The following is a 144179-nucleotide window of genomic DNA, read 5'->3' as shown; positions in this document are numbered from 1 at the left end:
ATAAGAATAAATATCAATGCATGCAGTGCCTCATGTAACCGCAAAACGAACACGTTAAGTGACTCTGAAGAAGCATGCTTTTCATGTGCTTTACTATTTGGCACACAATGCACAATTAGGAGCGTCAATACTTATACTTTCCATAGGGTTGTGTCCTGCTGCTACAGGGAACCCATGGGTAACCTAACCTCTCACTGATAAGGGGTTAAGGAAATATGTTTTTTGCAGGACTAGAGACACTTGCATAAGTGAAGAGAATGGAGGGTCAATAGTTCAAGACCGAAGCTGTAAACCATTGGAAAAACTGCTGCCATTCAGCTAAGGCTATAAAAACTTGTAAACTCGATTGTTAGCTTAAAGGGGTACTCCGCCACTAGACATCACGAGGGGCGGAGCCGTGATGTAGTGATGCTCCGGCCCCTGTATCCACCGTCATTATGCACAGAGCGAACTCGCTCTGTACAGTAATGATAGCGCGTGCCACATCGGCGATCCCAGGGGTCCCCGGCAGCGGGACCCCGGCGATCTGACATCTTATCCCCTATCCTTTGGAAAAGGGATAAGATGTCAAATTGCCGGGGTACCGCTGCTGGAGACCCCCGGGATAGCCGCTGCGGCACCGTGCTCTCATTACTGCACAGAGCAAGCGAGTAATGACGGGCGATACAGGGGCCGGAGCATCGTTACATCACGGCTCCGCCCCTCATGATGTCACGGCCCGCCCCCTCAATACAAGTCTATGGGAAGGGGCGTGGGGGTCATCACGCCCCCTGCCATAGACTTGCATTAAGGGGGCGGGCCGTGATGTCACAAGGGGCGGAGCCATGATGTCACGCTGCTCCATCCCCTGTATAGCCCATCATTACGCACAGAGCGAACGTTCTCTGTGTAGTAATGAAAGCGCGGTGCCGCAGTGGCGATCCCCGGGGTCCCCAGCAGCAGGACCCTGGTGATCTGACATCTTATCCCCTATCCTTTGGATAGGGGATAAGATGTCTAGGGGCAGAGTACCCCTTTAAACTTGACTATGGGATTCTACTAGGGAAATTATGTTTTATAATAAATGCCTCTTCCTGGATCCTCCCACTGCCCTATCTTCAGCAGCAGAACAGCACACAAACTGTTCAATACAGTAGACTGTTGGCTTCCCAGCCAGTAGTCCTGTGGTAATGACATGTATGTTGCCTTTCTTTCCTTCAAGGAATGTATAAAATACATTCACATATGAAAAAAAAATATATGTTTAAAATGATCCTTTGCTGACCCTCCATAACTTCTTCATTTTTCCATATACAGGGTTGAATGAGTATTAATTTTTTTGCGACATTATCTGTAGTTTTTATGGGTACCATGTGTGTATATGTGACTTTTTGGTTACTTTCTGTGTGTGTGTTTTTTTTTTTTTTTTGGGGCCAAAAGACAGCAATTTTGGAGTTTGCTATTTTTTCCCATTAACATTTTATTTTAACCCCTTAACGACCACGGACGTAAATGTACGTCCTGGTTTGGTGGGACTTCGCGCAACAGGACGTACATTTATGTCCTGTGTATGACAGCAGGTAATGGCCGACATCCGCGATTGCGCAGATGCCCGCCATTAACCCCTCAGATGCTGTGATCAATACAGATCACGGCATCTGCGGCAGTGCAGTACTTTGGATGATCGGATCGCCCTCAGCGCTGCCGTGGCGATCCGATCATCCAGCGTGGCGGCCGGAGGTCCCCTCACCTGGCTCCGGCCATCTCCTGGGGTCTTCTGCTCTGGTCTGAGATCGAGCAGACCAGAGCAGAAGATCACCGATAATACTGATCGGTGCTATGTCCTATGCATAGCACTGAACAGTATTAGCAATCAAATGATTGCTATAGATAGTCCCCTATGGGGACATAAAAAGTGTTGAAAAATGTATATATATATATATATATACATGCCAGTGCCCGGGCCTCAAAAATAAACAAAATAAACTCATACATGCCTTCCTACGAGCCCCCGTTGGGCCGGCACAGGCCTCACGGTCCGGCAGTGCTGACGTCCTTCCACTTCCTGGGGACGATGTCCTGCCCCGGTCGGGGATAGGCTGAGCCCACTGTCATGAAAGAAGCCGGCCAGAGCTCCTTACATGACAGTAGGCTCAGCCTATCACTGATCGGGGCGGGACATCGCTACGGCTGGTGATACGCCGACTGCTCTGCGGCGTGCCCGTCCCCAGGAAGTGGAATGACGTCAGCACTGCCGGACCGGGAGGCCTGTGCCGGACCAACGGGGGCTCGTAGGAAGGTATGTATGAGTTTATTTTGTTTGTTTATGAGGCCTGGGCACGGGCATATATAAAAGTGTACCACTACAGTTGTCCTTTAAGGTTAAAATGGGCTTGGTCCTTAAGGGGTTAAACGATCAGACATTTCCACACGTGACAACACCAAATATGTTTATTTATTTAACAGTTTACATGTTTTTATTTTTAAAATGGGAATAGAGGGTCATTTTTTTTTTTTTGGGGGGGGGGGGAGGGTGAAGGGTTAGCTTATTCACATTTATACTATACATTTATTAAAACTTTGGGCATGCTGGGAGTTGTAGTTTGATATCATATAGAGAGACACATGTTAGGGCAGTGTGTCCTCTAGGGGTTAAACCGTTTGCCTTGTCAAACAATGTTGTGGTTAGTCATTTTCCTATGCTTGGCCCCTTGCTGGCAGTGACTTGTGACAAAAAAAGGGGGTTTGCGACTTTTAGAAAAAGTCTTAACAATAAATTCCTGACCACTGCATCTGAAAACACTGTCAATAGCTTTTTCTCACAAAGCTGCTATGGGCAAAAAGTCGCAAACGAAAAGTTACAACCACCAACCCACAGCAAAAGAAAAAAGTCTAAATCCTTTGATAAATCCCCCCAAGATGACATATAGCTATTTAATGTATTTTATTTTTGGTAACTAATAAAAACTATAATATCTGCCAAATTGCTATTCTGTATTTCTTACTGAAACCAATAAAACTATTTTACTAACAAATCATATTCTTTGAACTGTAGAGGGCAGCATTGCACATAACTTGTAATCTTTCAATTATAAAAGTTACTGACAGTAAACCTTGTGCCCTATTACACTTCTAACTGATGCAAATCTTATAGGAACAAAACATTCAGTGCAACAAATTTATAAAATGGAAAATGGCACAATACATTCTTTCCTTCCTGTTCATATTGTTGCCTCATGTATAATTTTTTAGTGTGTGTATAGAGCTGTTCTCTCTATATACACTTATGCAGCTTTTATTCATACCGGAAGGGTACTCCGGTGAAAACCATTTTTATTTTTTTATTTTTATTTTTTAAATCAACTGTTGCCAGAACGTTAAACAGATTTGTAAATTATTTCTATTTAAAAATCTTAACCTTTCCAGTGCTTATCAGCTGCTACAGAGGACGTTATTTTCTATTTGAATTTATTTTCTGCCTGACCACAGTGCTCTCTGCTGACACCTCTGTCTATCTGTCTTAGGAACTGTCCGGAGTAGGAGCACATCCCCATAACAAACATAGCCTACTCTGGACAGTTCCTGAAAAGGACAGAGGAGTCAGCAAAGAGCACTGTGGTCAGACAGAAAATGAATTTAAAAAGAATTTCCTGTGGAGCATGTTCTCCCGCTGTTCTCCTGTTATTGCAGCTAAACAGACCATACTAACAAAGGGATGCCAACTGATTTTAACGGACTATTTAAAAAACATAGTGGGCAGGTGGCATCTTTTGAAAGTTAAACAGATTTGTAAATTACTTCTATTTAAAAATCTTGATCCTTCCAGTACTTATAAGCTGCTGTATGTTCCAGAGGAAGTTCTTTTCTTTTTGAATTTCCTTTCTGTCTGACCACAGTGCTCTCTGCTGACACCTCTGTCCATGTCAGGAACTGTCTGGAGCAGGAGAGGTTTGCTATGGGCTTTTTCTCCTACTCTGGACAGTTCCTGACATGGACAAAGGTGTCAGCAGAGAGCTCTGTGGTCAGACAGGAAGGATATTCAAAAAGAATATAACTTCTTCTGGAATATACAGAAGCTGATAAGTACTGGAAGAAATAAGATTTTTAAATACAAGTCATTTACAAATATGTTTAACTTTCTAGCACCAGTTGATTTAAAAAAATGTTTTCTAATAGAGTACCCCATTAACCCCTTTAAGGACCAAGCCCATTTTCACCTTAAGGACCAGGCCAATTTTATTTTTGCGTTTTCATTTTTCCCTCCTCGCCTTCTAAAATCCATAACTCTTTTATATTTCCATCTACAGACCCATATAAGGGCTTGTTTTTTGCATCACCAATTGTACCTTGTAATGAAACCTCTCATTTTACCATAAAATGTACGAACCCAAAAATAATGTTTTAGGAAGGAAATTTTAATAAAAACCACAATTTTGCACATTTTGGAGGGTTTTGTTTTTACACTGTACACTATACGGTAAAAATTACATGTGTTCTTTATTCTGTGGGTCAATACGATAAATGATACCCATGGCTAGATACTCTTATATTTTTGTACTGCTTAAAAAAAAATCTAAAACTTTTTGTACAAAATCAGTAATCTAAAATCGCCCTATTTTGACCACCTATAACTTTTTCATTTTTTCCTATATAGGGCGATATGAGGGCTAATTTTTTGCGCTGTCATCAGTACTTTTTATCGATACCACATTTGCATATATAAAACTTTTAGATCATTTTTTGTAATTTTTTTTATAAAATGTGACAAAAAAGCTGCATTTTGGGACTTTTTAAATTTTTTACGTTTACGCCATTCACCATATGGGAATGGCGATCCAGTCATTCATTCAAAGTACCACACTGCTGCAGATGCTGTGATCTGTATTGATCACTGCATCTGAGGGGTTAATGGCGGACATCCGCATGATCGCGGATGTCGGCCATTACTGACGGGTCCCCGGCTGCTACTAGCAGCCGGAACCTGATGTGTATGACGTGAGCACCGTTCCGATGCTCGCGGTCATACACAGGACGTAAATGTATGTCCTGGTGCGGGAAGTCCCGCCAAACCAGGACGTACATTTACGTCCGTGGTCGTTAAGAGGTTAAGGGCTCGTTCACACGGCCATCTGCCCCTTCAATAAATGCCCTTTATCAATCTGTTTTATTATTTTTCAGACGGGTTTTTAAAACGGCTACGGGTGGCTGGATAGACTACATTAGTGCTTGTATTACTATCCCCATCATGGAACAGAGTCTGTTCCATGTTGGGGTAGTAGTACAGGGGCTGAGGTATTGATCGCACCGGGTCTCACTGAGGTCTGAGGTCCTATGCTATCAGATGTTATTAACCAGGGGAGCAGGCGGCATGCTCCGCTCCCCTGCTATGTATAGAGTGTTTTTACTTTTATTTCTAAATCCCCCGCTGGGAGCCCTGAATGGCTGGTACTGTTCAGGGCTCCCGGCAGGGTTTTTTAAAATGCAGATTGTGAGTGTGCAGCGGGGGCCATACTTATATGGAGCAACTTGTGGGCAAGGTATATAGCACTGCAGGGGGGCAGACATACAGCGCTATATAGCTAGCCCCCACAGGGCATTTATAATATGCCCCCACCACGCATTTATATAGGTATACCCCCCACAGAATATTTATAATATGCCCCACGCAGCACATTTATCATGATATGCTGCCGCAGTGCTATGTGAGGGAAGAATTCCATTGACAGCACAGCTGGCCGGCAGATGCGCTGTTGATAGAATACTTTTCACATATAGCATTGCGGGGGCATCTGCCCCCCCCCCAGCACTTCTATACACATATGCCCACGGAGCGATATGTGTGGTGTATTCTATCAGCAGCGCATCTGCCAGGGAAGCTGGCTGTCAGATGCGCTGCTGATAGAATACATTTAACTTTCACTTTCCATTTAGGAGGCAGTGACAGGAGAAAAGCAGGATGGAAGTAAGCGCCCATGTAAATGTAGCCTAAAGGGGTACCATTTTCTTTTTCAGATCCCCTCCTCTAATAAAATTACCCTTATTTTCCCATTTTACATAACAAAGATGAAAAAAAATTACACATTTGGTATTGCCGTGTGCGTAAATGTCCAAACTATTAACCCCTTGTTGCAAAACGCAGTTTCTAAGTGGCGCTGCGGCGTGAAACGGTTATGAAGCGAGCTCAGGAGCTGAGCTCGCATCATTCCTGCACAGTCCCAGCTGCTATCAACAGCCAGGACCCGTGGCTAATGTCGAACATCTCCGTTCCGGCAGAAGTCCGGCATTAACTCTTTAGACGTGGCGATCAAAGTTGATCGCCACGTCTAAAGTGAAAGCGAAAGCTTCTCGTCAGCCTAGTCGGGCTTATCGGGACCACCGTGGTGAAACCTCGGTGTCCTGATAAGCTAGGATACACGAGGAGGGTCCCTTACCTGCCTCTTCCACCTCCGATCGCCGAATGACTGCTCCATGCCTGAGATCCAGGCAGGAGCAGTCAAGCGGTGATGACACTGATCAATGCTATGCTATGGCAATGCATTGATTAGTACCTGCAATCTGTATAATGCATGTGATAGTCCCCTATGGGTGCTATAACATTGCAAAAAAAAAGTGAAAAAAAAGCTAATAAAAGTTTGAATCACCCCCCTTTTCCCATAAAAAAAACCTGTAAATAAAAATAAACATATGTGGTATTGCCGTGTGCGTAAATGTTCGAACTATAGAAATGTATAGTTAATTAAACTGCACGGTCAATGGAGCATGCGCAAAAATATTCCAAAGTCCAAAATAGCTTAATTTTGGTAACTTTTTGTACCATAAAAAATGAATTAAAAGCGATCAAAAGGTCCAATCAAAACAAAAATGGTAACGATAAAAACTTCAGCTCACGATGCAAAAAATGAGCCCTAAGGGTGCGTTCACACGGGGGTATTTGTCAGCAGATCCGCAGCTGCGGATCCACTGACAAAGGCCCCTAAAGTGCTGCCCTCTTTGTGCCTGCTAATAGCGGCAATCCGCCGCTACCAGCAGACACACAGTGAAGTGCGAGTCGCAGTGTATCCGCACATCGCGGCCGGGGTCCCAGCTCCCTGAGCTACACAGAGAGCGGCCGCGATGTGTGCGAGTACACTGCAGGGTAACTCGCACATCGCAGTGTCTGCTGGTAGCGGCGGATTGCCGATATTAGCAGGCACAAAGAGGGCAGCACTTTAGGGGCCTTTGTCAGCGGATCCGCTGACAAATACCCCCGTGTGAACGCACCCTCATACTGCCCTATAAGCGGAAAAATAAAAAAGTTATAGGGGTCAGAACATGACAATTTTAAACGTATTTATTTTTGTGCATGTAGTTATGATTTTTTCCAGAAGTAAGGCAAAATTAAACCTAAGTAGGGTATCATTTTAATTCTATAGATCTACAGAATAAAGGTAATGTGTAATTTTTACTGAAAAATGTACTGTATAGAAACTGAAACCCCCCAAAAGTAACAAAATGACATTTTCTCTTCAATTTTGTCACACAATGATTTTTTTATTTTGCCGTCGATTTTTGGGTAAAATGACTGTCATTAATTGACATGTGCAAAATTGAAAGGGGTATGATTTTTAAAAGGTTAAAAGGATAAAACAAAAGTGCAAGAACGGAATAAAACTATGTCCTTAAGAGGTTAAAATATAATGTTTATGATCCAGCTCGGTAAATGGCATAAATGCATAAGCATACAAAACACCAAAAATACAGATTTTTTATCCCATCATATATCAGAACAAATTTATAAAAAGTATTAAAAAATGGTACCGATAAAAACTACAGATCATGGCACAAAAATTGAGCCCTCATATAGCCCCGTGTACAGGGGTCAAAAAAGGACAAATTTTAAGCGTCCCAATTTTGTTAAAAAAAAGTTAGCATGTTTTTTTTTTTTTTTTTTGTAAAATAATAGAAAGAGTATACAGGGGTGTGGAAATTTTATAAAAAAACTACTTGTCCACGGGACTAAAATGGAGCAAAATCTACTTGTCCCTCATGACGATCCACTTGTCCGGGCCAATTTTCGCTTTTACTCGCTCGTTTTTTTTTCCTCCTCGCCCTATAATAGCCATAAATACCTACTATAATGATACCTTTTAATTTTTCAATAACATATTCTCCGAACCAAAAAAAAAAATAATATATATATTAAGGGAAGTGAAATTGAAACAGTAAAAGATAATTTTGCAGATTTGGTGGTTTTTCTTTTCTGCGCCATTTACCTTGTGGTTGAGGTAACATATTAGTTTTATACTTTAGGCCGCCTGATTACAGCAATACCAGATTTGTATCGTTTACATCATGTTTTACTAATTCTGGACGTTTTCAAAAAATTTTAATTGCCATTTTTTAACCCCTGTAGCTTTATTTTTTTTCCGCATACCAGGCTGTATGATGGCTAATTTTTTGCGCCATAATCTGTTTTTTTGTATCGGTACCATCTTGGTATTGATCTGACTTTTTAATCGCTTTTTAACTTTTTTTTCTGGGATATTATAAAAATTGCAAATCTATGGTTTGGTATTTTTTTACATTTACCGTACGGGATACATAATGTTATATTTTAATAGGTTGTACAATTACGCACGAAGCGATACCAAATATGTTTGTTTTTATTATGTTTTTCATATAGGAAAAGTGGGTGATTTGAACTTTTAACATGGAAGGGGTTAATGCAGCGGTCTTCAAACTGTGGCCCTTCAGATGTTGCAAAACTACAACTCCCAGCATGCCCGGACAGCCAACGGCTGTCCTGGCATGCTGGAAATTGTAGTTTTGTAACATCTGGAGGGGCACAGTTTGAAGACCACTAGGTTAATGTGTGTCTTTCAAACTTTTATTAAAACTTTTTTATTTTATTTTATTTATTTATTTTTTTACACTTTATTACACTTATATGAGGAATCATTAGATTCCTCAGACAGATGAATAGAGTTCTATTGAACTCTATTAATCTGTGAGCTCTGTGATCCATTGATAGAGCCTGGTCCAGCCAGGATCTATCAATGACAGAGCGGGACAGGAGGAAGCAGAGGTAAGTCCTCCGGCTACCTCCATAGTGGATCGCCCCCCTGCGATGGCGCTGCGGGGGGGGGGGGGGGCGATCCACCCCACTAGCCCACCAGGGATTATTCACATGTCCCTTTAGACGCCGCTATCAGCTTTGACAGCGGCGATCTAAAGGGTTAATAGCCAGCCACGGCGATCGCCGCATGCTGGCTATTAGATACCAAAAGAAAAAATTCCCACACAGTAGGTCCTACGCCACAAGGCATAGATTAAATTTATAAAGAAAGAGGCGTCAGACAGGACATAAATATCACAAAGTATACTTTATTAACATGAATCCAAAATGACAAGACATTTAAAATGATTTAAAAGAATACATATATAGTAATAAACATAAATCCAAAAAGTGCTGAGAGAGAAACGGGGGCTATGCTTGTCTGCCAGGGGAAGGGTTAAATTGGTGCACAATAAGTATTGACTCCCGTGGATTAATGAGGGAGGCTACTGCTCATAGGTTGTGGATTAAATATTAGAGTTGGATCCAGCAAATATGCTCGGATCGCAAGTAAGTACAAAAAAGTCAAAGAGCAGACAAGAAAGCCTCAGGGGATCAATAACACATTATGGGTAGGGCAAAACCTGAACAAGACAGAAATAACAAAATACTTTACCAAGTGGAGCAAGGAGTACAGCGCTACAGCCACCCGCCACCCAACGTTTCACCAATGAAGGCTTCTTCCGGGGTGTTCAGGTTTTGCCCTACCCATAATGTGTTATTGATCCCCTGAGGCTTTCTTGTCTGCTCTTTGACTTTTTTGTACTTACTTGCGATCCGAGCATATTTGCTGGATCCGACTCTAATATTTAATCCACAACCTATGAGCAGTAGCCTCCCTCATTAATCCACGGGAGTCAATACTTATTGTGCACCAATTTAACCCTTCCCCTGGCAGACAAGCATAGCCCCCGTTTCTCTCTCAGCACTTTTTGGATTTATGTTTATTACTATATATGTATTCTTTTAAATCATTTTAAATGTCTTGTCATTTTGGATTCATGTTAATAAAGTATACTTTGTGATATTTATGTCCTGTCTGACGCCTCTTTCTTTATGAATTTAATGCTGGCTATTAGCGGCGCCCCCCGGCTACTGAGAACAGCGCGGGGCTGCAGAGCATGGAGCGGGCAGGAATCCCGAGCCCGCTCTATACATACTGCAGAGTGCCGCATGCATCTCCCCGTGCAGACGCGCCTCCTCCCCTCAGCTCTCCGAAGCTACAGCTGGGGGGAGTGAAGGCAGAGGACGCAGGTCTGCACGGGGAGAAATAAGCCACGCCCCCTCATCTCCCCCCGCACGTCTGCAGAGCAGGGGAGAGAAGACAAATACACAGCTTCTCATCTCCCCTGCTCTGCTTCGAAGGACACAGGCTGCAGAGTATGGAGCGGGCCGGAGTTGGGTGCCCGCTCCATACAGACTGCAGATCCGCCGCACTTGTCAGGTCCGGCTCTGCTTGCCCGAAGTCGGGCTAAGGGCCGGACAAATTCACCTGCCCGGCGCCCAAAACTGCTAGTCCCGGGCGTCGGGCGATAGAAATTCCACATCCCTGCTATATAAATTGGTATCTGTTTAATTGCATTAACCTACAGAATAAAGATAACATGTCATTTTTACCATAAAGTGCACTGCGTAAAAAACAAAACCTTCTAAAAATTGCATAAATTGCAGTTACCACCCACAAATAATACATTTTAGGTTTGGCAGTACATTTTATGTTAAAATGTAAGGTGTCAATACAAAGTACAAATGGCTGTGCAAAAAACAAGCCCTGATATGAGTCTGTAGGTGGAAAAAAGAAAAAAGTTATGGGTTTTAAAAGGAAAACAGGAAAAAATGAAAACGCTAAAATAAACATTTTTAACCCCTTAAGGACGCAGGGTTTTTCAATTTTTGCACTTTCGTTTGTTCCTCCTTGCCTTTTAAAAATCATAACCCTTTCAATTTTCCACCTAAAAATCCATATTATGGCTTATTTTTTGTGTCACCAATTCTACTTTGCAGTGACATTAGTCATTTTACCCAAAAATCCACGGCAAAACAGGAAAAAAAAATCATTGTGCGACAAAATCAAAGAAAAAACGCCATTTTGTAAATTTTGGGGGCTTCCGTTTCTACGCAGTGCATATTTCTGTAAAAATGACACCTTATCATTATTCTGTAGGTCCATACGGTTAAAATGATATCCTACTTATATAGGTTGGATATTGTCATACTTCGGAAAAAAATCATAACTACATGCAGGAAAATTTAAAAATGTCCTCTTTTGACCCCTATAACTTTATTTTTCCACGTACAGGGCGGTATGAGGACTAATTTTTTGCGCCGTGATCAGAAGTTTTTATTGGTACCATTTTTGTTTTGATCAGACTTTTTGATCACTTTTTATTCATTTTTTAATGGTATAAAAAGTGACCAAAAATACGCTTTTTTGGACTTTGGAATTTTTTTACGTGTACGCCATTGACTGTGTGGTTTAATTAACAATATGTTTTTATAGTTCGGACATTTACACACGTGGCAATACCACATATGTTTATTTTTATTTACACTGTTTTATTTTTTATGGGAAAAGGGGGGTGATTCAAACTTTTATTAGGGAAGGGGTTAAATGACCTTTATTAACCCTTTTTTTTTACTTTTTTTTTTTGCAGTGTTATAGGTCCCATAGGGACCTATAACACTGCACACACTGATCTCTCATGCTGATCACTGGCATGTATTAACACGCATGTGATCAGTGTTATCGGCGCTTGACTGCTCCTGCCTGGATCTCAGGCACGGAGCAGTCATTCGTCGATCGGACACCGAGGAGGCAGATAAGGGCCCTCCCGGTGTCCTGTAAGCTGTTCGGGACGCCGCAATTTCACCGCGGCGGTCCCGAACAGCCCAACTGAGCAGCCGGGTTACTTTCGCTTTAATTTCAGACGCGGCGGTCAGCTTTGATCGCCGCGTCTGAAGGGTTAATACAGGGCATCAACGCGATCGGTGATGTCTTATATTAGCCACGGGTCCAGGCCATTGATAGCCGCCGGGACCAACCCGATATGAAGCGGGGACACCGCGTGACCCCGCGTCATATCGCGGGAGCTGGCGGAGGACGTACATATAAGTCCTTCGTCGTTAAGGGGTTAAGGCCAAAATGGGCTGAGTCCTTAAGGGGATAATATAGGGAGAATATGTCTTCTTATTTTAAAGGGGTACTGCGGTGGAAAACTTATTTTTTTTTTTTTTAAATCAACTGGTGCCAGAAAGTTAAACAGATTTGTAAATTACTTCTATTAAAAAAACTTAATCCTTCCAGTACTTATTAGCTGCTGAATACTACAGAGGAAATTCTTTTCTTTTTGGAACACAGAGCTCTCTGCTGACATCACGAGCACAGTGCTCTCTGCTGACATCTCTGTCCATTTTAGGAACTGTCCAGAGCAGCATATGTTTGCTATGGGGATTTTCTCCTACTCTGGACAGTTCTTAAAATGGACAGGTATGTCAGCAGAGAGCACTGTGGTCATGATGTCAGCAGAGAGCTCTGTGTTCCAAAAAGAAAAGAATTTCCTCTGTAGTATTAGCAGCTAATAAGTACTGGAAGGATTAAGATTTTTTAATAGAAGTCATATACAAATCTGTTTAACTTTCTGGCACCAGTTGATTTAAAAAAAAAAAAAGTTTTCCACCGGAGTACCCCTTTAACTTATTATTTTCCTGTAATTCTTAGTAACCAATATCTTAAAGGTTACACTTTGTAACATGATATTGGTTACAGTGAATATAGTGAAAATAATATGGATAGGTAGATAAACACCTATTGCTAATATTCCTAAATACTTGTATTTCATAAAGTAAAGTTGTTCATACTATCCACAGGATCTACCCCTGTTTTGTTGTTGCTTCTTATATTCTTCTATTTTTTTTTTGCAAAAAGATGTAAGCTGATTGGAAACATTGGTGGGAACCAGACCAATCATTAGAACATCAGCTCTGCAGCCTCCATTGTATACGGGTGAGAGGGCAGGAGAGGTGACAGCTCACAAGTCCTTTGAATAACATGAATAAATAAAAAGTGATAAGTCCCATAAAAAAAAAAAAAAAAAAAAAAAAAACAGATCATGGTGCACAAAATGAGCTCTCATACTATTATGTATCCCAAAAAAATAATATTTTGCTATAGGGGTTAGAAGAGGACAGTTTTCTTACAAAAAGTTGTAATTTATTTAAAGTAGTAAAATAAAACCAAACCTATATAAATTGGATTTGGCGTAATTGTATTAACCTACTGAAGAAAAATAACATGTCATTTTAACCATAAAGTGCACTGGGTAGAAACATACTTTCCTCCTCCAAAGTTGCTAAATGAACAGTGGAGGAGATGCAACTTCTTGAATCAGGTCTATGTAATATGGAGATGTATCACTCTAGGACACATGCACTAATGTATTATGTATATAACTAAAGTATCATGTCATAATTAATATTATATACACATTAATCATGTACACATTAATGTTTACGAGTATTATGTCATAATTAATTATATGCACTCACCTTCGTATAGGTATCTGTTATTTTTTTTTCTGATTATGAAAAAAGATAATAATGTAATAGAAAATAAATAAAGTATATATTTAATTTTTTATGATCATTTAGTATGTATTATCGTGACATTTTATTCACTATCCTTATCACTGATGATCTTGATTTTTTAATGCATTTATTATACATATAATGAAATCTTTCTGCTTTCTTTATTATATATGGTAAGTATCACGTTTGCATGTTTGCACATTTTGTTCACTGGGTAGCAAGATTTGGCACTTTCACTTTTTTTTTTTATTTACTTACTTTTGCATAATCACCCATGTAAAATCACTGTATGGTTTGTTATTGTTTTGGAATTGTCCACTATGCGCTTGTGCTAGATAATTATGAAGCTGTCATGCGGACCATGTAACGTGCGATCATATGATTGCCTGTCATGTGATTTGGCCACTGTGCGGGCGGCGCCCGTTACCTTCCAATCATGTGATTACATCATATGACCCGCATGTTACTTGTAAACTGGGGAGGATGTGACGACATCAGACCACACTTACGGGCACACTTACGGCAGGACACACTGTGGGGAGGAAATGACGATTCCCCACAGCTGAGGTATAATGGAGAGGGATGATATGCATGTGAGGATTGGCTCATTATGGGAAGTGATATGGTATGCATGTTATGATTGGATGGGGAGTGAAATTAAAGAGGGCAGGAAACCCAGAGTTAGCCTTGCCCCCTGAGAAAGCTCTATAGTCCGAGTGAAACATATGTTGGGGTTTGTACATATACTGGTAAGACCTGTACACTTGTAATAGATTCCGGGACCTATGCTTCGTATTATACCTATAAGTTCTTGATTTAAGATGCACTTTATTTAGAGATAATTTTGACTACAGACTACTATCTTGTGAACTGTAAGGTTATTACTTAAAGGGGTATTCCAGTATTTTTTTTTATTTTTTTATTTGACTATGCTACAGGGGCTGTTAGTGTAGTTCATAATATAGTGTCTGTACCTGTGTGTGATGGTTTTCTCACAATTCTTCTGTGATTTTCACTCCAATATTTATTTTTAACAGCATACAAAATGTCTGTTGTCTCAAATTTTTCCCAGCTTGCAATGCGGCTGAGACCTGACTCACTAGTCAGCTGATGACAGGGAGCCTGTCAGGCCCAAGGCCTGATTATTAAAATCCTATATGTGTATTATAAGTTATGACTGTGTGTGATGGATTGTCCAGGACATGGGTGAGAGGTCATTCGGACGGTGTGTCTTTTTGTGTATTGCATTTTATTGGTGGTCTGGCTGTTTGTTTGTATCTCCTTTGAAGTCAGAGGCTCTTTTAAAGCAGCAGGATGTAAGGGACATTCTTGTCCTATCATATAATCAACCAGATAAGAGGGCCAGGAACAGAGATGCCCCCCCTGGTGGGAGGGGAGGGGGGGGGGATGGAGTCTCCCTCCAAAAAGGGAGAGATATAATATTTAACAATGCTAGACTCAGGTTGTTCAAGGCTGTGCCCAAGGCTGACAAGAGCTGGACACTCACTGAAGGACTGCTATACAATCATGCTGAAAGAACTTCATTTTTGTTTTCTGAACTTGTCTTGCTAAACTCATTTTTATATATTGTTATACCTGTATGTCATTTGTTCCTGTATTTTTATATATATATAGCACTGTGATACCTTTTATCAGATTAAATGTTTAATTAATCAGCTCTGGTCTTTGATCTCTAAATATATGAGCTCACCTTTCTGAAGGCAGCTCTGGTGGAAACACGTTTATCCAAGGGTTAATTTGGTGACTTGCTGGGACTTCTAGTGGATACCCAGAGGTCTGGTGGCTTTAACCCTTGCACCATCACACTCTCTGTAATGTCTTGGCTGGACCAATAGGGTGTGATCGTGACAGAGCCTGGCTGCTTCAATGGGTGAAGGGATCACTTAGTGGGAGAGAGATCAATCTGCAACTAATGCAACAGCTGTAGGCACCCTGATTGAAAACCACAGGTTTTTTGAATGGATTCAGCTCATTTATGTTTCAATGGGTGGGGTGGCTGATATGTGGGAGGGAGGAAAATGGAATTATGGAATTCCACAACATTGAAATCTCACAACATAGCCATTTAGCCCCAAGACAAGCGCAGATCCTTCCTAAGCATGTCCATTACTGCCTGCCAGGTACGTACTAAAATCAGCTTATGGTGGATAACCCCTTTAATACCATCTGGGATCTATTTTTACTTTTTGTTATGGTTATCTTGTTCTTACCTGTAGTGTATTTCTGGTTGTGACTGATATGTATTTTATTTGTATTTGTGACTAATAAAGATTTATATACTTTAATACACAAATGTTTTGGTGTTAGCATCCATATTTTGGGGTATATCTATTTTGTAACACTACACCTCTTGGTGTTGGTTGGTAGACTTGTTTCCTACTTATTTTTTGCTGTTTGATGTATCAGGTGTTGAAAGGGAGCCTGTATGGGGGAACGACTGCTGGGTGGGAGGGTGATCATTCTCCACAGGGCTGCAGCTGTACAGCAATGGGTGGGGTGGCTGATGTGTGGAAGGGGTAAAAATGACCTCACACTTACAAAAAAGGAATCCTGGGACTTTTAGTTGAATGGAAGGAACTCCAACAGGAAATAGCTATTTCACAAAAAGATAGCAACGTTATGGTGGACCATGAAACATAGCCATTTAGCTCCATGACAAGCACAGATCATTCCCAAGCATGTCCATTACTGTCTGGTAGGTAAGTACTAAACTCACCTTATGGTGGATAATCCCTATAACTATTACTAACACAGGATTGGGCACTATGTATGTAATGATGGGAGTATAATTCATTCTTTGCCTGCTATTTTACCAGCATGAGAGACTGAGGACTTTTATGCAGTGAATATTGTCAAAACAGAGTTAAACTTTGATGACTGGGACTATGTGCGATAAGATTTATAAGATAAAAAGGCACCTTGGACTTTTGGTGTATCTATATATGACCATGTATGTAGATAATTACCACTAGAAAGAACTGGTTATATGAGCATCATTACATCACGGCTCCGCCCCTCGTAACGTCACAGCGCGCTCCGCCCCTTGTAACGTCACACCCCTTAATGCAAGTCTATGGGGGTGGGCGTGACGGCTTCCACGCCCCCTCCCATAGACTTGTATTGAGGGTCGGGCCGTGATGTCACAAGGAGGCAGAGCCATGACATAACGATGCTCCAGCCCCTATATTGCCCGTCATTACGCACAGAGCGAGTTTTCGCTGTGCAGTAATGAAAGTGTGCTGCCTGCGGTCTGACACCTTATCCCCTATCCTTTTGATAGGGGATAAGATATCTAGGGGCAGAGTACCCCTTTAAGGTATGAGACCAATGTGTATTGTGTGAAATCACTAATTTATGTGAAAGTTGTGTGTTCAGACACATTATTTTGAACACGTGCATTGTATTTGTCTGTATTTTATTTGACTGTGCACTACCTGTTTGTCAGAACAATTCTTGACATCCTCCTCTGACCCCTTCTGTCCACAGGATCCCCACGTTGGATATTTTTCCTCCATCACACTTTTTTCTTAATACTCTTGACACCATTGCATAAGAAAACCCAACAAGGTTGACCGTTTTTGAAGGTTTCTGGCCCATGGTAGTCCAGCATCGATGACCAGGCCTTGTTGGTAGTTGTTCCGATAGCTAGACTTTTCCATTCTCATGATGATTCACAGTGAAACTGATCCACAGAAAACTTACTTGTTTTCTTATGTGACACTTTAGGTCACATATTTCATCTGTCTGGAAGCACAGAAAGGAGCACATTAGAGGTGACAGGCCATGTTCTGGTACTAGCATTTATTGCCCAGCACCACACCTTGTTTGTAGGCTGGCATACATCAGTAGTTGCACAACGTGTAGCAGCTCTTATATAATGTTTGTAAAGTGGCTGCTAATGATCCTACTGGTTTGTATGAAAGGACCCGGCCCTGGAGATGCCTTGAAAGGATAAACAGCGCTGCACTGAAATCCATCTTGAAATTTTTAAGGAAGGAAGCACTGATTACAGAACAGCTAATGAGGAAATGAACGGACGAGGGGAGGCCGCCGAAGTGTTTACTTCTTTCACCATTAAGAATGTTAACTCCATGACTGCCAGTCTATTTCTAATGTATCAAACATGCAGAGGTTTAGCTGTAATTTGTGCTGCAGCTTTAACATTGTGGTAAACAGGATTTAATGAACCCTGTTCACACTATGAGGATATAAACTATGCTGTGTATAAGGCAGATGTGTTTTTCCAAGTTTTGCCAACAAAAATGTTAATGTCCATAGTAAAATAATGTCAACCTAATGCTTAAAAAAAATAATAAAAAACTACCACCAAAACTTCAGTGTTTCTCCAAAAAGCTCAGCCTAAAGCTCAGCCAATAATTATGAATTTTGACCTTATCCCAATAAATCAATTTAGCTTGGTAAAATCAGTGTGTTAATTTTATGAAGGGGTATGTGTCTACCCAATCTGGCACTGCTAATCTAGATGAACACAAAAGATGAGATAGGTTAAAGGGGTATTCCAGGAATTTTTTTTTATTTAACTATGCTACAAGGACTGTAAAGTTAGTGTAGTTCATAATATATTGTCTGTACCCATGTTTGATGGTTTTCTCACAATTCTTATGTGATTTTCACACCAATATTTATTTTTAATGCCATACAAAATGACTGTTGTCTCAGATTTTTTCCAGGTTGCAATGCGGCCGAGAACTGACTCACTAGTCAGCTGATGACAGGGAGCCTGTCTGCTTCAATGGGTAGAGGGATCACTTGGTGGGAGAGAGATCCATCTGCAACTAATTCAACAGCTGTAGGCACCCTGATTGAAAACCAATGGTCTTTTGAATGGATGCAGCTCATTTATGTTTCAATGGGTGGGGTGGCTGATTTGTGGGAGGGAGGAAAATGGAATTATCGAAATACCAGTTCACAAAAAACTAGCCACAGTTTTATGGTAATCTCACAACATAGCCATTTAGCCCCAAGACAAGCGCAGATCCTTCCCAAGCATATCCATTACTGTCTTGCAGGTACATACTAAAATCACCTTATGGTGGATAACTCCTTTAAAATTTTACCTGTTTGGTATCTCTCACCCCCCAACAATGAGAGCAGTCAATGACTGCTACTGTAACAGAGAAATGGAAGCTAGCACGGTCTACCCTTGGTTCCTGCCTGCTCTCCTCCACACTAAATTTGTCTGAAGACATCTGGAGAAGCATACTACTTCGAGACATGGTGGTAGCATGGAAGACATGTCGAGCATTCATTCAGCTCCCCTTCTCAGTCAGCAAACTTATGCCTCTTTGGTCCTACTCCAAATTCCCTTCATGCCATGAGAACAGCATGTATATTAGAAGGAGGGAGACAGGGATATTTGTTGTACAACATCTACTGCATTGCCAGATTTTAGCCTTTTGCAAACCCTGACTCCATGACCTATCTATGGAAAATGCAAAAACTTCCTTTGAAGAATTTATGTCTTCAGTGACCCTCTCTCCTGCCTATTCCATCTATAAAGGAAAGGGAGTGATGCAGTTGCCTCCTCCCTGTTCAACCACTGGGAGGGTAAATTGGGAAAGATTTCACCAGTGGTGCTTGTTTTGGAGAGATAAACCAAAATACTCAAGGCTGTCATTGGTGAAACCTGATCAGTTTAAGATCATGCATCGTGCTGTCTATGGCTTCATATAGCTCCACACGGAGTATACCTAGTGAATAACTCCACACGGTTATTCTAGTGGCTAAACGCAGTCTGCTGGACAATTGGTTAAATCCTACTATTCCCTCATCCTCAGAAGTTATCCAACAGCTGAAACACTTTTTATTTCTGGACCGGATGGAGTAGAGCGACTCAGAAAAAAAAAATGTTGACAATCCTTCTTTAAAAAATTTCAGACTTTTATAGTGGCCTTCCTCCATAAGGCAGAAATTGCCCAAGTGGTAGGCATGTTCAAGGGCACGTCAAGGTACCTGACAAGGGGATTAGAGGATTCTCTAGGACGTTTTCAGATCACTTCAACATATCTACTAAAAGGGGTTAATATGTCTTGTACGGTTTTTAATGTTTGTCTTTTATTCTGTTTTGTAGGACATAATAATAGTCTAGAGCTCTTGCAATTTTGATGCGATCTACATACCCTTAATCCCTAAATGATTGTTTTTTGGGGGAAGGGGGAATTGTTGGGGATTTTTCTGTTCCAATTTTTCTTACTCACATAGAGGTGGCTATACTGCTGCAATGGGACAATTGTTAATTTTCCAAATGAATTGTTCATTTTACCTTGCCTTTATGCTTACTTAATATGTCAGGGCTGTCCCAACTACTGTCCAATTCTATTGTAAATTTGTTGGAGAATTAATAAAAATGTGTAAAAAAAAAAAAAACTGTGCTTCAAAGAGTGAAACCTTGTAGGTGCTGCTCACGCATAATGATCATAGTTGTTTTCTAGATTACAGCTCACTGTGCAACGTCCTAGAACTTCCTTAGTCTTGTTTTCTGCTTCTTGGGTTTCTTAAGAATTTGATTTCTGAACCTCTTTCATGGCTTTGAGAACTGGTAGCCAAATCCCCAGCTCCTCCTAAACCTATCTCTGTTCTTTATAAAGGACATTCAAAATCCCTAGCTGCCTTATCCCCCCAATTTTTTATGGGAGGGCTATCTAAATGTGTATTGATCCCAGTAACCGGAGAAAGAAAACTGCGGCAGCTCACCAGCTGAAGTCTTGGCTTCTTTATTGAATAGCGGGTGTGCAGGCAGGTGCAATCTCACAAAAACAGAGCGACGTACGTTTTTCACAGAGATGTGCTTCTTCCGGCTCTACAAACACAGTCTACATGTCCCAGGTTATATACAGGTAAGAATCTATGACGTGTGCTTGAACCCAGGCGCAGAGGGATGATGTTGTCATCCCCCACGTCTGAGACAGCACTTAGCCATACACAGGTGTGAGGCTCCGCCGTCTCCCAGGCAATCCCGGGCCGCCGCCGCTCCACAGGAGTGAAACGTACGTCGCTCTGTTTTTGTGAGTTTGCACCTGCCTGCACACCCACTATTCAATAAAGAAGCCAAGACTTAAGCTGTTGAGCTGCCGCAGTTTTCTTTCTCTGTTTACTGGGATTTTTCGTGGGTACCTACACTGCTGAGCACCATCCCAGACTTATAGTGGTGACTGTTCTACCTGAAAGATAGAGGGATTGCCACGTTCCCTTGGATAAACAGTGGTGCCAGTTGTCATTTTTCTTCTGTTTGCACTAAATGTGTCTTGATGCCCAGCTGAAGAAAGCCAACACATCTACATGATTCTCACTCGCTGGTATAATGATATAAGATGATGGACATTGCATCCCGCACACAAGCTCTAGCTCAAATACCTGGTGGAAGTGCTTAAAAGGGTTATCCAGGAATAGAAAAACAGAGCAGCTTTCTTTCAAAAAATGCTCCCTGTCTGTCTCCAGGTTGGATGTAGTTCTTCAGCTCAGTTCCATTGAAGCCAAGTTGTAAAACAACACCCAACCTGGAGACAGACGTGGAGCTGTTTTGGAAATAAATTAGCTGTGTTTTTTTTAATTCCTGGATAGGCCCTTTAAAGAACAAGACTGTGAGGAATTATCCAACTGGGAATCTCACTCCAAACCTTCTTTCCTTAACATTTGGCAGCCCTGAAGGACCTTAACGAAATCTGGGAGGAGCAGGCAAAACCTTATCAGCATATCTATACCATTCATGGCCCGTTAAACTTTTGTTATTGAAACTCTCCTTATGACGTACTAGCTATGTAAGCTGTGGTGTTGTGAAATGTAAACACATGGGCCCAGATTTATCAAACTGTGAGAGAAAAAGTGAAGGGATTTTTCCACTGTAACCTATCATAGCTTAGCTTTCACTTTACCAGAGCTCGTTAGCTGAGCTGTGATTGGTTGCAATGGAAAAATATCTACACTTTTTCTCTCACACAGTTCGATAAATCCGGGCCATGGTGGCGACAGCCCTTTTTATATACTTGAAATTGAAACTTTAAGAGAGATGGGCTCTCTGCTCTCATATGATTATATTTAGGAGATTTGATTTTTCTGTTTATTGTTGTTATAACTGTGAAAAAACATAATAAAAACATATTCTGCTGCACTGGAACACATATTCTGCTGCACTGAAAGTTTCCAAGAGCACAATGGCCACCGTAATTTTTAAATTGAAGTAGGTTGAAACAATCAGGACTTGGTTGGGGAGAAGGGCCTTGGTAAGAGAGATGACAAACCAAATGGTCACTTTTGGTTCAGCTCCAAAGATCCTGGGTGCATGTAAGAAACTTCTAGAAGGTCAGCCATCACCACATCACTCTACAATCTGAGCTTTATGGTGGAGTGGACAGAAAGAAGCCCATTCTAAGTAAAAGATACATGAAAGCCCATCTGTAATTTGCGAAGCATGTAAGGACTCACAGACCTAAAGGACTCACAGACTGTGAGAAACAAGATTCTCTGTTTTGATGAAACAAAGATATATATTTTTCTCCTCAATTCTATGCGTCATGTCTGGAGGAAACCAGGCACTGCTCATCACCTGCCTATTCCCTACAGTAAAGCATGTTGGTGGCATCATGCTGTGAGGGTGTTTTTAAGTGGCTGGGACAGGGAGACTGATCAGGGTAAAATAAAAGCTGAGTGAAAAAATACAATAGTATTCTTAATGAAAACGTTATCCATAGAGTCGGGACCTCCGACTGGTTCAAAGATTTACCTTCCAACAAGACAATGACCCTAAGCACTGTGAATGTCCTTGAGTGACCCAGCCAAAGAGTCTGAATTTTATTATGTAACGGGTCTGGGCAAAGAGTACTATTACACAGGAGAGAGCACAGAGGAGTACTATCAGACAGGAGAGAGCACAGAGGAGTGCTATCAGACAGGAGAGAGCACAGAGGAGTGCTATCAGACAGGAGAGAGCACAGAGGATTGCTATCAGACGGGAGAGAGCACAGAGGAGTGCTATCAGCCGGGAGAGAGCACAGGAGGAGTACTATCAGGCAGGAGAGAGCACAGCGGAGTCCTATCAGACAGGAGAGAGCACAGAGGAGTGCTATCAGACAGGAGAGAGCACACAGAGGAGTCCTATCAGTCAGGAGAGAACGCAGCAGAGTACTTTCAGACAGGAGAGAGCACAGAGGAGTCCTATCAGATAGAAGAGAACACAGAGGAGTCCTATCAGACAGGAGAGAGCACAGAGAAGTAATATCAGCCAGGAGAGAGCGCAGAGGAGTCCTATCAGACAGGAGAGAATGCAGAAGAGTACTTTCAAACAGGAGAGAGCACAGAGGAGTACCAGTCCACCCTTTTCTATAAAAAGGAAATACAATGTCCATATGAAGTATATTAGAAAGGTTACATTTTTTTTGTCAAGATGTACAACATATAAAAAAGGTTTTGAATCTGATAGTGCCCATTTAATTTCAATGCCAATTTTTAGTTTTACCTGGTCACCTGTTTTTTTTGCCCATTTTTTTTTTTACAGCTGTTTCGAACTCTGCTTTTTGTGGCAGTTTTCCATTCTGTTTTTTAAATGAAAGAAGTGGATCCAGCAGCAAAAGAGAAGCTTAAGTTATTTTTATTTCCCATCCCTTTTGAATACACTATGGTTTATTAACAGTTTTAAATGTTGCTGCTTGTACGTGTTGGATGAATAAACACAATAGATTTTCACAATAGATTTAGCATGTTGCTTCATTAATTGGCATAACATCTATTGTACAGTTTCCAACGCAGCTATCACACAGCTGTATCAGAAGAAATCCTTTAGGTTCCTTCACTTCACATTACATAAGGATCCCCCAGTAATCTACTGACATATTGCCATTTACTGACACTGTCCAGACTTAGCATGTTTCATTTCATTTACTCTTCAGTGTTTCTATTCTTGTGACCCTTTTGTCTTGAGTCATCTTGGGCAGACATTGTGCAGGGTAGCGTGGGTTAACAGCCTGGTATTTCCATCTTGGTATGCCTTTCACAAGTTTCTCTACAGGAGAGGCCTGCAAATTGTGCAACCAAAGTAACTGCAAACCGCCGGCAATTGCTTCCTTCCTGAGATGAAACGCAGAGCAGCCCCTATTATTAACTTTCAGACCTGGTTCTGTTTATTTAATGTGGTTTGAAATGCCTCTAGCAAATTATATGGGGGTGGGGGGACAAGTATGCGTACGTACTAGTGGGGTTATACATAAAGCGGCCACGGTCATGGCACAAATGTGTCCCTGTGTGTATTATTCCAATGATGTCAGTAACCCCTTATGTCCTTTACCTCCACACACATACAAGCAACTGCATAAATAACGACTATAAATCATTGCATGGAAGGGGTGAATTTGCTGTAGAGTTTTAGATAGTTAAAGGTTCTTCCTAGAAAATTAGCATTTTATTTAATAAATAAACCATTGTTGCATCATTTACCTATTCTAGTTATTAAGCCTAACCCAAGAATTTCTAACTATGAATATCGAAGTGCAGGAAGGTATCAGTGTGCAAGAAATTAGACATGTTCTGTTTTGAGTTATGTCTGCTATAGAGGACCTCCTCCTATTAGACATGTTCACACAATGGAATGTCCATGTGGAGTTCTGCATAAGAATTCTGCACTGAGGTTCTGCAGCAGCAGAATTTCCATGCCAGATGTTTTTGCTGTGGAAATCCCGATTCCATAGTCTGCTGAAAGAATAGACATGTCGGGAAATGCATTAACATCTATGAGATGGCGCATTTCCAAGCAGGCCTGGCGCCGGCATATTCTGCCGGCACTCCACAGTTGGGGAATGTCCACACCGAAATTTTAAATGCGGACATTCATGTGTGTGAACATAGCCTTATACAGACCAAAGCAGTTTTCACTCTTGAGTATTTCTTGCAGTCTTGTAATCCAGAGAAGTATCTACTTAGTGATTAACAAGGGATCACAGTGGAGCCTGCAGCATAGAATAGAGTTGTATAATGCAGCTTTACAACATACACTGTGACTCTATGTGGAGCAAGATTTATTATTTAAAGCAGCACTCTACGTAATTCACAACAAACTGGTCTGAGAGATACATAAAGAAAATGACCGCAATAGCTGTGCGAATGAAACCGTCCCAAAGGTTGTCACATGGGCAAGCAATGGGACCGGTATAGTATCCCAGTCAGGAAATAAAGCCAGCTGGTAGGGCTGAGTTCACATGTGCATGAGGTTCCTCCACCGCAGAATATATTCAAACAAATGGAAAAAAAGCTTAGCAAGAACAGTTTTTTTTTCATCTGGTAAAGTCCACTAAAATAACAGACATCATGCTGGAAACCCAAAAAGTCAAAAGGGTCCGTTGGGCTCAGTTGGTGTCCATTGTGCGGTGGATCCTCCTTCTCAATTTTTTTTCTATTGTTATGCTCCCAGATGAACCAGATGAATGGAAAAAATGACAAAATTTCCGATGCAGATGTAAACCCAGCTTAAAAAGAGCATCTGCCTGGCTGTTTGTGGTACGTTACTTCTGGGCAGAAAACAAAATGTGCTGCTTTAATTAGAATTGTATAAAATGATGTCCTATCTGGACAAGCCTTCCTTAGGCTGGAAACAGACAGGCGTTTTTTTTTTTTTTGTTTTTTTTTTTAAATAAACGACCCAAAACTATTTCGGCCAAATGGAAGTTAGAATAGTCAATAGGGAAATATGAAATGCCATACCCACATGCTGTTTTTATTGTTTTTTCATCTTTTTCTGGTGTTTTTAGGCACAGTGGCAGCTTTCCAAATTTTCAGCATGCTGAGGGTATGACATTTCTTCATTAAATTTTTCTATGGCAGGGAAAATAACCATAATATCCATGTATGTATGGATATTGGCTTTTTTTTTTTTTTTTTTTTGGTGATCTTTACACCAATTCATTCTATAAAAATCCACTTGTTTTAAAAAGTCACTTGTTTAAAAAAAAAATCACATGACTTGTAATGAAAAAAAAATGAAGGAGATACAACCTCAAAGAAAATAATGCATCTACATGCTATTTGTGGGGAAAAAATGCCATAAAAACTGTGGAGTAAAAAATTTGGGGGCAGTTTTTTGTGACATTTTATTTCTGCCCCAAAAAAACACCAAACAAAAGTTGTTTCTGTTCCTAGCATTAAGATGGCAGATTTTTGGCAAAAATTTCTGACACTATCCAATTTATCTAAAAGGAACTTGCAGGAACCTATATGCTGCTTGTCGAAGAAAGCATTCAGGCTTGGTTTTTCACTGCAGTTTTTCAGCCAAAGCCAGAATTGCATCCAGCAGGAAGGAGAAGTATAAGGCAGGGGTGGACATATCGCTTGTGCAGCTGGTTCAGCTGCACAGGGGCCCGGCGGCTGAGTAGGCCTGTTGCCCTGGCAGACCCCCTCACACGACACACATGTGAGCAGCGGTGCTGCACCGCCACTGCTGCACCGCCACTGCTCACTGTTCTAAAGCGGCAGTGGCGCATAATAGTGCTTCAGGAACTTTAAACAGTGAACCTGATGGCCGACGTGGGTCTGACAAGGGACTTTGCACAAGTGAAGTACCTCCACAGACCCATGCAGAAGGACATCATTGACATCACTCGTCAGGCCGCCGCCGGAGTGGAGAAGCGCTGCGCAGGCCAGGTAAGTGTGTCTATGTGTATGTCTGTATGTGTTTGTGTGTCTGTGTGTGTCTGTGTGTGTTGGGGGGTGCTATGCTACCTAGTGTGAGGAAACTATGCTACCTAATGTGGACAAACTGCTACCTAATGTGGACAAACTGCTACCTAATGTGGGGAAACGATGCTACCTAATGGGGGGAACTATGCTACCTAATGGGGGGAAACAGCTATCTAATGTGGGGAAACTATGCTACCTAATGTGGGGAAACTATGCTACCCAATGTGGGGAAACTATGCTACCTAATGTGGGGAATCTATGCTACCTAATGTGGGGAATATATGCTACCTAATGTGGGGAATCTATTCTACCTAATGTGGGGAAACTGCTACCTAATGTAGGAAATCTATGCTACCTAATGTGGGGAAACTGCTACCTAATGTAGGAAATATATGCTACCTAATGTGGGAAAACTGCTACCTAATGTGAGGAATCTATGCTACCTAATGTGAGGAATCTATGCTACCTAATGTGTGGGAACTATGCTACCTAATGTGGGGAATCTATGCTACCTAATATGGGGAAAGTGCTAACTAGTGTAGGGAATCTATGCTACCTAATGTGGGGAAAATGCTACCTAATGTGGGGAATCTATGCTACCTTATGTGGGCAAACTGCTTCCTAATGTGAGGAATCTATGCTACCTAATGTGCGGAAACTGCTTCCTAATGTGGGGAATCTATTCTACCTAATGTAGGCACACTATGCTACCTAATGTGGGCAAACTATGCTATCTGATGTGGGGAATCTATGCTACCAAATGTGGGGACACTGCTAACTAATTTAGGGAATCTATGCTACCTAATGTGGAAAAACTGCTACCTAATGTGGGGAAACTTCTACCTAATGTGGGGAAACTGCTACCTAATGTAGGGAATCTATGCTACCTAATGTGGGAAAACAGCTACCTAATGTGGGGAATCTATGCTACCTAATGTTGGGAAACTGCTACCTAATGTGTGGAATCTTTGATACCTAATGTTAGGAATCTATGCTACCTAATGTGGGCAAACTATGCTTCCTAATGTGGGAAAACTATGCCTGAATAAACTGTGGCATATGGGGGGGGGGCTTAATAAATAATTAACATCTGATATTGGGGGGGGACAGGCACATTCTTTGCACAGGGGCCCTCTGCTGTCTGTGTCCGCCCCTGGTATAGGGGTATGTTCATATTGCATAAAATGTGCAGAATGTCCATCTTGAAAACACCGGTGGACATACCACCATTTGCATGACCAGGTTGGCGCTAGCACCGCTCGGAAATCCGCTGTCTCATAGACAGCAATGCGCTTCCGATCAAAATCCAAAGAAAGTATGGACATGTCTATTCTTTTTGCAGAAGTTGAAATCAAGATTTCAGTTTCAGAAACATCTGCCAAATAAAATTCCACCATGTGAACATACCCTCAGTCCTTTCCCATTCCTTTTGAATATATTTCTGGCTTTGGCTTAACAACTGCAATGACAGTTTAAAAAAAAAAAAAAAAAAAACTGACAAGGGAAAACACAGCCTAAGGGCTCGTTCACATTGTGTAGAATTCCACAGGTTCAATGTCAGCTTGCAGCAGGAGCCGCCAAAATCATCTGCGGTAGGACCACATAGACGCATGCCGTCTCATAGATGATAATGCAGTCTGTAGGATTTCTGCCCAAAGAATAAATATGTTTATTCTTTGGAAGATGTCCATTCCACCAGCGTAATTCCACTGCACCAATTCCGTAGTGTGCTATTGAAAACAATGGGACTTTGCTGCAATGGAATGTCTGCAGTGTGGACAGTCCCTAACTTTGAGCACTATTTAACCATGTAAGTACTGTGTATGTACTAAAGCAACCACAGGAAGTTCTGTCTACTACACAAAAGTCTTCATGTGGTCCAGACTTGTTTTAGGTCCTTCATTGGGAGACATGAGGGGAAATTAAAAGGAATCATGCAGCTTCATGTTAGAAGAAAAATAGAAAAAGAGCATTGGTTTTAACAGGAATAACTGCAGTATCCAACCACCACCCCCTATGATTTTGCTCTCTTAGTTATGTCTATGGCTGACTGGCAATTTCTTGAGTAAACTTCAATTCTAGAATATATAAGAAGGGTGGAGGTCAAACTATTGTATACAAAGCACCCTGTTATAAAATACCTGACATTGCAACAACAAAACATTGATGGATTTATTTATTTATGCAAGTATTTCTAGCACAATAATACAGTTCAGATTCCCCCCAGCTGGAGGAACTTGCAGCACATAGCCAAAGAGCTTGTCAGTGGCACATCCAAGCAAAACAAACACCGTAAGATACATGTGTCAGGCTCCGGAACTACAATTTTATTCATAAACAACAGTTTTATTTTATTGGAGTCTTTCCAGAATGTGTCCTCGTGTCAATGGCAGGCAAGCCACCTCATGTTGGAATAGTCAGCATCCAGAGACGAAACTATACAGGGTGCAGAGGCTGCAGTCACATCGGGCTCTGAAGCCTGATGATGCCCAAGAGGTCTGTGCCCCATAGGAGAAGACCTGGACTATTCATTACATGTGGTTTTGAGTGGTCTTTGCCTTGCACCCAGGAGCTTCACGTTACGTCTGTCAAGATCCATAAACCCAAACCTGCCTATAGGTAACTTTTCTCTATTCAGTTGTACATAAACCATAATGTATTGATCTACAGTCCACAGTTCTTGAGCTTGAGGCATGAACAACCTAAATATAGTTTTCATTGTACAACCCCTTATAATGCTTTGATGCTTTATACACTGCTCTGCAATGTAAATATGTTATCAGGGGGTTGGAACAGTTCTAAGGATTGCCTTAGAAGAAATAGTTTAATTCATGTATTACAGAATTCTACATAGATGGTTCATAAACATAATTTATCACGTACTAAATACTAAACTTGACCAGCACTCCTTCGAGTGAACATAGTTTATTGATATCATAAAATACATCACTTTATACTTATGTCTTTTTCTATTGCATATATATAGCGCCAACACATTCTGTAGCGCTCCACAGATATTGTCATCACTCACGCATATTTATAAGTAATATTTCTGCATAAATGGTAGCCAAAATTTAGTTTGAAAATCTGAATTTCTGGGAGAAAACTAAAAAAAAATTCTTGTCACAACCCCCAGTCCTGTTCTAAGCTAACTGGAAAGAACTGAACAACCAATGCCCGGGACTGGTAAAGGACAAAACCTCATCTAGTGTAGAGAGTAACACTGCCAGACCTCCCATGGAGAAGAACAAGTGTCACCAACCTTGCTAAATTTCATATTCAGACAAATAGGAAATATAAATATTCAGTAGGCTGGTGTTTCATATAGTGTTTTGCAATTTTTTTTTTTTGCAGCATTTTTTGGGGGAAATTTTTAAAACATTAAATTTGTTAATTAAAAAAAAATTAACACTGTAGCAACAATGCTTTTTTGTTTATGGTGTATGTCTTCACTTTTGTTTTAGTTTTTTGGAGAAGGGTAGTTTTTTTTTTTTTTTAAAGTGTACCTGTTGTCAACAAAACTTTTTAAATAATGTAGATAATACCATTATATGTATAGCTGTAATATGCATTGCTTAAAAAATGTGTATGTTTTTGGGTGAAAAAAGGCTGTCCTCGCAGCTATTGTCTGTGTGTCTCCATGAGGAGTCCAAATACAGGAAGTGAGGGCAGGTCTCTTTGCAGACTCCTGGCTTGTCAATCATCCTGATGTATAAGCCAGGAGCATGTTATAAAGCCTCAGTGCACACTGTCCTGATTTTTCTTAGTGCACAGATCCCTGCTTGTCCATCCTCACTTCCTGTATTTGGACTCCTCATAGAGACACACAAGCAATAGCTGCAGGGAAAAAAATATACAAATTTTTTTTAAGCAATGTGTATTACAAATATACATATAATGGTATTATCTACATTATATAAAATGTTTTTGTTGACAGGTACACTTTAAGTGCACAAGGCTCTAGGTATTGCATTACCTTCTCTATAGGACTTGAAATTCAGATGAAAAAATGCATGCTGAAAATTGTCTGAATAACAAAAACTTACTTGAAAGTCATGGAGTTTTTTTTACACGCCAAAAGTATGCCACTTAGACTTAGGTTGGTATCACACACAGCTTGTTTTGGAAAACTCCGACTGCAGTTTTTGATGTACTTTTCTTTAGTAAAGTGTATTCAAAAGAAAGGAGAAGCATAAGCCCTTCCTTTATATTTCTAATTTCTTTAGAACAGGGGTCTTAAACTGAAATGATCTGGGGGCCGCTGGTAGTAGAGACTGAGTGAGGCTGGGCCTTATAAAGTATTTGACAAAAAAAAGAGTCATAGGATGTGTCAAGGAATTCTGGGAGTTGCAGTTACTACCTAATGTGCCCTGCGTGCCCTGATACAGCCTATGGCTCTGCAGCTGACCAAAACTACAACTCCCAGAATGTTGCACCATAACCTATACTGTACTACTATATATACCATACTATATATACCATACTACTATAGTGCAACATGCTGGAAGTTGTAGTTTTGGTCAGCTGCAGAGCCATAGACTGTATCAGGGCATGCTGGGAGTTGCAGTTGCTAACTACAATGCCCAGCATGCCCTGATACACCCTTTGGCTCTGGAGCTGACCCAAACCTATAACTAATTTTGTACCATAACCAATAATTTTACATCAACCATTTGCAAAAGGCTTGGCATTCCCTTACTCACAAGTGGCACTGTGTGGCAGCCTGACATGGTGCTGAGAGATGTGAACTCCGCTGCACTCCTCCCTGGTGGGGCCTTGTGACGTCACTGATGTCTCCCTTCCTGGTAACAGAGGTGCCTCTGTGCTGCACGCACGTCTGCTACCAGATGCCCCAGTGCTGTTAAAGAGCCCTGAGTAACTTATGGGCCACTGGGGTGGGGGGTGGTTATGGGTTAGCAGTGTCTCTCAGAGTCCTCGAGTGTCCGACCTGTTAATCCACCCCTGGCACAGGCCACATTAACACTAAACGCAAAATATCGCCCTGCGGCCTCGAGTTTGAGACCCCTGCTTTAGAAACTTCTTCAAGCCTTGGCTAAGAAATCAAACAATAACTGGGCGAAAAAATACAGTATTTTTTTTCAAGAACGCTGTATGTGGCACCGGCATTAGGGGAGTTTAACAAACTGCAGTTTTTGATGCAGTTTTTTGATGCCTAAGCCAGAAATGGATTTTGAAGGAATAAGAAATGTGGCTCGGAAAATTGCATAAAAATGGCAGTGGCATTTCTTTAAAAAATGCAGTGGGCAAAACCTCTTCTTAAGGCAACACCAGAAGTGCAGCATGAAGGAGAATAGAATGTCCTTGCACACTATGGAATATCAACCTGGAGAAATTCTGAGCAGACATTACATGTGCAGCAGGCGCCAGCGCAATTAATTGGTGACCACTCTGACATGTGCCGTCCCTATTGACAACAATGCAGTTCTAAACAAATTCCCCTGAAAGAAAGAACATGTTAATTCTATTGGCTAAGTTTGGAATTGGAATTTCTGCAGTGTGCACAGTCTAGCAGAGTCCCATTAAAGACAATAGGAGGCTGCTGCATCGGAATCTCCACACGGAATTTCTCTGGGTGGATATTCCATAATGTGCAGGAGGCTTAGGGTATGTTTACATGGTAGGAAAATGTGCAGAATGTCATCCAGGAAAACATGGGTGGAGATTCTGCACATTTGAAAAATCCTTTGGGTGCTAGGACCGCTTGGAAATGTGCCGACTCATAGACGGCAATGCATTTCCAAGCAGAATTTGCAGAAAGAATAGGCAAGTCTATTCTTTCTTTGGGCGCCGACATCAGGATTTTGCACAGTGGAGCAGAATTCCATTGAAATCAATGTGACTCTGCTACAGCGTTGTGCGGAATTTTCTGGCAGAATTCTGCATGCAAATTCCGCCACGTGAACATACCCTCATAGTTACCATTCCCTTTGAATTGACTTGTGGCTTTGGCTAAATAAAACTTCATAACAACTTACAGTGGTGTTTTCCAGTAAATGCCCTGTTTAGTTTAAAGCCCTTATATATATATATATATATATATATATATATATATATATATATATATACACAAACACGGTGGGGCAAAAAAGTATTGTGAGTCACCAATTGTGCAAGTTCTCCCACTTAAAAAGATAAGAGAGGCCTGTAATTCATCATAGGTATACCACAACTATGAGAGACATAATGAAAAAAAAAAATCCATAAAATCACATTGTCTGATTTTTAAAGAATTTATTTGCAAATTATGGTGGAAAATAAGTATTTGGTCACCTACAAGCAAGCAAGATTTCTGGCTCTCACAGACCTGTAACTTCTTCAAGAGTCTCCTCACAAGAACAGTGAGCAAAAATCCCAGAACTACACGGTGGGACCTAGTGAATGACCTGCAGAGAGCTGGGACCAAAGTAACAAAGTGCCAGTGCCAGACGCGTCTGGGTCTTTCAGCATGACAACAATCCCAAACAGACCACCCGGGCAACAAAGGATTAGCTTTGTAAGAAGCATTTCAAGGTCCTGGAGTGGCCTAGCCAGACTCCAGATCTTAACCCCATAGAAAACCTTTGGAGGGAGTTAAAAGTCTGTGTTGGCCAGCGACAGCCCCAAAACATCACTGCTCTAGAGGAGATCTACATGGAGGAATGGGCCAAAATACCAGCAACAGTGTGCGAAAACCTTGTGAAGACTTACAGGAAACTTTGACCTCTGTCATTGCCAACAAAGGGTATATAACAAAGTATTGAGATGAACTTTGGTTATTGACCAAATACTTATTTTCCATCATAATTTGCAAATAAATGCTTAAAAAATCTGAAAATGGGATTTTATGGATTTTTTTTCTTATGTCTCTTATACTTGAGGTATACCTATGATGAAAATTACAGGCTTCTCTCATCTTTTTAAGTGGGAGAACTTGCACAATTGGTGGCTGACTAGATACCCCCCCCCCCCCCGTATGTGTATATTTATATATATATATATATATATATATAGTGAGAATCAAAAGTTTGGGCACCCCAGGTAAAATGTTGTATTAATGTGCATAAAGAAGCCAAGGAAAGATGGAAAAATCTCCAAAAGGCATCAAATTACAGATTAGACATTCTTATAATATGTCAACAAAAGTTAGATTTTATTTCCATCATTTACACTTTCAAAATAACCGAAAACAAAAAAAAAAAAGCATCTGCAAAAGTTTGGGCACCCTGCAGAATTTATAGCATGCGCTGCCCCCTTTGCAAAACTGAGACCTGCCAGTGTCATGGATTGTTCTCAATCATCATCTGGGAAGACCAGGTGATGTCAATCTCGAAGGTTTTAAATGCCCAGACTCATCTGACCTTGCCCCAACAATCAGCACTGAAACTGAAAATAGTTGACGCTCACAAAGCTGGAGAAGGCTATAAGAAGATAGGAAAACTTTTTCAGGTGTCAATATCCTCTGTTCGGAATGTAATTAAGAAATGGCAGTCATCAGGAACAGTGGAATTAAAAGCAAGATCTGGAAGACCAAGAAAAATATCAGACAGAACAGCTCGCAGGATTGTGAGAAAAACTATTCAAAACCCAAGTTTGACTGCACAATCCCTCCAGAAAGATCTGGCAGACACTGGAGTTGTGGTACACGATTCCACTATAAAGAGATACTTGTACATATATGGTCTTCATGGAAGAGTCATCAGAAGAAAACCTCTTCTATGTCCTCACCACAAAAATCAGCATTTGAACATTGCAAATGAACATATAGACAAGCCTGATGCATTTTGGAAACAAGTTCTGTGGACTGATGAGGTTAAAATTGAACTTTTTGGCCAGAATGAGCAAAGGTACGTTTGGAGAAGAAGGGGAACAGAATTTAATCAAAAGAACCTATGTCCAACTGTTAAGCATGGGGTGGATCAATCATGCTTTGGGGTTGTATTGCAGCCAGTGGCGAGTAGAAGGAAACGGATGCTAACTTGATGCCATCTGTGAAAAAGCCGAAGTTAAAGAGAGGATGGCTTCTACAAATGGATAATGATCCTAAACACACCTTGAAATCCACGGGGGATTACATCAAGAGGTGTAAACTGAAGGTTTTGCCATGGCCTTCACAATCTCCTGACCTCAACATAATTGAAAATCTATGGATAGACCTTAAAAGAGCAGTGCGTGACAGACAGCCCAGAAATCTCAAAGAACTGGAAGACTTTTGTAAGGAATAATGGGCAAAGATACCTCAAACAAGAATTGAAAGACTCTTGGCTGGCTACAAAAAGCGTTTACAAGCTGTGATACTTGCCACAGGGGGCAGTACAAGATATTAACTCTGCAGGGTGCCCAAACATTTGCAGATGCCATTTTTTTGTTTTCTGTTATTTTGAAAGTGTAAATGATGGAAATAAAATCTAACTTTTGTTGACATATTATAAGAATGTCTAATCTGTAATTTGCTGCCTTTTGGAGATTTTTCCATCTTTCCTTGGCTTCTTTATGCACATTAATACAAATTTCTACCTGGGGTGCCCAAACTTTTGATCACCACTGTATATATAGATAGATAGATAGATAGACACATTTATCTATATAGATATATGTGTGTGTGTATTGGGTTATATGCAGCAGTATGTCACATGTTTCATTTTATCATATGATCTTCTACGGGGCTAAGTTCATAATTCAAATTCCTTTACCCACAGCAAAAGGTAGAAGTGTGTGACGTTCTGTATAGTTAGCATAGATTGTGTTTACATCTTAGGCTGTGTTCACACATTCAGGTTTTTATTTTCAATTATTCAAAGCAAGGAATGGATCATAAATAAAAGACACTTATAAAGACACGTATTAAGACTTTAAATATGAATTCAATAATTGGAAATAAAACCTTAGTGTGTGAACACAGCCTTAGGAGATACTGATGTATTGGGAATACAATGGAATCCATATTTAGGCCATGTTAACAGTTTATGTTTGTATTGAGATCTAAACCTGATATAAAGGATGATGATAAATTGGTAATACACTTACCCTATTATTGCTCCCCCAATGATTACAGCATATCAAAGGCTGACATATGAGGGTTTATAGTTTGACATTTCAGGGAATTAGTCAGATGGGTGGGTTTATACATTGAGGGGTGAATATGTGAATGTTTTACATTGAGGGATGTGTATGGCTAATACACACCCCCTGCCTGTGTAATCCCGCCCATCAATTGACAATTAAATTCACACCCATCTGATTGATTACTGGAATTGCCAAACTATAAACCCTCTTATCTCAGGAACAGGAGGACGTATCAAGAAACTGTAAAATGGTGTGTGATCAGGGCGCCCTGAGCTATTTAATAACAATGCAAACTCTTTTTTCGTAAAGTTCGTCAAAGGTCCTCTTTAAGGGTATGCTCACATTGGTAAAAAATGCTTTGAAAATACCACCTCAAAATCTGCTGTGTGGATTCTACTGTGTAAAACATTATACATGACCCTGCACTTTTTGTAGTTTTTTGAATTTTACGTACAGTATATGAACTGTTATCCAGAATGTACCGTATATACTCGAGTATAAGCCGAGTTTTTCAGCACGATTTTTCGTGCTGAAAACACCCCCCTCGGCTTATACTCGAGTGAACTCCCCCACCCGCAGTGGTCTTCAACCTGCGGACTTCCAGAGGTTTCAAAACTACAACTCCGAGCAAGCCAGGGCAGCCATCGGCTGTCCGGGCTTGCTGGGAGTTGTAGTTTTGAAACCTCCGGAGGTCCACAGGTTGAAGACCACTGCGGCCTTCAACATCATCCAGCCCCCTCTCACCCCCTTTAGTTCTGAGTACTCACCTCCGCTCGGCGCTGGTCCGGTCCTGCAGGGCTGTCCGGTGAGGAGGTCGTCCGGTGGGATAGTGGTTCCGGGCTGCTATCTTCACCGGGGAGGCCTCTTCTAAGCGCTTCGGGCCCGGCCTCAGAATAGTCACGTTGCCTTGACAACGACGCAGATGCGTCGTTGTCAAGGCAACGGCTCTATTCCGGGCCGGAAGCGCGGAGAAGAGGCGCCCCCGGTGAAGATAGCAGCCCGGAACCACTATCCCACCGGACCACCTCCTCACCGGACAGCCCTGCAGGACCGGACCAGCGCCGAGCGGAGGTGAGTACTCAGAACTAAAGGGGGTGAGAGGGGGCTGGATGATGTTGAAGGCCGCAGTGGTCTTCAACCTGCGGACCTCCGGAGGTTTCAAAACTACAACTCCCAGCAAGTCTGGACAGCCGATGGCTGCCCGGGCTTGCTGGGAGTTGTAGTTTTGAAACCTCTGGAGGTCCGCAGGTTGAAGACCACTGAGGGCGAATGATGAGAAGAGGATGATGAAGGGGGGGTGTGGGGATGATGAAGGGGGGGTGTGGGATGATTACAAGGGGATGATGAAGGGGGGATATGTGGGATGATAAGGGGATGATGAAGGGGGGATGTGTGGGATGATAAGGGGATGATGAAGGGGGATGTGTGGGATGATAAGGGGATGATGAAGGGGGGATGTGTGGGATGATGACAAGGGGATGATGAAGGGGGGGATGTGTGGGATGATAAGGGGATGATGAAGGGGGGATGTGTGGGATGATGACAAGGGGATGATGATGAGGATGTTAATGACGGGTCTGGATGATGACAGGGGGGGATGAGGTATTTCCCACCCTAGGCTTATACTCGAGTCAATAACTTTTCCTGGGATTTTGGGTTGAAATTAGGGGTCTCGGCTTATACTCGGGTCGGCTTATACTCGAGTATATACGGTATGCCAAGCACAGAGAAGCAGCAGTCAGGTTACTTTCTAGAGCAAATGCAAACACTTTCCATATACAGTATTCAGGCATTCAAGACACATGCATAGACATTGTTAAAGGTTTTATTGGGTCAGCCACCTGCAGATTTACTCTTCAAGGAGTTCTTTATGTACTGTACTATTACATTTCTAAGACATAATCGTCACCTATTTCAATCTGCCAGGGAAATATCTATAAAACGCCCAACAAGAAGGTACCACATATCAACCCATATCATTGCCGTATATATCTTTCCATGATTTCACAAAAATAAAAAGGCATACTCTGGCTGTTTCTCTACCTTGTATATTATGGTATAAAAGGAAATACAGTCTTTTCTTAAGTGGAATATTACTTTCGCTTCCATACAGAATATACATTTTACTCTGACAGCTGGATTGATGGGAGATTCCTTCGTACCACTGGATGCTGGCAGGTCTACTCTTTGGAGAATCTACAGGGACTCTTCTCTGCTGAAGCTTGGCATAGAATATAATGGAGATCCTCTTTTAATATCATATGATGTATGCAAGAAAGCCATCCATAAATGCAATGCAAGAGCTCTCAGGTCTTTGAAGAACTGGATGAGAAATGAATAGAGTTGCAGCTAGCTGATCCCTCCTTGAGATCCTTCCATAGCTAAAAAGTAAAGGAATTTTTATTTTTGCAGACTTAGCATAGAAGGGAAGGCTCCATTTGGATTAGTTTCATGTTTCTTTTCCTGAATAAATAACTTCCACAGGGTTTCTTTACAAGTGGTTTTATGTCCACAGTTGACTTTTACATTCGTGGAGTGAAAAGGTCAGCTGCGCCAAGGTTTTTCCAGCTGAAACATGACACATATTCAACGTCACAAATCCTTTTCTAGTGTAGGTCTTCCAGAATCATTATCCCAGACGACTACTTGTAGTGTTCATTCACATATTTACTGCACAGCTCTCGTGCTGCCAAAAAGATGGAGCCATGGAATGGAACAGAGGACCTTATTTTCAATGGTCACTTATGACATACCTGTTAAAAGAGTATAATAAAGTTAGTAAACTTGTCTACACATATATTACTAAGTCACTGTACATTTTAAGCATTTACCAAAATATTTCAATGAGCTTGTCCAGGGGTTCTGGTAGCACCAATGAACAGCTATAATCTGTGAGGTGTTCAATTTCCCTCCTGTGCTACCATAGAGTAAATAAGGAATTGCATTGTGCCCTTTAAAGGGGTCGTCCAACGACAGAAGAAAATATTCAGTGATTTTTTTTAATGTAAATGAATAACATTTACATTTTAAATACAATAACTTTACTTATGTCCCTTTCTGTAGTGCTGTGGGAGCCGGACAACCCCTTTTGTTATTGGACAACCCCTTAATATAAATGGTCTATCTGTGTAATGGATTCATATGCCAGGCCTACAGATAAAAAGAGAGGTGGAGAGTCATCAAAATTTGTGCAGAAGAAAAGTTGACCAGCTGCCCATAACAATCAATCAGATAATTTCTTTCATTTTTGAAAAAAGCCTCTAAAAAATAAAAGAAGCGATCTGATTGGTTGCCATGGGCAACTGGGCAACTTTTCCTCAGCACCGGTCTTGAAGAATCTCCCCCAAAGTGTTTATTTGTAGGTATTATTTGCCCAGCTACATTATGGAGGTTACCAATGTTTGCAAAATAATAAAATCATGTTTATCTCCTAAGCTCAAGAAATATGTTGTAGAGGCTGCAGCATGCATGCCTCTTCCCTCCCCCACCACTCCTTGCACCCCATGATTGACATACAAGATTCAGCCAATACCTATCCATGAATTATGCAGAGTAGGGAGGAATGGGGGAAGAAGTAGGTGTGCATACTGCAGCTCAACCTCTATTACTCTTGAGCTTAGAACAAAAGCATGATTTTATAATTTTGCAAACAGCCAACAGCTAATAATGAATGTCTGCTGCTCTGAGCATGATATATAGCTGACAGATTCCCTTTAACCTAACATTTTATTTCGTTTTCTTTGTCCACTAAGTATGGTTTACCCAACGCTTCCAAGAAGATGTCAGTATATTATGATAATTCATGCCAGAAGTGACTCCTATAAGACAGTAGTGTAGTGAACTTTCTTTATTCTTTGGCTCTTTCAGTGATCCAGAAAGGGCTATGTACATGATAAAACTAGTGTGTGTTGGTGCCTCTGAGACACCACTACTTAACCTATCTAAATGTTACTTATGTTGAAATTAACTTCACGAATTAGAGGAAGTTGCAAATGACTTTGGTTTGTATTAAGGATCGACCATTTAGTCACGAATATTTTTTACAAGAAAGAGCAGATGGAGTCTGAAAGCCAAAAAAATCAAGCAACACAGCTAAGTGTCTTACCAGTACATAGGCTACTGCACCTCTCTATAGAAACCTAACAAGTTCAACATGCACTCAAAGTATTTTAGATGCTTAAAATATAATGTAGAAAATTCACTTATGCTTGGCTGTTACATAGTAATATAGTGGCAGCTGGGAGGATTTTATCACTTCTCTCAAAGTAGCTTGCCCAGATGGAATGATCGTGACAGATACAATAAAATCAATGATCTGTATAGAGCAGTGTTTCCCAACCAGTGTTCCTCCAGCTGTTCCAAAACTACATCTTCCAGCATGCTCGGACAGCCAAAGGCACACTGATTGGGAAACAATGGTATAGAATAAAGAAAATGCCTTATCTCTCCTCTCTTAAATGGGCCCTGTCATTTGCAAAAACTTTTTATATAATGGATATAATAACATTTTATGTATATTTGCAATATCCATTGGTTAAAAAAATTGGGGGTGAAAAAATGCTCTATACTTCTTACCCCCATGGGTCCCTCCACTGTCCAGAACACTGTCTTGTCCCTGCAGCTATAGCCTGTGTGTCTCTATGACAAGACAAAAAAAAACTGAAGAGTGGTCGAGACAAGCAGGGCTTTGTGCATGCTCCCGACTTGTCAATCAGCCTGCTGTGTGAGTGGGGGGCGTGTCACAGAGCCTCAGTGCACAGAGCAGCCAGTTGTCAGCTCTGAAGAGTTAGGGAGGAAGTTCTCAAATGAGATTTGAGGACATTAGGAATTTAAGTTAATTTAAGTATTCAACCTTCTCTTCCTGTGCTCTAATTTATTGCACATATTGATGCTCATTGATGATGCTATGTAATAATTAGGGATTGTCCTTTCTCTTAAAATTGGACTTGTGTATGAGAAACAACCAACATGGCATTCTGGGTCCACATCATGACACGGTAACCAGGTTTTTGGCACAGACAATTGTTTCGGCTGCGAAATGCTGGGAATATGTAGGTTTGTAGAACAGCAATGAGTTAACAATCATTTCTAAACATACGTGGGTGGGAGGCGAGCCCTGTAAACAGAGAAGATTTATCAAAAAGAAAAGTCTGTTTATTACTAGTTCCCAAAGCAGTGCCTGTGACCCTTTCAACATTTTGGCAAGCTTTTAGAGCATTGTAATACTGCCTGGAAACATATGCTCAGCAAATATTCACTCACCAGTAATAAGAATTTAACAAGGAGAGTCAGATAAATTGTGTCCCAATATAAAGGGAGGGGAAACTATCAAGAACATTGTATTCAATGGCGATGACATCTTCACACACGTATGCGGTCCTAGATCATGGCTCTGAATGTCCTTTTTGGCAAGTTCACCAGTCACTCCTGGATAAAAGCCTTTTTGGTGAAATGTCTCGGAAGTGTGGTGGGTAACTGGGGTATGGGGCTGTTGTGTATTTTACTGTACTCTACATGCACTTTAATTGTTTGTTCACCTTGGTCATACCTTATGTAATGTTTTGTGCACTAGTTACTTTGTACTTGTTGTATATTTGGGTATATGTCTGTTTGTACTTTACATCGTACTATGATACTGTAGCCTGCATAGTTACCCAACTATCGGTACTTTTTCTCCAGTTTATACTGTGCATGTATTTGGACATATGCATTTTGTGACTCTTGGGACTTTTATAGAGTTTACTGTAATATTGTTATAAAATAAAAATGATATATATTTAACTCTATGGTCATTTTTGTTTTCTGTGTTTTTTTTTTTTCTAAATAAGTAATATGTTTACCAGTGTGATAGTATATTGCATGCTTATGTTATAGGGGTAAATTGGTACACTGTACTGTAACTTTAGAAACAAATTACATTATTACTCCATAAAAAAGAATTTAATTGTCGATTTTACCGTTAAAAGCACAAACATTTTCCTGCCTGATCTGACATTAGGTGTAGACAGATGCAACTATGTACTGAGTTATCAGGTTGATGAGGCATCTGATGCCCAGCGATTATCATGGCTGGGCCCTATTCATCAGAATAAGGAAATGAAGAATAATTTGGTTTTGCACTTGATAAAGTCATGTGCATGGAATCTGCACACAATATAGTCACACATAGTGGTCATGGACACTTTGAAGGAGATGTATCATCTGCAGTGTATTGGTGCACCAAACATAAATTAAGTTCTGCCCATTTTCGCAGACCACTTACTAAATCCAGTGGCTCTGTGGCTGCCATTGTGCCAGCACCTAAATATACACCATCTATCAAAGTGTTGTATATTTCTGCATCTTTAGTTTTTTTCAAGTTGACCCTAAAGTCACGTTTGAGAGGGGCCCCTGAGATGCCCCCTCCATCCGATATTGAGCCTTTATCCAGCCTTTCTCATGCCCCCTTGGTGTGAACAGCGTAAATCCTCCTTTTTGCACAGAAATGATGATCTTTAAAGGGTCTGCATCAGTGCTTCTTTGGGAGGTCACTGTGATATAATAGAGTCAGATAGCAGGATAGTATGTATAGTATAGTATAGTATGGGCAGTACAGTTGCCAAGGCAACCATATGACACCCAGCATGTTTGGTGTACGAGTCCCGTTAATCGGTAAAGGATTAATCATGCACAGATCTTGCTGGGCATCGTACGGTTGCCTCGGCAACTGTAACACCCAGCTAGAGCTGTGTCTATTCACACAGGTATTTGCAGAAAAAGCAGAAAACCAATGCTGTAAATATACTTTAAAGATGTTTTGGGGGCATTTTTGTATTGATGGCCTATACCTAGGACATGCAGCAACCCACAACACATAAACAGAGCTGAAAGCAGGTAGCTCAATACATTGTGTAGTGGTTGTACTAGGCCACTGAAGCTCAGCTCCATTTGAAACAAATGTTAGCACCCAACCAATCAGATATGATGACCTGAGGATAGGAAACAAAAGTCCTGAAAAGCCCCTTTAAAGGGAAAAAGAAATGTTTATACAGTTTTTGTGGTTAATGCATGTATATTTTTTCCCTTATAGTTTACCCAGGGACCTTAGCTACACCAAGAACTTGCATAAAGAAGTCTTTAAATTAGGAAGTTAGACAAAAATTATCCCATTAGGGAAGAGTTACCAATATTATTGTAGGATGCATGCATTTCTAAACTTAAGTTATCTGGTACACATTCAGTCTCAAAACAATGCTGTCTAGAAGAAGACCTGCAAGCTCATCCTGTCGGTCTGTGATAATACTACTCCATGACAGGGTACACATGTATTAAACTTTAGGACTGATAGAATATGATACCTTTATTTTTGCCTTGCATAGACTTTGCAGTCAATAAAACAACTGGTGCAATGACAAGTGATGTAAGGCGACAACTGATTAGTCAGGTGATATGCTGGAATTTTGAAAAAAATGGGTAAAAGTAAGGAATTGAGGGACTGGAGCCAAAAAAGACTTGGCTAGACCCCTGTCCAGAAGCAGTGCACTTCCAAAATGTCTGGTCTCCAAATATAGAATGGTTACATGACTGATGACCACTAGGGTGGCTTGTTTTTTTTTTTTTTTTTTCTCTGCTTGAATCCTAAGTTACCCATCCAAAAGGGCAAATCAGGTGCAAAGAAAAAGGGGCCAGCTTCCAGATCTTCACAAAAGGTAAGAAAATACATATATACATAATCACAACACACATAAAAAAACACATACTTATACACACAAACATAATAACAAAAAACAGTATAAACAAGGGAGAACCCCTTTAATAACACAGTGCCGGGGAGGTCTTTCACTTAATATCCATGCCATACGGTGTCAGTGGAGAGGACTGTGAAACTTGTGACAGAGGTGTCCACAGAGGTGAGTATGTGGTTAAGAGGTACGTCATCGACAAATTCTACTTTCTTATCCAGACTGGCCTTGCCGAAATTTGACCATGAAGGTAAAAAAAAATTTTTTTACACACATTTCAAAGCATATTTTCCATGTAAAACATGAAGTTAATGGTGAATTCAGATGATATTTTCCAATCACAACCACATCTTGTACGTGAATAGCCTTAATGGCTGAATAGCCTTTTTATCTCACAGAAGAGTTACTGTAGCATAAAATACTTGGCTATGACTTAAAGTTACCAGAAGAAACTGTGTTTTCCAGCTCACTATAGGTCAGAAATGCACATAATGGTCCCGGTCCTATGCCTAAGCTATTACAATGAATATGAGAGCGTGTGAGTATGTATGTGAATAAATGTGTATATATATATATATATATATATATATATATATATATATATATATATTGCCATAGTTCTGAATAATAGTCATGCAAAATACAAAAACAAATAATTATCTAATATAATGAGAATTTGCCCATTTCTTCTTATCAAGAAGCCAGTTCACAGACAAGGATCTGCTCCCACTGGCATATCGGACAGTTGTCCATGTAAAAAAAAAATAGCAACAGACACTGCCAAATAATCTTTCCACACCAAGACCTCTTATGTCTACCACAAATACAATAATATTACCATACTCTGCCCATATAGGGGTCACATAGCAGCACCACACTTGCACTCTTCCGGCCATAATCTCACTGTAGACCTCATATATCTACTACACATATCAATTTAACTAATACAACATCAATATAATGGTACATATTAGCACCACACTGGGCTCTGCAGAGTATACTGTTTTCATTCACTTTTCATTTACTTCTCCATTAGGCTCAGACCACCATGAACACTTCCTCCAGACACAACTTGTCTATGCTGATTTTGGTGCCCCCCTTAGTGAGCCACATGGTATTAGTGACCTCCTTAGTACCTCATACAGAAATACTGGCTCCTTTCTGCTCTTCATAGTAGTCCTGCTCCTTTGTGTCCTACACAGTACTGGTGCACCTTTACTCCCCCCTCCCCCTATCCACAGTAATGGTGCATCCTCATTCAGTAACAGTGCCTCAGCATTATTAATGTCAACTGCCTTTCACACAGTAATAGTGCCACCCACCCATAAAAGTTCCCCCTGTAAGTAATAATGACCCTTAGTACACCATTTCCGTAATGGAGCCCCCTTAGTTCCCACACTCAGTAAATATGTACCTATGCACCTAAGTGCTAACATTCTGTCACAGTTCTCCTTTAGTGCCTCCACCTTACTCAACAAGAATGCCCCCTTTGTGCTCCCACACAGCCATACTACCCCTTAGTGATCTACACTCTACTAACAATCCCTTATTGCCCCCTGTGGATAAGGAATAAGTGTGGCGTTGCTCAGAGAGAGGATCAGACAGTTTTGCATTCACTTCCAGGCAGTGGAAGAGAGAGGTGGTGTCTGGTAACTGTAAAATAAAGTATACTAAGCGATTGTCCAAGCTAGTGATTGTGTGTCTGCATACGAGAGTGTGAAGTATACAAGTGAGTGTAAGTATAAAAGTGAGAGGGTCTTAAAATTAAGGGACTTTAAATTAAGGAAGTTTAATTGAAGTATTTGATTGTTTTTTTTACTGTTCATTTTTGCAATCCCCAAATCTAGTATGGCCACCATGTTGGAAAAGGCAATCCAGTGTGCATCTTGCACAATGTATGCAATCCTTGAACAGCAGTTTGAGGGTGCATATTGTTGTGCGAGATGTGTGTGAGTTGTTCATTTGGAAGCCCAGATCCTGGATCTAGAGGAGCAACTGGCAACACTGAGACTCATTGACAACTTGGAAAGGAGTCTCCTGCTCACTGAGCAAGTACTCTGTGGGGTAGAGGTGGGGGAGGATAGTGGGACTGAGATGCAGGACACTCAGGCAGCTAGCTGGGTTACAGTTAGAAAACGGGGTAGAGGGAAAAGTGTCAGGGAGGCTAGTCCTGAACTGGCACACCCCAACAAGTTTGCCCGGTTGGCAGATGAGGGGGATGCAATTTCAGAGCTAGCAGTACTGCAGAAAGACTCTGCCTCTGACCACCAGGGGGATGTCTGCTCCAGTAAAGAGGGAGGAAGGAGTGCAGGGCAGGCCAGACAGGTACTGGTAGTGGGGGACTCAATTATTAGGGGGACAGACAGGGCGATCTGTCACAAAGACCAGTATGGCCGAACAGTGTGTTGTTTTCCTGGCGCTCGAGTGCGGCACATCGCGAATCGGGTTGACAGGTTGCTGGGTGGGGCTGGAGAGGACCCAGCAGTCATGGTACATATTGGCACTAATGACAAAGTAAGAGGTAGGTGGAGTGTCCTTAAAAATTATTTATCGGACATAGGCCGCAAGCTTAAGGCAAGGACCTCCAAGGTGATATTTTCTGAAATATTACATGTTCCACGAGCCACACCAGAGAGGCAGCGGGAGATTAGGGAGGTAAACAAGTGTCTCAGAAGCTGGTGTAGGAAGGAGGGGTTTGGGTTCATGGAGAAATGAGCCGACTTCACTGTTGGATACCGTCTCTACCGTAGGGACGGGCTGCACCTCAATGGGGAGGGTGCAGCTGTGCTTGGGGAGAAGATGGCTAGAAGGGTGGAGGAGTGTTTAAACTAGGGACTGGGGGGAGGGAACCTACAACATAGAGGGGGAAGATAGTGTAGATAGAGAGGGGGGACTTATTAATGTACTTGGGGGTGGAGCGGAGGGGTTAGAATAGTTAATAGGGATAGGATTCATAGGAAGAAAAAACATACACCTTTGAATTGCATGTTGACTAATGCCAGAAGTCTGTCCAATAAAACCGACGAACTGGAGTGGTTGATGTCTGAGGAAAATTATGACATAATGGGTATAACAGAGACTTGGTTGGACAATAGCTGTGACTGGGCAGTCAACATACAGGGTTATAGTCTATTTAGAAAGTATCGGACAAAACAGAAAGGGGAGAATTTTGTCTTTATGTGAAATTGAGTCTGAAGGCTGCACTGCGGGAGGATATATGGGAGGGAAAACGATAATATGGAGTCATTATGGGTAGAAATATATGGAGATAAAACAAAAAAAATTCTGATAGGGGTTTGTTATAAGCCACCAAACATAATGGAAGAGGCAGAAAATCAATTACTGAGGCAAATAAACAAGGCAGCAAATCAGAATAAAAATTATTATCACCTCATTCTGATTTGCTGCCTTGTTTATTTGCCTCAGTAATTGATTTTCTGCCTCTTCCATTATGTTTGGTGGCTTATAACAAACCCCTATCAGAATTTTTTTTGTTTTATCTCCATATATTTCTACCCATAATGACTCCATATTATCTAATGCCAGAAGTCTGTCCAATAAAACTGACGAACTGGAGTGGTTGATGTCTGAGGAAAATTATGACATAGTGGGTATAACAGAGACTTGGTTGGACAATAGCTGTGACTGGGCAGTCAACATGCAGGATTATAGTCTATTTAGGAAGTATCGGACAAAACGGAAAGGGGAGGAGTATATGGGAGGGAAAATGATAATATGGAGTCATTATGGGTAGAAATATATGGAGATAAAACAAAAAAAAATTCTGATAGGGGTTTGTTATAAGCCACCAAACATAATGGAAGAGGCAGAAAATCAATTACTGAGGCAAATAAACAAGGCAGGAAATCAGAACGAGGTGATAATATCTATCCTGATATGAACTGGAAGGCTGAGTCCTGTGAATCTCATAAAGGAAACAGGTTTCTGACTATAGGAAAAGACAATTGTCTGTCTCAAATGGTGCAGGGCCGGACCAGAGGGGGCACCCTACTGGACTTAATATTAACCAACAGACCTGACAGAGTAACTAATGTGCATTTAGAAGGACGCCTAGGAAATAGTGATCATAATATAATACATTATAACTTGTTCTTCAACAAGGGAACCTCGCGAGGGGCCACAAAAACAATGAACTTTAGGAAGACAAAGTTTGATCAACTCAGAGAAGCCCTTATCAATATAAATTGGGATAATGTCCTCAAAAACAAGAATACTGAAAATGGGAGACTTTTAAAAATATCTTAAATTCTCACTGTAAGATGTATATACCTTGTGGGAAGAAAAGGGTCAGAAATAAAAGAAAACCAATATGGATGAATAAAAATGTTAAGGGGGCAATAAATGACAAAGCATTTCAACTACTGAAACGGGACGGTAGTGAAGAAGCATTTAAAAGCTATGGAGAAAAATGTAAAATATGTAAAAAACTGATAAAAGCTGCAAAAATAGAGACAGAAAGACACATTGCCAAAGAGAGTAAAACTTACCCCAAAATGTTCTTTAACTATATAAATAGCAAAAAGGTAAAAAATGTGTTGGCCCTTTAAAAAACATTAAAGAAGAAATTGTAAACGGGGATCAGGAAAAAGCAAATATATTAAAAAAAATTCTTCTCACCGAGGAAAATGAAATGCCAGGTGAAATACAGCAAAATAAGGTAAACTTCCCAGTACAGGTCACCTGTCAAACCCAGAAAGAAGTACAGTGCCGCCTATAAAAAAAAATCTAAATAGACAAATCGCCAGGTCCAGATGGCATTCACCCCTGTGTTCTAAAGAAATTAAGTAGTGTAATAGACATACCCCTATTTTTAATATTCACTCTATAGTGACAGGGTTGGTTCCCCAGGACTGGTGCATAGCCAATGTGATGCCAATATTTAAAAAGGGGTCAAAAGGTTACCCCAGGAATTAAAGGCCTGTTAGTTTAACCTCAGTTGTATGTAAATTGTTTGAGGGTTTTCTAAGAGATGCTATTTTGGAGTATCTTGATAAAAATAAATGTATGACTCCATATCAGCATGGCTTTATGAGGGATCGGTCCTGTCAAACTAACCTGATCAGCTTTTATGAGGAGGTGAGCTCCAGACTGGACCAGGGGCAATCGCTGGATGTCGTATATTTGGATTTTTCCAAACCATTTGATACAGTGCCACATAAAAGGTTGGTGCATACAATGAGAAGGATGGGGCTAGTGGAAAATGTGTGTAAGTGGGTAAGTATCGGGCTCAGTGATAGGAAACAGAGGGTGGTTATTAATGGTACTTATTCTGATTGGGTGACTGTTACTAGTGGGGACCACAGGGGTCAGTCTTGGGTCCTGTTCTATTTAAGATATTCATTAATGACCTTGTAGAGGGGTCATTAATAGAGGACAGTGAACTGTTACAAATGGATCTGGATAGGTTGGAGGTTTGGTCTGGGAAGTGGCAGATGAGGTTCAACACTGATAAATGTAAGGTAAAGCACATGGGGAAGAAAAATCCGGTCTGGGATTATGTATTAAATGGGAGAACACTTGGGACGACTGACATGGAAAAGGATTTAGGAGTATTAGTTAACAGTAAATTTAGCTGTAGTGACCAGTGTCGGGCAGCTGCTGCCAAGGCAAATACAATCATGGGGTGCATCAATAGGGGCATAGATGCCCAAGACAAGGAAATAATTCTACCCCTGTACAAATCACTAGTCAGACCACACATAGAATACTGTGTACAGTACTGGGCACCAGTGTACAAGAAAGATGTAGTGGAGCTGGAGAGGGTTCAAAGACGGGCAACCAGAGTAATACGGGGAATGGGAGGACTACAGTACCCAGAAAGATTATCAGAATTGGGGTTATTTAGTTTAGAAAAAAGAAGGCTTAGTGGCTAATAACTATGTATAAATATATCAGGGAACCGTACAGAGATCTCTCTCATGATCTATTTTTACCCAGGACTGTATCTATAACAAGGGGGCATCCTCTATGTTTAGAGGAAAGAAGGTTTCTACAACAGCACAGATGGGGGTTCTTTACTGTAAGAGCAGTGATACTGTGGAATTTTCTGTCTGAGGAGTTGGTCATGGTTAACTCAGTAAAATAATTTAAACTGGGTCTGGATGCATTTTTGGAGAATAATAACATTACAGGTTATGGATTCTAGATCTATAGGGACAGAACGTTGTTCCAGGGATTTATTCTGATGCCATATTTGGAGTCGGGAAGGATTTTTTACCTCTAGTATGAGGGTTTTTTTGCCTTCCTCTGGATCAACTCAGTAGTAACTTAATAGGGTTATAGGTTGAACTTCATGGACTCTGGTCTTTTTTCAACCTTATGATCTATGAGCTATGACTATGCCCATGTGCACTATGCCTTAATGTTATGGCTGGTCATCGTATTTCTGGCCTATAATACTCTATGCCTATGGTTACTGTATACATTAAAGGGGTACTCCGGTGGAAAACATATGTTTTCAGATCAACTAGTGTAAGAAAGTTATACAGATTTGTGAATTACTTCTATTTAAAAATTATAGTTCTTCCAGTATTTATCAGCTGCTGTATACTACAGAGGAAGTTGTGTAGATATTTCCAGTCTGACCACAGTGCTCTCTGCTGACACATCTGTCCATGTAAGGAATTGGAGTGCTAAACCTCCTTGTTAATAAAGAAACAATGTAGAGATTGATATTAATTATAGAGTTTATGTATATATGCAACGGCTGACAATGAACTGGTGCCAAAATTTGCAATTCAACCATCAAACATTGCTGATGTCATGTCATCCGTGTTGTTTCTTTGTAATGTAATTTTATCCAAAATTAAAACCAGGTTTAGTGATTTGAACGCTTGACTTTTTCTAGACAGAAATATCTGGTTACAAACTATTATTTTTTATAATGATTATTATTACATATCATCACTGTGGATTTGGGTCTTTTCAGAAAGGCTTATTTCAAGCAATATAGAAAGTGAGGCAATTGTGGGAAATGATTCAAAGTATCAACCAAACTTTACCGATATGTAACCACCAGAATAAAGTGTTTCTGAATGAAAAATTATGATTGGAGCGCTGGGAACACTTGGTGGTCCAGTTTAGCCTGAAGGATTCCAAACCAAAGTTGATAGAGCTGTCATAGGAATAAGTGTAACACATTTATGGCCCATTTTAATCCATTGTCAGAAGACATGTCATTGGTTATTTGTAAAATAAACAATTCGTTCTCAATAGCATTTTCTACTACTGGACCTTGTGGGTTGTTTATAGCTGAGCAACATTATCAAGTTATAGCCTGTACCCACCATACTCCCTATACCCAAGACATCACAGGTTGTCTCTTGCCCATCTTTAAAGGGGTACTCTGCCCCTAGACATCTTATCCCCTATCTGAAGGATAGGGCATAAGATGTCTGATCGTGGGGGTCCGTGACGTCACAAGCCTCTGCCCTGAATCGCTAGTCATTTTGGATAGGGGATAAGATATCTAGGGGCCAACTGTCTTCAATGTGCCATTGAGCCAACACTTATACCAAGGTCTCACCCTGATAATGAAGGCTATTAAATAGTTATATGCTTAGTTATAACTAGTCCAGGTGTATGTCTATCCATTGGTTCCTATTTTCTGTATTTTATATTATAATGTAGAAGATTGTAATTTTGTGGCTATTTTTCTCAGTGATGTATAGTTATTTCAATGATTCCAAATGCATGCTATTACATAATAATATCTTCCAACATACTGGAAAATATCACAGTGATAAAAATGGAAAAAAAAGGAACCTGTTGGCAGAGTTTCTGGTTATTAAACCATGGGTATGCTGCTGTAGTGCTTGTAAAAAAAAAATTGTAGACGTGTCCCCGGTAAAGTCACTCATTTTACTAGGAAGGAGAAAAAGTAGTTATAAAACCTCCATGGACCACTCAATGAGGACCGCTATACTGCCAAACTGTCTGGGCCCCCAAACCAGCAGCAGGGCGCTTTTTAATGTTTAATTTAGCCCCTGATTAAAGTACTGCCAGTACTGTCCTGATAATGGCCCTACACTCATCATTTGGGTGGTTGCCTTAGTGGTGACTAGTCATGGTGTCCCATGGTGTCACTGTTAGAATACCCAATCTGTCTTCAATTGATGTACCGTTTGGTGTGTGAGATCAGAATTAGCTAGAAACATCAGTCAAGGTGTAGTAGGTGTTCTAACAAGACCCCAGGACTAGTCACCACTACAGCACTACCCAGATAACTATTAGTGATAGATGAGCTGTAGATTTCTAACTTTGTTTAACCGGGGAACATCTGCAAAGATATTTACAAGTACTGCATTAGCATGCCCTTTGTTTTATTACCAATTCTCTGCTGGGCGGACCAGGATTGCTTTTCTTTGCCTTTGTCATTTTAATATATATCAAATAAATTTCAAAGGGGTACTTATGAAAATTCTCAGAAATAAATTTAAAAACCATTTAAAAAAGTATTACTTTCGTCAATCCCTGTGACTGGCCCATACATAATCATCCTCTATGTACAACAGCACAGACCTCCATAGCTGCTATGCAACATTATCACATAATGAAGTCACTCACATTGTACAATTTTTTCTACCATTATATTTATGCAAAATCTAGAAATATACATACATATGTAAATTGTATTGATGTGCACTTCATAAAGTTAACAAAGATTTGGAGAGACAGAATAAGGTGTTCTGGACATCTGTTCTGGAGATTTTTTTTTCCTTACATGAAAAGGAGGGCTGGAGTGTGGCATAAGGGAGAGGGGTAACATTTTCTAAGGAAATATTAGACATACCAAAGTCCAGATCTCCTAAATGTAATGTACAAGGGGCCTTACTTCAAACTGCCAAGGTTTTTTGCTGTCTTCTCTTTTTTCCAGTCCTCATGATTGACTCATTAGAGAAGGCTATCATGCGTAACAATGTATACAACACAGAAGAAGTATATTTGTAGGAAAATCAGTCATGCTGCACCTATACAGACGTACAGGAACAGCACTGAAAGAACTTAGCCATTGTTGATAAGTTTAATGTTTGTGTCTGGACAAGAAAGGAAGAATCAGAAAGACGACTTTAAAGGGTCACAAGAGGCTAGAAATGCATTCTTCTCTTTTTATTGGAATTATAAATACCCTTGCCACGATGGATTATTAAAACGTTGGAAATAATGTCTGCCGAGTGGTTCATCCAGGTATTGAAGTTAAGTTGGACCTATAAATTGCCATGAGAAATCTGAACGCTATTTACTGTAATTGTAAGCTTGCTCTCACCTCCACTTTGTAGGACTCTGCCCAGCTGAGTTTGCTTAAAATGTTATAGTTTGATCACATTATATTTTAGTTCAAAACAGATGGCATAAAAAGAAATGCATCCAAGTGGATGGGGAAACCTAAACCCCCTCCTCCCTTTCCTAAAAAGGATTCTGCTCATAAAGAGAGAGAAGTATGGAAGTAATTGAGGACTGAGATTAGTGTTCCTTTCATCTTCCAAAACATCCTGTCCCTAGAGATGAAATAGTGAGTGGGAATGATGGGAGCTTCACACGCTGGAAATAGCGGCAATGCTCCATTTTAAAGGAGTGAATCTTTTGGATCAGCAGCAGAATCTTGATCTTTCAGCCAGAATGTAACATGGAGCATGACAATCAATGTAATCCCGGCTAAACATGATGTACAGTTTATGAGATGTAAGAGACCTTTGTGATGGTCAATTGGTTCTTCTCCCATTATTTTGGGACTAAGAATATTTCATATTGTGGTGGAATATGCCCATATCACTAGGATGTAACATGTATTCATAAGGCTACATAGCACATCTTGGAATGGAACCACACTCCCCCATGCCAATTTCTTCAGCAAGTGAGTTCAGGATATGAAAAGCTTATGATTATTTTGGTTTTCAAGTCATTTTGCTTGTCCTCATGTTTTTGGTCCTATATGCTGAGGAACCAACAGTGGCTGCTATGCTTGTTTCCTTAGACCAGCTTCATATATGTCCAGCAATCCAGTATAGTTGCCTTCCGGCATGGGTGTGTCAGGTTAAAAATACATAACATGATTTTTGATTTGGTGCAACGACCCTGAATGCAAACTGTGCTGTTAGCCTAGAGGACAAAGTCATGACCGATTTCAGCCTATGGGGTTATGGATGGGACACCATATGCAATGGGTCCAGTTTGTATCATCTGGTATTTCCATCTGGGGCAGCAGATGTGACCAAGTTATGGTCAGGCATAGTATGAGAAACTGGGGGAGCTTTCAAAAGAAATGCAAATATGTCAGTTGCAATAACTTTATTGAGGTAAAATCTCACCTTAACCCAATGTCTTGCAAGACAAAAATGATTCCTTACCCAATAACAGCTGAGTAAAAAGAGGCCAGGACAAGATATATATCAAGTCACATGGGCAATGATCTCAACAACAATCATTTAAATGGCAAAAAATAATAATAATAATAGATTCACTAATTTAAGTTATACAGATCCTTTACAGATGCCATTTTCAATATGTGGCTCTCCAGCTATTGTAACACTGCTAATCCTAGCATGTCACAATATACTACTGTATCTGTCAGGATATGTTGGAAATGTAGATTTACGGCAGTTTTAGATCCACAGATCTGTGCTTTGTGAGAAGGTGGCACTGGCAAGTGACATTACTGGTGGCCAGGTGGGGACTTCAAGCTATACCTCTAGCCTTCATAGTTGTCATCTTATGTCATTCATGTAGGCCCCAGATATTACAGCATGAGCTCATAATAAAAACCTTCTACAACCACATGTAATACTTTGTTGAACGTCTAGTCTGTATTCTCTATAGCAAAATCTTCCAAACACTATGATTCACTATGAGTAACATCATTCTTCATATAAAGTTTGCTTGGGGGTTTTACTATTTGCACGTAAATGTAAACTTTTAAAACTTTTTTATTCACTGTATTCCCTACAAGATCATAACAGACCTATGTTTAAAGGGGTACTCCTGTGAAAACCTTTTTTCTTTTAAATCAACTGGTGGCAGAAAGTTAAACATATTTGAAAATTACTTCCAGAAAAGAAATCTTAATCCTTCCTGTACTTATTAGCTGCTGAATACTACAGAGGAAATTATTTTCTTTTTGAAATGCTCTCTGATGACATCACGACCACAGTTTTCTCTGCTGACGTTATTATAATAATAATAATGCTTTATTTATTGTTGTACTTAGTAGTATTTGAACCCAAGTCCCCAGCACTGCAAGGCAGCAGTGCTAACCACTGAGCCACCATGCTGCCCTTAGCATACATCTGCTATGCACGGTTGCTAAAATGGACAGAGATGTCAGCAGAGAGCACTGTGTTCATGATGTCATCAGTGTTCCAAAAAGAAAGGAATTTCCTCTGTAGCATTCAGCAGCTAATAAGTACTGGAAGGATTAAGATTTTTTAATAGAAGTAATTTACAAATATGTTTAACTTTCTGCCACCAGTTGATTTAAAAGAAAAAAGGTTTTCACCGGAGTACCCCTTTAATGCTAAGGCCCTATTCTCACTATTGTGATTGCTCCAGTTTAAAAATTTTTTTGATGGATCTCAACAGTGATCAACTGATCCCACTGACTGATAGGGTAGGGGTTCTATAGAGGTTTCCAGCATTCTAGGAATTGTAGTACTGAGCAACTGTGCAACCAGGAAGTAGTGAAACATAGCAGGGAAGAAAATTACACAACCACAAAACATATGGATTTTTGGTGATTTCACAAATGGGTCAGACAGATAAGAAATGCTAATCACTTCTGCAGCATTTTTATTTTTTTGTTACCTGACATCAAAGTACCACTTTAAGCAGTTAAAAGGTTCTTCCAAACCTAATTCTGCTGCCTATATCAATTCTTTACAGGAATATACTGAACAACTACTGTTAGCCACAATGTTGTAAATACAGCAAAACCTCTTTGAGAAGAACACCAAAACATGTATTAAAAAGTGGTCTTCGAAGAAAGTTTACTGTATATGAAATCCTAGGTTGGGAGAATAGAACTAACACTGAGCAGAGTTGGCAGTTCTCAGGACACCTCCTTATGATTTGAGGGATTTTTGACAGAAGCCTCACAAAGAAACCTCTTTACAAATTGCCTTTGCTTTGCCATTTTTAATCTTTATCCAGTAATTTGCTGTATAATCCTACAGTAAATTCTTTGTTTTCATTGTGGTTTCTGTAAATGCGGCTCCATGACTCACTGTGATTACCAAAAATCTAAATGGTTAATGCGTTTCTTCCTTTGTATTAAGCTCATAACTAGACTCCAAACCATAGCAGGAACTTTATATCCTGCGGAACACGCACTTCCTGGGTTAGATACTGTACAGTATGTGAACTATTTACCATGTAACATGATAAAGCAACCAAAGATAGCAAGAACTCTAACAACTGCATCATACTATGGTGAGGGTCCATATTTATAACATCTTTAGTAATATAACTGAAGAAAGCTTTATTCTGTCTTGTATACACTCTTCTCATCTGATTTGTACTGAGATGCTATATTGCCCTCTCTATTTCTTTAACCCAAGCCTTGCCTTTTTTTTCTGTCAGATTTCTAAGCCACTATTATTTTTAAGCGTGCCTGTCAGATCCCACAAAAAAAAATTATAATATGTTACCCTGTACCTAATCCTGACCATGTACATGTCATTTGTATGCCTCTATCACCTATATTTATTATAAAAATATGTCTTTTCATTAGCTCACACTGTTAGAAATCCTCTCAGGGGAAGGGGGCGTGTCCCTTCCTTATGGTGGTGGGAGGTGATTGGTGTGTCTGCTCATTCAACCTTCTCATGAGTCATCTCTTGCCCATGACTCATGGACAAGCTGATGCTGCTGCAGGACTGGTTTGTGGCCCAGTAGGTTAAGGGAGCCCTAGTGGTGGAATTTTCAGGAGCTGTTTTCTTTATTAAATATTCTAAAAAAAATAAAAATTATTTAATACAAAAGATCTTTCATTTTTATCAGTGACAACATATAAAACATTTTTTTTTTGTCTGGCAGTGCCCATATAAGAACTTATTATAGAAGTAATGTTCATCATCAATGTAGAACTTTGCAAGATTGTCTTTGGAGACTATGGCATAGTGTTGTTCATCAATTTGCTGATCTTACACTTTTTGCAGGGTCCATGCTGCTACATGGTTTCTCCATTAGAAATGTGATTTTCCCTTATAAACATTACTTATAAAGGAGAATGCTTCTGTAATACACATGTGCTGGTGCATTTCACATTTTGTATGGTTTTTAGAAACCTCCTTATAAGTTTGGATAAGCATGGAGGGACAGTATGGTCCTATAGACATACCGGTATATAACTCCATGCACCTTGTACTGAGCTGTAATATACAGTAACTGTGTGTAAGGCCTCATCCTTAGAAAATACCATTCTAAAATATATTTGTTATTGCCGGAAGTGTAAAGCAAGGTTTATCTTAATCATTATAATAAATAACTACTTTAGTTTACTTTAAACTGGTATTTTACACAACAGCCTGAAACCAGACTTGTCCGGATGATAAAGTGTGTCTTTTAGGCTGGTTTCACATGGCAGTATTTGGCTCAGTATTTTGCATCAGTACCTGGAAGCCAGAATCAGAAGTAGAACCTACAGAGAAAAAAAACGTAATATGAAGATGTGTACCTCTCCTGAGTTTTGGACCTTCTCCTAATTTTGGCTTACAAATGTAAAATACTGAGCCAAATACTCCAGTGTGAAATAAGTCTATGGTTGCTTGCAGACAACGTTTTTAGGTCTACACAAGGCTGTTTATCAGAAAAAATGTCAAAAAGGGATATCAACCATGTTTTTTAGTCCAGAAAAGAAAGTGCATGTGTTCAGGAAATGGACCAAACATTGTCACAACTAGAATACTGTATATTTAAAACAGCAAAGATAATATCAGGGTGTACATCAGCATCCCTTTATGACATCATGCTGACAGACAGCCCTATGTAGACCTAAACATTGAATGTGAATGCAGTCTTAATAAACTTGCACCCCAAACTAAAATATATATTATGAGCTGGTGTAGATTTGTGCTACAAATAAGGCTATGTTCACATCAGTCTTTGGAGCGCTGTTCGCTGATTCCATTAAAATTACGGTACTTTAGCTGAGGAATAAAATATCGCATTTCTGTTTTTTTTCTGTGCTAAAATCATGAAAAATAATGACATCTAAGGGAACCCGGATGGACCTCATTCAAGGTGAGTGTCATGTTCCGTCTGAACCCCATCTTCAGTCTGAACCCCATTTATCAGCAGTTGTATTGGAGCTGCACAGTTCTGCTATACGCATAGCCTAACACTAATTTCTGATGTACATTATGGAAATGTGATGGGCTGTGGAAGACCATGCTCCTCCTGCTCAATTCTGCTTTTTAATATAGAGGCAAGAGCAGCATAAATACAGCAAAAAGTTCCAAATTTTAGTACAAATCAGCACAAAAAATGTCTTTTCAGTAAATATACTGGAAATGTGTTCCCAATTACAGATTGTCGCTTTTAGCATAATGTACATTTTAGTTTTGCATCTTTAACTTTGTTTTAATGCAAAAACACTTGTACATTACAATGAGAGTACAGTATGTGTTTTCACAATAATGCAACGTTGGATCAAGTATGTATAAAATTATTCATACTGCTGACATGTAATTGTAGTAGCACACAGCCCTATATTTCCTATGATATGAAAAAGTAAATAAATCTAGATGTGAACCAAGAAACCCAGCGATGCAAGGGAACAGTGCGATCTACTGAGCTGCCATGCTGACCTACAGACATGCACTTGTAGTCACCCAGAGTCCTGTATTTTCCTGTCAAGAGGTAGAGTTGGCTGAGGTATAATCTGAGAGGAGGGTATGGAGCAAGAGGCCTACAAACTGACTGTGATGTCAGCACTGCCGACCCCTGTGACCTGGATATGACATTAACAGGGAGTTCTTTATGTACATAAACAAACACACATCAGAAAAGCAGCAACAGGATACCCAGGGACACAGCAACAGGATACCCAGGGACACAGCAACAGGATACCCAGGGAAGCAGAAAAAAAGGTTTGAGGAAACAACTAAGAAAAAGTGATTACCAATGAAGGTCTATTCTAATAAGACAACAAGGGCAATCCATTTAAGATTTTGTGCATAGCCATCTTTTTATTATGCTATTGAACTTTTCTTCATGATTACAATATACTGAGGTACCCCTGTCTGACTCGTACACTTTTGCATGGGTAGGTAATGCCTCTTTGAAGGCCCTGTTGGCAACTTCTGTATTAAGTGTATTTAATATTAAAGGGGTACTCTGCCCCTAGACAAAGGATAGGGGATAAGATTTCTGATCGCGGGCTCCCGGTGATTTTTCCTGCAGAACCCCAGTCATCTTGTACACAGAGCGAGCTTCGCTATGTGCCTGATGACTGACGATGCAGGGGACAGAGGATTGTGACATCACTTCCCCATCCCCTCATGACATCATGCTCCACCCCCTTAATGCAAGTCTATGGGAGGGGTGCGTGGCGACGAGGGGGCATAGCAGCTCACTATTTGAGTGTCCTCTCCCACCTGACTCCTAAGCTCCTGGGTAAGAAATAAGAACTGAAAATCAATTTACTTAACAATAAAGAAAAACTAAATTGCAATAATTTAAAAAACTTTATTAAAATACTCATCCTGTTCTAAGCATCTTTACATTTGTTTTTTTTTTTTGTTTCTTTTTCTCCTGTAAACTTAAGTGAGTTCAGATATGTGGTAATGTATAGAGTATATCCAGTCTTGGCATTTAAGGGATTTCCACTACCCCGTTCATCTAATTTCCCATAATCCCTTTTGTCCTGGATGTCTTTTCTCTTATAATGAAAAATGCTGGCTTTAATTGACAAGCCTTTAAACAGAAAAAAAAAAAAAAAACTCCTGGCACAGTATTTTAAATGAAAATAACTGCGTTTAACTTCAAAAGAAAATGCCCTGGGACTTTAAATGAGTGAGTGGAGGGAGAAGGAGTGGGGGCTTCTGGATACGGCATGTGACTATTTCAGCCATCGGTTTTAGGAGTGGGAATTCCTTTTTGCTGGAGTTTAAATATGTAAACTGCAAAAATTACAAGGAAACCTATGCTTACAGAATATTTTTATGAGGTGAATAATCGGTTATGTGTGCAGTTTATGTTTTATAGTTTTCATATATACGTTCCCATACTTTCTTTATATTTTGCTATGCAATTGTCTAGTTAACACAATGCATGATTAGAAGAAATGTTATAAATATGCATAATTATTATTATTAGATTCAATGGTGCGCTAGCTGGAAACAAGCTGTATCATTTTTGTGGTCACAAAGGTGTTTTTGACTTTCAAGGAATTTTCACATACATTTACATAATGGAGCACCCGTCAGCTACTTATCACATTGTATTTTCCGCATGTTTTCTTGCTAAGCCATAAATTACTGCATTTCTTACTATTTTAATACTTATATAACCATTTAAAGGGGTTGTCTCAGTAAGGCATATAGGGGGAGATTTATCAAAACCTGTCCAGAGGAAATTGTGCTGAGTTGCCCATAGCAACCAATTAGATGGCTTCTTTCATTTTTCAAAAGGCCTCTGAAAAATGAAAGAAGTGATCTGATTGGTTGCTATGGGCAACTCAGCAACTTTTCCTCTGTACAGGTTTTGATAAATCTCCCCCCTAGACATCGGGTGGTTTCACACCACGGTTTTACTATACAGTTTCGGCATACGGTTTCATTTAAAAAAAAAAGTATGCAACCATACAGAAAACCGTGCCCATAGACTTCCCATTCAAAACCGTATGTACCATAATGTATACGGTTGTCTCCATTTTTCAAACCATATGGTTTTTTACTTTTTTTTCCAGACAGAAAACAGTGGCCTACTGCGGTTTTTGGTCCGGGGGAAAACTATATTAAACTGTATGCGTTTTTTTTTTTTTACTTGAGAGTCAAAGGGAACCATACAGAACTGTATGTGCGTACGGTTCCATACGGTTTTCACCATACGTTTTTTGGCTTTGCTCAGTTTTTTTTCTTGAAATTTCAATCAAACAAGTAAAACTTTATTCATAACGAAGTGAAAAGTTAAAAACGTATAAGTTTTTTTCTTGAAAAACGGATGCAACCGGACATCATTTTTCAAACCGTATACAGTTTTCAACCGTATACAGATAAAAATTTGTACCCACATTTTGATACAGTTTAGTCAGGTTTTGAGGAATCCGTTTTTTTTTTTTAATCAAAAACCTGATACAGGAACTGTATTGCAAAAACATGGTGTGAACCCACCCTTAGAGGGATGTCCCCCAGTCTGGGTCCCCTCAATAAGCTGGCCTGCATTAATCTTCTTATAAAGAATAGCTCAATGGTTTGCTATGTATAGGAATGGCCTGCATGTGCTAGCATATTTCACCTCCATTGCCTAGCATTAACAGATGGTCGCTATATATTTCCATAGCCGGAACCACATTTATCAGCTTTTTTTCTGTGGCCCCCTACTATTCAGCAGTTGGCATATAATTTAAGGCTATATTCACATTACATTTTACACCCTCTGTGATGCCATATGTCACCATCACCAACGTCTTTTTACTCCATTAATTCACGTGGTGGAAACTGTGTACCTGCACCAAATGTGATAAATCTGGTGCTGATCACACGTCTTACATCAGTACTCCACTTTGTATGGGGTTTTTCTGAGAGTTTTAGTGCAACTTTTTAATCCGTGTGACAATTATGCCACTTTTTCATAACTCTGTCCACAGTTAGTATGTAAGCTCTTTTTTATTTATCTGGTGGTGATTAGCGCCCGTTTTGGTGGGTTGCACCAAAGTATGCGACTTTTTAAAAAGTCGCATTTTGATAAATCCCTGACCACTGCAAAAAAATCTACCGCAGCAACAATCCAAAACCCAGGTAAATGAAAAGTTGCAGGAAAAGTCGCAAAAAACACACTGTGCCAAAATATTGCGACAAATTTACCCAAGAAAACCTGGGTAAAATGCTTCATAAATACCCCCCATATACTTCAATGGGCCGAATGTAGCCTTCGGCTGTCCGGGCATGCTGGGAGTTATAGTTTTGAAACAGCTTGACGCACTCTAGGAGTTGTAGTTTTGCAACAGCTGGAGACAAACTGTTTGAAAACACTGATCTAGGTCAAGAGATGTAGCCACCGACAACATAAGCACAGAGGGACAACACCATGGTATAGTAATGTACGCACTTGCCAGCTGAAGAGTTGCATACACTGTACTGTCCATCACCTCTCACTATATTTGGTCACACAGGTACTCTCACTTTCTCATGTCATCTGTCAGATGAGTGGTGATGTATGTATGTACTACATTCACCATATCAGACTCATATTAAGAGAGTGTCAATGCATACAGTACTTGTAACAAGAAATCACAGCATAGTCAGGGGTCTAGAAATGCAATCTGCCCTTTAAAGGGGTACTCCCATGGAAAAAAAAAATGTTTAAATCAACTGGTGCCAGAAAGTTAAACAGATTTGTTAATCATTTCTATTAAAAAATCTTAATCCTTCCAGTACTTTTTTTTACATATTAGTAAAGAAATGCATTTCCTCTGATGTCATGACCACAGTGCTCTCTGCTGACCTCTGCTGTCCATTTTAGGAAATGTCCAGAGCAGCATATGTTTGTTATGGGGATTTTCTCCTGCTCCGGACAGTTCCTAAAATGGACAGCAGATATCAGCAGAGAGCACTGTGGTCATGACATCAGAGGAAATTAATTTATTTTTTTAGGTTTCTCTTTAGTATACAGCCCCTAAAAAGTACTGGAAGGATTAAGATTTTTTAATAGAAGCGATTAACAAATCTGTTTAACTTTCTGGCACCAGTTGATTTAAAAAAAAAAAAAAGTTTTCCACGGGAGTACCCCTTTAAGGGGTTTTACCATAAAAAATAAATAGTTCTAAACGGATGCATTATGTAAAATTAAACATATTCCCCATGTATAAGCATTTCTGGAAATGTATGGTTTGAGAAATATATACTTTCCAATTCCCCATGTGCCTTCTTTGGTTACGACCATCTTAGGGCATCCACTGAGATGGCCCGTCATGCTCAGTTCAACTTGATATTGGTTGTTAGTCTCTGCAGTGTATGCAGGCAAGATGGATTGTGGGAAAATGTGTGCTCTGTTGCCTGGCCTCACCAGGGTCACAGTTGAGAGAGGAAATTAGAAAGTGATCAGATTCAACGGGGAGAAGGACAGTACAGGGATGTTGGTCATTTTAGCTAAAAGTAGACCTTTCGGCATTAGCCGGTCCTGGCAATGATTGACGGTAACCCGGAAGTTCCCGTCATGATCTTAGGCTCGGTTCGCTCATTCCTATCCTTTACACATATATATGAGGTGCAAATCTGATTTTGTCAATCTTATCAACCTTTCTTTGTGGGAAAACAATACCATACTGGTTGAAATTAAGAAGCAAGGGAATTGTATTCTGGGCCTCTGACTACATCCATTCTGTGGCACTCTATTCCAATAATGTAGTGCCCAATGGGAAAAGTTGTGCCCAATGGGAGTAGAATGCCGCCAATCATGTTGTCAGCGGCTACATCTGTATATCCTAGGAGCAGCGTCCCATAGTATATTCATACAGAATCCAACAGAAATACCGTATCTCCAAAGGTTTTAATATGAAATTGGAGACATATGGAGGCACAGTAGGGCCCCACAGCAGTCTACTACCACAACTACTTCTTCTTAACTCTCCTAAGCTCATCATCCCCCTATATCACTGACCAGGCCATATGGCCAGTTAAGTGTGGATATCATACTGTTGTTTTGAGCTTTCTTGTGTCTACAAGATGTCCATATGAAAAGTGACATTCTGAATATATAACAATTCCTGGTATGACTATGGGAGATAATCCACTTAGAGTGGATGGCGACCCAAGATTATTGCAATATTTATTAAGATTATCTGGGAGTGGTGCAAAGAAGCACAGAGCTGGCTGCGATCCCAGGATAAGATATAGACAGATGATTCCAAATCTGAGAACCCCTCTCTACCCAGCCCTGACTTTATAAACATGGCCTTGTTTTAGTGCTCAGTGGACAAACATGTAAATTTGAGTATTTATTCTCAAAAAAAAACCCATCAGGAAGTGTATTTACGGATGAAAGCATGCCACATTTTTGGCTACGCACAACAGAAAGCAGCGTAGAAAATCATTTTCCTTTGTGTGAGTATCTGTTAGAATGAGAGGAAAATAATCCAAGTGGCATACAGTTTGAAGTTTTCATGTTTTGTTAAATGGTCTTTGGCAAAATGACATAGTTACTGGAGCGGGTTCATAAGAATCAGCCTAAGGCTGGGATCATGCAGTGTTTTTTCAGGCATATTTATTTTGTAAAATTGAATCTGCAAAATCGCGGACAAATTGCGTTTACATTTTACCATTAATGTCACTGTCACATATTGTGTGCACAGTCAACAACTTTATCATTGACTTACATAGAGCACATTAATGTTGAAAATGCGGACGCAATTTGTCCGAAATTTTGTGGATGCATTTTTACAAATTAAATACGCCTGAAAAAACATTGGGGGGGGGGGGGGGGGGATTATGTATGAAGGATTTTGCCCTGTTTTTTAACAAATTGTGATTTGTCGCAATTTTCTTTATATGTTACTTTATGCGACAATCAGTTGCACCAAATGGTTTAGAACAATATCACTGATTTGACAGTGTAAGTCGTGATTTCAGTTGAAATCATGCCTTGGTGTGAAATTTGTCAATTGTGACTTTTTGTTTTGGCGCAATTTTGGGTGCAATCATTCTCGTTAAGTTGAAAACTTACACCAAGAAAAAAATGACCAAGAAAGTAGCTACAACAATAGAAGGCAAAACATTCAAACACTGACAAACAAATGTTTGTTTACGGTAAAATATTTTTTGTTTCCTCAAAAAATTATAGCAGTTACAGAAGACATTTTTTTTTAAATAAAAATGTTTTATACAATAATGTTTTTTTCTTGTTTTTTTTTTTATATGCTATAGGAACGTCACATGACTGTGATTTTTTATATACATTTTTAAACATACAAAAAGGACCTAGCTGTGTAAGATTTACCTTTGTGAACCTGGCAAAATTCAAAGGTCAGAATTAACACTTTTCAGCTGCTGCCACACAGCCAGAAATTTTTGCCAGGAATTCTGGGGCAGGAGTCTGCGCCTTTTGTAGGGCTGCATTTGTGCCAAAATTACAAACTTGCGTGCGACAATTGATAATTTTGGTGCAACTACGCTCCATTTGATGCCAAAAAAACATACATAAAATCACACATTGCAACACCATTATTGATACATACCCCCACTGTGTGTACCTAGCCTTAAAATATCACAAGACCACAGTGCTATTAACTCCTTCATTGCCATGCTTGCTGGCAAGCCATTTCATTGGATCAGAAAAGAAAAATCGGTCATAGAGCTGCAGCATAGTGTCTTAGTTTCCTACTTTATGTATCGCTAGATTAGTTTGTAGTTTGCATAACCATAAGACATAGAGTCTGAAGATGATGTTTTTGACAAACTGAGAAATTATACATTTATGAGCATCGATTATCAAATATCCTGATTTTCAGACGAGTTTGGTATTTCAGAAAAGCTTAAAATAAAACATAATACAAACACTATTGCTTTATTGTTTTCATGTTGTAATTTAGAATCTCTGCTCAATCTTCTGAGTCCATTATTGTTAAAAGGGAATCCCTATCTCTATAAACAGTTTTTAAATTGTAGGTCATGTAAAGTTATACATTTTTGTAAACATATACAATTTTCAAACTTGCCCCATTACTGCTTCTCCTCTCTGCTCCTTGTTTACTGCTTTCTCTGAAAGCAGTGACCAGGTGCTGCAGATGTCACCCCCTTGATCCTGCCCATACACACTGGTTCCCCTGCCACCTTATCTGCTGGGAACCTTATCTTTATGTAAACATAATCACCGACTCTGAAGATACACGGGCTCTTTTGCTTGTGTGCAAGCTGTACTGTGTCAGTGAGTATGCAAAGTGTTAGTAGCTTGTACAAAACCAGCAATTCCTGTGTTTTTGAAGTGTCAATCACAGAACAGGAACCCTCCCTGCTTAAGGCAGAAAGAGAGAGGAGGCTCGGCACTGTTCGGTACTGGAAAAGGGAGGCACTGTCAGAGCCTGGCTTTCATAGCCTGGACAGCAAAGGCCATTCCCAGGCCTCTGGCTGCCATGCCTACCATTGGCACCCCCAATATCGCTGGCCAGGGCACCAATGGAGATGGTGGGCATCTGAAGGGTTAACTGTCGGGATCGGCGCTCCACTCTGCTCCTGACAATTGCATCAGGCGTCCAAGGAATTGCGATAGCCGGTTGACTGTTAGTGGAAAGAAGTAAGCTGTGTTTTGAATTTTCAGCCGATATTCAGGTAAAAGATAATTCGTTTGGGAAAGATCTTTTATCCACGAATAATCTATTAGTAAATCATTTTTTCAGAACATTTCCAGATAGATATTTTTTCCTTTGCTCAGCATCATGCACCATGTATGATCAGCATGAACAACTGTAATGGCTAGTAAGGAGTAAAATGCATATGGCTATGTCTAGGAAACAATCGTTCATCAGATGATCAACCTACTTTTACATGTATGGCCAGCTTTAGAATCTATTTTCTCTACAGCATGGGGGAATATGCTGATGCTACATAAATGCCAGGTAAGAACTTCATGCAACAGTAGCTTGTACGTTAACTGGAATTATAGTAAGAATTCTCGTTCCTGCTGAACATGTAGTTTCTGGGAATATGTGGGATAGTTTGGTAATACGCTTATGACTGAATCTTTGTACCGGCTTCTAAGCATTTTACTCATACATGTAGACTATACTTGAGGTGAGTCATTTTTGACCTTTTCCACATCCATACCCAAACTCAGGAAACAGCTTAGTTCTTTAAGAAGTCTAAAACAGCGTTCTTAACATTTTACTGGAGTTCCCATGTGTGCACTTGGCATAGTTGTATGCACGCTAAATTATTTTGGGCAAAACTTCAGATATTTCTGGCAAAACCACTTTAGAAACTGAATTGAAGGAACAATAATGATCTGAGAAACATAGGCCCAGACTTGTGTATCTGCCTGAAACCAAAACTGTCCGGTTTTGCCCATAATAACCAATCACAGGGGTACTCCACTGGAAAAATTTTTTTTAAATCAACTGGTGCCAGAAAGTTAAAGGGGTTCTCCGGTGCTTAGACATCTTATCCCCTATCCAAAGGATAGGGGATAAGATGCCTGATCGCGGGAGTCCTGCCGCTGGGGACCCCCGTGATCTTGCGCGCGGCACCTGATTTGTAATCAGTCCCAGGGCGTGTTCGCTCCGGGTCTGATTACCGGCGACCACAGGGCTGGCGGCATGTGACGTCACGCCTCCGCCCCGTGTGACGTCACACCGCCGGCCCTGTGGTCGCCGGTAATCAGACCCGGAGCGAACACGCTCCGGGGACTGATTACAAACGGGGTGCCGCGTGCAAGATCACGGGGGTCCCCAGCGGCGGGACTCCCGCGATCAGGCATCTTATCCCCTATCCTTTGGATAGGGGATAAGATGTCTAAGCACCGGAGAACCCCTTTAAACAGATTTGTAAATTACTTCAATTAAAAAATCTTAATCCTTCTAGTACTTATCTAGTTATGATACAATTTTTGAATTTCCTTTCTGCCTGATCACAGTGCTCTCTGCTGACACCTTTGTCCATTTTAGGAACTTTCCAGAGTAGGAGCAAATGCCCATAGAACACCTTTCCTGCTCTGGACAGTTCCTAAAATGGACAGAGGTGTCAGCAGAGAGCATTGTGGCCAGACAAAAAGAACTTCCTGTGGATCATAACAGCAGCTGTTAAGTATTTGAATGTTTAAGATTTTTTAATAGAAGTAATTTACAAATCTGTTTAACTTTCTGGCACCAGCTGATGTTTTCCATTGGAGTACCCCTTTAAGGAGCCTTGGGTAAATAAATGATAAGCTGGTCGCTATGAACAAAACCGGACAGTTTTGGTTTCTGGCAGATTGATAAATCTGGCCATAGTGCACATATTTTGTTGTCCTTTTAAAGAGCTCTAGCCCATGGGACAAGTTGAATTCTAGCGCAAGCGTTCATAAATCAGAAAGGATCGCTGTGAGTACCAGTATATTAATAACAGAATTAACCCTTGTTGTAGGCAGGTCCCTGCCTAGTAGATGGGAGAATGAAGGTATTTGTTTGTGATTGATATCCATAGGCCCCAGCGTAATGTTAGATGGTTCACAGCATGCTATACAGGAATATGCCAATTCATCAAATGGGATTTCTGTCTTAGACATATTTTCTTTGTAAAGCGAAAAATATTATAGTCTTAAATTATAGCTCCATAAAATTCCATTGGCATCTACTCAAGCATACGTATAGATGTAGTTTTGTGGTGTGTTAGAAATGCTGTCCAGGATTCTCAGCTAACCTGATGAAAGTCTTCTCAGCACCTTAAGTTTAAGGAAGTGGCGAGATGCCACGGCTACAGGGGGATCCCATTAGTATGTTCTTACACATGTGAATTTACTTGGCTGAGTAAGAAATGCTTTATTGGTCCAAGAAGCACCTAAAAGACCCCATTGGCTTGAATGGCACTATAAAGAAAATTGCTCTGTCTCTCTCTTAAACTAGGGTACATTGTGACTTATTCTAAAATTCTAAGTGACTAAAGTGTTGCTCTATGGGAAAAGAAAACTATGGGGCATATTGTGAGGATAGAAAGAACGCTAGCATTAGATCATTTTCTTAAAGGGAGGCAGGACAGGGGAATCACCCACACTAACCTACCTTTATAGGGTAATAGTGTGGGGGATGCATGGTTCCATACAGGTTACCTTTTTCAGATCTGTCCCACCATTCCTGAATTATGGACAGAAATCCTAATATGTAAAGGATTTTTTTTGTGCACTGTGGGTGTTCCCCAGGCCTTTGGTGCACCATTCTGCCCGCCCACACCGACCCTGTGATACAACCCTTCATAAATATTCATATTCATATGTAAAAAGAGGGGTGTATCACTGGGCCGGTGTGGGTGGGCAGAACAGTGCGCTAAGGAGCTGGAGAGGATTTGTGTCCATAGTTTTGGAAAGGCACAATGGATGTAAAAAAAGGTAACCTGCATTGGAGAAAAATCATAAACGATTTCATTAAGCTAAAACCATTCGTTTATTAATTCCTTTTAAAATTCCCATAGTAATCAAAAATTGTATGAAAGAGAAAAATGATAACAAAAATAATAATACCGACACACCATAAATAGGGAAATTCTCCTATGATGAACAACTGTATATCCCAACGCGTTTCCCCATGTATGCTATTGTATTCAGCGGTTCATCAGGGGATGACAACAACAGGTAAAACGGGTTGGAGCGATCAAAGGAACCATAACTGATTTTATGAGCCATTCGCAGTTTCACTGTACCGGCCGTGTGTACTTACACGTGCATGGCTTAATCTTTGAGACAACATAACCTGCATTGGAATCCGCATCACCTGCACTATTACACTATATAAGCAGGTTGGTGCTTGTGAGGCTCCTGTCAGTTTCCTGTGAATATCACAGAAAATTTGCTTGTTTGTCCTCTACCATTCCATTCCTTATTTATTGTGTTACTTAAAGGGAATCTGTCACATTTATTATGATTAGTGTTGAGCGGCATAGGCCATATTCGAATTCGCGATATTTAGCGAATATATGGATGAATGTTCATCATATATTCGCTACATTCGCATATTCATAATATTCGCGTTTATTTTTGCATATGCGAAAATTTGCGTATGTGAATATAGCATATGCGAAAATTTGCATATGCGAAAATTAGCATATACCAAAATTAGCATAACCGAAAATTTGCATATGCGAACGCCAGTCTCACACAGTAGTATTAGAGCCTTCTTTTCACCACACAAGCTGGAAGCAGAGAGGGATGATCACTGTAAAAAAAAAAAAATAAAAAAAAAAAGAATATTCGTAATTACGAATATATAGTGCTATATTCGTGAATATTCGCGAATTCGCGAATATGCGATATTCGCGAATAAAATTCGAATTGCGAATATTCGCGAGCAACACTAATTATGATGCCCACACTCAGTGCAGTTTTATAAAGTGACAGACATACTGTTTTTGGCGGTCTGACGCTTATGCAGTTATATATTGTAAATATATATACAGTATTATTATTATTAACTTTTGGAAGTAGACAGTGCCCGGGCAGTGCTGCCGGTAAAGAGTCGCTGGTATTTATAAACTACTGCCGCTTTCCTGCGCAAAGTGATAGAGAGAAATCTGTCAATCATGGGCAGGGGCAGCACCTAATGAATACCTGTGACTCTTCTATGGCAGCGCTGGCTTTGTGCTACCTCTTTCCAAATGTAAGTTCTTGGGACCTACTGTACAGCAGATGACTGGAAAAAGCACCTGTCACAATATTATGTTGCCATTAGCTGAGGTCAATGATTAGCTGCCTGTCATGTGTCAAGATGACATCACATCACTGCTGTATTATGAATTATCTAGTTCAGTGTTTCCCAACCAGGGTGCCTCCAGCTGTTGTGAAACTACAATTCTCAGCATGCCCGGACAGCCAACGGCTGTCCGGGCATGCTGGGAGTTGTAGTTTCACAACAGCTGGAGGCACCCTGGTTGGAAAACACTGATCTAGTTTATGTTGAAATTTTTAAGGCCTATTTAAGTATTTAATATGTTTACTGTACATCAAGCAAAAACCCTGTACCCGGAATATTTCCTGGTCTCATAATCTCCTTTATATCCATGAAAGGACAGTCAAGGCTACATACTCATCATGACTAACATATGATGCATGATTCTAGAGTGCATATGCATGAGGTAAGAATTCTGCATTAATAAGAGAATAAAGATCAGTTACATTAATCTCATCATCAGTATATACAGTACAGACCAAAAAGTTTGGACACACCTTCTCATTCAGAGTTTTCTTCATTTTCATGACTATGAAAATTGTCGATTCACATTGAAGGCATCAAAAGTATGAATTAACACATGTGGAATTATAGACATAACAAAAAAAAGTGTGAAACAACTGAAAATATGTCATATTCTAGGTTCTTCAAAGTAGCCACCTTTTGCTTTGATTACTGCTTTGCACACTCTTGGCATTCTCTTGTTGAGATTCAAGAGGTAGTCACCTGAAATGGTTTTCACTTCACAGGTGTGCTGGTGTGGAGGAGAAGGTGTAATGGTGTGGGGGGCTTTTCTGGTGACACTGTTGGGGATTTATTCAAAATTGAAGGCATACTGAACCAGCATGGCTACCACAGCATCTTACAGCGGCATGCTATTCCATCCGGTTTGCGTTTTTCTTTGGACCATCATTTATTTTTCAACAGGACAATGACCCCAAACACACCTCCGGGCTGTGTAAGGGCTATTTGACTAAGAAGGAGAGTGATGGGGTGCTGCGCCAGATGACCTGGCCTCCACAGTCACCGGACCTGAACCCAATCGAGATGGTTTGGGGTGAGCTGGACCGTAGAGTGAAGTAAAAAAGGGCCAACAAGTGCTAAGCATCTCTGGGAACTCCTTCAAGACTGTTGGAAGACCATTTCAGGTGACTACCTCTTGAAGCTCAAGAGAATGCCAAGTGCATGCAAAGCAGTAATCAAAGCACAAGGTGGCTAGAACCTAGAATATGACATATTTTCACACTTTTTTGTTATGTATATAATTCCACATGTGTTAATTCATAGTTTTGATGCCTTCAGTGTGAATCTGCCATTTTCATAGTCATGAAAATAAAGAAAACTCTGAATGAGAAGGTGTGTCCAAACTTTTGGTCTGTACTGTATATATATATCTGCTATGAAAGTAAAGATGACTGATGGTTCCTAGAGTCCATGCAGTTCTGAAATATATAAATGTAACATGTAAAATTTAAGTATTACAGTGGTATTCCCTGTAGTAGTAGCCTCTTTCAGCAGGTTAGTGAACCCTGCTTCACTGCCAACATTGTCCAGGAAAGGTTTGAGAAAAGTGTATTGAAGATATCAAGGTATTAAATAAGCACTGTCAGATACAAAAACTTTTGATATGTTGTAAATCATGTATAACCAATAGGTTTTTCGATTGCTTTCATTTGAAAATTTTCAGTATTTCATACTGAAAAAGCCAGTCAAACAACTGCCCCCTCCTGCCTTCTTGGACATATACTAGTCCTGCTGTGTCCATGCGTCATCACCTGCGTCATGGACACACTTCCTTGATTGACAGCTGTGAGCGCAGGGCTCACAGCTGGAGGAAAAATCCTCCCACTGTCATCTTGTGTCCCGCTACTGTCAGTGAGGACAAGCTGGGAGTTGTAGTTTTGTTAATGCTAGGGGAGATGTGAACAGACAGCATACTGAGGGAGGGGGCGGAGACCTGTACAGTGAGGCCACGCCCCCTCCCTTTGAGAGGAATTCAGATTAGTAAGCTAAATTAAAAGTGTAATAAAAAATAAAAATGAGATGCACATGGTCAGGATTAGGTACTGAGTGATATATTTAAAACAAAAATGTGTTGGATCTGATGGGTACGCTTTAAACAACTGTTCAAAGTCCCTAGATCTTAATTCAATCAAGCATCTGTAGGATGTTCTGCAATAATAAGTCTGATTCATAGAGGTCCCACCTTGCAATTTGCAGGACTTGAAGGATCTTCTCCCAACATCTTAAAGTAGCCATACATCTTCAACATTTGGCCAACAGCTATCTCTCCCATTCTCCCACTACCCATGAACATTCAACATGGCCCAATGTTTATAAGTTTGCAATGGAGAGAAAAGGGGTAAGCCACTGCCAGACAACTGGAGATTTATCTGGCTGAGAACATACCTGACCCCTTCTTTCCCCTGAAATCATCTTTTGGGTGACAGTTGGGAGGCCGCCATACACTGATATTTGGCTAAAGTGTACAGGCACCTTTAGTCCCAGGTTTTAGAGTACACCCTCAGAGATCTTGTGGAGTCCATGCCTTGATGGGTCAATGCAGTTTTGGCGACACCAGGGGAGCTTACGGAACATGGCTGATCACTGTATATATCAGTCTTCACTTTAATAAAGATTTTGCAAGACACATGGGCATTAGTAAATGTGGGCTTTATTAGGTTGTTTTCTTGATTGCCTGACTGAAATAAATAAATATTTATAAGTGCCAAATCCTCTTATACATGTAATTGACTACAAATATGTAGCGCCCTACAGTCCAGTAGACATAGCTTTAATCTTTATATTATCTTGTGGTGACTTTACTTATCACATCCAGAATTGCAGGATTTGAAATTCCAAAATTCATTATCATCAAAGTAATTCTTTACAGTTTATAGTTGCCTGTATGTTGTCTCATACCATTTAATATATGCTATATATATATATATATATATATATATATATATATATATATATATATGTCTCCACTGCACCACTGCATATAGTGTCTTATACAGAGCTACAATTTGGCTCCTCTAGTCATCTGTAAAACCTTTCTATACTTCTGCATGTCTTTAATTTTATGAAAAGGCATACAGAGGCTACCGTATTTTTCGTCCTATAGGACGCAGCGGGGTATAAGACGCACCCAATTTTTAGGGGCAAAATCTAAAAAAAATAAAGATTTTGAACCCAATAGTGGTCTTCAACCTGCGGACCTCCAGATGTTGCAAAACTACAACTCCCAGCATGCCCGGACAGCCGTTGGCTGTCCGGGCATGTTGGGAGTTGTAGTTTTGCAACATCTGGAGGTCCGCAGATTGAAGACCACTCCATAGGAGGTAATACTCACGTGTCCCCGCCGCTCTGGACCCGTCACCGCTGCCCTGGATGTCGCTCCATCGCTGTCGCCGTGTCCCCGTCGCTCTGGAACGTCTCTGCTGCCGGCCGGGTATCGTCGCTCTCTGTCGCCGCCATCACGTCGTTACGCATGCCGAAGCACGTACGCAATGAAGTGATGACGAGGAAGGAGAGCGCCGGCCATACTGGGGATCCCTGAACGGAGAAGACACCGAGGAGGCAGGTAAGGTCCCTCCCGGTGTCCTGTAAGCACTAACCCGGCTATTCAATTGGGCTGTTCGGGACCGCCGCAGTGAAATCGCGGCGGTCCCGAACATCTCGACTGAACAGCCGGGTTAGTGTCACTTTCCCTTCAGATGCGGCGGTAAGCTTTGATCGCCGCGTCTGAAGGGTTAATACAGGGCATCACCACGATTGGTGATGTCCTGTATTAGCCGCGGGTCCCGGCCTTTGATGGCCGCAGGGACCGCCGCAATAGGGGTGTATTCACCGTATAAGACGCACCGACTTTTTCCCCCCAGTTTTGGGGAAGAAAAAGTGCGTCTTATACGGCGAAAAATACGGTATATATGGCCGCATATAGAGTCCCCTAGCTCTAAGGTGCAGAGCCAGGGAATGCATGTTCCACTGCATAGGCTGTGTGATCTCAGCTTTCCAAAAGCTCTTTTTGAATATTATGGGATGTTTCCTGCTTGTGATGAGAGATGTTCCTATAATAACCATATGCTAATATATTCATTGGCCATAACTGTAGGTTACTTTCCTGCTCAAAATAAGGCAAGTCAATTGAAAAACATACATTGAATGCAGTTTTTCTAAACATGACTGTATGTACAAGATACTGTACTATAATAAGTTGATCTATCTGCTTTATGCCCTATACGATAACCTCTATATGTTTTATAAAATACAGTGACCCCCCGACATGCGATGGCCCCGACATATGATCAAATCGACATACGATGGCCTCTCAGAGGCCATCGCATGTCGTTGTCAGCATCGACATACGATGCATTTATATGTCGGGGCCATCGCATTAACTGCTATCCGACAGCGCAAAATGCTTAAGCTGCTGTCGGATAGCAGTTTAAGCATCTCAGACAGGTTCGCTTACCTATCCCCGCTGCTCCGGGTCCACTTCGAGATCCTCCGGCATTTTCTACATCTTGTCCAGGGTCCGGGCCTCGCTTTCCGGCGTCGTTATTACGTCACTACGCATGCCGTGTCGGCGCAGCAGCGTAATGACATCACCAGAAAGCGAGGCCCGGACCCTGCAGAAGACACCGGAGGATCGCGAAGAAGACACCGGAGCAGCGGGACAGCATCGAGAGCCCCTGGGACAGCATTGGGAGCGGTGAGGACGCGGTCTGGAGCGGCAGGGACAGGTGAGTATAACTTCCTATACTTTACATTGCACGAATCCCTCAACATACGATGGATTCGACAAACGATGGGTTGTTTGGAACGAATTACCATCGTATGTTGAGGGACCACTGTACTTTGTATATCTTTGTTTAATGAAAAATCTTCAATAAAACTTGTTGAACCATAAACATACTAGGGTTGCTATTGATAAAATAGGAATGACTTAAAATACTTTACTGGAAGGAGGTGTCTACTCTAAATATTTAAACCAGTAAGAAAGGAAATAGGTGATGGTCGCATATGTAAACACCCCCTACAAGTGTCAAGGTGGTCAAAGGAGGTCAAAGATTGTGATGAAGGACCTTGTTATTTAAAAAAGGTTTGGATGACCCAGTTACAGTGAATAGTTACTGTTATGGGTTCTCCCCACTTTTATAGTCAGTGACCTTCTGAGGACATAACATTGTTTATGCAGTATTCTACTCAGTCAAAGAATAGTCCGATGGCTTCCATATTCTATATAACCTCTAGTTAGCATTCATATTTAGTTTTATCAATTTCAAGTGTATAAGGGATACCGTATTTTTCGCTGTATAAGACGCACTTTTTCTTCCCCAAAACTCGGGGGGGGGGGGGGGGGCGTAAGTTGGTGCGTCTTATACGGCAAATACACATTAAAACCCTGTCATATCACGGCAGTCCCGGCGGTCATCAACGGCCGGGACTCGCGGCTAATATAGGACATCACCGATCGCGGTGATGCCCTATATTAACGCTTCAGACACGGCAATCAAAGCTGACCGCCGCATCTGAAGCAAAAGTGACCGCCGCGGTGAAATCGCGGCGTACCGAACAGCTTACAGGACACCGGGAGGGACCTTACCTGCCTCCTTGGTGTCCGATCGGCGAGTGACTGCTCCATGCCGGGATCCCCTGCATGGCCGGCGCTCTCCTTCGCCGTCATCACGTTGTCGCGCACGCCGTCCCGTCATCCAATAGGAGCGGCGTGCGTAGCGACTTGATGGTGGCAACGGAGAGCGAGGATCCCGGGCAGCAGAGATGTTCCTGAGTGACGGGGACACCCCGGGGACGCGGCAACAGCGATGGAGGGCAAGATCCAGAGCAGCGGTGACGTGTCCGTAGCGGCGTGGACACATGAGTACCTCCTATACCAGTGGTCTTCAACCTGCGGACCTCCAGATGTTGCAAAACTACAACTCCCGGTATGCCCGGACAGCCAACGGCTGTCCGGGCATGCTGGGAGTTGTAGTTTTGCAACATCTGGAGGTCCGCAGGTTGATGATCACTGTCCTATACTTTACATTGTATTTGGTTCAGAATCTTTTTTTTCTAGATTTTCCTCCTTTAAAATTGGGTGCATCTTATATGCCGGAGCGTCTTATACGGCGAAAAATACGGTATTTTGTTTGTAATTCTCCAGTATCATAAAGCATGACTACAACTTCTGATCTCCGGCATGATGAAAATTCTGCTGATCTGACAGGAGTTGAAAATTAGACCATCACTGACTGCTAGAATGAAGGAGCTGGGACTTCAAGTGGCTTGGCTCTGAGATTTCCACGGGGGCAATTTTACACACTATGTTAAAGGGTTTTGGTTTTTAGATCTCAGTAGATGTCTGCATTTTGAGTGTCACCTGGAATTGTAAAAATATGAAATGAAGCTGTCTGAAGCGATCGATGGAAGACTTTGCCCCCATTGATAACAAGTTCTGACATTTCTCATTGCCTTTAACCCTTACAGCTCAGCATCTCATAGGCACAGATTTTATCTGAAATATTTTAAGTATATATTATACAGTGTTGTCTTATAACACAACTGATGAAAATGAGCTAATTTTTGTGGGAAATACTCTCAGAACTAATATACCAATTGTTCTTAGTACCCATCAGATTCCGTAGGCAGCTCCACCACTCTTTGCAGTAGTTTGGATCAACCCAATAGTTCAGCTATTTCTAACAAAGTGAAATTTATTTGAAGTTCCCTTTCTGCTCTACTTGATAAAGGCCTAACGCATTTCACAATGTGTGCACTTCAGGTTACCTTAATCTATAAAGGGTTTGAAGGCCATATCCCTGCTCCCTGCATCTCTGCCTGGGGGTAGCCTCTACCTCCCCTTATATGTCTACATCAAACTGCTTCAAAGGCACGGGAAGGCATGTGTGACTTAAACTTTCAGGAGGCTATTAAATGCAGAGAGTAAGTAAAAAAAGCTGGGGATATCACATAAAAGCTCTGAAACTATAAACATCTGCTGTAGAGTGGAAGATGGGTACTTCTTAAGACATTTCATGGACCAAGTGAAGTTAGAGGACATTTTTGCATCATATATTCCAGATGCTTCACATGCTATCATCTAAGGGTTCTGTAGGGAAAAGTATCATAGTTGACACCAACTCAATGCACAATCAATAAACAATGCTTAGAATACAATATTTAGATCGAAGATATAAACTATAATAATAGTTTAGCCGCTCTAAAGTATACCTCCGCCTAATAGGCAGAATTCCCATTATACTTTGTTATCTTCTCCTTGGCTCTTTGTTATTTTATCCTTGCTTCACCCACACAGCCATTTAACATTTTCATCTTGTGTTTCTAATAGCTGCATATTTAATGCTAAAGTACCAATTGAAAAAAATTGGAGGTCCAGCGCAGGATAACGTGCAAATAAAAATAGATATTTATTCTTGATTCAAGCCATAGGACAGCAGGACACAATGTAACGCGTTTCAGCCAGAAAAAACAGCCTTACTCATACTTTGTATGAGTAAGGCTATTTTTTTCGGCTGAAACGCGTTACATTGTGTCCTGCTGTCCTTTGGCTTGAATCAAGAATAAATATCTACTTTTATTTGCACGTTATCCTGCGCTGGACCTCCAATTTTTTCTATTGCTATTCTGGTGTTGGTTCACACGGTACAGTGCGACAGGCGTCTGGCGAAGAAGGTGAGCTGGGCAACCATCTAGACCTTGCTTGAGAAAGGCTCTATTGTCGAGCCGAAATGTTGACTGCACAGATGTGTGAATACATTTTGTGATTGTTTCACTTACAAGCCGGAGTGCTGCTTCTACCTTTCTTTTATATATATATATATATATATATATATATATATATATATATATATATGCATAGTTAGTTAAGTTGTGCAGAATTTTTTGGGCGCTAATAAATAAATACTAATATTCTATCTATCTAGAGAATACAAAGACTCTTGAATGAAAAAAAAGATTGCGCATAGTTTCTTTTGTCGGCTCTTTTTTACTGTTAACTCCTGGCAGATTTATAGCAGAAATTCAGTGTCGGTCACATGCATCTGAAAGGGCTTTTCGGAAATCAATGCACACGCTACAGAGACAGCCACATTTACATGTATGGAACGGGTTTTTAGTCACAAAACTATTCTACAACAAATCTGCCACATGTGAATTTACCCTTATACCTTGCTTATGCTTTTCACTCTTTTTTTGTTCCCTGGATGGCAATATTTCATTTCAGGATTTAAGGGGATAAACCTAAAAGGAAATTGATGTTATTAAATTTTAATTTATAATTTTTTGGTAGTCATGTGACATTTTTCATTTTTTTTTTTTATGCCAGCTCAGCTCAACAGATCTTTATTTTTCCTATTGATATAAATATTATTAATATTAACATTTAGATAAAGAAAATAATACAACACATTATTTACCTAGTAAAAGCAGTTTAAAGCCCAGTTGGGCCAGGTGGTCATAAATGGCGCAACTTCTTTTCTTTTTTTCTTTTCTTTTGGTCACACAGTCCATACACCTGGAGTTTTTTCCTCACAAAATCCATATCTACAATTTCACCATTAGTGATGATGCGTCTTGCTTACAGTTTTATTTTGGATCTAATACATAAAGTGGCATTAAAATAAAGTAATTATTTTAGCCATTGTGGTAGTAATATGTCTATTTATGTCTTATTCCACATAACAATCATTATGTGGGATAAGACATAAATTGTGAGAGATTTTTTTGGCCTCATGTCCTTTACATTTATAGAAATTGAATTTTTTTTAAATAATTTATAAAATTTCAATAATGTACTATTTTGTTTGTTATCGCTAAAGATTCATTTATGTAAGAATTGTGTTACCTGTAGCCTCTACTGTGATTATTAGGTGATTATATAGGTTATCCCTGTATGACATTCATTGATTATTAATGTTTTTGGTAAAGTTTTGTACACGATTATGGATTTTATGTTGATTGTATTCTTAACTCTTAAGCTATCGAATAAATGATATTATATATAGATGGTTGTGAACGAGTTGCTGTGTAATACAGTGGTGTTATGACATCATTAAAAGGGGAGATATAAAAAAAAAATCTTAGAAAGTGTCAGCTTAAACTAGGCAGTCTACGATTCTGCCAGATTTTAGACAGTGGTTTAGGTTTAAAATTCAGCTCCTCTTACATTGTCTACTGTAAGCCTGCACCACCTGTTAGGTGGCTTTGGCGCATTTCTTGCGCATTTTAAGCCCTGCTCCCTGTTACTGAGTCCTTGCCTCTTTAAAAAAAAAAAGGAGTGTAAATAAAATTAAATGTATGTATAATTTGTCACTAATGGTGTGCATGATGGTAACATGCTACTGTAATGATATGGGGTGCCCGGAGGACGTCTTTCTTTCATTGGATCGCTAATTTAATAGTTTCATTAGTTAACTATAGAAACAAACAATGCCTGCCGTATAGTCTGGTTACTGCTATACATTTCTCTTCTATCCTTTTGGGCACTGTAGAACAGGCCGCAAATGTATGATATGTAATTGAATTTCCATAATCCAGTTAAGATGTATGCGTTTATGAAAGTGACACCACTGAAGTTAATCTGGGAATAGCAAACGAAATTGTTACATAATAATCGGTTCAAGTTTCTAGATTTACGTTCATTGGAGATGCCATAAACTCAACTACTGTTGTCTGCTTGAAGTAAAATACACTGTTATGTACTGAAGCTCTTTTGCTCTTTGCTTTTCTCATATTTATTTTACATTTTTTTGCTACTTGGCAAAGAATTGCGCATTTGCTCAACAGACAAAGCAGGACGTGCCCTCACAACACGGCGCTTCTCAGAGCTTCCCAGTACATTGTCTCTTTGAGACTGACAGGGGTTAAGGTTATAGTTTGTATAACATGGTCATGTTGTGAATTTGTATAAGACACTGCCGCACAACTGCTACATTACAAGTGTCATCTGATCCCTGTAGATACAATCTGTATTCACTTAGGTCATATGGAGAATTGTGGAACTCAACTGCAACGGGCATGAAAAAACCTGAGCTATCCATATAAAACTGGCTATATATGCTTCCTATTTATCTTTCTGTCTTGTATTTGTTTATACTTCATTCTCATCTACAGTCTTATAGTGTATGTATCTATGTATATACATTCTATCTATTTATTTATTTACTTATCTATCTATCTATAATTTAATGTTCTTATCTATCTATCTATCTATCTATATTCTATCTAGTCCTATCATTTATTGAATTTAATATTTCTATAATTTATTATTCTTTATCTTGCTGTGTATACTCATATTATATCTACTATCGTATATTTTATGTATCTAGCTATATCCATTTTATCCATCTATTTATCATTTATTGTAATCTATCTTCTATCTATTATCTATCATCTATTTATCCTATCATTTATTTAGGTTTATCTATCAACCTATCTATATTCTATTTATCTATCTCATATCTATCTATATCTTGTATCTATCAACCTATCTATCTATCTATCTATCTATCATCTATCTCATATCTATCTATCATCTATCTCATATCTATCTATCATCTATCTCATATCTATCTATCTATCTCACTTCTATCTATCATCTATCTCCTATCTATCTATCTATCTATCTATCTATCTATCTATCTATCTATCTATCTATCATCTATCTCATATCTATCTATCTATCTATCTTGTATCTATCAACCTATCTATCTATCTATCTATCTATCCATCCATTTCTATCTGTTTATCTATCTCATATCTATCTACCTATGTATCTATCTATCTATCATCTTTACCATCTATCTCTAGATATAGACAATAACCTTCTAGTAGACACCCACATGTTTACACAGTTAATTTGATTTCCCCTTACATAACAGATATTTTATTATATTTACAGAATTTCTCCTTTTCCATAACAAATTATTCATATGTGGTTTCCAACAGGAAACACCTGTCTAACAGACCAAGCATACGTAAGGAGATCTTTATACTACAAATACTGGAAGTAGTACTATTTTGTTTAATAAAAGTTACAATATTCTTATGTTTTAGGTGATTAAGCCTATGATAAACATAACTGTATAATATATATATCTATATATATATATATATATATATATATATATATTATACAGTTTTGTTTATTATAGCAATTTATAAGCAATAAGGGGCTATTTCCTTGTCTTACAATGTTCCCACAGACATGATTTTATGTATAGTCTATATTTCCAGTAAATAAATGGCATTGAGTATGGATAACAGGCTGGTGCTATTAATGGACAATTAGAAATGCTGATAAATATTAAAATGACAAATACAAAGCTTCCTTTAACAGTTCATTAGGACGTCTGTTACACCATGAGCACCTGTACCTCCATGAGACGGCTCTATCATGCTGGCAACAAGTGACAGCCACAAAATAGAAACACAAATTTTGGAACACACTAAACCCCCTAAAAATATTTGCAGAAATTCTGAAAATGAAGAAGAACACCGATAGTAGAAAAACAATAACAGCAGTGATAATAGGAAAGGGGAACGAGATAAATAAGACAAAAACGCTTATCTACACCATTGTATGGTCAGTACTAGTATTATCTATCAATCACATCTGTACTATTGTCAGGCCTGGGGAAATCACATGTTCCATATATAAAGGGTTCACACCACGTTTTTCAAGTACGGTTCCAGTATACATATTCATTATAGAAAACGCATGGGACCGTATTGAAAACCGTATATAGAGACAAACAATTAATTGAAAACCGTATGCACCCGGATGCTTACAATACGTTTTTTTCCCGTTCTCAAAACCGTGGTTGACAACGATTTTGTCTCCGGGTTAAAAACCGTATTGCAACCGCATAAGTTTTTTTTTTTAACATGGACGTCAATGGGAAATGCACATGTATATGGTTCCATATGGGAAACCGTATATGGTTTTTACTTTGCACATGCGCATTGGCATCCTAAAGTTTAAATTAAAAAAAATGTATTTATTTTAAATAAAATTTTCAAAAACTTATATATTTTATTTTTATACAATCGGACGGAACCGTATGCACTTTTAAAAATGGTATACGGTTTACTTTTTCGCATACGTTTCCATACGTTTTTTTTTTGTTTAGAAAAACTGATTGAAAACATGGCAAAAACGTGGTGTGAACCCAGACGGTAAATAAGAAACTTAATCCCAAAACCAAAGTCTTTGCGTTCCAATTAAATCTTATTGCATTGGCTGTGACCCTAAAGTTTTTTCCATGGCAAAACCCCACAAATCTACCAGCGTTCCCATACAGCGGTACACTCGACCGGTGCAGGAGGATGAAAACCGATCTATAACAGGGAAGAAAAAAAAAGCCCCATAAATAGATTGAATTCCTCTGTGTAAATCAGCAAAAAGGAGGAACACTAATCCTCATAACAGGCTGCATGTCATGGCCAGGTTTTTACTGTCTATTGCCAGATTTTGGGAGTGAGTACAAGTACTTGTGCAGACGCCTGAGTAGAAGACCAGGCAGGATCCCTATAGAAATGAAGGCTGACTTGCCTTGACAGCTGATAAGGCTGCAGGAGCTGCCACTGTTTAGCAGGTCTATAGCTACTATAGATCACTTTGTGTTTCTCCTTTTTTTAACCCATGCATTTTAAAATGCCTGCTGATGCTGTATACCCAACCAGTGTGCCTCCAGCTGTTGCAAAACTACAACTTCCAGCATGCCCGGACAGCCAGCGGCTGTCCGGGCATGCTGGGAGTTGTAGTTTTGCAACAGCTGGAGGCACACTTGTTGGGAAACACTGCTGTATACGATTTAGTTGGAAAGCAACTAAAATACCCATGTATGATGGTATCGAATACATATGTGTGTGTGTAAAATTATAGTCTACAACAAAAATGATGACTAGACTATGAAATATAGTATTTCCTATACCCTTGTATGATGGTATCAGATGTATATAGGGGAATAGCTATGAACTGGCTGTACGTTGTATGCTATGAACATGCTGGGAGTTGTAGTTTTGCAACAGCTGGAGGCACGCTAGTTGGGAAACACTGCTGTTTGCTTTATACAATTCAGTTGAAAAGCAATGTATAGTCTTTAAAATACAGACGTGCGTATATATATATATATATATACACATATATATATATATATATATATATATATATATATATATATATATACATATATATATGTTAAATTATAGTCTTCAACAAAATTAAGGACTAGACTATGGAATGTACTATTTATTATACCCATTTATGATGGTATTGTATATATATATATATATATATATATATATATATATATATATATATTTATTATATTCTTCAACAAAAATGATGACTAGACTCAAGAATAATAGTATTTACTAAACCCATGCATGATGGTATCAGACTTATATATAGGGGAATAGCTATGAACTGGCTGGCATGGCATGTTCTGGGTGACAAAAATTACCCCATGGCTACAACTCCATTGGGGACATTTATTATTGCTGTCTTTGGAACGTGTGTTTTAAACTCATTGTTTTTTACTTTAGTATTGCTTATGTGCGCCATATTTTTCATACTTTCGTAAGGGAGGGAGGTTTGACAAATTTGGCGCATGTAAGCAAAAAAAAAAACATAAATCATTTCAGTACGCCATTTTGTAGGATTCTTCCTCTCCTCTGCGACTTTTTTAAAAGTGCAGTTTTGTACAGCCAGGTCTGGGCTGATGTTTTGCGCCTTTTTGCGCAACATTCACACTCAAATCCATTACCACTCCAAAGTGAAAACTGAAGAGACTTTTACTTCCAGCCAAAAAAAGTGCACATGTGCGACATTTCACAAATATGACCAAAAAAGAAAGAAAAAAAAGGCTCTAAAGACAATGATAAATGTCCCGCCCTATATTAATTGTGTATTTGTTCTAAAGTGCTTGCTATTATGTACATATGCATTATGCAATCTTAGCTCATAGAACAATATATGGCTTATTTTCTTTATTCTTGCCGTTTTTCATGGAAAAATAAATTAAAACGTAAGTTCTCAGATTGAGAGGGTGACCTTCCCTGACCCTTATCTATAGCTTACTTTTGTAAATAAAATGTCACAGCTCCTTTTTCTTCCTTTCAACCTAAGATTGACAATGCCTGACATCTTATACATAGAGCGGTATTCCCTTCGCTTCCTGAATCCCCCCCCACCCCCACCCCCAAAAAGAACACAGCCTGTAGCTCATTTGCTCCTTGATTTGCTAAAGGTCCCAACAGGAGCAGACAGGTCAAGTGTTAATGAAACAAACATGATTCTGACATTTGTCTCTGTATATGGATGTGTCCAATAAAACCCCTTCCCCATGGTGAACTTCACATCATATTTCACCTGCAGTCTAAGTCATGGCAGTGGTAAAATAAAGCTTTAGAACTGACACGTATAGAAATGTACCTGTAAAAGTAGAAGAGGGTGTGAGTTTATTAATATAGTAAAGAGAACAACTGAATACAATTCACAGTAAAATTCAAAATATTTTTTTTTTATTATTGTTATTATATTATTGGTTAAATCATTGTTATTATAAGTAGTTTTATAATGTTATTATACTTATTAGTAGAAATGGTAAAAGTGCTACAATTGGGAATCATAATCCATTAAAAGTTCAGGGATTCTGAATAGTGATGATGGTCATAGAAGTATTAATGTTACTATAAGTATCATGGTATTGTTACTATTAGTATCTGTAGGTGAGCTAGTAGTGATATGAAAGGTACGTTTGTTACTAGGGTTGGTAGTATTAATGCCACAATTATAGAATTCTTTATTATTCAATGTAGTTGTTGCATTGATATTAGTAGTGGCGGAAGTAAAACAAAAGGATTGTTACTAACAGTAATATTTAAGTTACAAGTAATGGTGTCAGTGGTTACAAGGGTAACATTGTATTAGGGTTAGACATATGAATGGCACATTTATTATAAATGTTATAGTCAGCAAAAGAAGTGGTAGAAGTCATAGAAGAAGCGCTGTCGAGAATAGTATACTTACTGTGGCTATGTTGGTTGTAGTAGTGGTATTAAGAGTAGAACTATAGTATGGTTACTTGTGACATATTTATAATATGTGGTAGAAATCATAGAATTTATGATTAGGGTTTGTACTTTTAATATAGAAATAATATTTATTAATAAAATGATAACTATTATTAGTAAAAGTAGTAGTATTAGAAATAGTATGGCAGCAATATTATCGAAGGTAAAAAGTATTAGTATGAGTAGTAGATTTGTTAGTTCACTAATACCTTGTATTATAATTATTATTATTATTGTTGTTATTATTATCAGAAATAGTCATATGGGCAGTATTATCATCAAATTCTCATCAATTTCTTTATATTCAGTTTCTTTATATTCATACTTTTTAGGATGACAGAAGTAATTTTAATGGTACAATTTTATTTTGTATGTTTTTTTTGTTTTTTGTTTTGTTTTTTACTAAAAAAGAATTTAAAGAATAAATCTGAATATCCCCTTAAAAGTTATCTTGCATTAAGATACTAACCTATATATTGTATGTGTACAGAACGCTCTCTATAAAACCTACCCTGGTTGTAGCATGTGGTAGAGTCATGGGTAATGACAATCCATGTCTATGTAGCCTTGGAACACTTGACTCGAATTCCACTGCCTCCGATTTTTAACAGTTTATGATACGACTTCAGGGAATATAAACACTTTATTACTTACTGAGTGTATATCATAGGATAGTAGAATGATTACTTCAACATATGAAGCCATGATGTAAGCCCAGTCACATTATGTATTCTGTAACAAGGTTGTTAATACAACAAAATTCCACATTGTCGTGCCTTGCAGCCCACCATGTGTTCAGAGACTAAAAACCATGTTTAGATTACAAAATCCCCAATGCAAAAAATAACTGGAATTGAGCTTCGTGCTCCAAAACATGCTAGCTGGATAGTTTTCTGACCAAATGGCGGCTTGCAGCTTTGATATTGGTCTTGTCAGCATAAGATAAATAATCTATGTAAAACAAACAACGTGTGAAGCAAACTGAGCTGCGGAGATCTGCACTCCAGCTCATGTGAGCTCTGTGATCTCTTGAGGTTTTCTTACGTTCCTGCAAAGACTTCTTTAACAGTAGAGTGAGCCTGAACTCAAGATACATCTTTTTACTGGACCTTGGGAGATAGACACTTATGTAGTGACATTAACCATAACATAGTGACCATGATATTAAAGCAAAACACGTGTCAATATTTGTTCAAAAATCATATTTGAAACATGTAATGTTTCAAATATAATAATAAATTACAAAATAACTGAATAATAATAATAAACAAAAGTTCTGATGAGCTGTCATCTTGTAGATGATCCCATAGCTGGATTATATGCATGTCAGGATGTTGATTTTATTGCATTTTATACCTTTCAAGTGCAAATGAGATAGAAAGTGTTATCTACTAGGGTCTGTGGTTTGGATGCCCAATGCAGGAGGATGAGAAATAAGAATATATTTTATCTAAAGGCCATTTCTATTACTCATTGGACTTCAGACCAGAGAATGCATAGCATATTATTTATTATTCAGAATGTAAGATTAGGGAAATACTCTCCTTAGGGAGAACAAGTTTAAGGTCTCAGGATCACTTTGGTTTTATTGAATATTAAAGGTATGTATTACAATATAGAGGCAGACTCTATATAGATTAGTTCTTTATACCTATAACATATTCTATTTTACTATGTTATCAGTTTATATTATGTTACTGTATTGTCTAGTGAACCATGGTCACATGTCACGCCATGTTGGTGGGCTGTAAATTTTAGACAATGCACGGTGCACCTTCCCTACAGCTAAGTGTTGTGAACCGGTTATTGGTTGTACAATTCAATCAGCCTGGATAGTGTAATGAGGGAAGTGCTTGTTCCTAGCATCTACACAGGAGACATGATTAGCCATGAAAAGTGATAATGTGGCCTAGGTCAGCCCTACCGTGGCATTGTCTAATTTACAACAGGAGCGCATGACGTCCCTTTCTGTTTAGCTGCAAGTTCATATGGCAAAGGTATAAGTGACATGTGCTCCTGCAAGACTGAGCGTGCTGCTAGGAAGGTCGTATATCACTGACGTTAGGTGGGCTAAACACAGCTGGAGAGCGCAGATACTAACAATGGGAGAACATATGCCTTTTCATGCCAGAATTCAAAGAATTAGCTTAGATTGTATGGAATTTGGATTATTTGGATTTATGAGAAAAACATGTACTTCTGTTGTTCTTGGCACAAATGTATCATACCCTGATATCTTGAAATTTATAATTCGTTTTAAATCATAATAAATCCAACAAGGTCATAAGATATTGTATTTTTAAGGAATAGGCATATAGTGCAGACTTCATATATAAAACTTAACATGCCTCCTGATATCCACATACCTTCTTAAACAGCAGACAAGAGAGGCATCATTGGTGGGTTCAGTGGGATGCAGACATGGACCAGGCACCTTCCATTCTCCACACAGAGAAGGCGTAGCTGAGTCTTTCATGGGCAAGGTAGTTACAACTGGCAATCTTGTGGTCCAGCTCATCACTCTGCAAGACCTGGTACAGAAAATCAATATAGCGAGAAGCCAGCTTCAGGGTCTGTATTTTGCTTAGCTTATCGGATGGCAAGGTAGGTATGATCTTTCTGAGCTCTGCAAAAGCATCATTTAGGGACTGTGTGCGCTGCCGCTCCCTTACGTTGGCAATGATTCTCTGAGTGTGTACATCCTCAAATGTATCTATTTGGGGGCTCCTTTTGTTACGCTTGCACGGAGGTGAAACAGGCACCCTCCCCTCAGCACCTTTGCCTACCAGCACTGTGCGCTTACGTATGGCCTTCCTCTGTTGGCGCTCAGCCTCTTCTTCGCTGGTTACCAGGCTGCCTTCAGGGGAATCAGGGCATGCTCCTTCTTCTTTCATCTTGTATGCACTGGTCCCTGCTGCCTCAGCCCTATTTGTGATCCTCCCCCAGGAGCCAACAAGGGGATGCTGCCTTATCGTTGCCAGGACCTTTTAAAGTGGTAGAAGCAACAGTCTGTATTCAATATGGAACAGAAATGTGAAAGGCTAGGTGGCAGTGCCAGCACAATTGGTAGACAGTTGTACCTCCCAGCTGCCTCACACAGAGTGTGCGCTCCTGAACTTAGCAGGCTTCCCGAATAATGCACCAATCCTTCCCTCTTTTCTTTCACTCCTCATTTTGGATGTTAAGGAGGGATTTCACAAGAAATTGGCTTGGTGCTTCTTCTGATTGGATCGCCAAAACTGAATAACATTGTAGGAGGGATTCAAGACTTCTCTCTTCTTCCTTGATTTTAAATAGCTTCTTTACGCCCCCTCCCTCTCTCCTTTCCTTCAGTCAAAACCAATCCATCATGGAAAGGTAGTATAAACGTTGCTGGACATTATGGGTTCCAGATTTTAGCCCTGCAGGCACAGATGCACAGTGAACGGAAGGCTGAAACAGACTGCCCATCAAGAAAAAAGTAACAAAGAGGCGGCATCAGACCCCTTAGGCGCCACTGAGGGGGTACAGAGGCTTTTTCCAAAGAATCTCTGCAACCCCTTAAATCTTTTGGACACCTCATCATTTAGTCACAAAAGTTACACTATGCTGTCTGTGTGTGAAGAATTTGTTATTTCTCCATGGAAAAATGTAACTGCAAGGAGAAGGACCATCTTATAAAATGACATTGTCTCATGGTGACAGAGTGATTTCTAGGAGAGCAGCAGGGTAAACGTGTCTAGTTATGAAAGGATCTACCAGAGAAAATCCTAACCAGATGATGAAAAGATGACTCTGTGCTTCCCAAAGAGATACATAGACGCTGGTGTCCCCAAATCCCCTGATCAGAACAAGCTGCAAGTAGTGCTTGGAAATAACATTGGGCTAGCAAGATACACTGTGGGAAATAGACACATTGCAATGCAGCTGGCAATTGTAAAATATACAGATATGTATATACATCCACCCAGGCTACAGAACAGTCTAAAAGATGAATTGTCCTTGTATAAATAGGATTAAATGAATATTGTTATTGTTCCAAGAAAAACAGACAATAGTAAATAGGACAATGGGACTTCGAAGTACTTACACTGCATAGATTATCTATTTATTTATTGTGGTTAACTAAGTAGATAAAAGAGGGCGGTTTTCAAGACAACTCAAGACCCTTATGTATGGTAGCACAATCCATAAATAGAAGACTAAAATTGTCTAAGTGTGCAATTTGAATCTTTTTAATTAACCAATAAAATACATCATTTAACACTTTACTCTCCTGCATATGTTATGAAACCTGCTTAAGGTAGAAACAATACCTACCATTATGTAATATGCATATGTGGCATGTAACCAATGGAAGTAACTGTAGCTGTCCATACATAAATGAATCCCCCCCACCTGACCCCCCCAAAAAAAAACAATAAAGAAAAAAAAAAATATATATATATATATATATATATATATATATATATTAAGTCCTAAAATGATGCCATGCATTGTCACCTTTCCTGAATAATTTCCTGAATGGTAAATCTTTCTATTTATGTGGTTATGCACCCTATTTATGCTACATTACCAGACAGTGTGTTTGCAGGTTTTTAATTCGGTACTAAAAGAAAGCTGTGTGATCATTCTTGTAGCGATGGCCATAGTGGTTGTAAGTGCAGCTTCTCCATGGATCCTTGTACCGTAAGCAAATGATTACGTTTACAGTTTTGTCAGAAAAAGATGATTCAGAGATGTATATGAGTGATTAAGATTACAGTTGTATGTACAGTTTATATACAAATGTATATGAGAGATTGTTTTTATTTTATTTTTGTTTTGAAGTGAGCGTGCATAGTGATCCACACCCTACGTAATCTCTTAACATGGGATTAGTATATGGAGCAATGTTAATCCACTTTACATGAAGGTTATATTATAATGTCCAAGGGCGAGCACACGTGGAGCTCTTACACTTGCTGTGCACTTGTCCACATCTGGAATAGAAATCTATCTTTTTATACAAAATGTATTCATATTGACTAAACACAGTTAGCTACTTATTAGACTTAGTATACACTTCACTTCTAAATGACTGACATACATACCTGATGTCCATAAACGATCTGCCATCCATTGGATCAAGTCAACACCGAAGATAATTTCCTAACTTTGATAATGGTTCATGTAAGATAATTCACATTTCATCAATATATTTTGGTTGTAGTTTGGAAAGATAATTCAATTTTAATGGGTTCCAATATATTTCTTGAATATATTTATTTTTAAACTTAGGAAAAAATTCCTACTTCTACATAAACCATAGGTTTTTATCATACATTTTCAGCATTTTTTGGTACAATTTTTTTTACCTTGTGATATTTTGTACAGACTATACTTAGAGCATTAAAAATTCCAGAGACTGTGAAAAATTCTACAAAAAAATGCCGATGCACTGCTGTTTTATGTAAATATTGTCTCCTAGAACCAATGATGTACTTAATTTTTAGTTTCCGTTAACGTGTTATGTGCATTTGTGTGTCTTACATGCATAAGAAATATCTAGTATAATAAATGGTCAATATTGTTTCCAAAAAATGAAGATAAACTGACATAGCAATAAAGATCAATTGTTGAAGATGTAAACATCCTACGGTTCTCAGCTGTTCTCAGATGTTATGGTGTCGTGCAGTGAAAGTTATATATAGTAGAAAAGCCAACGAAGGTAATATGATTTATAAACAATAGCAGTCAGACCAGCTTGTACTTCAGCATGGACTCACAGACATACCAGTTGTAATTTGCATTTACTTCAGACCTGTTGACCGGTGCAGAATTCCAGTATCCGCCTGTCTTAGTTTAACCAGTTCATTGCGAGATTTGTTTTTTTTTCATAGCAAACTCTTGTCAATTATGTTTCACCTCGGAAATGCCCAACTGAAACCTACAAAAGATGCGGGTTAATAAATGCAATTTGGTACATGGCTTATTCACTTCTATAAGATAGCTCGGCATTGGAAGAGTTAAAGGGGTACTCCGGGCCTAATACATCTTATGGAAGATGTCTGATCGCGGGGGTCCCGCCACTGGGGACCCCCGCAATCTGTCGTTCAGCACCCACCTTTGGTGGGTGCTGAATGACAGATTGTGGGGGTCCCCAGCGGTGGGACCTTCACGATCAGACAACTTAGGATAGGGGATAAGATCTATTAGGGCCGGAGTACCCCTTTAAGCAGGAACCTATAGTGTCAAGCTGTGAAGGGGTTAATGCAACAAGCTGCTCTGAACAGGGTTCAGCGCTGTCATATGTGAACAATTAGCACCATATTCTTACCAAATAAGATACAGATGTGTCATGACCAGCACATTATCTTTGATGTCCTGTGGTCTGCCATGTGCGTTAACCCCATCACTCCTAAAGGTATATGTCAATTTAGTCTGTGCACTTCCTGGATACATTATACATGTCGGAGGACGCTATATCGATTCTCAATGCTTTTTCATTGTTACTGCATGTATAGATATGGCTATGAAAGAGTTGACATGTACTTTTATAATTGTCCGTGAATTACATGTACATTGTTTATATTGCTTTGGACTCAATATTAGCATTGAATTCTACATTGGATGCCTCTGATTTCACTCTTACATACAGAGAAGCATTTCTTATAATGTGTCAATAACAATATTTCACAAGAATGTCATAAGCCACAAACGTGTCTTCACCTTCAGTCCATCCTTCCTCGGAAGAACTTGATTTCTTGGAAAAACAATCAGGCACACTTACTAATACTGGCATACTACTACGCATACATCAGTATTTAATTACACTATGGTACATGCCATATCACCCATCAGGACGCAATACAGAAAGACATGAAAGCAACCTTCCCCCCCTTCTCTATTCTGATACCTACAAAAATGTTCATCAGAAAAAAAAAGGGTTTTGGACACATATTTTCCTGCATTATCTGACGTATTGGCATTTTCCATTTCAATCTTTTGCTTTTTTTCATTCTGAAGTAAAAGAAAAAAAAAATGTATTTCTCGACATGATATAATGATCAAAATAATTGTTATAAACTAATAAACATACAAAGAAATAACTATATGGTTAATATGAATAACAGGCTTTTAATCAATTAAATTGGATAAAAATCAATAGGGAAGATAAGGAGCAACAGTGAAGATACATAATAAGATACATAATTACACTGTTCTTTGTCTATTTACTATTAAAACTAGTAGTAGTAGTAGGAAATCTACTTATTGTCAACAATGGCAACATATCAGGTTGGATATTTTTTAATATTATTTTATTATGTTGTGAAGGGCTGAAAATGTATCTTCTTTCAATTGAATATTTTATAGTAAAAACCTAATATCAAAATTTGTAAACATTATATCAATAACAAAATATCAAATAAGAGAAAATGGCAAAACCACCTCCTGTAATTTTATTTACTTATTTACTTATTTTATTTATTTGCAGTGAAGAAAAGGTCAATATAAAATACGTGCCATACTTCCTATGTAATAGATCATATAGGGATAAGCAAATTGAATCTGGTGAATTTGAATTTGTTATGAATTTCAGGAAAAATTGGATTCACAATGAATGCAAATATCACTGCGATTCAATTGCGTGAATCGCTTCATTAAACTCCATTTAGTGTGGTCCAGGCTCCAGGGCATGTAAAATGGCAGATCAACATGTGAGGACATGGGGCAAGGAATCCTGGGAAGGCGGGAACAAGGGTCAGCGGGATGACCCTGAATCAAATGCAGCATGCAGCCAGCCACCCCTGTGATGTCACAGCCCTATACAATCGGCAGCCATCTTGCGGCCAATCACATCAGCCTTTAATTGCAAAGGGAGAGGGACAGACAGCACTGTGAGTTGCACAGAAAAGCATTTTTACAGCAGCGATTCACCTCCCAGTCACATCAGCGTTCTATTACAGAGAGGGACAGAGAGCAGTGTGTGTTCCTGCCACCTGCCTGATGCCACACATCTAATGCCAAGTTCTCCTTTTTTCACCCACCTTTGTCACCGGGAACTGGTATTGCCACTGACTGCACCACTCTGTCAATGGGTCACTTTCGGGACTCCTGATGCTGCTGCCACCTCCAGGCCACCTCATTCTGGCACCATATGTTCTCCTCGTGCTGATGCCACCTCCAGGCTGTCTCATTCTGCCACCATATGTCCTCCTCATGCTGATGCCACCTCCAGACTGTCTCATTCTGCCACCATATGTTCTCCTCATGCTGCTGCCATCTCTAGGCTGTGTTATTCCGCCATTATATGTTCTCATCATGCTGCTGCCACCTCTACGCTGTGTTATTCAGCCACTATATGGTCTCCTCATGCTTCCGCCACCTCCAGGCTGTGTCATTCAGCCACTATATGTTCTCCTCATGCTGCCGCCAAATCCAGGGTGTGTCATTCAGCCACTATGTGGTCTCCTTATGCTGCCGCCACCTCTATGCTGTGTAATTCAGCCACTATATGGTCTCCTCATGCTGCCGCCACCTTCACGCTGTGTCATTCAGCTACTATATGTCCGCCTCCTGCTGCCGCAAACTCCAGGCTATGTCATTCAGCCACTGTATGGTCTTCTCATGCTGCCGCCACCTCCATGCTTTGTCATTCAGCCACTATATGGTCTCTTCATGCTTCCGTCACCTCAGGCTGTGTCATTCAGCAATTATATGTTCTCCTCATGCTGCCACACACTCCAGGCTGTATCATTCAGCCACTACATGCTGCTGCCAACTCTAGGCTGTGTAATTCAGCCACTATATGGTCTATTCATACTGATGCCACCTCCAGGCTCTGTCATTGTGCCGCTCTGCGACAGTGATTTTAATAGCGACGCCTCTAATCTGCATGTCATACTGAATAACAGTATTATTGTTTCACTAACCCAGCACACACCCTATGCGTGTAACAGCAAGGCAAAGTGTTCTACACCCCTATTGGGGCTCTCTGTAGGCCAGAAATATAATTTTTTTATATCGATTCACTATGAAGAAATTCAGACTAAAACAAATTTTTCATGAAAATTTGGCGAATCGGACGAATCAAATTTTTCAAAAATTTGCTCATCTCTAATATCATACTCACTTATTCATACTAACAATGAGTTGCACATAACTTTCTTTTGTAAGTTTTTTTGTTTTTCTTTTTTTCTAAAAGGTTCATAATGGTGAAGAGAGATAAAAGACAAATTGTCTCCTCTCTCTCCTTCTGCTGCTCTTTCGCTATATCCTACCTCCATGCACATGCAGGCTCGGCTCAGCCAAGTATGCAAGTGTTTTCATTGGGCAGAGGGGAATAAACTGCTGCCTCTGGCAGCGACTTGTCTCCCATGAGAACAAAGGATCAGGCATGTTGAACTGCAGCATGCTCCATCCTATTTTCCACTGACATCTGCTATCAGGGGACAGATGGGATGCTTTACTTCTATACATATTATGGTCAGCTGATCTCGTATAAATCTACATGTTCGGCTGACGTTTACCTATTCTGTATGGTCAACTTAATTTGACAACATGAATAACCATTTGGTACATCTTTTAACATTCTACTTATTAACTTTAGTTATTAGTACAAGCATGTCGTACACATCCCTGTAACTTTGGATAAAACAAATTATCATCTAAAGAAAACAGTATGGAATAAGAATGTAAAACTAAAACAGAACCAGATTTCAATATTGTAGCTTTAGTACTGAAAGTAAATCTACAAATGCACTCAGATATGAATTAGAATTTATCATCACATATTTGGGTATTATGTTATAATGATGTTTCTCAGGTTATGTACAGGATCTTTGTTTGTTTGTTTGATGTTTGTTTTCTGAATATCTAAACATTTGTCTTAAGGAAAGCAAGGCCATGTATTTATGGAAAATGGAACTCTAGTAGACCCCCAAAACGATTACTACAAGATTAAAAGGAAAAAAAATAATATTAATAATAATAATGGTAATAATTGTTTGCATCTTCGAGAGATAGAAGATGAAGCTCTACTCTTGTTATAGATATATAAAAACAATGATTTCCGTCCATCCTTCCACTATAATAGACAATTCAGCATTGTGGGTTTGAAATTATGTTTAGCTGTCAAGAAGCCAACATCGAGAAAACAAAAGACAAAAAGATGAGTATTTGTGGCCGAACATTGAAACCCGACATGTGGTATATGGGAGGTGTTATGGACTGATGAGTCTAAATTTTAGATATAAGGAAGTAACAGAAGGCAGCATTTATGCCAGCAAAGCAATGTCATTCTCTTTGAACCAGGTCTCTACCCATCAGTCATCTTGGAGGAAGATAAGTGCTGTTTTGGTGCAATAACATCTGGAGCTGGTGATCAGTTATTTTTAAGCCAAGACATCATGAATGCTGATACATAAAAATACCTTTGATGAGTAACCCAAAGGTCACTGTTGTGAAGATAAAGGCATAAAGGCATAGTTAAAAGGAATGTGACATCACAAAATGACCTGTTGTTTAAATTAAAGGGAACCCGTCATTAAGTTTTACCATATATAATGAGTGGCAACACGTAATAGAGGTTAATATCATGTGTCCTACCATGTTTGAATGTCTGCTGGCACGTCTGTAAATCTGGCAAAAACAACTTTAATAACTGTCACATGCAGTATGTAAATGAGACTTAAGTAGTCACCAGGCATGCTCAAGTAGTCACCAGGCATGCGGCCTGCTGAAGAAGTCACGGCTCCCCACGCTGTACTCACGCTCATTCAGGCTCTAATCACTCCTATTTAGATATCATTGACAGCCTACCTCTGAGAAATGACATCAGACCCTGAGTGAGCTGCTCAATCATACCTGGATAGGTGTTATTTGAGCCTGGATAGGCGTGATTACTGCTCCGGTAGCCATGACTACTTTAGCAGCCGCACGCCCGAGTGAGGCTCATTTACATAAAGCATGTGACCTTTTATAAAAGTTGTTTACTTCACATTTATAGATGTACCAGTGGACATCCAGACATGGCAGAACACGTGATATTAACCTCTATTATGTGTTGCCACTGATTGTATAGGGTAAAACTAGTGATTGGTTCTCTTTAAGTTTTATGTTGAACATCATTTTTGGTGATGTTTTTTTATTTATTTATTTATTAATTTTTTTATCTATTTTTCTATCTTTATAAAAAACAATCCTGACATCTTGCAATTTTCACTCTGGCCACAAAGTGTAATAAGACTCTGGTACTTCTTGTTTAGTAGAGGAAACTTTTCAGCAGTCTCCTTATCATTACATGCATGAAGACATTGACAGGCTAGACCAGTGGATTAATAGGACATGGTTAGATCATTCATAATAGTTGATATTATAGTCACTGTTTAATATCTAACTCTCTCTGCACACTGACTCTGCACATGTCAGAGCACCTGCCTTGAATACTCTGCCATATAGGTCAATAGGTCCCCTTAGTCCACTGTATCAAATTTCCATGGGGCTGCTGTATCTCTTAATGCTGCACAGAAAGTTTAGACAAGATGGCCACCTCCATGACAATGCACTTAAAATTAAGTAGAAGATGATTTACAGTTAGGAAATAGAAATAGAAAACATCCAGGTGACACATTCTTTTATTTAATAAGGTATTAAGGTACTTTTTGTTTCCAGTACAATGGACTGACCCTAAATTAATGACAATCTCAAAAGGTACCTATTACATAGTAACATAGTTCACAAGGTTGAAAAAAGACCACAGACCATCAAGTTTAACCTATATCCCTAATGAGTCCCTACTGAGTTGATCCAGAGGAAGGTAAAAAATCCTCATACTCGAGGTAAAAATCCCTTCCCCACTCCAAATATGGTAGTCAGAATAAATCCCTGGATCAACGTTCTGTCCCTATAGATCTAGAATCCATAACTTGTAATGTTATTATTATCCAAAAATGCATCCAGACCCCTTTTTAATTATTTTACCGAGTTCACCATCACCACCTCCTCAGGCTGCGAATTCCGCAGTCTCACTGCTCTTACAGTAAAGAACCCCCGTCTGTGCTGGTGTAGAAACCTTCTTTCCTCTAAATGTAGAGGATGCCCCCTTGTTATAGATACAGTCCTGGGTATAAATAGATGATGGGAGAGATCTCTGTACTGCCCCCTGATATATTCATACATAGCTATTAGCCCCTAAGCCTTCTTTTTTCTAAATTAAATAACCCTAATTCTGATAATCTTTCTGGGTACTGTAGTCCTCCCATTCCCCATATTACCCTGGTTGCCCGTCTTTGAACCCTCCCCAGCTCCACTATATCTTTCTTGTACACTGGTGTCCAGTACTCTACACAGTATTCTATGTGCGGTCTAACTAGTGATTTGTACAGCGGTAGAATTACTTCCTTGTCGTGGGCATCTAAGCCCCTATTCATGCACCCCATGATTTTATTTGCCTTGGCAGCAGCTGCCCGACACTGGTCACTACAGCTAAATTTACTGTTAACTAAGACTCCTAAGTCCTTTTCCACATCAGTCGTCCCAAGCGTTCTCCCATTTAATACATAATCCCAGCCCGGATTTTTCCTTCCCTTGTGCATTACCTTACATTTATCAGTGTTGAACCTCATCTGCACATTGCACTTCCCAGCCCAAACCTCTAACCTATCCAGATCCTTATAACAGTATACTCTCCTCAATAGTGTTTACCGCTTTACAAAGTTTAGTATCATCTGCAAAGATTGCCACTTTACTATTCAACTCATCTACAAGTTCATTAACTCCTTAACCCATTAAGGAATCAGCGTTTTTCCGTTTTTACATTTTCTTTTTTTCCTCCTTACCTTTAAAAAATCATAACTCTTTCAATTATGCACCTAAAAATCCATATGTTGGCTTATTTTTTGCACCACCAATTCTACTTTGTAATTACATCAGTCATTTTACCCAAAAATCTACGGTGAAACGGAAAAAAAAATCATTGTGCGACAAAATTGGAAAAAACCCGCAGTTTTGTAACTTTTGGGGGCTTCCGTTTCTACGTAGTACATTTTTCAGTAAAAATGACACCTTATCTTTATTCTGTAGGTCCAAACGATTAAAATGATACCCTACTTATATAGGTTTGATTTTGTCGTACTTCTGGAAAAAATCATAACTACATGCAGGAAAATTTATACGTTTAAAATTGTCCTCTTCTGACAATTTTATTTTTTATTTTTTCCGTGTATGGGGTGGTATGAGGGCTCAATTTTTGTGCCGTGGTCTGAAGTTTTTAGCGGTACCATTTTTGCATTGATAGGACTTATTGATCGCTTTTTATTCATTTTTTCTTGATATAAAAAGTGACCAAAAATGCACTATTTTGGACTTTGGAATTTTTTTGCACGCACGCCATTCACTGTGCGGTTTAATTAATGTTATATTTTTGTAATTCGGACATTTCCGCACGTGGCGATACCACATATGTTTATTTTTATTTACACAGTTTTTTTTTTTATGGGAAAAGGGGGGTGATTCAAACTTTTAATAGGGAAGGGGTTAAATGATCTTTATTCACTTATTTTTTCACTTTTTTTGCAGTGTTATAGGTCCCATAGGGACCTATAACACTGCACACACTGATCTTTATCATTGATCACTGGTTTCTCATAGCAGAAAGTAGTACAAGAAAAAACTTTTTTTGGGAGCGGTGTACTAATCCTTCCGTTGGTAACACTTTTGAATGAATAAAATTCACACTTACACTTGGTGAGTGGTTACTAGAACCACTCACACACTTTCAAAAGCCCATAGATACGACCAGTGATCTCTTATATCAGTCCTTTCTCCGCATCAATACTCCTCGGCAAGTGACTCGTCACTCCGAATAATATAATGAAGAAACACAAAAACAAATATAGGAGAGCGGACAGGATCGATATTCATATGCAGCCACTTTACAACTTTCCAAGCGCAATTTTACTTACTTCGGCGAGAGTTTTTTTTCGTCCTTAAACCCCCCTCAATCCGGCTAGCCTTCGAACAAGTTTGTTTCCACCACGCCGTCCAGATATATGGCACACCGTCAATCGATCACTTCTTTTTCGGATCCGTCCGAAATTTTTCTTTAAAATCACTGCAATGCACTTAACTTCATTCAAAATAATAATTTATTTCATAATCCATACAATCCGACGCGTTGCGGGGAGAAAATTCCCCTTCCTCAGGGATACCTATTCCTAACACAATTACTACTTTTATATGGATCTATGACCCCATGTTCACCCGGAAACAATTGTCCATTGGACGAAACATTAAAATACCAAAAATTTCTATTTTCTTTATACTCGCTCAATACATTCATTAAAACCATTAGGAATCAATGTATTTAGTTTAAAAATATAAAAACTTTCTCTCCTACATAAAGTGGAGAATCTACGTAAACTTTCCGCTATCTGCTCCACGGGAATCACCCGTAGCAACCCTGGGTCTACATTATGATGTGTTAAAAAATGACGGGAAACACTATGCTTTAAATATTTATGCTTGATATTAAATCTATGTGAATTTATTCTTTTTCGAAGTGATTGAGATGTGCGGCCCACATATTGGGTCCCACACGGACATTCGAGCACATAAATGACAAAATTGCTAGCACAATTTAATCTGGATTTTATAGGGATTTCCTCACCAGTGGACGCACTTTTTATTTTCTGTTTCACGTTTTCTATATGTGAACAGGTACCACATCTCTTTTCGTTACATCTAAACGATCCTTTCAGTGTTTCTTGTTCTTTTTTTGTTTTTTTATTCATTATATTTGTATTTAATCTAGGGTATGAAGGTGCAATTTCTTGTGCAACTGTTTTCGCCTATAAATGAACTTTGGCCTAAATTCATTAGTTCCTAGAGCTTCTTTTAAAAAAGGGTCTTGTTGTAATATATCCCAATTTTTTAAAAATAATTTCTATTTTTTTGGCATCTCTAGAATAACGAGATACAAATGCTGTACAATAATTTATTTTTTTCTCCTTTTTATCTTTTTTCTTATAGTTTAAACTTTGTTTTTTTTATTTGATCTGTTCTTACGATAAGATCTGCTTTTTTTCTAGTGCCTTCAACAATTGATACGAGATAACCCTTATCTAGAAATCTATTCTCATAGGAAACCAGTGATCGATGATTCTGCCGCTTGACTGCTCATGCCTGGATCTCAGGCACTGAGCAGTCATTCGGTGATCGGACAGTGAAGAGGCAGGTAGGGACCCTCCTGCTGTCCTGTAAGCTGATCAGGATGCCGCGATTTCACCGCGGCCATCCCGAACAGCTCCCTGAGCTAACCGGCATACTTTCACTTTCACTTTAGACACGGCGTTCAACTTTGAACGCCGCGTCTAAAGGCTTAATAGTGCGCAGCAGCGCGATCAATGCTGCGCGCTATTAGCCACGGGCCGACCCACTATGACGAGGGGCCATGCCGTGGCCCCGCGTTATAGATCGGGAGCGGACTCATGACGTTCCAGTACGTCATAAGTCCTTAAGGGGTTAAGGAAGAAGCCCATTTTCACCTTAAGGACCAGAGGGCTTTTTGCACATCTGACAACTGTTATTTAAGCATTAATAACTCTGGGATGCTTTAACTTATGAATTTGATTCCGAGATAGTTTTTTCATGACATATTCTACTTTAACATAGTGGTAAATTTTCGCCAATACTTGCATCATTTTTTGGTGAAAAATTCCCAAATTTCATAAAAAATCTGAAAATTTAGCATTTTACTAACTATGAAAACTGCACCCCTCAAAGTATTCAAAATGGGATTCAGTAAGTGTGTTAGCCCTTTAGGTGTTTCACAGGAATAGCAGCAAATTGAAGGAGAAAATTCAAAATCTGCATTTTTTACACTCGCATGTCCTTGTAGACCCAGTTTTTGAATTTTTACAAGGGAAAAAAGGAGAGAAATCCCCACACAATTTGTAACCCAATTTCTCTCGAGTATGGAAATACCTCATATGTGTATGTAAAGTGTTCGGCGGGCGCAGTAGAGGGCTCAGAAGGGAAGGTGCGACAATGGGATTTTGGAAAGTGAGTTTTTCTGAAATGGTTTTTGGGGGGCATGTCACATTTAGGAAGCCCCTATGGTGCCAGAACAGCAAAAAACCCTTCACGTTGCATACTATTTTGGAAACTACACCCCTCAAGGAATGTAACAAGGTGTACAGTGAGCCTTAACACCCCCCCCCCCGGTATTTGACAACATTTCATTAAAGTTGGATGTGTAAATGAATGTATACATTTTTTCACTAAAATGCTGGTTTTCCCCCAAATTTATATTTTTAAAAGGGGTAATAGGAGAAAATGCACCCCTTTTTACATTCCTTGAGGGGTATAGTTACCTAAATGGGGTCACATGTGTGTGTGTGTGGGGGTGGGGGGCACCATGTGGGCTTTGTAAACGTACATGACCTTCAATTCCAGACACATTATCTGTCCAAAAACTCAATGGCGCTCCTCCTCTTATGAGCATTGTAGTTCGCCAGCAGAGCACTTCACAGTCCACACATGGGGTATTTATATACTCAGAAGAAATGGTGTTACAAATTATGTTTTTTTTTACCCTATTACCCCTTGTGAAAATGAAAAATTTGGGATAACACCAGAATTTTAAAAAGAATACAAAATTTTCATTTTCACATCCAAATTTAACGAAAATTTGTCAAACACTTGTGGGGCATTAAAGATCATTGTACCCCTTGTTACATTCCGTGAGGCATGTAGTTTCCAAAATGGGGTCACATGTGGGGTCACATATGATTGTTTTTTCTTTTTTTGCATTTATGTCAGAACCGCTGTAACGATCAGCCACCCCTGTGCAAATCCCCTCAAATGTACATGGTGCTCTCACTCCTGAGCCTTATTGTGCGCCCGCAGAGCATTTTATGTCCACATATGGGGTATTTCCGTACTCAGAAGAAATTGCATTACAATTTTTTTTCCTTTTACCTCTTGTGAAAATGAAAAGTATGGGGAAACCCCAGCATGTTAGTGTAAAAATGTTACATTTTTTTGCAATAACAGGCTGGAGTAAACCCCAACTTTACCTTTTCATAAGGAGGAAAAGGAGGAAAAGCCCCTAAAAGTTGTTAGGCAATTTCTCCCAAGTACAGAGATAACCCATATGTGGCCCTAAACTGGAGTAAACTGTCGCCTTGAAATACGACAGAGCTCCAAAGTGGGAGAGCGCCATGCACATTTGAGGCATTAATAAGGGATTTGCATGGAACTGACTCAAATGCAAGAATTAGACTTGCCTCCAATACCAAAATTACTCTATGGCAGTGTTTCCTAAACAGGGTGCCTCCAGATGTTGCAAAACTTCCAGCATTCCTGGACAGTCAATGGCTGTACCACAATACTGGGAGTTGTTTTGCAACAGCTGGAGTTTCTGTTTTGGAGACAGTGTTGTACGAGACATTTTATATTTTTATTTGGGGGGGGGGGGAGACGACTGTGTAGGTGTCACGATGCCGGCTGGCAGGTAGTGGATCCTCTGTGCCAGAGAGGGATTGGCGTGGACCGTGCTAGTGGACCGGTTCTAAGCCACTACTGGTTTTCACCAGAGCCCGCCGCAAAGCGGGATGGTCTTGCTGCGGCGGTAGTGACCAGGTCGTATCCACTAGCAACGGCTCACCTCTCTGGCTGCTGAAGATAGGCGCGGTACAAGGGAGTAGACAGAAGCAAGGTCGGACGTAGCAGAAGGTCGGGGCAGGCAGCAAGGATCGTAGTCAGGGGCAACGGCAGAAGGTCTGGAAACACAGGCAAGGAACACACAAGGAACGCTTTCACTGGCACTAAGGCAACAAGATCCGGCGAGGGAGTGAAGGGGAAGTGAGGTGATATAGGGAAGTGCACAGGTGTAAACACTAATTGGAACCACTGCGCCAATCAGCGGCGCAGTGGCCCTTTAAATCGCAGAGACCCGGCGCGCGCGCGCCCTAGGGAGCGGGGCCGCGCGCGCCGGGACAGAACAGACGGAGAGCGAGTCAGGTAGGGGAGCCGGGGTGCGCATCGCGAGCGGGCGCTACCCGCATCGCGAATCGCATCCCGGCTGGCAGCGGAATCGCAGCGCCCCGGGTCAGAGGACGTGACCGGAGCGCTGCCGCGGGGAGAGTGAAGCGAGCGCTCCGGGGAGGAGCGGGGACCCGGAGCGCTCGGCGTAACAGTACCCCCCCCCTTGGGTCTCCCCCTCTTCTTAGAGCCTGAGAACCTGAGGAGCAGACTTTTGTCTAGGATGTTGTCCTCAGGTTCCCAGGATCTCTCTTCAGGACCACAACCCTCCCAGTCCACTAAAAAAAAATTTTTCCCTCTGACCTTTTTGGCAGCTAAAATTTCTTTGACCGAGAAGATGTCCGAGGAGCCGGAAACAGGAGTGGGAGGAACAGACTTGGGAGAAAAACGGTTGAGGATGAGTGGTTTGAGAAGAGAGACGTGAAAGGCATTAGGGATACGAAGAGAGGGAGGAAGAAGAAGTTTATAAGAGACAGGATTAATTTGACACAAAATTTTGAAAGGACCAAGATAGCGTGGTCCCAACTTGTAGCTAGGGACACGGAAGCGGACATATTTAGCGGAGAGCCATACCTTGTCTCCAGGGGAAAAAACGGGGGGAGCTCTTCTTCTCTTATCCGCGAACTTCTTCATGCGCGATGAAGCCTGTAAGAGAGAATTTTGGGTCTCTCTCCATATGATGGAAAGGTCACGAGAAACCTCATCCACAGCGGGCAGACCAGAGGGCAAGGGAGTAGGGAGGGGGGGAAGAGGGTGACGGCCGTACACCACGAAAAATGGGGATTTGGAGGAAGACTCAGAGACCCTGAAGTTATACGAGAATTCGGCCCATGGGAGGAGATCTGCCCAGTCATCCTGGCGGGAGGAAACAAAATGTCGCAAATAATCACCCAAGATCTGGTTAATCCTTTCTACTTGTCCATTGGACTGGGGATGATATGCAGAAGAAAAATTTAATTTAATCTTGAGTTGTTTACAGAGAGCCCTCCAGAATTTAGACACGAATTGGACGCCTCTATCCGAGACAATCTGCGTAGGCAATCCGTGAAGACGAAAAATGTGTACAAAAAATTGTTTAGCCAACTGAGGTGCAGAAGGAAGACCAGGAAGAGGGATGAAATGTGCCATTTTGGAGAATCGATCAACGACCACCCAAATAACAGTGTTGCCACGGGAAGGGGGTAAATCAGTAATAAAATCCATACCAATCAGAGACCAAGGCTGTTCGGGGACAGGCAGAGGATGAAGAAAACCAGCGGGCTTCTGACGAGGAGTCTTATCCCGGGCACAGATAGTGCAGGCACGCACAAAGTCCACAACATCCGTCTCCAGAGTCGGCCACCAATAGAAGCGGGAGATGAGTTGCACAGATTTCTTGATACCCGCATGACCTGCGAGATGGGAGGAGTGACCCCATTTGAGGATTCCGAGGCGTTGGCGAGGAGAAACAAAGGTCTTTCCTGGAGGAGTCTGCCTGATGGAGGCAGGAGAAGTGGAGATCAGGCAGTCAGGTGGAATGATGTGTTGCGGAGAGAGTTCAACTTCTGAGGCATCCGAGGAACGAGAGAGAGCATCGGCCCTAATGTTCTTATCGGCAGGACGAAAGTGAATCTCAAAATTAAATCGGGCAAAGAACAGAGACCACCGGGCCTGGCGAGGATTCAGCCGTTGGGCAGACTGGAGGTAGGAGAGGTTCTTGTGGTCGGTGTAGATAATAACAGGAGAACTTGATCCCTCCAGCAGATGTCTCCATTCCTCAAGTGCTAATTTAATGGCTAGAAGCTCTCGATCCCCGATGGAGTAGTTCCTCTCCGCTGGAGAGAAGGTCCTAGAGAAAAAACCACAAGTGACAGCATGCCCGGAAGAATTTTTTTGTAGAAGAACAGCTCCAGCTCCCACTGAGGAGGCATCAACCTCCAATAGGAAGGGTTTGGAAGGGTCAGGTCTGGAGAGGACGGGAGCCGAAGAAAAGGCAGACTTGAGTCGTTTAAAGGCGTCTTCTGCTTGAGGAGGCCAGGACTTGGGATCAGCATTTTTTTTGGTTAAAGCCACGATAGGAGCCACAATGGTAGAAAAATGTGGAATAAATTGCCTGTAATAATTGGCGAACCCCAAAAAGCGTTGTATAGCACGGAGTCCGGAGGGGCGTGGCCAATCTAAGACGGCAGAGAGTTTGTCTGGATCCATCTGTAGTCCCTGGCCAGAGACCAAATATCCTAGAAAAGGAAGAGATTGGCATTCAAACAGACATTTCTCAATTTTGGCATAGAGTTGGTTGTCACGAAGTCTCTGAAGAACCATACGGACATGCTGGCGGTGTTCTTCTAGATTGGCAGAAAAAATTAGGATATCGTCCAGATATACAACAACACAGGAGTATAACAGATCACGAAAAATTTCATTGACAAAGTCTTGGAAGACGGCAGGGGCGTTGCACAGTCCAAAGGGCATGACCAGATACTCAAAGTGTCCATCTCTGGTGTTAAATGCCGTTTTCCACTCGTCCCCCTTTCTGATGCGGATGAGGTTATAGGCGCCTCTTAAGTCCAATTTAGTGAAGATGTGGGCACCTTGGAGGCGATCAAAGAGTTCAGAGATGAGGGGTAAGGGGTAGCGGTTCTTAACCGTGATTTTATTAAGACCGCGGTAGTCAATGCAAGGACGTAGGGAGCCATCCTTTTTGGACACAAAGAAAAATCCGGCTCCGGCAGGAGAGGAGGATTTACGGATAAAGCCCTTTTTTAGATTCTCCTGGACGTATTCGGACATGGCAAGAGTCTCTGGGGCAGAGAGAGGATAAATTCTGCCCCGGGGTGGAGTAGTGCCCGGGAGGAGGTCGATAGGGCAATCATAAGGCCTGTGAGGAGGTAGAGTCTCAGCTTGTTTTTTGCAGAAAACATCCGCGAAGTCCATATAGGCCTTAGGGAGACCGGTTACTGGAGGAACCACAGAGTTACGGCAAGGGTTACTGGGAACCGGTTTTAGACAGTTCTTGGAACAAGAGGACCCCCAACACTTGATCTCCCCAGTGGACCAATCCAGGGTAGGGGAATGAAGTTGAAGCCAGGGAAGTCCAAGGAGAATTTCCGAGGTGCAATTGGGGAGGACCAAAAGTTCAATCCTCTCATGATGAGATCCGATGCTCATAAGAAGGGGCTCCGTGCGGAAACGTATGGTACAGTCCAATCTTTCATTATTTACACAATTGATGTAGAGGGGTCTGGCGAGACTGGTCACCGGGATGTTGAACCTGTTGACGAGAGAGGCCAAAATAAAATTTCCTGCAGATCCAGAATCCAAGAAGGCCACTGTAGAGAAGGAGAAGGCAGAGGCAGACATCCGCACAGGCACAGTAAGACGTGGAGAAGCTGAGTAGACATCAAGGACTGTCTCACCTTTGTGCGGAGTCAGCGTACGTCTTTCCAGGCGGGGAGGACGGATAGGACAATCTCTCAGGAAGTGTTCGGTACTAGCACAGTACAGGCAGAGGTTCTCCATACGGCGTCGTGTCCTCTCTTGAGGTGTCAGGCGAGACCGGTCGACCTGCATAGCCTCCACGGCGGGAGGCACAGGAACAGATTGCAGGGGACCAGAGGAGAGAGGAGCCGAGGAGAAGAAACGCCTCGTGCGAACAGAGTCCATATCTTGGCGGAGTTCCTGACGCCTTTCGGAAAAACGCATGTCAATGCGAGTGGCTAGGTGAATAAGTTCATGTAGATTAGCAGGAATTTCTCGTGCGGCCAGAACATCTTTAATGTTGCTGGATAGGCCTTTTTTGAAGGTCGCGCAGAGGGCCTCATTATTCCAGGACAATTCTGAAGCAAGAGTACGGAATTGTACGGCATACTCGCCAACGGAAGAATTACCCTGGACCAGGTTCAACAGGGCAGTCTCAGCAGAAGAGGCTCGGGCAGGTTCCTCAAAGACACTTCGGATTTCCGAGAAGAAGGAGTGTACAGAGGCAGTGACGGGGTCATTGCGGTCCCAGAGCGGTGTGGCCCATGACAGGGCTTTTCCGGACAGAAGGCTGACTACGAAAGCCACCTTAGACCTTTCAGTGGGAAACAGGTCCGACATCATCTCCAGATGCAGGGAACACTGGGAAAGAAAGCCACGGCAAAACCTAGAGTCCCCATCAAACTTATCCGGCAAGGATAAGCGTATCCCAGGAGCGGCCACTCGCTGCGGAGGAGGTGCAGGAGCTGGCGGAGGAGATGACTGCTGAAGCTGTGGTAGTAACTGTTGTAGCATAACGGTCAGTTGAGACAGCTGTTGGCCTTGTTGCGCTATCTGTTGTGACTGCTGGGCGACCACCGTGGTGAGGTCAGCGACAACTGGCAGAGGAACTTCAGCGGGATCCATGGCCGGATCTACTGTCACGATGCCGGCTGGCAGGTAGTGGATCCTCTGTGCCAGAGAGGGATTGGCGTGGACCGTGCTAGTGGACCGGTTCTAAGCCACTACTGGTTTTCACCAGAGCCCGCCGCAAAGCGGGATGGTCTTGCTGCGGCGGTAGTGACCAGGTCGTATCCACTAGCAACGGCTCACCTCTCTGGCTGCTGAAGATAGGCGCGGTACAAGGGAGTAGACAGAAGCAAGGTCGGACGTAGCAGAAGGTCGGGGCAGGCAGCAAGGATCGTAGTCAGGGGCAACGGCAGAAGGTCTGGAAACACAGGCAAGGAACACACAAGGAACGCTTTCACTGGCACTAAGGCAACAAGATCCGGCGAGGGAGTGAAGGGGAAGTGAGGTGATATAGGGAAGTGCACAGGTGTAAACACTAATTGGAACCACTGCGCCAATCAGCGGCGCAGTGGCCCTTTAAATCGCAGAGACCCGGTGCGCGCGCGCCCTAGGGAGCGGGGCCGCGCGCGCCGGGACAGAACAGACGGAGAGCGAGTCAGGTAGGGGAGCCGGGGTGCGCATCGCGAGCGGGCGCTACCCGCATCGCGAATCGCATCCCGGCTGGCAGCGGAATCGCAGCGCCCCGGGTCAGAGGACGTGACCGGAGCGCTGCCGCGGGGAGAGTGAAGCGAGCGCTCCGGGGAGGAGCGGGGACCCGGAGCGCTCGGCGTAACAGTAGGGGTATATGTAATGTTTTACCCCGTATTATGTGTTATAGTGTAGTGTTTTTAGGGTAAATTCACACGGTGGGTTTACAGCGAGTTTGCTGCTGGGAGTTTGAGCTGCGGCAGAAAATTTGCTGCATCTCAAACTTGCAGCGAGAAACTCACTGCAAACTCCTGCCCATTTGAACTTACCCTGTACATACACTTGGGGAGGGGGGGTTCAAACCTCCAGCTGTTGCAAAACTACCACTACCAGCATGCCCTTTGGCTGTCCGTCAATGCTGGGGGTTGTAGTTATACAACAGCTGGAGGCACACTGGTTGCAAAACATAGAGTTTGTTACTTAAATCTTTTTTCTTTTAACTCAACTGGTGGCAGAAAGTTAAACATATTTAAATTACTTCTATTAAAAAATCTTAATCCTTCTTGTACTTATTAGCTGCTGAATGCTACAGAGGAAATTCCTTTATTTTTGGAACACTGATGACATCATGAGCACAGCGCTCTCTGCTAACATCTCTGTCCATTATAGCAACCATGCATAGCAGATGTATGCTAAGGGCAGCATGGTGGCTCAATGGTTAGCACTGGGGACTTGGGTTCAAATCCCACTAAGGACAACAATAAATAAAGCATTATTATTATTATTATAATAATAATGTCAGCAGAGAGAACGGTGCTCATGATGTCATCAGAGAGCATTCCAAAAAGAAAAGAATTTCCTCTGTAGTTTTCAGCAGCTAATAAGTACAGGAAGGATTAAGATTTTTTAATAGAAGTAATTTACAAATATGTTTAACTTTCTGCCACCAGTTGATTTAAAAGAAAAAAGGTTTTCACCGGAGTACCCCTTTAACTCAGTGTTTCGCAACCAGTGTGCCTCAAGCAGTTGCAAAACTACAACTCCCAGCATGTATGGTCTATCAGTGCATGCTGGGAGTGGAAGTTTGCGACAGCTGGAGGCACACTAGTTGCAAATCACTGAGTTATGTAACAAACTCTCAGTGTTTCGCAACCAGTGTGCCTTTAGCTGTTGCAAAAACTACAACTCTCAGCATGCAGTGACAACTGAAGGGCATGCTGGGACTTGTAGTTATGCAACAGCTGGAGACATACTACTAACACTCTCAGCATGCCCTTTGGCTGTCCGTGCATGCTGGGGGTTGTAGTTATGCAACAGCTGGAGGCACACTGGTTGCAAAACACTGAGAGCTTGTTACTTAACTCTGTGTTTCCCAACCAGTGTGCCTCCAGTTGTTGCAAAACTACAACTCCCAGCATGCCCAGACAACCGAAGGACATTTTGAGAGTCATAGTTATGCAACAACTGGAGGAGAACAGTTTGGAGATTACTGTGTAGTAGTGTCCAAACTGTAGCCCTCCAGATGTTGCAAAACTTCAACTCCAAGCATGCCCAAACTGTCCAGGCATGCTGAGAGTTGTAGTTCTGCAACATCTGAATGGCCAGATGTTACAGAACTACAATTATCAGCATGCCTGGACTGTCTGTGCATGCTGGGAGTTGTAGTTTTGCAACATCTGGAAGGGCTACAGGTCTGACACCACTGCACAGTGGTCTCCAAACTGTAGTCTTTGGCTGTCTGGGCATGTTGGGAGTTGTAGTTTGACAACTCCTAGAAGGCAGCAGTGAAGATCACTTACCACTGATCTTCACTGCTGACTCCACCACTGCCTCCGCCACTGCCTCTACCGCTGCCGCCGATCCCGCCGCTGCCTGCCGCCGGTCCCGCCACGATCGCCGGTCCCTTGACCTCCTCCTGCACTCTGGTACCCGTCGCCATCTTCCCCCCCCCCGTTCTGCCTGGACATCCAGGGGCGGGCAGAGCAGGGATCTCAACTTTAAACCCCCCCCCCCCCCCAATGTCAGAGGATAGGAGGAGGTGGCACCTCCAATCATCCCTATTTTCTGGGCTAGCAAGTCACCAGAGACCTGATCAGCCCGGAATCGCCACTAACCCTGCAAGTCACATGTCCTTGGTCAGTCACTTACTGACTGGCCAATGACAATGATCAGCAGCAGGGGACCATTCTGATTGGTCCCCAGCTGCATAGTAACATCGGTCAGCTGTCCAGAACAGCTGTGATGACGTTTCTATCACCATGCCACGGGACATGGTGATAGAAAATGTATTGGACGTATATGAACGTCCATTTGCGTTAAGTGACAGGAAAAATGGACGTTCATACATGTCCATTTGCGGGAACTGGTTAATAAATATGTTAAATAGAAACAGACCCAAGACGGACCCCTGTGGTACCCCACTAGTAACAGTCACCCAATCAGAATAAGTACCGTTAATAACCACCCTCTGTTTCCTATCACTGAGCCAGTTACTTACCCACTTACACACATTCTCCCCCAGCCCCATTCTTCTTATTTTATGCACCAACCTTTTATGTGGCACCGTATCAAATGGTTTGGAAAAATCCAGATATACGACATCCAGCGATTCCCCCTGGTCCAGTCTGGAGCTCACCTCCTCATAAAAGCTGATCAGGTTAGTTTGACAGGACCGATCCCTCATAAAGCCATGCTGATATGGGGTCATACATTTATTTTTATCAAAATACTTCATAATAGCATCTCTTAGAAATTCCTCAAACAATTTAGGACTGCATGATGTGGGGGAAAATATGCCATGGTGATTATGGAGGTAAATATTGCTATTTTCATATGCGATTGCAACATAATAAACAAATGGTGAAATCTCTCCCCCCCATTTCTTGTTTAATCCCCTTATTTTATATAGTCAGCACCCCCCCCCCCCATTTCATGTTCATTAACTGAATATAAAATGGGGGGATTGGATATGAAATGAGGACAAACGAGCTTAAAGGGGTACTCCAGTGAAAACTAATTTTTTTAAATCAACTGGTGCCAGAAAGTTAAACAGATTTGTAAATTACAATTTAGTCTAAAATCTTAACCCTCCCAGTACTTATCAGCAGCTGTATGCTCTGGTGGAAGTTGTATCATTTTTTTCAGTCTAACCACAGTGCCTTCGCTGTCCAGGCATGCAGGGAGCTGAAGGCACACTGTTTGGAAAACACTGCCATGGGGACTACTACTTGCAATGTTTAGATATCAGACACTGATCAATGCTGTGCATAGGACAGCGAATGGTAGGGACCCTCCGCCTGTCCTCTCAGCTTATCGGGACCCTGCAGGTGTCCTGGGGGTTTTCCGATCAGCTCCACTGAGCTACCGGCACTTGTTTTTGGCATTTTAGATGCTGGAATCAACTTTGATTGTGGCGTCTAAAGGGATAATGCTGGACTTCAGCGGGATCGGTGATGTCTGGCATTAGCCAATATGAAGTAAGCTAGCTCCTGAGCTCCCTTCATTGACCCACCGCACGGCTGAACCGTATGCATACGGCTGGCAGTCGTGGAAGGGTCAAAAAATCCCCTCCCAGCGCAAGGCACTGCTGGGAGGAGAAATAATGAGACTCACAATGGAGGAGCCGAAACACGCTGCACAGGAGCCGAGGCTACAGACGCTGCCGAAGCCCAGCTCTGCTCTCATGTTTAACCTGAATGTTGGCTCCTGTGCGGTGCGGCCTGGCCTCTCCATTGCAAGTCCTCCCAGTTAGAAAATCACAAAATTTAGCGAAGGGCCACATAGCTATATCGCAATCTGCAATTTTCGGGATTTGATTGCGATATATCATACAGCCCTAGTACCTACTTCTGAGGTTGGTCACATACATTTTAACTGCGCCTTCCAGTTTGGTAGGATCAAAATGTGTATCACATACACCAGCGGACACTAAGGGGAAGAAGGGCTCAATATAATTTACACAGCCTAGAGCCATGTCGGTTCCTGGCCATTACTGCCGGAAGTTAGCTGTCGATCACTGATGACTTACGTGGGCAGTGTCATTATGTATGTGTCCTGTATGTATGAATTTCATCTATGTAATTGCTTTACAACTTATTATTTATCTTTATTTATCCAGAGAAAAGTTCATAGGATATCATTGGATTCCAACTATTCATACAAATTATACATTTCATGTAGACGTAACTCTATAGTGACCGACCTCCATAGTTCTCAACTTAAGACCACAATGAAGGAATCAATAATGTGAATAATGAGATAATTAGAATCCTATAAAAGGCATTAATAAGTAGTGATGTCGCAAACATAAAATTTTCCGCAAATGTTCGCGAACCAGCGAACCGGGCGAACCGCCATTGACTTCAATGGGCAGGCGAATTTTAAAACCCACAAGGACTGTTTCTGGCCACAATAGTGATTTAAAAGTTGTTTCAGGGGGACTAATACCTGGACTGTGGCGTGCTGGAAGGGGATATATGGCAAAACTCCCATGGAAAATTACATAGTTGATGCAGAGTCTGGTTTTAATCCATAAAGGGCATAAATCACCTAATATTCCTAAATTCTTTGGAATAACGTGTTTTAGCCCCCTTTAGGCAGCACATAGAGCCCCCCTTTAGGCATCACATAGTTAGACCCCCCCTTTAGGCAGCACATAGATTCCTCCATGTTAGGCAGCACATAGTTAGAGCCCCCTTTAGGCAGCACATAGAGCCCCCTTTAGGCAGCACATAGATTCCCCCATATTAGGCAGCACATAGTTAGAGCCTCCCTTTAGGAAGCACATAGAGCCCCCTTTAGGCAGCACATATTTAGATCCCCCCTTTAGGCAGCACATAGATTCCCCCATGTTAGGCAGCACATAGATTCCCCCATGTTAGGCAGCACATAGTTAGAGCCCCCCTTTAGGCAGCACATAGAGCCCCCTTTAAGCAGCACATATTTAGATCCCCCTTTAGACAGCACATAGATTCCCCCATATTAGGCAGCACATAGTTAGAGCCCCCCTTTAGGCAGCACTGGATTTATTTCACAGCCAAAAAAGTTTTTTTTTTTTATTTGAACAACTGTCACACCAAATGTGATTTGCACTAGTGTGACAATGAGCAAAAAAGGTTGCCAGCGGAGTTCCCCCTTTAAGCAGAGGTCCCCAACCAGGGTGCCTCCAGCAGTTGCAAGACACTCGGACTGAACTTATAGCCCTTTTAATACTGTAGTTTGTTGCTTGAAGGAACTTAAGTTTTACACTGGAATACCCCTTTTAACCAGCGGTCCCCTCCCAACCAGGGTGCCTCCAGCTGTTGCAAGACACACGGACTGAACTTATAGCCCTTTTAATACTGTAGTTAGTTGCATGAAGGAACTTAAGTTTTACACTGGAGTACTCCTTTTAACCAGTGGTCCCCTCCCAACCAGGGTGCCTCCAGCTGTTGTAATACACACGGACTGAACTTATAGCCCTTTTAATACTGTAGTTAGTTGCTTTAAGGAACTTAAGTTTTATACTGGAGTACCCTTTTTAACCAGTGGTCCCCTCCCAACCAAGGTGCCTCCAGCTGTTGCAAGACACACAGACTGAACTTATAGCCCTTTTAATACTGTAGTTAGTTGCATGAAGGAACTTAAGTTTTACACTGGAGTACCCCTTTTAACCAGTGGTCCCCTCCCAACCAGGGTGCCTCCAGCTGTTGTAATACACACGTACTGAACTTACAGCCCTTTTAATACTGTAGTTAGTTGCATGAAGGAACTTAAGTTTTACACTGGAGTACCCCTTTTAACCAGCGGTTCCCTCCCAACCAGGGTGCTTCCAGCTGTTGCAAGACACACAGACTTCATTAGAGCTTCATTAGAGGTCTGGGGCTAATGGCTTGATGAAACATGTAAGGGGGGCTATGTGTGTTTGAATTTTAACCCCTCAACGACGCAGGACGTATATTTACGTCCTGCGCCGGCTTCCACGATATGAAGTGGGATCGCGCCACGATCCCGCATCATATCGCGTCGGTCCCGGCGCTCATCAACTGCCGGGACCCGCGGCTAATACCACACATCGCCGATCGCGGCGATGGGCGGTATTAACCCTTTAGAAGCGCCGCTTCTAAAGTGAAAGTGAAAGTGACCCGGCTGCTCAGTCGGGCTGTTCGGGACCGCCGCGGTGAAATCGCGGCATCCCGAACAGCTGACAGGACACCGGGAGGTGTCCGATCGGCGAATGACTGCTCCGTGCCTGAGATCCAGACAGGAGCAGTCAAGCGCCGATAACACTGATCACAGGCGTGTTAATACACGCCTGTGAACTGTGCAGAAGATCAGCGTGTGCAGTGTTATAGGTCCCTATGGGACCTATAACACTGCAAAAAAATGTACTAAAAAAGTGTTAATAAAGGTCATTTAACCCCTTCCCTAAAAAAAGTTTAAATCACCCCCCTTTTCCCATAAAAAAAAATAAAACAGTGTAAAAAAATAAAATAAATAAACATATGTGGTATCGCCGCGTGCGTAAATGTCCGAACTATAAAAATATATCTTTAATTAAACTTTACGGTCAATGGCGTACGCGCAAAAAAAATTCCAAAGTCAAAAAAAGCGAATTTTTGGTCACTTTTTATACCATTAAAAAATGAATAAAAAGTGATCAAAAAGTCCGGTCAAAACAAAAATCATACTGATAAAAACTTCAGATCACGGCGCAAAAAAATGAGTCCTCATACCACCCTGTATGTGGAAAAATAAAAAAGTTATAGGGGTCAGAAGAGGACATTTTTAAACGTATAAATTTTCCTGCATGTAGTTATGATTTTTTCCAGAAGTCCGACAAAATCAAACCTATATAAGTAGGGTATCATTTTAACCGTATGGACCTACAGAATAATGATAAGGTGTAATTTTTACCGAAATATACACTGCGTAGAAACGGAAGCCCCCAAAAGTTACAAAATGGCATTTTTTCTTCGATTTTGTCGCACAATGATTTTTTTTTCCGTTTCGCCGTGCATTTTTGGGTAAAATGATTAATGTCACTGCAAATTAGAATTGGCGACGCAAAAAATAAGCCATAATATGGATTTTTAGGTGGAAAATTGAAAGGGTTATGATTTTTAAAAGGTAAGGAGGAAAAAACGAAAGTGCAAAAACGGAAAAACCCTGAGTCCTTAAAGGGTTAAGTGTCATTATAGCATTGAGTGTATGTGCTGCTGTACTGCAGCCAGTGGCATAAAAATTATAGGCAGTGTCTCCATACAGTGAATACATTGGTTATGAGCTACTGCAAGAGAATTTTTTTTTAGAACACTGATACAATATCCATACATTGCAAGAACTTGGTGATATCAAGTGTGTTAATTCACAATGGTGGTTATTTATATTTTATCATACTGCAACAAAGGTTAAGTTAGGCATTAAAGGGGTACTCCACCCCTAGACATCTTATCCCCTATCCAAAGGATAGAGGATAAGATGTCTGATCGCGGAGGTCCCGCCACTGGGGATCCCCGCAATATAGCATGCAGCACCCACCTGTATCCGCTTCCGGCAGAGCTGGAGGTTCTGCTCCCGACCACGGGAACGGAAGATTGTGAGGTCAGGACTCCGCCCCCGTGTGACATCATGCCCCACCCCCTCAATGCAAGTCTATGGGAGGGGGCGTGGTGGCTGTCATGCCCCCTCCCATAGGCTTGCATTGAGGGGGCGGGAGTCGTGACATCACGATCTTCCGTTCCCGAGCAGAACCTCCAGCGCTGCCGGAAGCAGATACAGGTGGGTGCTGCATGCTATGTTGCGGGGGTCCTCAGTGGCGGGACCCCCATGATCAGACATCTTATCCCCTATCCTTTGGATAGGGGATAAGATGTCTAGGGGTAGAGTACCCCTTTAAGTGTTAGGCATTTCAATATGGCATCTTGTGGCCCTTGTTGGCTCTTTGGGGAAAGGAGTCCAGTTCTCCAAATACACACCAATATTTGGCTTGGCCAAGAATTTATGTGTTCTGAATGAGGAGAGGGGAGGTAAGATGCTGCCAGACAGCGCTGGCAGCAGCTACTCTCCATGAAACCAAAAGGGTTGAGCAGTTAAAACCCAACGTGCCCGATCCTTCTGGCCCTCTTATGATCCAGCATTCTGATAAAACTCTTCAAGTTTTTTTTCACAGGCTCAAGTCTATCCTAAGTCTGCTAAATGGATGAGAAGGGATGTGATGGCCATAAGAATACCCAAGCTTGGGTCTGGCCATCAATCATTGTCAATGCCCAAATGTTTTAAAATTACCTCAAATTATCCTGAAATATATTTACAGAACCCAGAAGAACAATAAACCCTTATGTTAAGATTCATAAAAGAACTAGCACTCAAGGTCTATAAATATAAGGCACAGGTAATATTGAAACAAGATGACATTTATTAGTATATCTATAAAAATGCATGTACTATTATATTTTTATTTATTTATTTATATAGCACCTACAGATTCCGCAGCGCTGTATGTCAACTGACAGGGCCCTTGTGAGAGCGTGAAATAAAAATGCAGTGATCAAATATTCACAAAAGTCCATGTGTAAAATAAAATAAAATCCGAACTTCCTCAGTAAAAAATATAAAAAAAGAAAGTCATAATATCTGACACAAAGTCAAGATTGATGGCAAAATGATAACGTTATAAGATGATAAAGTTCTCCTTGTATGCATATCATCAGTAACAAGTCACTACAGCTCGTAGTATAGTAAGATGATTTCGCTCACCCGAACCTATGCAGGTCCCCTGGTTCTTGCCCCCGGCTGTGTTGAGAATATCGCACCGAAGAAGACCTAATACTCACAGTGACATGGAGCGCTGGTAACACTGTTCTTCTCCTGTGTTTCTGCAAACCTCCTGGTTCTTGCACGCGGATCCTAGGTGCGGTGCAGATCTAGATGTTCTTGGAGGTAGCAGTGGTGATGGATAATGGTGATGAATAGCAGAGGTGGTGGTAGCGGTTAGGAATAGCGGGGTTCTTGTGGAAAATGAAAAGGAAATTGGCTGGCGTCCTCGTGGTAGTATGGCTGATTTCAAACGTGTTTCGGTCCCGCCTTAGGGATCTTCCTCAGTGAAGTTAGCAAGTAAAGAATTGCATATGGTCATTCATCCATCTGAGCGTATTTATAGGCTCCAAACCTTAGCAGGTTCTAAACATTAGCAATTACCTTCCGGAGTGTGATGTAAATGTCACAAGCCACCCGGATCCAAGGTCAGCAGGAACCCCGCTATTCATCACCACTACCACCACCTCTGCTATTCATCACCGTTATCCATCACCACTGCTACCTCCAAGAACATCTAGATCTGCACCGCACCTAGGATTTGCGTGCAAGAACCAGGAGGTTTGCAGAAACACAGGAGAAGAACAGTGTTACCAGCGCTGCAGCGCTCCATGTTACTGGGAGTATTAGGTCTGCTATGGCGCACTGTTTTCAACACAGCCGGGGGCAAGAACCAGGGGACCTGCGTAGGATCGGGTGAGCGATATCATCTTACTATACTACGAGCTGTAGTGACTTGTTACTGATTATATGCATACAAGGAGAACTTTATCATCTTATAACTAGAGATGTCGCGAATTGTTCGCCGGCGAACAGTTCCCGGCGAACTTACCATGTTCACGTTCGCATCGCCGGGCGAACATATGTGAAGTTCGATTCGCCCCAATACTTTAACATTGCGGTAAACTTTGACCCTGTGAGTCAGAGTCAGCCGACACATTACAGCCAATCAGCAGCAGTCCCTCCCATCCAGACCCTCCTACCTCCTACACGTACGCCATTTTACCTTCATTCGGCATGCTGCAGGCTTAGAAAGTGGAGGGACAGAGAAGCTGCTCCTGCTGTAATAGGGAAAGCGATAGCTAGGTTGCTGCTAGGTGGTGTATTCAGGGTCCACTTTACTCCTAAAGCACTAGTGTAACATCTGCTTTAACCCCTTAAGGACCGGGGGGTTTTCCGTTTTTGCATTTTCGTTTTTTGCTCCTTGCCTTTAAAAAATCATAACTCTTTCAATTTTGCACCTAAAAATCCATATGATGGCTTATTTTTTGCGCCACCAATTCTAATTTGTAATGACGTCAGTCATTTTGCCCAAAAATCTATGGTGAAACGGGAAAAAAAATCATTGTGCGACAACATTGAAAAAAAACCCGCTGTTTTGTAAATTTTGGGGGCTTCCGTTTCTGGGTAGTACATCTTTCGGTAAAAATGACACCTTATCATTATTCTGTAGGTCCATACGATTAAAATGATACCCTACTTATATAGGTTTGATTTTGTCGGACTTCTGGAAAAAATCATAACTACATGCAGGAAAATTAATACGTTTAAAATTGTCATCTTCTGACCCCTATAACTTTTTTATTTTTCCGTGTATGGGGCGGTATGAGGGCTCATTTTTTGCTCCGTGATCTGAAGTTTTTAACGGTACCATTTTTGCATTGATAGGACTTATTGATCGCTTTTTATTCATTTTTAAATTATATAAAAAGTGACCAAAAATGCACTATTTTGGACTTTGGAATTTTTTTGCGCGCACGCCATTGACCGAGCGGTTTAATTAATTATATATTTTTATAATTCGGACATTTCTGCACGCGGTGATACCATATATGTTTATTTTTATTTACACTGTGTTTTTTTTTATTATTGGAAAAGGGGGGTGATTCAAACTTTTAATAGGGGAGGAGTTAAATGATCTTTATTCACTTTTTTTTTTCACTTTTTTTTGCAGTGTTATAGCTCCCATAGGGACCTATAACACTGCACACACTGATCTTCTATGTTGATCACTGGTTTCTCATAAGAAACCAGTGATCAACAATTCTGCCGCATGACTGCTCATGCCTGGATCTCAGGCACTGAGCAGTCATTCGGCGATCGGACAGCGAGGAGGCAGGTAGGGGCCCTTCCGCTGTCCTGTCAGCTGTTCTGAGCCCGACTGAGCTAGCCGGCAACTTTCACTTTCACTTTTAGCCGCGCGGCTCAGCGGCTGATCGCGGCGCCGCGCGCTATTAGAGGCGGGTCCCGGCTTCACTATGACACCGGGCCCGCCGTGATATGATGCGGGGTTACTGTGTAACCCCGCGTTATATCAGAAGAGCAGGACCAAGGACGTACCGGTACGTCCTTGGTCCTTAAGGGGTTAAGGACAGCACCCAAAAAAGCCCTTTTTAGGGCTCAAATATCAGTCCGTGGAGGCACCCTGGTTGGAAGGGAACCGCTGGTTAAAAGGGGTACTCCAGTGTAAAACTTAAGTTCCTTCAAGCAACTAACTACAGTATTAAAAGGGCTATAAGTTCAGTCCTTGTGTCTTGCAACAGCTGGAGGCACCCTGGTTGGGAGGGGACCGCTGGTTAAAAGGGGTACTCCAGTGTAAAACTTAAGTTCCTTCAAGCAACTAACTACAGTATTAAAAGGGCTATAAGTTCAGTTCGTGTGTCTTGCAACAGCTGAAGGCACCCTGGTTGGGAGGGAACTGCTGGTTAAAAGGGGTACTCCGGTGTAAAACTTAATTTCCTTCAAGCAACTAACTACAGTATTAAAAGGGCTATAAGTTCAGTCCGTGTGTCTTGCAACTGCTGGAGGCACCCTGGTTGGGGACCTCTGCTTAAAAGGGGAACTCCACTGGCAACCTTTTTTGCTCATTGTCACACTAGTGCAAATCACATTTGGTGTGACAGTTGTTCAAATAAAATAAAATAAATACCTTTTTTGGCTGTGAAATAAAACCAGTGCTGCCTAAAGGGGGGCTCTAACTATGTGCTGCCTAATATGGGGGAATCTATGTGCTGCCTAAAGGGGGGATCTAAATATGTGCTACCTAAAGGGGCCTCTATGTGCTGCCTAAAGGGAGGCTCTAACTATGTGCTGCTTAATATGGGGGAATCTATGTGCTGCCTAAAGAGAGGCTCTATGTGCTGCCTAAAGGGAGGCTCTAACTATGTGCTGCCTAATATGGGGGTGTCTATGCGCTGCCTAAAGGGGGGCTCTATGTGCTGCCTAAAGGGGGGCTCTAATTATGTGCTGCCTAACATGGGGGAATCTATGTGCTGCCTTAAAGGTGGGATCTAACTATGTGCTGCCTAAAGGGGGGATCTAACTATATGATGCCTAAAGGGAGGCTCTAACTATGTGCTGCCTAATGGGGGGCTCTAACTATGTGCTGCCTAATATGGGGGAATCTATGTGCTGCCTAAAGGGTGGATCTAACTATGTGATGCCGAAAGGGGGGCTCTATGTGCTGCCTAAAGGGGGAATCTAACTATGTGATGCCTAAAGGGGGGCTCTATGTGCTGCCTAAAGGGGGCTAAAGCACGTTATTCCAAAGTATTTAGGAATAATAGGTGATTTATGCCCTTTATGGATTAAAACCAGACTCTGCATCAACTATGTAATTTTCCATGGGAGTTTTGCCATGGATCCCCCTCCGGCACGCCACAGTCCAGGTATTAGTCCCCTTGAAACAACTTTTAAATCACTATTGTGGCCAGAAAGAGTCCTTGTGGGTTTTAAAATTCGCCTGCCCATTGAAGTCAATGGCAGTTCGCCCGGTTTGCGAACATTTGCGGAAGTTCGCATTCGCGAACCGAAAACGTTATGTTCGCGACATCACTACTTATAACATTATCATTTTGCCATCAATCTTGACTTTGTGTCAGATATTATGACTTTATTTTTTTATATTTTTTACTTAGAAAGTTTGAATTTTATTTTATTTTACACATGGATGCTTTTTGAATATTTGATCACTGCATTTTTTATTTCACACTCTGACAAGGGCCCTGTCAGTTGAGATAGCATATGCATTTTTATACATCTATATATATAAAACTCAACGTGCATGTATGTATGTATGTATGTATGTATGTATGTGTGTATGTTCAACAAAAACTTCCAAACGGCTAAAGATATTAACATGAAACTTGGCACACATGTTACTTATATGTCAACAACAAACATAGGATAGGTGACACCGCCACCGTGTATATACATTAAAGATCCTTTTGAAGCTACCATCTCGGGTGAGTGCCGTCCTCTATTCTCTCTACATTTATATTGGATTTGATCTACTATCTTTGGACTGAACACCACAAAGATTTGTGTTTTTGCTTCTACCATTCACCTGTTGCTGATTATTTGCCGTATATACAGCAGTGCCGGATCCTGTATCTACATCCTGTTAGATTTGTAAATTACTTCTATATAAAAAAAAAATCTGCACAAAGTAGAAGAGGTTTGCTATGGGGATTTGCTTTAACTCTGGACAGTTCCTGAGACAGGTGTCATCAGAGAGCACTTAGACAGAAAAGAACAACTCAACTTCAGCAGCTCATAAGTACTGAAAGGATTAAGATGGTTTAATAGAAGTAATTTACAAATCTGTTTAACTTTCTGGAGGCAGTTGATACATATATAAAAAAAAGTTTTTACCTGGATAACCCCTTTAAGACTTCATCTTGATGCACAAGATTATAGTCAAACTCGCTGATTTCGGCTGGATCGGTTGATGATCTCATATGTATGGGGTCTTCTGACTGTCTCTAAAACATTTTAATAGTTAATTTACTGTTGTATTTGGGATTTGGAGGGTTCATTAATGACTATAGGCTGTCTTAATTACTGATGGACAGTATTAGAATCCCTCTTGGGATAAAAAAAATTCTGATACTAATTGGCCTGGAGTAAAAGGACTGCAACATATTAAAGATTTTGTCTTTGCTGAAAAATCCTAATCTAGTTTACACCCCGGCATACATCATAGCACATGGCTACAGAGATAAAATGAATTGTGGTTAATGTATTTAAAACTCAATGATTTAGTCTGAGGTCTTGTCCGAGATAAAAACCTCACAACACGTTTACATCACTGCCAAATGCCTTTACATAAGAATTCGTAAAGGCTAATATAAGTTATCATCTCCACCCGGTATGCTGACTACCCTATATAGTATAAATAGATGATGGACAGATCCTACTCGAACACAACTTTTGACTATCGTATTATCTGTGTTCATGGTCGTTCCTAGTCCAAAGGGGAAAATTAAGGGACAACAGAACAAATGTGCAAAACGATAAAAAGTTCCCATGTGTTGCTTTAACTACCGTACAATATTTTCTTTTAAATAAAGTACATTTAATATCATAGGAAGCTCCTGCAAACTGCAGTATAGCAGTAAACAGGTCCAATATTACAAGTTGCATAGTTTATTATGTGCTTTAATGGTAAGTGTACCCTTTTAAAACTGAGATAAGGCATTAGACACGAAAATGCAGTTGCCACCAAAAGCATGCAACCAAGATGATACACTGCTATGTATATATGTTATATAAGTGAAGGGAGAAGCAATAAGCTATTGAAATTGTTGATCTCCCAGCAGAATAATGTATCAGGTGTGTTAAAATACAAAGACAGGATCCTGTATAGACATTAAAGGGGTACTCCGGCCCTGATACATCTTATCCCCTATCCAAAGGATGGGGCATAAGATGTCTCACTGCGGGGGTCCCACCGCTGGGGATCCCCGCAATCTTGTGTTCACCATCTACCTGTATGAGCTGCACGCCGCGGTGGCGACCATGGGGCCGGAGTATCGTGACGTCACAACTCCACCCCATGTGACGTCACCTCCTGATACTCCGGCCCCGTGGTCACCACCCGGCTGTTTGTGAGCTGGCACCGCGGCGTGCATCTCAAACAGGTGGGTGGCAAATACAAGATTGCGGGGGTCCCCAGTGGCGGGACCCCCACGGGGATAAGATGTCTCAGGACCGGAGTACCCCTTGAAGGGGAAACTGACATTCTGTTCAACTGCAATACCCAATGTACTGTTATAGTGCGGGTGACCAGAATTAAAAGCATTTGTCACTTACTTAAATCCTTGATTTAGTTATGCCCGTTTATCCATCCATGGCTATTGTGCTCCTGTGTGCAATGGAGGTGGGGAGCCAGCTCAATATTCACCCCTAATGTTCACCCCTAGAGATAAGCAAATTTTTGAAAAATTTGAATCGGCCGATTCACCGAATTTCCCCCCAAAATTTGTTTCGGTCCGAATTTATTTGTGGCGAATCGCTATTAAAAATGGCTATTTTTGGCCTACAGAGAGCCTCAATAGGGGTGTAGAGCACTTTACCTTGCTGTAACACTCATAGGGAGTGTACTGGGTTAATGAAATAATACTGTTATTCAGTATGACATGCAGATTCTTTTAGAAATGTACTTAATGCCATGAGAATGTATTGACAAGAGTTACCTTCCATTCTGGACTTCTTACCTGGCTTTTATGTATAGCAATTATTTATTTAAATTATATTAAATATTATTTAAACATTTACAAGTCACTTTTCATAAATTATAAAATGTCTTTAAACAAAGTCTGTAAACTACAAGGCTCTTATAACAGCGATCAGCTAAGTGCTAAACATTGTTACATGATGTGCATTACAGACAGAGCTGTAGCTAGCTCTTTTTGCTCCTGAGGCAAGAACAGAAAATAACAGCGATCAGCTGAGTGCTGAACATTGTCTCATGATGTGCACTACAGACAGAGCTGTAGCTAGCTCTTTTTGCTCCTGAGGCGAGAACAGAACCCCCCCCCTCCCCATTGTAGCTTGGGGCAGCCCTTGGAAAGAAAAAATAGCGAGACTCCCTTACCGAATAATCAGAGTCATTCTCTTTTTTTTTCTTCCCCATATGGCACAGGACATCATGGAACCTGCAACACAAACATATTAGTATTAGGCTCTTCACTTTTCCAGCATTATCTTCCCCTTTTCCCTACAAATGACTTCATCCTCTTCCAAACACAATGCCACCAGCTTTCCCATAATGCACAAGGGGGAAGATTTATCAAAACCTGTGCAGAGATAAAGTTGCCCAGTTGCCCATAGCAACCAATTTTTAACATGGCCTTTGCAAAATGAAATAAGAAATCTGATTGGTTGCTATGAGCAACTTTTCCTTTGCACTGGTTTTGATAAATCTCCCCCAATGTTTCCAGCCTCAATCAAACGCCTCCAGCCCCTCACCCCACAAGCACACACAATGCCTCCTGCATTACCCCACATAGTAACAGAGGGGTGTACATGGGAGACAGGAGTGTAGAGGGGTGTACATGGGTGACAGAGGGGCATACAGGGGGGACAGAGGGGTATAAAGGGGTGACAGAGGGGTGTACAAGGTAACCGTGGGGTGTACAGTGGTTACAGAAGGGTGTAGAGGGGTGACAGAGGGGTGTACAGGATAACAGAGGGATGTCCAGGGGTGACAGAGAGGTGTAGAGGAGTGAAAGAAGGGTGGGGGTGCACTCAGGGCCGGTTTTAGACTAAGTGAGGCCCTGGGCAAAAATGAAAAATGGGGCCCCCAGATTGCGTGATCAAAGATCACTATATTGCGCCCCCTGAATTGTGCTGCATCTCGGCTAATGTGAGTAAATGAGATTGAGCTGAAAACCACAAATGGCTGTGACTACAACATGAGAAACGTAATAATTAGTTCCAGGATGAATTTGTGGCTGTGGTAATTTGGGGGTCACAATGTGACCCCATTTAGTGCAGATCAGCTCCCCCCTTTGCAAGAATGAAGTGCACGGACACCTGTGGAGCAATAGCAACCTGTAAGGACAAGAAATCCAGCGCAAAACGGCATCATAAAATGTATGGTCACAGGAAACCACAGGGTAACAGAAAGCCAAACATTTTATGATGCTGTTTTATGCGTTTAACCTGTTCAGGACCCATGACGTATGCATACGTCTTCACACCCTGGGTCTTAAGGACCCATGACGTATGCATACGTCATGGCGTTTTCCGGTCTCTGCCGCTCGCCGGGCAGAGATCGGAACTGGATGCCTGCTGAAATCCTTCAGCAGGCATCCAGGGCAAACGCCGAGGGGGGCCATGTAGGGAAATCGCCCTTGCGATCTGCGGCGATACCGGGCTGATCGGGTCTCTGGGACCCGACCGCCCGGTAATTTCGCATGATCCCGGCTGTCACAGACAGCCAGGACCATGCTGGAGTATAGGAGCGAGGTGGCAAGCCTGCCACCTCCTCCTATACCCTGCGATCTGTCGGTTAGTTAACCGACCAATCGCAGGAGGGGGGGCGGTTACTTCCTCCCGTCCTGCCCGGCCCCTGAAAGTCCGGAGAGGACGGGAGGAAGACCGGAGGACGCGGCGGGGGACGGGGGAGTGCTGGGGACCGGCCCCGGTACTTACCTCGTCCCTGAAGACCAGGATCCAGACGATGAAGACGGCGGCAGTGGCGACAGGTGAGTCGATCTTCAGCCGCGGTCGGGCCCTTTACAGCAATGCACGTCGCCGTAAAGCGACATGCATTGCTGTAATAGGACCCTGTAAACTACAACTCCCAGCATGCCCAGACAGCCCTTGGCGTCTGGGCATGCTGGGAGTTGCAGTTTTGCAACATCTGGAGGTACACAGTTTGGAGACCACTGTGCCCTTCCAGATGTTGCAAAACTACACATCCTCAGCATGCCCTTACTGTCCAGGCATGCTGGGAGTTGTAGTTCTGTAACATCTGGCCCTTCAGATGTTGCAGAACTACAACTCCCAGCATGCCTGGACAGTTTTGGCATACTGGGAGTTGTAGTTTTGCAACATCTGGAAGGGCACAGATTGGGAACCACTGTATCAGTGGTCTGCAAACTGTAGTCCTCCAGATGTTGCAAAACTACAACTCCAAGCATGCTGGGAGTTGTAGTTCGGCAACATCTGGCTCTAAAGATGTTGCCGAACTACTACTCCCAGCATGCCTGAGAATGTTTGGGAGTTGTGGTTTTGCAACAGCTGGAGGCACACTGGTTGGGAAACATTGTTTCCTAATTCAGTGTTTCCCAACCCGTGTGCCTCCAGCTGTTGCAAAACCACAACTCCCAAACATTCTCAGGCATGCTGGGAGTAGTAGTTTTGCAACAGCTGGAGGCCCCCCCCCCCCCCCCCTGTGAATGTACAGGGTACACTCACATGGGCAGGGGGCTTACAGTGAGTATCAGGCTGCAAGTTTGCGATGCAGCAAATTTTGCGCGGCAGCTCAAACTCGCTGTAACCCCCCGCCCGTGTGACTGTACCCTAAAAACACTACACTACACTAACACAAAATAAAATAAAAAGTAAAAAACACTACATATACACATACCCCTACACAGCCCCCCTCCCCAATAAAAATGAAAAACGCCTGGTACGCCACGGTTTCCAAAATGGAGCCTCCAGCTGTTGCAAAACAACAACTCCCAGTATTGCCAGACAGCCGTTGACTGTCCAGGCATGCTGGGAGTTTTGCAACAGCTGGAGGCACCCTGTTTGGGAATCACTGGCGTAGAATACCCCTATGTCCACCCCTATGCAAATCCCTAATTCAGGCCTCAAATGCACATGGCACTCTCACTTTGGAGCCCTGTCGTATTTCAAGGCAACAGTTTAGGGTCACATATGGGGTATCGCCGTACTCGGGAGAAATTGACTAACAAATCTTGGGGGTCTTTTTCTCCTTTCACCCCTTATGAAAAGGTGAAGTTGGGGTCTACACCAGCATGTTAGTGTAAAAAAATAAACTTTTTACACTAACATGCTGGTGTTGCCCTATACTTTTCATTTTGACAAGAGGTAAAAGGGAAAAAAGCGCCACAAAATTTGTAATACAATTTCTCCCGAGTACGGAGATACCCCATATGTGGGCACAAAGTGCTCTGGGGGTGCACAACAAGGCCCAGAAGGGAGAGTGCGCCATGTACATTTGAGGTGATTTGCACAGGGGTGGCTGATTGTTACAGCGGTTTTGACAAACGCAAAAAAAACAAAACCCCACATGTGACCCCATTTCGGAAACTACACCCCTCACGGAATGTAATGAAGGGTCCAGTGAGAATTTACACCCCACTGGCATCTGACAGATCTTTGGAACAGTGGGCTGTGCAAATTAAAAATGTTGTACAGCCCACTTATCCACAGATATGACAGACACCAGTGGGGGGTAAATGCTCATTTTATGCCTTGTTACGTTCCTCAAGGGGTCTAGTTTCCAAAATGGTATGCCATGTGGGGGTTATTTTGCTGTCCTGGCACCATATGGGGTTCCTAAATGCGACATGCCCCCCGAGCAAAATTTGCTCTCAAAAAGCCAAATATGACTCCTTCTCTTCTGAGCATTGTAGTTCGCCCGTAGTGCACTTCAGGTCAACTTATGGGGTACCTCCATAATCAGAAGAGATGTGGTTACAAATTTTGGGGGGTATTTTCTGCTATTAACCCTTGCAAAAATGTGAAATTTGGGGGGAAACACACATTTTAGTGATTTTTTTTATTTATTTTTTACGTATGCAAAAGTCGTGAAACCCCTGTGGGGAATTAAGGCTCACTTTATTCCTTGTTACGTTCCTCAAGGGGTCTAGTTTCCAAAATGGTATGCCATGTGTTTTTTTTTTGCTGTCCTGGCACCATAGGGGCTTCCTAAATGCGACATGCCCCCGAGCAAAATTTGCTCTCAAAAAGCCAAATATGACTCCTTCTCTTCTGAGCATTGTAGTTCACCCATAGTGCACTTCAGGTCAACTTATGGGGTACCTTCATACTCAGAAGAGATGGGGTTACAATGTTTGGGGGGTATTTTCTGCTATTAACCCTTGCAAAAATGTGAAATTTGGGGGGAAACACACATTTTAGTGAAATTTTATTTTTATTTTTTTACATATGCAAAAGTCGTGAAACCCCCGTGGGGTATTAAGGCTCACTTTATTCCTTGTTACGTACCTCAAGGGGTCTAGTTTCCAAAATGGTATGCCATGTGGGGGATTTTTGCTGTTCTGGCACCATAGGGGCTTCCTAAATGCAACATGCCTCCCAAAAACCATTTCAAAAAAACGTACTCTCCAAAATCCCCTTGTCGCTCCTTCGCTTCTGAGCCCTCTACTGCGCCCACCGAATAATTTACATAGACATATGAGGTATGCGCTTACTCGAGAGAAATTGGGCTACAAATATAAGTATACATTTTCTCCTTTTTCCCCTTGTAAAAATTCAAAAATTGGGTCTACAAGAACATGCGAGTGTAAAAAATGGAGATTGTGAATTTTCTCCTTCACTTTGCTGTTATTCCTGTGAAACACCTAAAGGGTTAAAACACTTACTGATTGTCATTTTGAATACTCTGGGGGGTGCAGTTTTTATAATGGGGTCATTTGTGGGGTATTTCTAATATGAAGACCCTTCAAATCCACTTCAAACCTGAACTGGTCCATGAAAAATTGTGAGTTTGGAAATTTTGTGAAAAATTGGAAAATTGCTGCTGAACTTTGAAGCCCTCTGGTGACTTCCAAAAGTAAAAACACATAAATTTTATGATGCAAATATAAAGTAGACATATTGTATATGTGAATAAAAAAAAAATTATTTTGAATATCCATTTTCCTTACAAGCAGAGAGCTTCAAAGTTAAAAAAATGCAAAATTTTCAAATTTTTCATAAAATGTTGGGATTTTTCACCAAGAAAGGATGCAAGATACCACAAAATTTTACCACTATGTTAAAGTAGAATGTGTCACGAAAAAACAATCTCGGAATCAGAATGATAACTAAAAGCATTCCAGAGTTATTAATGTTTAAAGTGACAGTGGTCAGAATTGCAAAAAATGGCCGGGTCCTGAGGTGTAAAATGGCTGGGTCCTTAAAGGGTTAATAAACCCCCCAAAGAGCAAGAACTGATTTGTGCTGGATTTCTCTATGTGTGACCACATTTACTTACATTAACTGAGATCCAGCACAATTCAAGGAGAACAACATGGCGATTCTTGACTGTGCGACCCATTTTTGCCATCTAGCCCTAACCTTATATTGTAACCTTGTTCTTTATACAGTAATAGTCACCACACAGATAAACAGTGATCTCAGTGCTGCCTATCAGTAATAGCGCCCACATATACTATAAGCATAGGCGTGCGCAGCCTATTGCATTAGGGTGTGCACCCTAAAGCACAAACTCACGCCGCGCGCATGCATATATGTATATATACGCACACATACACACAGTTAGTATAGTTCCCCCACATTAGGTGCAGTATAGTCCCCCCACATTAGGTGCAGTATAAGTCCCGCCACATTAGGTGCAGTATAGTTCCCCCACATTAGGTGCAGTATAAGTCCCACCACATTAGGTTGGCAGTATAAGTCCCTGCATATTAGGTTGGCAGTACAGTTCCCCCACATTAGGTTGTCAGTACAGTTCCCCCACATTAGGTTAGCAGTACAGTTCCCCCACATTAGGTTGGCAGTACAGTTCCCCCACATTAGGTTGGCAGTATAGTTCCCCCACATTAGGTTGGCAGTACAGTTCCCCCACATTAGGTTGGCAGTACAGTTCCCCCACATTAGGTTGGCAGTACAGTTCCCCCACATTAGGTGCAGTTCAGTTCCCCCACATTAGGTGCCACCTAATGTGGGGGAACTGTACTGCACCTAATGTGGGGGAACTGTACTACACCTAATGAAGGGGAACTGTACTGCACCTAATGCGGGGGAACTGTACTGCACCTAATGCGGGGGAACTTTACTGCACCTAATGTGGGGGAACTGTACTGCACCAGTACAGTTCCCCTACATTAAGTGCAGTACAGTTCCCCAACATTAGGTGTAGTACAGTTCCCCACATTAGGTGCAGTACAGTTCCCCTACATTAGGTGCAGTATAGTTTCCCCACATTAGGTGCAGTATAGTTTCCCCCACATAGTTTCCCCCACACCAGCTCGTGTTGGTCACTTACCATTCCAGCCGGCGCGCGCATCCTCTTCCTTGAATCTCCACTCCTCTGTTGCTATGGGCGCACGCACGGGACGTCAATGACGTCCCTGCGTGCGCTACTTCCCGGCGGCCCCTGTGTTTTGAAAGTTAACATGGGGGCCACTGTAGAAAGGTAACCGGGACATCCTTGTGTCCCGAAAAGATCTTTCGGGACACAGGGATGTCCCCAATGTGACGGGGGGGGGTCCTCTGCGGGCTGCTCATGGTGGCCTCGGATGCCTCCCTGGGCTTGATTAGGGTGTGCCTGGGCACACCCGGCACACCCCGTGCGAACGCCTATGACTATAAGGCTAAGTTCACAGACAGAATGTCCACATGGAGAATCTCCGTGCAGATATTTCGCAAACTGCAGGACACCGACATAATATGCTGGCACTAGGACTGCACAGAAGTGCAGCATCTCATAGACAGCCATGAATTCTGTGCATACACAGAAAATGGAATTTCCGTGCCGGAAACATCTGTGGATCGGCCGGTGACCCGACCCATTTTGTGCCTCCAGCTGTTGCCACCCCTTTCCCCCGCCTCGCCCGCCCCTGGCCTGCTGAAAATGTTCCAAACACTGGGGCAGTTGACTTCCCCTTTGAGTACGCAGCATTGCCCCCCCCCCATATTAAGTTGGCAGCACAGTTCCCCCCCCCCCACATTAGGTTGGCAGTATAGTTCCCCCACATTAGGTTGGCAGTATAGTTCCCCCACATTAGGTTGGCAGTATAGTTCCCCCACATTAGGTTGGCAGAATAGTTCCCTTTCATTAGGTTGGCAGTATGTTCCCCCACATTAGGTTGGCAGTATAGTTCCACCACATTAGGCTGACAGTATAGTTCCCCCACATTAGGTTGGCAGTATAGTTCCCCCACATTAATTTGTCAGTATAGTTCCCTTTCATTAGGTTGGCAGTATGCTCCCCCACATTAGGTTGGCAGTATAGTTCCTCCACATTAGGTTGGCAGTATGTTCCCCCACATTAGGTTGTCAGTATAGTTCCCCCACATTAGCTTGTCAGTATAGTCCCCCCACATTAGGTTGGCATTATAGTTCCCCCACATCAGGTTGGCAGTATGTTCCCCCACAGACATACAGCCTACAAGGATATACAGTGTATGGCTGGAGGCTGAATGTCTATGTATTGCCCTGCTTCAGTGCTCTGACCACCGCTCCTCCTGGCTTATAGGCCATAGCAGTAGGTCCCGGGAGCAGAGGAGCAGTGCTCTGACCACTGAAGATGACGTGCCGCTGGGGACTTACCATTCCTATGGGCCCATGCATGGGATGTCAGTGACGTCCCGGCGTGCTCTATCTCTGGCGTGCATCCCTGTTTTTAAAGTTAATGCAGTGCCGCAGAGAGTTAATGCGGGCAACCTTGTGTCCCGAAAAGATCTTTCGGGACACAGGGATGTCCTTAATAGTGATGGGGGAAATTAATTTAAATTAAATTAATTTCATTCATTCTGCTGAGGGACCAGGGAGAGTCCAGAGCTGCTCCACAGGAGAGGGAAGATACATGAGGATTGGAGCTGCAGCATCACCAGTCCAACCACTGCACAAACACTTCCCTCCCACCTGGCCTGCATGCCTGCAACTCAAAGGTGCGCAGGCCAGGGCGGAAAAGTCAAAAAATGTTAGCGCCATATTTCCCACCAGAGTGTCCTTGCTCCCTGGTTTGGAATCAATGCCTCAGTGTAATGTTTGCTGGACCCCTCTTGCGCCCCCTTGCAACAGCGCACCTGAGGCGATCGCCTCACTCGCCTCATCAGAGCTACATTCCTGATTAAAGAACATACAAATGAAAAAACACAAACTTCAAAAAACACTAAAATCTGTGATAAAAGTGCTATCAAAAAAGAGATAGTATTATATGTGACAAGGTCATCAAAGGTGGCTTTAAAAGGGGGGCAGTTAAAATTGTAGACATTTCTGCAACAGTCCGTTCCATAAACTTGAGTGAGAGGAACTCTGGAAACAATGTGCTCCAGTACGCTTAAAACAGTATTTGTCTACAATACCAGCAGGTGTGTACTTTTGGCTGGCCTTTTACAGTATCTAGGCCCTTAAAGGGGTACTCCGGTGGAAAACTTTTTTTTTTTTTTTTAAATCAACTTGTGCCAGAAAGTTAAACAGATTTGTAAATTACTTCTATTAAAAAATCTTAATCCTTCTAGTACTTATTAGCTGTTGAATACTACAGAGGAATTTCTTTTCTTTTTGGAACACAGAGCATTCTGCTGAATCACGAGCACAGTGCTCTCTGCTGACATCTCTGTCCATTTTAGGAACTGTCCAGAGTAGAAGAAAATCCCCATAGCAAACATATGCTGCTCTGGACAGTTCCTAAAATGGATAGAGATGTCAGCAGAAAGCACTGTGCTCGTGATGTCAGCAGAGAGCTCTGTGTTCCAAAAAGAAAAGAATTTCCTCTGTAGTATTCAACAGCTAATAAGTACTGGAAGGATTAAGAATTTTTTAAAAGAAGTAATTTACAAATCTGTTTAACTTTCTGGCACCAGTTGATTTAAAAAAAAAAAAGAAAAAAAGTTTTCCACCGGAGTACCCCTTTAACCCCTTCCCGATCTATGACATACATGTACGTCATGGAAGGGAAGGTTTTACCGACCCATGACGTACATGTACATCATGTATTATATTGGCCGCCACTAAAAGTGCAGTGCTGTGCCCGGTAAGATGGTGGCTATTACTGATAGCCAGCCATCTTGCCTCGGGACCTAGGGGGGTTTCATCCCCCCCACAGCGATCGCTCCTATCAGCTAGTCAAATCTGACTAGCTGATGGCAGCGTTTCGCACATAAAAATCCTAAGCAGCGTGGTGTGTGTGTCCCGATCACGGGGATCGGGACACACACTGCTCTGCTTGGAGACCCCAGTGTCCCCCTTCCCTGTCCCCCTTCCCCAGTGTCCCTTACCTGTCCGGAGCTGCCAGTGCTGTGACCGACGGCATGCTTTACTTTCACTTTTGTTTTCTTAATTATTATTTTATTGTTTAAGTTGTACAACATCTCCCACTAGTGTCCAAAACCTGGTACTGCATACTGCATGTTTTGGACACTAGACACTATGGGGAGCTGTTGTAGAGAAGTAAAAAAATAAATAAAAATAAAAAAATTAAAAAGAATTAATAAATAAATATATACATATATTTTTATATATATATATATATATATATATATATATATATACACATATATATAAGTATGTATATATATATATATATATATATATATATATATATATATGTACACACACACACATATATATATACATACTTATATATATGTATATATATATATATATATATTTATATACACACACACACACACACATATATATTCAAAATGTTATTGTTCCCAAAAAAGAAAATTGGATTTTGAACTTGTAGAAAATTTGAAAAAATGCTCATCATAATATAAGGCTTCTAATGTCGTAAAAAAAGTAAAAGAATGTTTAACAAATGATGCCAGCATAAAGTAGACATGTTGTGGATGTGAACTCATAACTAAATTTTTTTGGCATGACTATTTCTCTTACAAGTATAGAGTTTCAAACATAGAGAAATTATAATTGTTTTAAATTTTTCACAATATTTTTGAGTTTTTCACAAAAATCGCTTCATGTATCAACAAAAATTTACCACTAATATAAAGTACAATATGTCTCGAAAAAACTATCTCTGAATCACTTTGCCTGGTAAAAGCAGTTCAAAGTTATTACCACTTAAAGAGAAACATGTCAGATTTGAAAAAAACAGACTGGGTCATGAAGGCCAAAACTAGCTGGGTCATGAAGGGGTTAAGACTTTAACTGGAACAAAATAGTACACCACTTAGATGTACAAATGTGGTATGCACTTATGAGGGGAGGACAATGCGCTCCAGTACGCTTAAAAAAGTATTTGTGTACAACACCAGTCGGTGTGTACTTTTGCCTGGCCTTTCACAGTATCTAGGCCCTTAACCTCTTTAGGACACAGGGCGTATGGATACGCCCTGCATTCGGAGTCCTTAAGGACGCAGGGCGTATCCATACGCCCGTGGGAATTCCGGTCCCCACCACTAGCCGGTTGGGGACCGGAGCCGGATGCCTGCTGAAATCGTTCAGCAGGCATCGCGGCATATCGCCCAGGGGGGTCATTATGCCCCCCCATGTCGGCGATGGCCGCAGATCGCTGGACAATTCAGGCGATCTGCGGCGATTCCGGGTTAATCGGGTCTCCAGTGACCCGGTGACCCGGAATTACTGGCTGACCAGCTGAACAGCCATAGCCAGCAGGGGTGAGGTGTCACTGGTGCCACCTCACGATCGCCCTGATTCGTTTGCCGGTTTACCGGCCGACCAATCAGGGCACCTGCTGCGGGTGTCACTCCCGCAACCCGCTCCGCCCAAAACACTCATAGCTGCCAGCCTGCTTTGTTCGCAGCCAAACAGGCTGTGAACAAAGCAGGCTGTCAGCTCTGAGTGTTCTCATTTGTGAACAAAGCAGACTGGCAGCTCGTAGTGTTTAGGACTCTAGCATGAGTCTGAAATGCTTGCTGCCAGGACTGGTAGTGAGACCCCTAGTGGTCATTTCTTCAAAGTGGAAAATTAAATAGAAAGAAGCATATTTTTTAAATAATTGTAAAGTTATTCTGCATACATTAATCTATAATATATCAAAAGTTTTTTTGATGAGAGGTACCCTTTAATGTTTAAAGTAACAGTGGTCAGAATTGCAAAAAACGTCCGAGTCCTTAAGGTGAAAAAGGGCTAAGTCCTTAAGGGGTTAAGACTTTAACAGGAACAAAATAGTACACCACCGAGATGTACATATGTGGTATGCACTTATGAGGGGAGGTCAATGCGCTCCAGTACGCTTAAAACAGTATTTGTGTACAACACCAGCCGGTGTGTACTTCTGGCTGGCCTTTCACAGTATCTAGGCCCTTAAGACTTTAACAGGAACAAAAATGAACACCACTTAGATGTAAATATGTGGTATGCACTTATGAAGAGACGACAATGTGCTCCAGTACGCTTAAAAAAGTATTTGTGTACAACACAAGCCAGTGTGATACTTTGACAGTATTTAGGCCATTAAGACTTTAATAGCAATAAAATAGTACACCACTGAGATGTACGTATGTGGTATGCACTGATGAAGGGAGAACAATGTGCTCCAGTACGCTTAAATCAGTATCTGTGAACAACACCTGCAGGTGTGTACTTCTGGCTGGCCTTTTACAGTATCTAGGCCCTTAAGACTATAACAGGAACAAAATAGTACACCACTTAGATGTACGTATGTGGTATACACTTATGAGGAGAGAACAATGCGCTCCAGTATGCTTCAAAAAGTATTTGTGTACAACACCAGCTGTTGTGTACTTTTGGCTGGCTTTTCACAGTATCTAGGCCCTTAAGACTTTAACAGGAACAAAATAGTACACCACTGAGATGTACGTATGTGGTATGCACTTATGAGGGGAGGACAATGCATTCCAGTATGCTTAAAAAAGTATTTGTGTATAGCACCAGCAAGTGTGTACTTTTGGCTGGCATTTCACAGTATCTAGGCCCTTAAGTCTTTAAAGGGAACAAAATAGTACACCACTGAGATTTACGTATGTGGTATGCACTTATGAGGGGAGGACAATGCACTGAAGTATGCTTAAAACTGTATTTGTGTACAACACCAGCAGTACACACCAGTGCTGCAGCACACAGTCACTGTGTACTACACCAAAAATTGCACTTTCTCTCTCATTCTCACTCCCTTCCCTATCAGTGCTTCTAGGCAGGATTTGGGCTTGAGGTGGCCGATTATATAGGTTTGTTCCCGCCTTCCCAGGATTCCTTGCCCCATGTCCTCTCATGTGGATCCGCCATTTTAGATTCCCTGGAACCTGGACCACACTAAATGGAGTTTAATGAAGCAATTCTCGTAATCAAATCGTGGCGATATTTGCATTCATTGCAAATCGAATTTTTCCTAAATTTCGTAATGAATTCGGATTTGATAAGCTCATCCCTATTCACCCCCATGATGAATATTCTTTTGTCTTTTTTTTTATTCCTTTATTTTTTTCAGCATATACATAATGTACAAAACATATGAGCATACCAATCTCAACATTGCACATATTTTTAACCCTCTTCAACTCCCCTGGCATAGCCGTGACATCACAATGACATCACAATGCTCCGGGCCGTGATCGCAAGTAATCAGACCCGGAGTGAACGTGCTCCGGGGGACTGATTTTAGCGGGTTGCTGTGTGCAAGATCACGGGGGTCCCCAGAAGTGGGACCCACACGATCAGGCATCTTATCCCCTATACTTTGGATAGGGGATAAGATATTTAAGTGTCGGAGTACCCCTTTAAGGACGCTGGGCGTACCTATATGCCGTGTGCCCGGTCCCGGTCATACCGGGTGGGTCCCGGAGGCTAATGACAGCCGGGACCCTGGGCTAATAGCGTGCGGCACCGATGGTTGTACCACGCGCTATTAACCCTTTAGACACGGCGTTCAATGTTGATTGCCGCGTCAAAAATGAAAGTAAAAGCTTCCCAGCAGCTCAGTCGGACTGATCGGGACCATCACGGTGAAATCGCGATGCCCCGATCAACTAGAACGTAATCGGAGGTCCCCTCACCTGCCTCTGTTGCGTTCGATCGGCGATTGATTGCTCCAAGCCTGAGATCCAGGCTTGAGCAATCCACTGCCCATTACACTGATCTTTGCCGTGTCAATGCACGGCAATGATCTGTTAATGAGATCGGTATGTGAAGTGAAATAGCCACCAGGGGAGGCTATAACAATGCAAAAAAAAAAAGTGTAAAAAAAAAAAAGTTATTAAAGATCATTTAACACCTACCCTAATAAAAGTAAGAATCACCACCCTTTTCCCATTAAAAAATAAAAACTGTGTAAATAAAAATAAACATATTTGGTATTGCCGCATGCGGAAATGTCATAACTATAAAAATATATCATTAATTAAACAGCACAGTCAATGGCGTAAGCATAAAAAAATTCCAAAGTACAAAATTGTGTATTTTTGGTAACTTTTTATATCTTGAAAAAATGAATAAAAAGCAATCAAAAAGTCCGATCAATATAATAATTTTACTGATAAAGACTTAAGATCACGGTGCAAAAAATGAGCCCTCATACTAGCCCGTACCCGGAAATATACAAAAGTTATAGGGGTCAAATATGACAATTTTAAACGTATACATTTTCCTGCATGTAGTTCTGATTTTTTTTTCTTTTAAGTAATACAAAATCAAACCTATATAAGTAGGGTATTATTTTAACCGTATGGACCTACAGAATAAAGATAAGATGTAATTTTTACCGAAAAATGCACTGCGTAGAAACGGAAGCCCCAAAACGTTTTTTCTTCAATTTTGTCGCACAATGAATTTTTTTTCTGATTCACCGTGGATATTTTGGTAAAATGACTGATGTCACTGCAAAGTAGAATTGGTGGCTCAAAAAATAAGCCATAATATGGAATTTTAGGTTCAAAATTGAAAGCCTTATGATTTTTAGAAGGTTTTTTAGAAGAAAAAATGAAAATGCAAAAAAAATAAAAATCCTGCGTCCTTAAGGGGATAAAGATACTCATGTTGCCGATTCCACTGCTAATATAACTGAGAAAATTTGATTTTATTCACTCACACCAGACCAAGTGTCTGCCAGGCAGGGAAGTGTCCAGGCCTCTTGGCTATAAACTCTGTTCATAAATGACAACTCCAGTTCGGACATAGTATAATGCAGAAGACCACTGAAGCTATGTGTGTATGTGTGTGCGTGTGTGTGTCTGTGTGGAGGGGGGGGGGGGGGGGGTGTTAGATGAAAAGGCTCTGCATCATCCAAGAACTTGGAAAACTTGGTGGTTATATGTGGTTTAATGCAGGCTGAGAGCTGTAGCCTCTTAGGGATGTAGAAGGTAATGTCACATGACAGGGTGATGTAGCTAACGTGACAGTCCCCTGTAAGCCCATCAATCCTATAGTCAAATGTCTTGCCTGTTAGCCTTATAGTCCTTGACAAAGCTGACTTGTCAGCAAAATGTCGGGGAGGCTATATAGTGATTTTGAATCAGTATATGCTGCTCTAAAGTTAAAGGGGTACTCTGGTGGAAAACTTTTTTTTTTTTTTTCAAATCAACTGGTGCCAGAAAGTTAAACAGATTTGTAAATTACTTCTATTAAAAAATCTTAATCCTTCCAGTACTTATTAGCTGCTGAATACTTCGGAGGAAATTATAATTTTTTTTTAACACAGAGCTCTCTGCTGATCTCATTACCACAGTGCTCTCTGCTGACATTCTTTTTTTTTTAACACAGAGCTCTCTGCTGACATCATGACTACAGTGCTCTCTGCTGACATCTCTGTCCATTTTAGGAACTATCCAGAGCAGCTTATGTTTGCTATGGGGATTTTCTTCTACTCTCGAAAGTTCCTAAAATGGACAGAGATGTCAGCAGAGAGCACTGTAGTCATGATGTCAGCAGAGAGCTCTGTGTTCAAAAAAAATAATTTCCTCTGTAGTATTCAGCAGCTGATAAGTACTGGAAGGATTAAGATTTTTCAATAGAAGTAATTTACTAATCTGTTTACCTTTCTGGCACCAGTTGATTAAAAAAAAAAGTTTTCCACCGCAGTACCCCTTTAATTCCTGATAGGTTTAAGATTGTGGAGGAGACCTACATATGTGCCATATGGATTGTACACACTAATAACAATCGAGACAATAATCAGTACCTGGGAGGACACTGGTGGAGCAGTGCACCTGTTGTATTTACTAATATAACATCGCTGTGTTTTTAATATTATTATAGGTTTAGGCTAAGTTTCCACTTGTTTCTTTTTTTTTTGGGTGGGGGGGAAGCCAAGAAAAATGACAATTCTGCCGCATGATGTTTTTCCGGGCCAAAAAATGTTGTGGCCAGGTGTTAGCTATCAATCAATGAGAAATCAACAACAAAAAAATTCCACTTTTTAGCATTTTTTAAATCCTTTTGGCGTTTTTCAGCTTCTTGGCGGTTTTGCAAAGTCGCAGCATGTTGAGCCTATGGTGTTTTTTACCTTAAAATTATAGCGTTTTTCTCCCATAGAATTCTACGGGAGTAAAAAAAACGCCAAGAAAAGCGACATGTGGGTTTTAACTTTGGTGTTTTTGTAGGCGGTTTTTATTCTTTTTGGACTTTAGCGATCCAAAAAAGTGATGGAGATACCTTTTAAATAAAATTTTTATAGGGTACCATTAAAAAAAAAAAAATTAAAAGATACAGTAGTGATGGAAAAAATTGTATTTAACAAAATGTATCTTTATTATAACAAATTCTTATCAATTTTTAAACAGAGATCAATTTATGTGGGCGGGCAGGGCACTAAAAATGTAGCCGACAATAATAAAAATATAGTATGTGTGTGCTTTTCCAAATGTTTTATTTTTTTTATTTTTTAGGTAGTACTACTACTCCCAGCATGGAACACACTGTTCCGTGATGGGAGTAGTAGTACCTGTTCTAACTGACAGATCGCCCATGTCACTTCTGACATCCGTTGCGATCCTCCTGTATAATGTATAGATGCGGGCTGATGCTCTTCTATGGTCCCCTGCACTGCCATATATATACACCTATTCATATTTTCCGCTGAGAGCTGTGATTGGCCAGATGGTTCCAGCTAATCACAGCTCTCTGTGGGAAATATGAATATGTGTATATATACGTGAGTGCAGGGGATCATAGAAGAGCAGCCGGCCTCAGCTATACATTATACAAGAGGATCACAGCAGATGTCAGGAGCGACATCCATGTGTGCTCCATTTTGGGAGCAGTAGTACCTGCAGTTAAGGACAGGTCACGGCGGGTGTCACTCCTGACACCCGCTGCAATCATCCTTCATCCCTGAGATGCGGAGCGACTTTCTCCTGTGCTTGCATCTCTGCTCTGTACTCCGGCTGAGAGCGGTGATTGGCAGCCAGCATCGGCCAATCCCCATTCTGAGCAGAAAATATGAATGAGTGATGGAATTTCTATTCACATCACTGGCCGGCCCGGAGTATGTGCAGAGAGGCGAGCGCAGTATAGAGCCTCTCCGCATCTCTGCTATATTATGGACGATCTCATCGGATGTCAGGAGTGACACCCGGGGCGATCTGTCTATTAGTATAGTAACTACTACTCTCATCATGGAACAGTGTGTTCCATTCTGGGAGTAGTAGTACTACCTAAAAAATATAAAACATAAAGTAGAAAAAGTGAAAAACACACACACTACATTTTTATTATTGTCGGCTACATTTTTAGTGCCCTGCCCACCCACATAAAAGGATCCCTGTTTAAAAATCAATAAAAATGTTGTTATAAAAAAATGTAAACTGCATATTTTTTTTTATTTTTTTTTGGTACCCGACACATTTTTTGAAAAAATGCCGAAGAGGCCAAAAATTCTAATTCTTTTTTTCCCACTCAAATTCAAAAACGCCTGAAAAAACACTGGGAAAGAAAAACAAGTGGAAACTTAGCCTAAGGAGCACAATTAATGTACAATTTTAAGGAGAGGTCTTTACTTAGGGTTTTCCCTATAGGAGGGTTCCCCTTTAGGGTTGGTGGTTATTATTAACTATACCCTGAGACTTCTCAGGACAGTGATATTTTTTTGTTGTATCATTTTAGCAGTGACGACACGCTCAGTCAATCATTGTCAGCGATAGACTGAGCGGCAGGACAAGACCATGTCAAAAGTAGCGCCCAGAGCATTCAGCGGGGAAGTAAAGGAGTGAGGTAGGTGAGTATGTATTTTTGTTTGTTTTTATCATTGCAGCCCAAGTGCAATATGAGATCATTTTAGTACCCAGTATACTCGTTTAAATAAAGAAAACACTAAACATTTTCATTTTTAGAATTTAACGCAAAAAAAATTTTTTGAGGATAATTTAACATTGTACTTTTAGACAATCTGTTCTTCTTGTTATCATTAATATTCTTTTTTTTTTTTTTTTTTTTTGGAATAGTTATAACAACCCAATATATTTTCATTCACTTTGGGAAGTTGTCTCTGAGCCTCCACAATTCTTTTATTTTTTTTTGCTTCCCAATTTTACACAGTTGTTACATTGAAATTGTATAATTATGTTATAATTTAGTCCAGATCTCCTCTTCTAGGAACTTAGGATATTCAGTTAATAAACTGTGAAGAAATGAATTGTTTTGTGATCTCACATTATCCTCTCATGAAAACAGACGGGGGAGATTGTGGCATCACGTAGAGAGGAGAACCCCATCTGCTCATACGGTTTCCATAAAGATGTTACTTGCATGCAGAATTTCTTCCCTCAAGGTCTGAAGCTCTCAACAACCAATCATTTACATTCCAAGGAGAAGCTTTCAAGCTGCCTGGTTCTCCCCATGCAGAGTACATATTTTCTGGCCTTCAAAGGATAGCAAAAGCCACAAGAGGGGAACAGATTTTATAACTGTGCACAAATAATGTTAAAACAAAAGCAGGAATCAATTCACTGGTAAATACAATAATATTAGACTTCTTGTTCAGTAGTTGGTACAGACAGTGATAGTTTACTGACAGATTATTCTATTGATCTTTTTTCTTTATAGTTCTTGAAAAAATACCAGAATTCTTTAATTTTTACTTTTTTTATGGAGAAGACTATAACATATCAGGAAATCTGACAGCTCCTATGGGCAGATTTATTTCAGAAATATCTGACAAAGTCAGTTTCATATCTCTGAAAGGGGATGTTCTGGTGACTCAATGGCCTTTAACATGGGACATTTATCGACCATACTAACATTCATAGGAACGTTAAAGGAGTATTACAGGAATTATTTTTATTTGACTATGCTACAGTGGCTGTAAAGTCAGTGTAGTTCATAATATAGTGTCTGTACCTGTGTGTGAGACGGTGGTCTCACAATTCTTCTGTGATTTTTGCCCTAATATTTATTTTGAACAGCATACACCATTACTCAGGTCTTAGGTTTTCCCAGGTTGCATTGTGGCCAAGAGAGATAATTTTGTAACAGCTGTAGGCACCCTGGTAAGAAAACACTGGTCTTTTGAATGGAATGCAACTCATTTGTGTTTCAATGGGTGGGGTGGCTAATGTGTGGGAGGGAAGTGACCTCACACTTTCAAACAAGGATCTATGGGATGTGTAGTTTGAAAGAACGAACTCCAACAGGAAATACCCAGTTCACAAAAAGATAGCCACATTATGGTAATCTCACAACATAACCATTTAGCCCCAAGACAAGCAGAGATCTTTCCTAAGCATGTCCATTACTGTCTGGCAGGTACCTACTTGTCACATCTGGTCAGGGAAGTAGTGCACACTATTCTCGCCCACTCCCCCTATCCCTGCCTACTTACGTACCTGCCCTAGGTAGCGGGTCTGTAACCACAGTGATGGTCCCTACTTACAATACGTGAGGGCAGTCTAGTCAAAATGATAAACTATAATGCAGACGGAGGTTGAGACACAGAAGGGAATCACAGTTCGAGTTGATACCAAGAGGGTACAGATAAGCCACTTTGCTAAGCCAGGAGAAGAGTCAGAGAGTGGAGCCAAAGGGTCAAAATGCCAGATATAACAGATACAATATAAATGCTAGCTAGGAGTACACACAGCTCTATAGCAGGCAAGGATTGGGAGTAGACTGCCAGCTTATATGGAGCAAGAACAGGTGCTCCAATCAAGGTCAGTTGACCATTCCAGATAGCCGGACGTAACCCAAAAACAAGAAACAACAAAGAACCTGTCAGAACCTTTTAACCCTATAGTTTCTGACAGTACTAAAATCCTGTTATGGTGGGTAACACTATCACTGTCAAAAATCGACACACCAGTGTCGGTAGCTACATCAAACTAAACACTATCCACATTGAGCTAAAACACATAACTTTATTCATATCATTAAAATCCTATTGCATCAAGTATCAAATACATACAAAAATTACTCTTCAAATAATTACACTAGCAGTTCTCCTGAGATGAACACCTGTATAACCTGACGTGTTTCCCCATGTATCTAATATTATGCAGCGGTTCATCAGGGGATCACAAATAGAGTAAATATAGAGGAGGGTAAAATACATTGAAAAACAGCAATACATATATGGAATAGTAAACAATACAAAAGTGACAACAGGGTCTCAGCACAGGACAGATGTAAAAATGACACTTAGCAGACCACAAGTCACATGTATATAGTTGGACAAATTACTTGAAGTGTCCTGACAGCTGCTGATCCTCCCAACAATCAATGGACTAATGTACGATATCAGAGGAGTCAAAAACAGGCAAAATCATTCGTAGAGGCCAGATAGACAGACATTCCTCCACATCAGACCACAAGTAAGTATTGAGGATATGTATTAGCTAAAACTTAACTTTCTTAGGATAAAATATATGTACCCAAAATTTTTTTGAAATCAAACAAAAGGAAAGGTGTGCAAAAAACACCATGTGCCACCTACACCACCAAGTATTGATGTGATGCAAAGACCTCTGGAAGGGAACAACGTATGGTCCATTGTAATGGGTGGGTGTAAAAACTTCCCCTTTAAGGCCATACTCTTGCATTATTAAATCCCTTCCTGGCAAGTATTACTCGCCCTAAAAAGGGCAGCCCCACACAGGAACCTCTCCCTATTTCCACCTACAAACACTGCCATTTCACAGGGTTTTTAGGTGGAAATAGGGAGTTTCCTGTGTGGGGCCACCCTTTTTAGAGTGAGTAACACTTGCAAAGAAGGGAATTAATAGTGCGAGAGTAGGGCCTTACAGGGGAAGTTTTTACCCCCACCGGTTACAATGGACCATACGTTGTTCCCTTCAACCTTTTAGAGGTCTTTGCATCACATCAATACTTGGTGGTTTAGGTGGCACATGGTGTTTTTTGCACACCTTGCCTTTTGTTTGATTTAAAAAAAAAAAATTGGGTACATGTATTTTATCCTAAGAATATTATAAAAAGTTAAGTTTTACGTAATGCATTTCCTCAAAAATATACTACAAACTCCTGGGCCGAAGCCCGGAGTCACTGAACTCTCCTCTAAGAAAATGCCCCTTAAGGGGGCATTTTCTTAGGTGGGAGTTCAGTGACTTCGGGCTTCGGCCCAGGAGTTTGTAGTATATAATTGGAGGACCCCTCACCCTCCTTTGGGCATTTTCAATTGGCATTTCCTCAATACTTACTTGTGCACACTAACACTTTTACAAAAGAGACCGTTTTACAAAAGAGACCGTTTTCTTCTGTCTACCTGCCTCAGCTACTATTCTGATCCTGCCACCCGCCTGATGCCACACATCTGATGCCAAGTTCTCCTTTTTTTTCACCCACCTTTGTCACTGGGTACTGGTATTGCCACCCACCGCCCCACTATGTCAAGGGTCACTTTTAGGACTCCTGATGCTGCTGATGCCACCTTCAGGCTGTCTCATACTGCCACATATGTTTTCCTCCTGCTGCTGCCACCTCCAAGCTGACTCATTCTGCAACTATATGGTCTCCTCGTGCTTGCACTACCTCCAGGATGTGTCATTCAGCCACTATATGGTCTCCTCAT

The 144179-nt window shown here is 41.1% G+C and overlaps 1 protein-coding gene across 1 annotated transcript; it reads right to left on the bottom strand.

Moving 5' to 3' along the window:
* Window positions 1-37027: 37027 nt before the first annotated feature.
* On the bottom strand, window positions 37028-87711 carry LOC130358862 (twist-related protein 2-like). The gene is made up of 2 exons (XM_056562757.1): window positions 87184-87711; window positions 37028-38172 (listed from the first exon to the last, which is right to left on the bottom strand). The coding sequence occupies exon 1, from the start codon at window positions 87709-87711 to the stop codon at window positions 87223-87225; it is 489 nt and encodes a 162-aa protein (XP_056418732.1). The 3' UTR covers window positions 37028-38172; window positions 87184-87222.
* Window positions 87712-144179: the final 56468 nt, after the last annotated feature.

Source organism: Hyla sarda, chromosome 2, assembly GCF_029499605.1.
Source record: "Hyla sarda isolate aHylSar1 chromosome 2, aHylSar1.hap1, whole genome shotgun sequence".
NCBI lineage: Eukaryota > Metazoa > Chordata > Amphibia > Anura > Hylidae > Hyla > Hyla sarda.
Note: the sequence above shows the minus strand (reverse complement) of the source record. Positions and strands in the feature narration are given on the sequence as shown.

Excerpts from the sequence above, each read along its gene's own strand:
- LOC130358862 (XM_056562757.1), bottom strand. The coding sequence starts at position 87,711 with ATGAAAGAAGAAGGAGCATGCCCTGATTCCCCTGAAGGCAGCCTGGTA.